The sequence below is a fragment of the Parasteatoda tepidariorum genome, chromosome 6, assembly GCF_982258835.1.
Source record: "Parasteatoda tepidariorum strain Cologne lab strain chromosome 6, Ptep-v5.0, whole genome shotgun sequence".
NCBI classification, from domain to species: Eukaryota; Metazoa; Arthropoda; class Arachnida; order Araneae; family Theridiidae; genus Parasteatoda; species Parasteatoda tepidariorum.
In genome coordinates, this window is record NC_141760.1 from 7,660,878 (window position 1) to 7,805,056 (window position 144,179).

The 144,179-nt window shown below is 28.7% G+C and overlaps 9 protein-coding genes across 18 annotated transcripts; 5 read left to right on the plus strand and 4 right to left on the minus strand.

Annotated features, from left to right (window-relative positions):
• The first annotated feature begins 686 nt into the window (after nt 1-686).
• Nucleotides 687-4,100, plus strand: LOC107446051 (uncharacterized). Its single transcript, XM_071179286.2, has one exon. The coding sequence runs from the start codon at nt 1,937-1,939 to the stop codon at nt 2,855-2,857; it is 921 nt and encodes a 306-aa protein (XP_071035387.2). The 5' UTR covers nt 687-1,936; the 3' UTR covers nt 2,858-4,100.
• A 3,916-nt stretch (nt 4,101-8,016) lies between these two features.
• On the minus strand, nt 8,017-16,065 carry LOC107446055 (uncharacterized). 4 transcript variants are annotated; one of them, XM_016060588.4, is made up of 2 exons: nt 15,940-16,065; nt 8,017-10,972 (listed from the first exon to the last, which is right to left on the minus strand). In XM_016060588.4, the coding sequence occupies exon 2, from the start codon at nt 9,877-9,879 to the stop codon at nt 8,731-8,733; it is 1,149 nt and encodes a 382-aa protein (XP_015916074.3). In that variant the 5' UTR covers nt 9,880-10,972; nt 15,940-16,065; the 3' UTR covers nt 8,017-8,730. The 4 variants fall into 4 exon arrangements, with proteins under 4 accessions (XP_015916074.3, XP_042902516.2, XP_042902515.2 ...); XM_043046582.3 differs by having other exon boundaries at nt 15,924-16,027; XM_043046581.3 differs by having other exon boundaries at nt 15,830-15,990.
• On the plus strand, nt 15,532-22,177 carry LOC147807542 (uncharacterized). 3 transcript variants are annotated; one of them, XM_087165389.1, is made up of 3 exons: nt 15,532-15,615; nt 19,673-19,748; nt 20,505-22,177. In XM_087165389.1, the coding sequence occupies exon 3, from the start codon at nt 21,312-21,314 to the stop codon at nt 22,068-22,070; it is 759 nt and encodes a 252-aa protein (XP_087021515.1). In that variant the 5' UTR covers nt 15,532-15,615; nt 19,673-19,748; nt 20,505-21,311; the 3' UTR covers nt 22,071-22,177. The 3 variants fall into 3 exon arrangements, with proteins under 3 accessions (XP_087021515.1, XP_087021513.1, XP_087021512.1); XM_087165386.1 differs by lacking the exon at nt 15,532-15,615 and adding an exon at nt 16,128-16,240; XM_087165387.1 differs by lacking the exons at nt 15,532-15,615; nt 19,673-19,748 and adding an exon at nt 16,115-16,240.
• A 2,343-nt stretch (nt 22,178-24,520) lies between these two features.
• Nucleotides 24,521-33,503, minus strand: LOC107446054 (glutathione S-transferase 1). 2 transcript variants are annotated; one of them, XM_016060587.4, is made up of 5 exons: nt 33,241-33,474; nt 29,952-30,010; nt 28,553-28,694; nt 27,669-27,836; nt 24,521-24,786 (listed from the first exon to the last, which is right to left on the minus strand). In XM_016060587.4, the coding sequence occupies exons 1-5, from the start codon at nt 33,385-33,387 to the stop codon at nt 24,646-24,648; spliced, it is 657 nt and encodes a 218-aa protein (XP_015916073.1). In that variant the 5' UTR covers nt 33,388-33,474; the 3' UTR covers nt 24,521-24,645. The 2 variants fall into 2 exon arrangements, with proteins under 2 accessions (XP_015916073.1, XP_042902514.1); XM_043046580.3 differs by having other exon boundaries at nt 24,657-24,786; nt 27,636-27,836; nt 33,241-33,503.
• Nucleotides 33,504-42,255: 8,752 nt separating this feature from the next.
• Vha100-1 (V-type ATPase subunit a family protein Vha100-1) lies at nt 42,256-72,331 on the minus strand. Of its 2 annotated transcripts, none has more exons than XM_043046578.3 (20): nt 72,187-72,331; nt 71,812-71,988; nt 70,305-70,383; nt 68,435-68,532; nt 66,399-66,527; nt 62,985-63,070; nt 61,156-61,282; nt 60,343-60,425; nt 59,881-59,974; nt 58,627-58,839; nt 55,167-55,317; nt 53,335-53,474; nt 51,701-51,840; nt 50,680-50,761; nt 49,157-49,275; nt 47,154-47,376; nt 46,199-46,306; nt 45,267-45,474; nt 44,821-44,983; nt 42,256-43,480 (listed from the first exon to the last, which is right to left on the minus strand). In XM_043046578.3, exons 2-20 carry the CDS (start codon nt 71,926-71,928, stop codon nt 43,384-43,386), a joined length of 2,457 nt encoding a protein of 818 aa, XP_042902512.1. In that variant the 5' UTR covers nt 71,929-71,988; nt 72,187-72,331; the 3' UTR covers nt 42,256-43,383. The 2 variants fall into 2 exon arrangements, with proteins under 2 accessions (XP_042902512.1, XP_042902511.1); XM_043046577.3 differs by having other exon boundaries at nt 62,985-63,091.
• Nucleotides 72,332-75,529: 3,198 nt separating this feature from the next.
• Nucleotides 75,530-84,694, plus strand: LOC147807543 (uncharacterized). 2 transcript variants are annotated; one of them, XM_087165391.1, is made up of 4 exons: nt 75,530-75,880; nt 82,779-82,954; nt 83,149-83,245; nt 84,535-84,694. In XM_087165391.1, exons 2-4 carry the CDS (start codon nt 82,819-82,821, stop codon nt 84,638-84,640), a joined length of 339 nt encoding a protein of 112 aa, XP_087021517.1. In that variant the 5' UTR covers nt 75,530-75,880; nt 82,779-82,818; the 3' UTR covers nt 84,641-84,694. The 2 variants fall into 2 exon arrangements, with proteins under 2 accessions (XP_087021517.1, XP_087021516.1); XM_087165390.1 differs by lacking the exon at nt 75,530-75,880 and adding an exon at nt 76,767-76,909.
• A 2,795-nt stretch (nt 84,695-87,489) lies between these two features.
• LOC147807544 (uncharacterized) lies at nt 87,490-92,457 on the plus strand. Its single transcript, XM_087165392.1, has one exon. The coding sequence runs from the start codon at nt 87,930-87,932 to the stop codon at nt 92,412-92,414; it is 4,485 nt and encodes a 1,494-aa protein (XP_087021518.1). The 5' UTR covers nt 87,490-87,929; the 3' UTR covers nt 92,415-92,457.
• Nucleotides 92,458-117,223: 24,766 nt separating this feature from the next.
• Nucleotides 117,224-126,240, plus strand: LOC107443742 (ras-related protein Rab-33B). 2 transcript variants are annotated; one of them, XM_043046575.3, is made up of 3 exons: nt 117,224-117,520; nt 122,838-123,032; nt 124,753-126,240. In XM_043046575.3, exons 2-3 carry the CDS (start codon nt 122,853-122,855, stop codon nt 125,203-125,205), a joined length of 633 nt encoding a protein of 210 aa, XP_042902509.3. In that variant the 5' UTR covers nt 117,224-117,520; nt 122,838-122,852; the 3' UTR covers nt 125,206-126,240. The 2 variants fall into 2 exon arrangements, with proteins under 2 accessions (XP_042902509.3, XP_087021519.1); XM_087165393.1 differs by lacking the exon at nt 117,224-117,520 and adding an exon at nt 117,795-117,949.
• A 2,469-nt stretch (nt 126,241-128,709) lies between these two features.
• Nucleotides 128,710-140,091, minus strand: LOC107443741 (astacin-like metalloprotease toxin 5). Its single transcript, XM_043046574.3, has 6 exons — nt 139,999-140,091; nt 137,181-137,248; nt 135,741-135,816; nt 132,388-132,502; nt 130,854-131,032; nt 128,710-128,972 (listed from the first exon to the last, which is right to left on the minus strand). The coding sequence occupies exons 1-6, from the start codon at nt 140,057-140,059 to the stop codon at nt 128,752-128,754; spliced, it is 720 nt and encodes a 239-aa protein (XP_042902508.3). The 5' UTR covers nt 140,060-140,091; the 3' UTR covers nt 128,710-128,751.
• Nucleotides 140,092-144,179: the final 4,088 nt, after the last annotated feature.

The following is a 144,179-nucleotide window of genomic DNA, read 5'->3' on the forward strand; positions in this document are numbered from 1 at the left end:
AAGTACTTATCTCTTCTGAATCCAAAATTTACTGACTCCATGCTACAAATCGTTTCCAACTTTTTACTGCATTTTTCTGCTAGCTATCTTCCCGCAGAGGACAAATCGTAAAGATACGGTTCCATGTAGAAAACCAAAGTCAAGCATCACTGGCTGCATTCAATAAACGGGTGGGTGACCACTTTGATCAGCCTGAGTAGGGACAGAGGGTGCGTGGTATCAGTCCTCGTTAAACTGTTCTTCCGTAAAGTGCTCGACTTCGCGTGCAGGTCGTCGGACTACCAAAGTAGGGGAGCAATCCCCTCTGCAAAGGGTCAAAATTTCGTTGGCATGTCTTCAAATAATCATCAAGGATATTTCCCAGACAACCGCCAATAGCGCATTGTGCAGCTCAAGTGTAACTTAAATAAAGTACCTACCTACCGAACCACAAACCATTTCTGACTTTTTACTGCATTTTTCTGATAACTGCTATCGTCCCGCAGAGGACTGATCATAAAGATGGGTTTTCCAGTGAAACACTAAAATCAAGCATCGCTGAGTGCGATCAGTAAGCGAGAGGGTGACCACTTTGAGCAGTCTGTGTAGGAACCGAGGGTGCGCTGATCGGTCCTCGTTAAGCATTTTGACCGTAAAGTGCTCGAGTTCACGCTCGCTGGTCGTTGGGCTACTAAAGCAGGGGAGCCATCCCCTCTGCAGAGGATCAAAACAGCTCTAGTGCGACGTAAATTAAGTACCTACCTACCTTTGCTAGCTATCTAGCCTCAACCATAGGCTTCATTAATAGAAACGCAAAGCTATAAGCTAATGCAAAGAGCTCATCAAACTTTTCTACAATCAACATGAATGACTGATGAATTTTTAAATTTGTGTGCAGTTTTTGGTAAATACTAAATCAAATGAACCCTGATTTGGTATTGTTATTAAGAAACATTAAAAATTATTAATATTTGAAAACGCGGTTTTTAAATGGGATCTTCATTCGTTTATTGTTTGTAACACATCATCATTATCTGCTCTTATTTCTGAAACACAACCAAACATAGAACAAGTAGTATACACTAAGAGAATTATGAAGTGTATGTGATGAAAAAATTAAAACTTTAGCAACAAGTAATGAAAATGAATTTATTGCATTCTACAAAAAGTGTCTTTTTGGAGTAGTTTAATCAAATAAAGCTTATGTATGACAGATTTTATTCATATGACACTTTTTTCTCATTGGTGAAAAGCCTTATTAAAGATTGTGTGAAGAAAAGAAACTGACATAAATTGAATTTATGCTGTGTTTATCATTAAAGATTGTGTGAAGAAACGAAACTGACATGAATTGAATTTATGCTGTGTTTTGTGTGAAGAAAAGAAACTGAGATAAATTGAATTTATGCTGTGTTTATCATTAAAGATTGTGTGAAGAAAAGAAACTGACATAAATTGAATTTCTGCTGTGTTCATCATTAAATAATTTTTTTAAATTAAATTTTGTGTTTATTGCAATTTTTTTTAATCAACCAGAAGTCTTCGTAAAAGTTCACAGTCAAAATTTTTGAAAGTCAACAAAGTCTGTAAACGCTTATAGTTAACAATATCTGATAGTGTTTTTAATGAATAATCATATTTGTGCTTAAAAAAAGCGTAAAGAAAAAGAAATTTTTTAAAAAATGTTCTGACCTATTATTTTCACAACCTGCTGAAAATTTGTAGCAGTATTATGTGAGCAATTGATATAGGCTGATAATTGAATTATGAGAAAAATATATTGGTTTTATTGATGCTAAAATGAAACATTAATAAATCAGTGTATATAGCATAGCATTTGCTCAATATCAAATATTTTTCCTTTCATTAAGAATCTCAGTTGTGACATCGGTAGTATGAGATAGTGTTTTCATATTAAAGATAATTTAATGATCACAATATAGTGCAGGTGTATATTATGTGCAATATGAACTCTTCATCAAACAGCGATTTATCTAAAAGTAATGCTCTTCATACTGGTAAGGAACCTCATTCTGATAACGAAGACAGGCAGAATATTTCAGTAAATACTGAACTAACTCTCAACAATCCATTTCAGACTTTTACAAAAACTTATTCATGTAATAGTATATGCAATAAAAGTTTTCCAAAGGAAGGCAGTCTCATTGACCATCAGCGTGTTCATACTCATGAGAAGCCTTATACGTGTAATATATGTAATCGGAGTTTTTCTCAGAAATGTAAGCTAACTGCCCACGGTAGTGTTCATACTGGCGAGAAACTTTATTCTTGTGCTATATGTAAAATGAGTTTTTCTCGGAAAGGTAATCTAACTGCTCACAATCGTGTTCATACTGGTGAAAAACCGTATTCTTGTAATATATGTGGAAAAAGTTTTTCCCAGAATTGTTATTTAATGAAACACACTTTTGTCCATACAGGGGAAAAACCTTATTCTTGTAATGTATGTAGTAAGAGTTTTTCTCATCAAAAAAATCTAACTGGTCACTTACGTGTTCACACTGGGGAGAAACCATATTCTTGCAGTGTATGTAATAAGGGTTTTGCTTCTAAAAGCAATCTAAATGAACATAATCGAACTCATACCGGTCAAAAGCCTTATAGTTGCAGTGTATGTAATAAAAGTTTTTGTAATAGTAGAGTTCTAACTGAACATAGTCGTATTCATACTGGTGAGAAACCTTTTTCTTGTAGTATATGTAATAGGAGATTTACAAAAAAGGGTGATCTAACTCGCCATAATAATATTCATACTGGTGAGAAACCTGACACCCCTGTAGCAGAATTTTTTGGGCTTTCTGCGACAAATTTCTCTAGCACTAATATCTTTCTACAAGATATTTTTAAAAATAACTAATATACATGTTATTGATTAAATTTAAAGTAACAGAAACATTGTATTTACAAAGAAAAGCCTATTTGGATGTAATAAAATTGTATTTATTTTTTTTAAAATGAATATGTAATATTTTTTTTAATTCTATATCATAGGCGATATTCTCACATTTCGTAAGAGGAAAACACAAGACTTATTTTGCATTCAGTAAATCATCATCATCACATAAAAAAATAATAATTAAAAATCAGTGAATGGAAAGAAAGCCAATTTTTTTTTATTTTTCCGAAAAGGTAATAAGAAAATCATGAGTATTTCTTCCCATCTGATGCGTGAAAAAGGTATCTCTTGAGTATAATCATGGAGGAAAAAAAATCTTTCAAACATTTCTGCAGAAGAGAAATATTTTGCTTCAATATTCTTTATTTTTCATTCTTCTCAAATAGGAATCGAAAAATTAAGAACATTTCTTTCTCCTCCGATGTGCGAAAAAGGCATTTCTTAAATGTAATTTTAGAGAAAGAAAATTTTTAAAATTTTTGCAGAAAAGAAAATTAAAATTTTTCACTTTCTAAAGAGAAATTCTTTCTGCAAGAATTCTAACGTTCTGCGACAGTGTCGCCGTTATTCTGCCGCGGGGCCTGACACTTGCAGCATACGTATCAAGAGTTTTTCAAAGGGTGATCTGTCTGTCCACGCTAGAGTTCATGCTAATGGAAAACCTTTTTCGTATAGTATATGTAATGAGAATTTTTCTCAATGAGATACTCTAACTTATCATACTCATACTGGTGAGAAACCTTATTCATGTAGTATTTGTAATAAGAATTTTTCACATGAACGAATTTTAACTCGATACAATTATGTTCATACTAATGTGAATCTTTATTCTTGTAGTGTTTGTTATCGAAGTTTCTCTAAGAAAAGTTATCTAACTGCACATTATAGTGTTCATTCACGCTAGAAAGCTTATTCTTATAGTTTATATAATTGCTGCTTTTCGCAAAAATTTATTCTGACTGATCATAATATGACTTTGTAAAACCATATCATAGTCTTTGTTATGAGTTTTTTTTTTTTTTTCCCCAGAGGTATGTCTTATCACAGTTTTGTTTATATTGATAAGAAATTTTATTTTTGTAATGTATGTAATGACTGTTTTTTTCTGGTAAAAATAATACTTTTGTGTTCAGCAGACTGGTAAAAAATCCTTATATATAATAAAAAAAATTTGAATAAAAGAAATCTAGATTCCTGTTTGAAACATTATTCTTGTATATGTGATAAAACTTTTTCACTTTAAGAAAATTTTACTAATTTCTATCATAATATCAGTACAAAAACTGCTCTCACAAGCAAGGATACCTAAAGCTGGCTGGTAATTGATTTTTGCAAAAAAGGGAAATATTTGATTTTTTATTTAAAAAAATAAATAAAAAATTCTACAACAGGTCTGGAAAATTACTTAATTTAATGGTATCCCTGATTGGCAAATTAAGTAAATCAAACATCAATTTACAATTTCAATGTTCCATGGTTTAATTTTCTTAAATTTATTAATACTGAAACATTATTTTTTATTAAATTGTTATCTTTAATTTTCTGTTTCAAGCTCTTTGAAAATACAGTAGAGCCTCGATTAACCGTGCTTCGATTAATCGAGGTTTCTGTTAATCGAGTCGATAATAAAGTTTTTTTCCTGATATTCTTGTAGCATAATCATTGTGAAATGTGGTCCCTGTAATTCAATGACTCTTGTTTATTGTTGTTCTATGTATAAATTAATAAACAGTAATTAATAAACTATAATAAATTTAAAAACCATAATTTTATGGCAAAAATTTGGTATATACAAAAATTACCATAAGTTATTCTTACAGGATACACGTTTTGCCATACATTTATGGCAAAAATATATGACAAAATTTTACCTTAGGCAAAATCATATAGGAACATCTTGTGGTAATTTTCTTAATGGCAGACCTATGATAAATTTTCCTAAAGGGAATGAGTCCTAAAAAATGACCACGCATTTTAGTTCACCGCTCGGCTCTACTGCCCCCAAAAGTACTCACTTTCCAAGAAATTTTGCAGCGCCCTCAGAAGTCAATAGCAGCGAGCAATGCTTTATTTCCACCAGGTGCCACGTGTTATCGGACTGTACTTTTGTAACAATGTACTTTTGCAACAAAGGTAACAGAATATTTTAAGAAATGGTAATGCAAAATTAACAAATTAATGTACATTAAATTCACAAAAAATAAAATAATTTCTTGAGATTTGTGTTATTTTTAAAAATGCATCTTTTAGTTTAATTTTAAAATAATTAAGAAAAAATTCCATTTTCTGTTTACAATTTATTGCTAGTAGTTAATTTCCTTTTTAAATTTGTTGACCTGTCAAACAGAACTTTATATATGTTTATTTTTATCATTTAAAAAACGTTTTTTATTTCAAAAGATGAATTTGCAAGCAAGGCGAGTTTTTAGATACAGTTTCTATTAACTGAGATTTCTGATATCCGAGGTACTAGAGGTCCCAATTAGCTCGGATAATCGATGTTCTACTGTACTATAACCATACTATTACAATTTAACAATATTACTCAATAGGATTGTAACAATCAACATAGGCTGATTATTTGAATACGAAAATACTTATTTTTAAGCTTATTGTGGTTATTCTCTGAGCCACCATCTTAAATTAACTAAAGGAAGGAGTCGAGACAAAGTGAAACTTAAATATTGTTGTCTACAGCAAACAAATGAGGAATTGATTCATCCTTATTTATACATATATATCAGTGTTCTCCTTAAGCTTTTTTAGAAGTGTGGCCCATCCTGCCTGCCTTTTGATCCCTATAAATGTGCCCTTTTTGTAAAAATAAGCCACCATCCCTTAAAAACATTGCCTTTGAATTCAATTCCATTTAAAAAAGTAATTCACTGTTGGAATAATATTTACACACTAGTAAAATTATCTGTCTTTATAGGTTTAATTATGATTATTATTAGAATTATTTACTTTGTTAGGATTATTCTCAACTGGCTAAGTTTTTTTTGTAGGGTTATATTAATGAATTTTTTGATGATCTTAAAACTATTTAATGCAGATTTCATTTCCTTCCTTCTAAACGTTTTAATCAATTAATTTTTCTAATAATTTTCAGTTTAAATTATAGAAGTTGTTAATCATTTTTTTTCAATTCGATTGATTCAACACCTTGAATCAAGCAAGTGATTCATATCACTGAATCAAATCAAGCGATCTAAAACACGATTTGAATCAAATAGGATCACTAATTTAAATTTCTATTTAAAATAAGTTATTCAAATCAAGTGATCAGGGATACTAGTTCAAAATAAATGTATAGGATCATTGATTTGAATTAAGTGATTGATATTAGTAATTCGAATCATGTGACTCGGTTTACTGATGTGAATCATGTATTTCGGTATGAGTTCAAATCATTATTTGAATCAAATTATTAAATTCAGGCTTTTAAATCCTGTGATTCGAAGAATCCCGTTGTTTGAATCGAGTGATTCGGATCACTGATCCATATCCAGTGGTTCTGATCACTAATTCAAATCAATTACATTACTTAACCAATCGATAGCAAATCCCGTTACTCGAATCAAGTATAATTCAAACCTCTATTCCAATCTAATAAAATCACCATACGAATCCAAATGATTTCAATCCGTTATTTAAATTGATTTAGTAGACCATCAATTTAAATCAAGTGATACGGATTAGTCTTTCGAATAAAATGATTCAGAACACTAATAAAAACACATGACACAAATTAGGTAATTTAAATCAAAATAAAAATAAGACACAAATTAAATCTTAATAATTAAAATCAAAATATAAATGTGTGTTTGCAGAACAGTACTTCATCAGGGGACACACTGCCTGCAAACACACAGGAGCCTTAATTTAAATCAAATCAATCGAAATGCTGATTAGTATCAAGTAATTTGGACCACTGATTTGAAACTAGTGTTTTAGATCACTAGTTCGACCCAAGTATTTTTTACCTCTGATCTGATTCAGTTCAAGTGATTTAAGCCTATATACTGTGACTCAAGAAATCAATGACGAATTACGTAATTAGAAGCAGATGATTTAATATACTACTCAATTCAAATTCTAATATCAGATCACATAACCATTACTTTTTTATTTTGATCAACAGTTAGTAAAAATAAAAAAGTATCACTTTAGAATTTGCTCAAATACAGATCGTCCAAGAATAGGTAATGATTTTGTAAAAATAAAATCTTCATTCATATTCAATACACATAATTTAGGAACAATGGCTTTAAAATCGTCCAACAGGAAGTCTTTTTTAGAAAGAAAAAAAAAGTTTAATGATTCAAAAAGGTAGTGCATGAAGAATAACTTTTCTATTGAAGCGAAAAACGTGCAACTTAAAGACAAATAGATTTTTGTATTTTTATTAACTAACAAAATAACAGTTTAATTTCGATTAAATAAATGCAACAAAGTATGTATACTAATGACAAATTTTATGAAACAAAACCAACCAGTTCTGTAGTTCCTAGAAAGCACTTGGTTCAACGACCCTTGATTTTTTTATTAACAATAATATGAACAGAAATATATTTATTAATTTTATGTATTGCAACAATGTTTTTGTATGTTCAGGCATATGAGATAAATTAGACTGTAAAACAATGACATTAAAAAAAAAAAAAAACCTTTTCATAATGGAAATGAAAAAAAAAAATTTACTTCAATTATACAATAAAGAATAATTAAGGCTAACAAGAATAGTAAATGTGTAGCGGGAAAAAAAGAGAAGTGTAAAGATGATAAAATTTATAAAAGATCCTAAAGAAAAAATCCAGAATCCAGTAAATGATAACTCAATAAATTATAAACTTATCTATATCAGCAGTTTCCAACCCACAGTCAGTGAGCCAGAAGTAAGTCAAGAGCAGTATGGTACTCGGCTGTAGATGTGCCCAGTACCACACTGAACGAGCATTCTCATTTTTTTTCTTGAAAAATAAATATACGAATAAATTGGGGTCAATACAAGTTCTGTACCTGGCTCGCACCAACCACAGTGCTGATGTAAAGTATCTTCAATGGTGATCATGGGTTAGAGTCCCCTTGCAATCAGACTAAAAGAGGTTTTCCTCTCCATGTAACGCAAATGCGGGTTTATTCCATCAAGAAAGTCCCTCACAATGGTAAATCTCCCCCAATATTTGATCCAGAAGTTCACATGTCTTCTGGATTAGGTTAAAAATTACCAGACTATAGAGTTGAACATTAGTAGCCGTTGACCCAAAATTGGTTCAGATGACTCAAAATAAAATATTAAGTATGATTTGAGGATAAAACAACCCTCTTTTAATTCAGACAGCCATATTGACTTAAATCGGCATCATGGTGGACAAACAGTATCAAAAATCTCATAAAAGTATTTTAGTTGACAATTGTGACAGCACAGCTATACGGAATACAATGAAGTTATTTTCTTTAAAGAATTCTTTACAGTATCATTTACTAAGAATTACTAACATATATGCATATTATGAGTATATATATATATATGAGACGATAAAAAAATGAAAGAAAAGGAAAAAAAATAAAGATTTATTAAGTTTCATAAACAATGCATAAGCTTTAAGTACATAGAACCCAGAATATAAGATAAAAAAAGTGAAAGAGATTTTAAAAACAATAAAAATTATTTTAAAAAATATTATACATTAGTTTAGTAACTTATTCTCTCTGATATCTTTTTTTCCCTTTTGTGTCTTGGGAATCAGCACTAAAGTTACAACTTCTATTTATTATTATTCACTAATATTATAGTATTCACCTCCTTTCATTACAAGTTAATCATATAACAATTAACATATTTCAGTTTTAATTGTACTACAAGTTTGCTCCTCTTCAGAATGAACAAGGATGTGCTTATTTAAACAATTTTTTTGAGTAAAACCTATATTACATACACTACATACATAAGGTTTTACATCAGAATGAACAAATTCGTGTCGATTTAAATCCCATTTCCGAGCAAAACGCACGTTACAAATATTACAAGAATAAGGCTTTTCACCAGTATGAAGAAAATTATGTGCAATTAAATAACTTTTTTGAGAAAAACGCATATCACATGCACTACAAGTATAAGGCTTTTCACTAGTATGAACAACACTATGTCTATTTAAGTGATGTTTTTGAGTAAAACACATATTGCATATAATACAAGAATAAGGCTTTTCACCAGTATGAATACGATTGTGTGCATTTAAATAACTTTTTCGAGAAAAACGCATATTACATATAGTACAAGAATAAGGCTTTTCACCAGAATGAATACGATAATGGGTTTTTAAATCACCTTTTTGAGCATAACACACATTACATATACTACAAGAATAAGGCTTTTCACCAGAATGAATAAGCGAGTGCAGATTTAAATTACTTTTATGAGCAAAAGTCATGTCACATATCATACATACATAGGGTCTTTCACCAGAATGAATAAGTTTGTGTCTATTTAAATTACATTTTCGAGTGAAACACATATTACATGCATCACAAGAATACGGCTTTTCCCCATTATGAATACGGTTATGCGCTTTTAAATATCTTTTCTTAGTAAAGCACTTATGACACGTACTACAAGAATAAGGCTTTTCATTAGAATGAACAAGGTTGTGCTTTTCCCCAGTATGAATACGGTTATGCGCTTTTAAATATCTTTTTTTAGTAAAACACTTATTACACGTACTACAAGAATAAGGTTTTTCATTAGATTGAACAAGGTTGTGCTTTTCCCCAGTATGAATACGGTTATGCGCTTTTAAATATCTTTTTTTAGTAAAACACTTATTACATGTACTACAAGAATAAGGCTTTTCATTAGAATGAACAAGGTTGTGTTGATATAAAAGACTTTTTTGAGTAAAACTCATTTTACGTATGCTATGCAGAAAAGGCTTTTCACCCAAATAAATAAGTTTAAATACATTTAAATAATATTTTTGCATAAAACACTTATTACAGATGCAACAAGAAAAAAATGCTTTTTATTAGAAGCAACAAGATTCTGCTTAGACAAATATTTTTTTGATGAAAAACCCATATTAAACAATACAAGTTTTTGTGGGTAGGGAATTAAAATTACGTTTAAAAGAGAAAAGTGCACAACAATAAGTAAAGCTGACTACCAACTACTGATATGCTTATTTTTCATACATTTCTTTTATTATTTGAATATAAAAATCTTAGATATGTAAAGCAAATTTTACACAAATATTCTTTTATAAGGTACTGAAGACAAAATATCAAAATAAGTCTTTATATATGCTAATAATTTACGTTTAACAATCCAGGTATCTAAAGATTACTTTCAAAGTTAAAAAGGGACAAACATGTAATTGTCAAAGTTAAAAAATTGACAAGTAAGCAATGAAGACTGCATTGATTGTTTAAATTTTTTTTAAAGACTTTCAACGCAGAATTTGCTTGAACTTAATTATCTTGATACATAAAGCAATTGTTTTTAAAAGTTCAAAAGATATAAAGACTGAAAAGGAGAAATTTCATATTCGTTCCTAAGTAATACCAAATATACAGTATTCAATAAACTTTACAATGAAAAATCAATATGAATGTAATATGCTTTAAAATAATAGTTAGCAAAAAATCTTCACTTATTAATTACAACATAAATTTCTAAACTGCTATCTTGATACTAATAATTTTTTAAGTACAAGTAGATAAGGAATGATAATGTGTTCAGCATGATAAGGAAGCGCATAATCAGGAATTCAATTAGTCAGACACAGATTCAGTTCACTAACATCAAAAGTCTATTTTTAGAACAGCAGTGCCTCTAATAATAAATATATAAATAAAACTGCTCAAAAACTTCTATATCTATATTTTAAAAATGGAGTAATCAATAAAAATCATATTCTTTATGTAAAGCAAGCATCAGGAATTGCAGATCCATTTCAAAATTAACATAAGGTTTTCTTCTTTAATTTTCAGAGAGCGATAATAGTTGATCTTTATGCAGTTAATAAAAGCATATCTTTCACAACCTCTTTATATTGTGCCCAAAAAGTTGATTATGTCCTAAGAAAAAAAGCAAAATTGATTAGTGAAAAAATTCATACAGAATTCAATAAATATTGTGATATAATATAATAGTAGTATTTGGAAGGAAAAAATAGTCACATCTAATTCTTGGAAAATCAGCCTATTTTAATGTATGATAAAAAATAAAATAAAATAAACATTATTACACCAGAAAATTTGTATACTAACATAAAAAAGTATGAAGTTATAGACAAAATAAAAAATTGCTTTTTATTTTCTGTATAAAATTCATATAAACAATACACTACAATAGCATGCATGCGTGATCACTAAATTTTTTGGCCACCTGAAAGAGCTGTCAAAAAATAACAATTGTGTACATTTAAATTACAAGTCTTCTTGCTCAAATTGTGACAGTCCCACAAAAGTTAGCTGAAACTTCCTTAAACATGTACAATATTTAAGGCTATAGAAATGAGGAGGATAGTATATGAAGATTAAAACAACCCTGAAACCTAAATATCTGTCAATGACATAACATAAAGAGTAATTTCTTTTACAAAAATAAAAAGATACAATTTGAAAAAAAAAAGCCTTTCCTTATAATATTTTAACTCTGCACAATTTAACCTGCTACTTATACTATACCAATAAAAAGTTATTGATAAGATGATACGTTTTAATCAGGGCCGGATTTACGTATAAGCTAAATAAGCTGTAGCTTGGGGCCCCGAGATGGCAAGGGCCCCCAGATCCAACTTTTTCCCTCTTTTTTTAAAGTTTTATTCAGAGCTGGAGCCCTCTGAAGCCTAAAATACTTTTTTTTTCTTTTTTACATTGGCGAACGCTTTTCAAAATCTAATTGAAGTGTTTACAAATATAAAATAATTGTTACTCTTCACTTTTTTTAACCAAAAGAACAATAAAAAAGCCTTTTGACTGATGAAAATATCCTGTAGCTTTCGTAGCTACCAGTGATGGGAGTAGTCCATGGATCCTAAAAAGCGGTACTCCATGGAGTAGTCAAATAGCCGCCTCAATTTACACTGTGGGAAATATTTTCAGCTTCTTTAAATTGCTGTGGGCTCTTTTGACCACAGAAACAGCCATTTATCTGATTTCTGGGCAAAAAAATTCTAGGACTGTGGGAGAATCTTGTTTAGGGTCACTCTGTTTCGAGATTTCTGTTGTGTTTCATTGTCGTTAAAGAGCTTCTCGTTTAATTTTAACTTTTCTTTTTCGTAAAATACATTTTTTCCAATTTATTACAAAAGCTTTTTTTCCTTTTAATTATCCTAAATGTTTTTACTAGCTTAATTGTTTAATTTACTTAATTATTGTAATTGATTTTAATTTATTTTCCAAATTAATCGTACATGAATCCGTGAACTCCTTTCTTTATTTATTTAAATGGTGGGCCACTATTCAATTCCCTCTTTGACAGGCCTATCTGCCAAAATTCTTGATTTGGTTTATTTTGGATGAAATTGAGATAACAGATGTGATTTTACTTTAATTTTACTCTTACTGCTAATAGACAGAAGCAACATGTCATATTGCTTGGTAGAGCATTGAAATCAAGTGATCATCAGCTAAACAAATGTTTAAATATATATTTGTGAAAAATATTTTTCAAACCTCCTGTCTGACCAAATTTTCCATGTATCCCCGAAATATGAATTATGTTTAATTTGTAAAATATGATATTTCGTACACAAAATTCATTTATTTAGTTAGCTTATGATTTTATTGTTTATTGATCATACTTGTTTCTCTTTTTAACTCCCTGATTTTTGTTGTTATTATGTGTTTAAAGTTAATAAGGCATCTAAATTTTTTAATTTATAAGGATTGCAAATTTTTAAAGCAAAGTCGAAATAACTTCTTTAAATTGCAAATTGAAACTACTTATAAGATTTTGGCAGATTTGTTTTTATTTTAAATCTATGCATTTAATTTAATAAAATAAAAACAAAAAAAAAATAATTTTAAAAAATATAAATAAATGACTAGATAAAATATGAAACTGTGTTGTCAATGAAAAGGAACATATCATTTAAACAACTTGAGTATTAATAAATTATTTAAAAATAAACAATTTTGAAAGGTAGAAAAGTTTTTTGATTTGTTTCAAAGGCGAATTTTGTCCCATTATTTGATCAAGAGAATATTTAATATTTGTTTCTAAGAAGCAGTCGGTCCCGTGTGGGTGTGTGGATGATGTAAGTAGAAGAGGCATACAAAAAAAGCCAATTTAACTTCAGTTAATGCCTCAATATTATATATTTAAACTCCTCTCAAAAATGTAGTAAAAAAGTTATACAAATTAATTGTCGCAAACAAATTAATATTAAGTAAGTGTTCAATATCTCAGAAATATAGCGCCAACTTGGCATCTTTGTCTCAGCATCCTCGCCACCGTTTGTTGTAACCCTAATCAGTTGAAAATTAGTTGTTGATCTTATAGCATGAGCGTGCTCGTAGCACCAATCATAATAAAAATCTTTAATACAGTCCATTTCATTTGTTATCAAACGAACCAGCATAGAAATCAATCAATTGGTATCGAACAGTAAGAACGAATCAAAAATGATATCGAAATATGCTGAATCACTAATAAGACAGGCGGGATGAAAGACATCTAAACCAATTTGATTAAATAGTAAAATTAGAAAGTGTTTCAAAAATCCGGACATGTATCAGGCTTCAATTTTTTTTTTCTGTCACAAAATTTATCAGGGACAATTCATTAGATTTCATTACGGGTTATTTTTTTTCTTTAATTAAATATTATTAAACATTAACTAATATTTGTCTTTCAAAGCTTTTCATTCTGTAATAACGAATGTCAAGCATTTAAAGTATCCAGTTCAAGAATGTCAAGTATCCAAATGACTTCATTTATTAAATTTAAAGAAAAAAAATAGTAATAAATATCCGCAAGGCAGGTGTGTATATTTGGGGCTGATGATTATGAAATCTAACACAAAACTGTGTGATCGCGGGTTCTATTCCAGCTGATGACAGTTTTTAATTATTATTTCTTAATACTGAAAAATGCATTTCTTATTTTTCTTAAAGTATGCATGTTAAAAACTAATAATTTAACAACTATTTAAAAAACTAGAAAGCTGCACCCCCTGTCCATTTTGCACACTAACCCTCATGGTTGCTTCTGATTAATCATTGCAGTTTAAGAGGAAAAACGATTTATTTCCATCTTTTTATTCTACAAAAATTATGATTGAATTTCTATTTACATTTTGAAGATGACTAAAATTTGGCAAATCAATAAAATTGGTACCTCCTGCAGAGTTATTACCCAGTGAAGATGGACTCAAGGGCACTGAGTTCGAATCCCAGTGTCGACTGGTCGATACGAATTCTATACCCTGCTTACAGCAGCCAATGTGCCGAAGTAAAATATCCTCAGTGGTAGACGGATCATAGGTTAGAGTCCCCTTGTTGTCAGACTGACAGTGGAAAGCGCTTGTGGTTTTCCTCATCAAGTAACTTAAATGCTGGTCAGTTCCATCAAAACGTCCCCCTCCAAGGCAAAAATTTATTCCAATACTTGATCCTGGAGTTCCCTTGTGTTCTGAATTGAGTTTAAAATTAGAAGTCCAATAAGTTGAACATTAGTAGTCGTAAACTCGAAATTGGGTTGGCTGTTCAATGACTATTATAAAATAAACTAATAATTTGGCCGGGATAGCCTGGTTGGTAGGGCGTTGAACTCGTGTTCGTGAGAATGGGATTTCGAATCCAGCCGACCGAATAATACCCATGTATAAAATGGTGACTGGTGCATGTTAAATCTGCCGTGGTCACAAAGTCCTCTAAGTTCTCACAACAAATCAATGCCTCTGGGTACTGATCCAGTTCTCTTGTCTTCTGGATTGAGTTCAAAATTATAAGGTGATTATTCAATTAATGGTTAACAGTTAAACATTTGTAGTCGTAAACTCAAAATTAAGTCGGTTGTTCAACGGCGGTTATAAAAAAAAATAAAACTAATAATCAAAATGTATTTTCCTATGTTCTTTCTAATTCCTTGCTTATTTTTGACACACCTTCATAATTTCATGATCCTAAGTCATAGAGCAGCAAAGCGAAATGTAACGTCAAGAAAAAAAAAAACAATTTAGAAAAAAATTCTCAAAAAAAAAAAATATATATATATATCATTTAAAATTCCAAATAACATGTATTCAGAATTTCAAGAAAAAAAAACTCTGTTAAACATATAATGGTTCTTCTAGCATGCCAAATCTTTACTCTATACTTATGATGCTCTTAAAAAGAGTTTCTGTTTTCTTCCTGGTTCAAAAAGTATGTGCAATAATAGAAAGGCTCTACATTATAATCCCATCACAATCAATATATTTAAAAATCAAGCAATATTATCAAATTTTTAATAATATAAAGTTAATATTCAGCAGTAAAAAATACGACAGTTTACTTTAGGTGTATGGAAATAGAATTGAACTTAAAAGGGCCCCATCATTTTCAGTAGCTTAGGGCCCCGCCAAGCTTAAATCCGGCCCTGGTTTTAATCAAAAGGATTGATACTTATTCACAATCACAACCTTTAAACTACTTACACTTGCAATAACGCAAATGAAACTAGATATAGTTTAGGAGGCGCTTTTTTGTTCTTAGAATATTAAATTTGAAAGGTAAAATAGTAAGTTTTCAAATATCCATCTGGTAATTTTACTGCAAGTTTTTTTTTAGTTTTGGTAGGACGCTAGTCAGCTTAACTAATGTTAATAAGTAATTTAATGATAATATTGTTTTTTTTCTCAAGCATTATTACTCAATTTCTTCAGAGATTTAATTGGTAAATGTAATAAAAAATGCGATATTTATGATTCTTTTAAAAAAAATTACATTTTTTGCCAAGCCCCCAAGAAATTTAGCTGGAGTGTTAAGTGGTTTGCATTTGAGAACAAAAAATAAAAATTTTGAAAGTTTTTAAAATTACATTTATTATAACTTACATTAATTACTACAAGATCAAGAATGCATTAAATGTACGCATAAAAAACGATTTCATTAGTATTTATGTTTGGGTGTTTGTGATTTTCGTCAACGTTTCCGGCTACCTCTTTCTGCTACTCTTCAAAGCACTTAAGAGAGAATAATTCATTTTTTAAGTAATCAAGTGCCCATGAAAGGTAAGAACAGAAATAGGCAGCGGTACTACTTGAATCACTTTTATAACTAAAAAGCTTTTCAGAACTGAAATATTTTAACACTTTATATATATATATATTCTAATAAAAACTTAGACAATTTGAAGTGAGTGATATTCATACAATATTCAAAAAATACTCTATTTCAAACTAGTTAATAAATAAATTTTACAAATAATCCTAATGCATGATTTATGTTTACATAAAATATACAAATATCTTCTGACTTCTTACTAAGAGAAAGCTTTGCTATGAGTTGTGTAAAAAATGCAATCAAAAAGATAAATATATAACTTTCTGAGTAGTGTGCCTTTAAGTACTTTGAAGGGAGGGAATCCTTAAATGTGTTTGTTTGAAGATGTATGATATATGTCTTATACATGTATACACAAATATCAAATTTGATCACTGTCCTTTTTATAGAAAAAATAAATCTATTCATTAAAATATTTATAGATAACCTTAGTTTTACTTACCATTTTTGTAATGTGATCAACCAGAATTACATTTATTATAACCATATTTATGCCATATTTATATCTTCCTAGAAATAAATATGGCACTTCTCAGAAAAGGGCAATAAAAATGTATCAAAGTGTGTAATATTATGCAATAACTGAATATTATCCTCAACGATTTTTAAGTTACCCTCTTATACTATTTTACATGTATATTTCAAAGTAATACTCTCTTATTTTCAAAATGAAAGAAAAATTTGTAGTTTATAAAAGTATTAAAAGATACTTTTTTTGTTAGATAAAAAAGAAAATAATTATTAAGTGAAAGTAGTTATACTTCAGTAAAGTGTTCAAGGAGTCTTGTCCATGTCTCAAATTTTAAAAAAAAAAAAAATCTCTTTTTTTTTTTCCAAATAAAACCTAGGTGATCGTTATTTACCCTAGAAACAAACTGATCATGAATTACCCTGGGTCACCCTATTTTTTTTTCTTCTTCTTCTTCAAGCTAAAATGAAGGGAAAATTTCTGTATCGGTATCTGCATCAAAATAATTGTCTAGCTTTGGTGACATCTAAGCAATGGCAGCAATTTATTTAAAAAAAAAAAACTGATCAAAAGTGAGGCAATCTTTAATATATTTTTTTCGATGTATTCCAAATAAAACATTTTAATTTCAGTTGGCGGAAATAGATGCTGAATTAAAAGATATCCCCAAAATGAAGCTTTTTTAAAGCTGAGAAATTTCACATCAAAAAGTAACCTAATGCATGAGCTGTGTATTAAAAAAATTGCTTTCGGTGTTAAAATTACTATGTTGTGCTAAAATCAAACAAGTAAATTATTTTTTAGCTATTTCATTATAAAATATGAGCATAGATACTTAAAGCTAACATAGAAATAAAATAAAAAAAATATCCCTATCATACAATTGTATGATATGGTTAGGCTTAGTTAAGTGTCAACACTTAACTTAGCCTAACCATATAAAAAGAATTTTGAAATTTATTCTTCCTCTAGCAGTTTGAACTAAAATTAATAGTTTTTGCCAGTTTTTAATGATATTAGAAGAGAATTCATTAGCAGCTTAAACTTGCATACTGTATAAGTTAATCATAAATAGATAGTTTGTAAATATTGAACTTCTTATCAGTTTCTGAAACAGAAATAAAAACTCATATCTCTTTCTTTTTTTCCCTCCCAATTGTTGCTTTTTAACTTGTATTTAAAAGTACTATATCAAGTTTTGGAAAATAGCACGTAAATTTCAAACTGCATAGCAATTGTAAACTGTTTAAAAAATTGTTTTAATATTTAACTTTTCTCTCTATATTAAAAAGTCATAAGGGCCGAAGCTGATGTCTTGGGTGTTCTACCTCAAGTTACATTTTGTTTTGCTGTGCTAAACTAAGACACTTGAAACTACAAAGGATTGTAGAAAAATCTATAGGGAATATGTTGGAATAATAATAATAATAGACATTAATATATACAGTACCCTTCCAAATTATTAGGGACGCTTAAAATTTCTAAAAAATTGTCATTTTCCAAAGTGTCATAACTTTTTCAAAAATGAATCAATTTTCATACAATTTTCAGGATATCATGTTCAGATCTTCTACTTTCACCTAAAAATTACTAATTTAATTTAACTCAATTTTTTGCAAAAATTTGCACATTTGAACCAAGCAATTTTTTTTTTAAAAAAATGTCAAGTCTGACAAGTTGCTTCTTTGTAACAAAATTTTTTGCATAAAAATTACTATTTACACATTAAAGTGCATGCCATTAACTTTAAAACGCGCTAAAGTAAATGACTTTACGATTTTTTTTTTTATCGAGTTATGAGATTTTTAAAACTTTTTGTCATTTACAGTGAAAACGAAATTATTGTGAATTCGAAAATTATTTTGTATTTAGTATTATTTTTTTGCAACTTTCTTATTCGGATTAATTAAGTTTTTTATTTGAAACAGTATTACAAACAAGAACATTATTTGTAAATTTGCAATAACAATTTTAAAAAACGACTCAAAAATTTTTTAAGAAATTTAACTTTATTTTGCTTAGCTATTTTTATAGCAAAGCTAAATTTTTCTCAACTGTGATAAATATAAACTTATGCAAACCTTACGTAACAAATAAATAATTGATAGCTAGCAAATTTTCAACAGAAAATAGTCAATATTTTGATCTCTTTAAGCTGAAGAATAAATACTAAATAATTTTCGAATTCACAATAATTTCATTTTCACTATAAATGACAAAACATTTTGAAAATCTCATAACTCAATGAAACAAAATCATAAAGTCATTTACTTTAGCGCGTTTTAAAGTTAATGACATGTACTTTAATGTGTAAATAGTAATTTTTATGCAAAAAATTTTGTTACAAAGTAGCAATTTGTCAGACTTGACATTTTTTTTAAAAAAAAAATTGCTTGGTTCAAATGTGCAAATTTTTGCAAAAAATTTAGTTAAATGAAATTAGTAATTTTTAGGTGAAAGTAGAAGACCTGAACGTGAAATCCTGAAATTTTTATGAAAATTGATAAATTTTTGAAAAAGTTATGACACTTTGAGAAATGGCAATTTTTTAGAAATTTTAAGTGTCCCTAATAATTTGGAAGGGTACTGTATATATATTTTTTAATTCAGAGAGAAATTTTTTGTAATTTTAAGTTCTTTTTCACAAAATTTTTCTCACTTTTCCTTTACATTATTTTTTGTTTTGTTGCATAAAAACTTGAAATTACACTGAAATTTTTTTTAATTACATCGGGGTTTAGAGAATTACATACAGGGAGAGTGACAAAGAAAAAAAACTAGCATTGGACAATGGCTTTGAAAATTATTAACTGTTTAATTTGTAGGGAAAAGATGCCATGTGTGATGACTCCATAACCTGCTGAAATACAACTACAGAGTTAAAATTTGACCATCGAAAGAGCCCTTTTTTTTGTGAACATGATACAATTTTGTTCCAAAAGTCCAAATATGTTCATAAGTTATTGCAAATTTAAGTACTTTTTATTTATTTATTTATTTTGCTTTAAATATAGATTACTTATCTATTGTTCTAGAAAGCTGGCACTCAAGAGTAGATGTCAATCAAAATTAACAAAAAATATATAATGGAGAGAGATTACATCTTACCGGGTATAACGATGAAAGTCTTAATGTTTATATTAAAATTTTAAAATATATATATAAAAAAAAGAACTTAATAAGGAATAAAACCCTTCCGTATTTGAATTATTAGTCTCGTCAACTAATAAAATATACTTCTTATTTATTTTCTCCTATTTTGTCATGCAATCTGAATCCCTTAGGTTCAATTTTTTTTTTTTTTTTTTTTAAATTATGAGTGAATGTCTTTAAAATCTGGGTAATTGTTTATTTCATGAATTTAACATATTGTTCTTACACAAAGCTACAATAATCGTATAATTTGAAAACAAAATCTTCTATGTCTTCATGGAAAATTTGTTGTTTAAGGTGAAGAAAAACAATGAATGAGAAGTAATTGCAAGAAGTTGGTGAGCAAGTCTTTTTTAAAAGTTACAAGAAACCTATTTCTTCTGGGGTGTTTTTTTCCCCTTTGTGGAAAAAAAAACTAACCTTTTTTGTTTAGATGGATAAAAAAAAAAAGAAGATCAATGTGTCACTGTGAATGATAGAATTTTTGCAATAACAATTTCCAATTTAAATCTTCCTTTTGCCCGATGTCTCTTTTCTACTTACCGTGTTTGGTAAATTGTTAAATATTTGGAGCAATATATAATATAGACTATTGTATGAGTAGACTCTTAAATTTTTTTTTTTTTTTTTTTTTGTCTTTAATACCAATAAAAAATATTTTTCTTTAACTAAAATATACGATGAATTATATAAATAACTATATATATTTTTCAGGTTTTCCTGTTAAAGTTGGAGGTATTGCTCTTTGTTCCATGATGCTTGAAGATAGCCATGGAAGAAGATATCAAACATACCTTTAAAATTTGTTTTTCTTGTCGCAGTCAAAAAACTGAATCCAGGCTAATATCTTTCCTTACTTAGGGAAATTACAGTATTGAATAGCATTTTACTGTAGTGTTTCATTAATATTTAACCTTTGATTTCAATGAATAAGGACTTAGATGTATTGTTAATAATTTAATATTTCTATTAATTTTGCATGCAGAGTATTTTAACATATTTTCTAGATTTATAAATCTCTGTCCCTTATTCTGCAGAGAAACTCTGTTCTTGTGGAGTACTTATAAATGCAGCTCTAACTATTTTTTAACTAGTCGTACAAAAGTTCACCTTTATAAAGTTAACCGTACATGTAAAAATCTTTAATAAGTGGCTTTAGCCATACATAACTTAGTACTGTATGACAATAGACTTACTTGTGTTTGATATTCATATAGGCGGAACCATTTTCTTGTAGTTGAGGAAAAAGTGTGTAGTCAAAAACTCTGGCCTCGTTGCTCACTATCTTCTTTTTTTCTTTTTTTTTTAACAGAGGTTTACTCTGTCTGACAATGTACAAAACCTTATTCTTGTATATATAATAATACATAGTTTTCCACATAAACGTTATATGACTGAGTGCGTTTGTTGTCTGCTGAGAGACCTTATTTTTGCAGTGTGTGTAATAAAAGTTTTTCATGTCGAAGAAGTCTGAGTGCTCATAGTCGTGTTCATACTAGTGAGAAACCTTATTCTTGTAGTATGTGTAATAAGAGTTTCTCACTGTGGAGTAGTCTGACAGAGCACGGACATGTACATACTGGTGAGAAACCGTATTCTTGTAATATATGTAATAAGAGTTTTTCATATCGAAGTAATCTGACTGCTCACAGTCGTGTGCATACTGGTGAGAAACCCTATTCTTGTAGTGTATGTAATAAAAGTTACTTAAATAAGAGTGCACTGACATATCACAGTCTGACCCATACTGGAGAAAAGCCTTTTTCTTGTAACATATGTAATAAAGGTTTTTTAGATAGAAGTCATCTGACTGCACACACTCGTGTTCATACAGGTGAGAAACCGTATTCTTGTAGTATATGTAATAAAAGTTTTTCATATAGAAGTCATCTGACTGAACACAGTCGTGTTCATACTGGTGAGAAACCTTATTCTTGTAGTATATGCAATAAAAGTTTTTTAAATAGAAGTCATCTGACTGAACACTGTCGTGTACACACTGGTGAGAAACCGTATTCTTGTAGTGTATGTAATAAGAGTTTCTCCCATAGAAGTAATTTGACTGGACACATTCATGTTCATACTGGTGAAAAACTTTTTCCATGTAGCATATGTAATAAAAGTTTTCTACGGAAGACAAATCTTTGTGACCACATGCACATTCATACTGGTGAGAAGCGTTATTCTTGTAGTATATGTAAAAAAGGTTTTTTATATAAAAGTCGTCTGACTGCACACAGTCTTGTTCATACTGTTGATAAAACTTATTCTTGTAGTTAATGTATAAAGAGTTTTTTTCTGAGGATAAGTTAAATTGCTCCCTGTTGTGCTTATACTGTTCATTAACTTTATTCTTGTTGTAAGTGTAATAAAATTGCTTTTTTCAAGATAGTGAACTATTTGTTCATAATTATTGCCATTGTAGTTAGAAACCTCATTCTCCAACTTTATATAAAAAGAGTTTTTAGAAAAATATTTTAACTGACTGCAATAGTGTTGCGAATAATAACTTATATTGCCAAATTGAAAGTTCTGTCTGGTAAGAAACCATTTTTTTTTCTTTGTTGGCTCAGTTTGACAGAGCTGATATAAGACATTAACTATCTTTAAACTTAAAAATGCAACAAATCGTGATTTTACTGAATATTTCACAATTCTTTTTGGCTGAATGTTGGGCTTTCTCACTACCAAGTAGTGAATTCATTTTTTGTTTGAGAGCAAACCATTGTTTGCTTTATAAGCATAATACTTGTATATAATATATATATTGCACAATATTTGTGATATCGATAGATTTTACCTATATTTAGTAAAACTTAAAATACGAATAATTATCAAAAATGTAAAATTTTCTTATCAGAATGTTTTATGCAAGATCTTAAAATTGTGATTAGATTCATTATCTAATAAAGTTTTTGAAATGAATTTAGAAATAAATAATTTAGATCAACTGTAGGAATGAGTGCAGCATTATTTGGTTCTAAGTTGATACATTTATATATATTGGGGGGCATAGCGTTTTTAAAAAGTGCTTATTTTTGATTTTTCGTTTTTTAAAAGTACTTAGAGGTAATTTTTTTTTTCAAGTGCCTAATTTTCCCATTTCTAAAATGAGATTTTTTTTTTTTTTTACCATGTCGATTTTCGCCACGAATTATGCCATAAAACATTGTTCTGTTCAACGTATTAACAATTCATTCACCCACAATCTATTTGGGCGTACCGTAGGTCCGTGGCGTATGAAAACGCGAATCGTTTTACATGTTTGATGAAATATTCAGTGGGAAGAATTTTTGCCCTCCCATGTACAACTCTTCAGCATTTTCCAAGAGATTCTCCGTTTCAGGCTCCATTTTCCGCCCTCTGAAATCGAGCTGAAGAAAGTCTCCAATTTTCGCTGATTACGGGGATCAATTACACATTGTCAATTTTTTTCCCCTAATAGCGATAGAAAATTTTATTTCTTTTGTTAATTTCATCGTTGGTGAACCGCCATTGTCTTCGTCACTTTCCTTCTCACTATATTTTATTTATACATAGTTCAGTACCATAACCTTCGAACTTAATTTGGGGATCATTCACTAAATGCGTACTTCCATGTGAGACCCCAGAGTAGTCAAGAATCCCAAAGCTTCATGGCCTCAAAATTTCCCTTTTATTCATCAAATTTAAGAATTAATTCCGAATTTTAAGCATAATATTTTTACCTGAGGGATCATAGACCAATTGCATAAAAAAATTTAAACTTTTATATTACTTAACCCTTTATATATCTCAACATCTCTGTTTTTAATAAAAATTACTCATACATTGGAATACATCATTCTAAGCATGCAAAAAATAACGAAAAAATTTACAACATAAAATAAAATAATTATTGGAAAAAAATTGATTGTTGCATTTCTGCAATATTATGCAAAATGACAAAAAAGGGCTTTTTGCATTCCTGCAATATTGTGAAAAATGGCACTAAGATTGAAAGATTCAAAAATTTTAATTCATATAAAATTTTTTAAAACAGTTGTTACTTTTGTTCTAAAGTCCTACACCACTTTTCTCACAAATAGTTTGTGTAAATCTTTTGCATTTTGGGTATTTGCATCTGATTCTTTTGTTAGCCCAATTAGGCCAGTGCCGAATTTCATCTTGGCGCGCTGGTTTTGGCCGACAATCGCCGAAATCGTCCTTCAAAATTTGTTGGGGCAAAGACGTAGGCTTTTTGTGTATGTTGCAGATATGCAACACGGTGATATAAAGGGTTAATTACTTTTTTTTACTTATTACTTCTTTTTTTGCACCCCTTACAAAGAAAGAGTAAGGGATTGAGATGGGTTTTATTAATACATTTTAATAACACTTACAGAAAGTATTATGCGTATTAAAAAGTCTATTAAGTATTATGTTTATTAAATATTATGTACTTAAAGTTCGGTTCAGTACAATGTGTATTAAGTTCATATTAGTACCATGATCCTAAATAAGTTCAAGTAATTACAACGTATAATAAGTTGAATTAAATGCTATAAGTAATAAGTTCTGTTCTATAAAAATATCATTAAAACTGCCATTAACAATTAAAATTATCATTATTATTAATAATTCAATTAAGTACTATACGTATTAAGTTCAAATTAGCAAAAGGTGTTTGTCTTAGTTGGGAGTCTGATGTTTTTTTTTTGTTAAACGAGAGTGTGCTGCGATATTTTAGAAAATGAAAATAAGGAAACACGTTATAAGTTTTCGACTACTTTTAATATTCTAATAAGTAAATATAATTAGCTACTAACTATTTGATACTAACGTTAACAAATAAAGTTTTTTTTCCTTTTCAATTCTTTCATTTGAGCTATAAAATTCAATTCTTTTTGTAATTGTGGTTTTCTTTTATGTTCTTCAGTGCCTTTACGTTTATTTCTTTGTAATCAGGAATTTCTTTCTTCAACTTATTCATCCAAGCTTCGACTTTCGGAAAATCAGAATAACTGTGGTCCATAACCTGAAAAGATTTAATAATTATTTACAAGAATTCATTATATATAACACATTCCAGTACATTGTAATTGATACAACACATATTTAATACTTATTTTATGAAGAATTGCTATACAGCTTTGATGGATTTTATTAAACACTCTTTTTTGTTAGTGATAGGCTTTAATTATTTTTAACTGATATGAAATCTTGTCAACTCTATTAACAACTTTTCCATGCGCTATTTTAATTTTAAAAAAATTATAGAAATTTTTGTTTGTTTTGAGAATAACTAATGTCATTAACGGAAAGGAAAGAGTTTTTTTTTTTTTTTTTCATTTATTTAATTTTTCTTTCTTTAGGTAATTTTCTGCATGGTCAAGTAGACATATCAGGGTGCAAAAATTTATATTTAAGCAAGGAAAAAACAATAATACTATTAAAATTGATCGCATCAATGGTTAAAAAGTTGGGAGAAAAAACGTCAAAAACAGTTTGAATGCCTGGTTTAACGTGAAGAAGCTTCTAAATACTCCTTTAGACTTCCCAACTTCTTTGAGATTTCTCTAGCAATCAAACCGGTTTTGATAGATTTAGCCTCGGTTTTTTGAGTTGTGATTCGTTAGATTTCGATTGCGTTTTTATTTTTTCCTTAGCTTAAATATTTAATTGTGACGCTCAGTGTGCATACTTTTTTCACTTTAATTTGTCAAGAATTAAAAAACTGCATAAAAAAAACGGTGACACCCTGTAAATAAGAGCATTCAAGTATATGAAGTAAGTAAATTTTCACTATTTTAGGTTATGCACTCACAAAATACTATTTTTTGCGAAGAAAAAGTTAACCCCTTAACCCATAAAAAGATGCAAGTTGCAGTTGTATGTATATTATATATATATATATATATATATATATATATATATATATATATATATATATATATATATATATATATATATATATATATATATATATATATATATATATATATATATACAGGGATGAGATTAGCCAAAAGGCAAAAAAGCTGAACTTCCACGATAGTAAATTTTACACAAACGCAACCCTTTAATAATAAATTCCAGACAGTTTAAGGTAATAAATAACGTGTTGACATACAATTGTGTACTAATCTATTATTATATAAATGATTTCATTGATACTTAACATTTAGTGAAAATAAAAATTACCAATTGAAAAAATAAAGCTGGAAATTATATTTTTCCTCAGTTCACATAAGAAACAATTATTACTTGAAAAACTACCTGGTTTAGCAAATTAAAACTGAGAATATACATTAATATTTCATTTCTTTAAATAAATACTGTTATGTGATTTATAGCAAATATATCAGTAATATTACTTTTTAAATTATATTGGAAGAAAAAAAACTTTAACAATGGACCGAATCATTATGTTCATATTATTGTCTAACCTAACAAGAGCCCTCTGAAACATATCAATAACAGTGAAGTAGAAATATATAGTAACTCCTTAACATACAAAAATTGCTATTTTAGTTTAAAAAATTACATGACAATCAGCAAATGTTTAGATTATTGTTTTTTATTTGATAAGAATTTTGCATTTTATGGCATAAATAACAGCATTCCAGGCTTGGGACCTCTAAAAGGCTTGTCAGAAGCAGCGTCGCTTGTACTACGAAAATCGGATCTATCTGGAGGGCGGGTTAAAAATTTGGAATATCTTATCTGCTGCGTGTAAAAGGGGGAAAAATATACTAAAATAAAAATTAGAAAGGATTGGTAGCTATGTAGTTTGAATTTTCTGCTTCTCTTTGAAAATCAGTGAATTTTCTGAAAAAGCGGAATACTTACAAAAAAAAAAGTGAAATTTTTAGAAAATCTAAATTTTTGTTAAAAAAAAAAAAAGCTGAAATTCAAGAGATAAAAGTGAAAAAAAGCGGAAAAATCTCATCCCTGTATATATTATTAGTAAGTAAACATAAAGAGTATTAGTATTATTTTATTTTATCCGTCGTTGAACAACCAACCCAATTTTGAGTTTACGACTACTAATGTTCAACTCCGTAGCCTTGTAATTTTGAACCAATCCAGAGGACAAGGAAACTCCTGGCCCCAGAGGTATTGATTTGTTACGGGAACATGGAGGACTTTGCGACTCGACAGATTTAACGAGCATCAGTCACCATTTACTACACGGGGAGTCTTCAGCCGGAGGGGATCAAACCCACGAACTCTTGGACATGGGCCCAGTGCCCTACCAACCAGGCTGAACATCTGACGATATTTTTTAGACAGAGAGATGTGGGCAATTTTCCGGATTGCCTATTATGAAGTTTTTCTTTTCTTGGATCAGTTAAATATTTCCTTCTGAGAAGCTCTAAAATATTTAAAGTGCTTTTAACTAGTTGTTGGAATAGAGTATATGTTAGTTTCACTTGAACTTTTCATTTAGCGATTTTTTTTTCCTAATAATAATCAACAATGACAGTTGCTTTTTTGCAGGTAAATAATTAAAAAAAATTTCATTAAAATGATCGTGTTTAAACTAAAATTTTAGTTACTAAAACTCGTTTAGTAATTGAAGTTTTTATTTAATCAGTAATAATGCGAATTTAATTTTAGTTCAGTTGATTCTATTAAATCATTATGCCATACCAACTTACTCTGCATAATGGATAAGTTGGCAAAGTTTCTACAATTTCAGAAAAACTTATTTACAAATTCAACATTAAGTTTTAAACATTTTTAATCATAATTGGTGTAAATATTAAAGAAACAACAGAGAAAACTACAAGCAGCATATAAAATTAAAAGGGATGTAATTTGGGATGTACTGTTTCATGATTTTTTTTAATGAAATATGAAATAGTATTGATGTATACAAACTGTTGCTCAGTGAAGTGGGACAGAATTACTCACAATCTCTGCGAAGTCCAGGCTTGTGATGACTGATAGGTCAGCGATTGTCATGTGGTCACCTGCAACGTATGGGGAACGAGTCAAAAATTCCTCCAGTATAGCCACTTTCTGATTGAACTCGTCCATTCTTTCAGGTTTTGGAGTCTGGCCTCTGAACATTACATCTTCCTAAAAATAACAATTATCATGATAATAATAATCTCTCTCTACATATATATGCAGAGAGATAGAGAACGGTTTCATGGATTGACCTTCATGGGTTCATGGATTGATATTTTCCCCATTCTTGCGATTTTTCATACTTCTCACAAATATTTTTTTAAAAATTTTGCAGACGCTTCCTTTTGGTACTATTTTCAATGCAGTTTTCAGTTCCATATAGTTTCCTAACTTAAAAGTTTTTGATCTAATTGAAAATCAAGACAGAAATTAACGTGCTTCCTTCTCCTGTGGCAATCCACACGTTAATGGTATTGTCATAAGTAGAGATAGGTTCCGCTGCTCTACGCCACCAGTAGGCAGTTCGATAGCCGATAGTGTTTTTTCATATTTCTATATCGTTGTTTTCCGCCTCGCATAAATATGTATTTTAGATCCCCAATGTGTATCCCATCCCTTATTATTTTATTTTTTAAAAGGGATACTAAAAAGATTTATTGAAAGCGTTTAACCGGAAACATTTTGTATTGTAGTAATGGAATGAAATAAGAATCACAAAACTTCACCGTATATGAATAAAAAGTCAGGAAACTATATTGCAATTGTATAAAATTCACCGTTTTCGTGTTAACTATCTAGAAAGAAAGTTTGGATTATTCCACGGTTGCCAGGCTATATTAAAAATGCTAAACGAAATATTTTATGAGAAACATTAAAAATCTTACCAAATAACTAGCCAAGGCCTTAAACAGGGTTGCTATGTTAAAATCAAGCAGCCAATCAATGATAGCTCTCTTCTTAATATCTTTTGGATATAAAGCATGGTCCGGTGCGTATTGGTCAATCAAGTAGCGCATGATTGCAATGCTAAAACAAACAATGTTTATAAATTTTCAAGGGTCATGAGAAATGGAATTTTTAAAAAAAAATTTTTTTTTTTAAAGGAAGTCTGAGTTCATCTTATAAGTATGTCCAGACAGGTTTTGATGGAATTGTTTAATTACAAAATATATTAAGCAAATAAAACAAACTGTTATTAGATAAACTAATGCTGTGCGTTAACTTAATTAATAGATGCTCTTGTGTTTAATGGGGAGTTATTAAAAGCTAACTGTAAAAAAAAAAAAAAAAAAAAAAAAGCTTTACTTTTGGTTTTAAAAAGCACAGGAAGCATAAAAATAAAGAATTTAGTGAAAGACAATATTAAGGGTAGTACTGAAAATGCTAACAATGTTCATTAAAGATCTGCGTTTCAAAGGGAAAATAAATTTTTAAAAAACAGCTTTTTAACAAGCCTTTCTTAACACATTTTAAGGCAGGTTTTCTGAAATTTACTAAAATGTTAGGTAACATGCGTTTTTCGATTCGAAAGGATTAATATCAATCATCTACGACATATTTTTAAAATAAACCAGAAATAAATTTATTGTGTACCTCGTCGATTTTCCATATACTATTATATAAAGTAATTTAAATAGCAATGTGGTGAATACGATCCCGATTACGAAAGCTTGTGTTCCTTTTTCTTCTGTTCAATTTTTTCTTGTAATAATTATTTTCTTCTTTCTGTCTACTTCTTACTAATGTTAACAGTTTCGTTTTATTTTATCACCGGTATTGCTATCAATATTCTTAACCTTGTAATTTTGACCCAACCCAGAAGACTATGAAAAATCAGAGCCATGGTAGAAACTTGCCTTAATAGAGCCGTGGTGGCTCAGGTGATAGAGCACCTGTCTCCCAATGAGGTGACCGGTTCGAAACCCAGCGATGGCTGGTCGATACGAATTCCGCACTCGGCTTGCATCGACCACCGTGCTGACGTAAAATTTCTTCTGTGGTAGACGGATCCTGGGTTAGAGTCCCCTTGCCGTCAGGTTAACCGTGGGAGGTTCTCGTGGTTTTCCTTTCCATGTAACTCAACTGCGGGCTAGTTGCATCAAGAAGTCCTCCACGAAGGCAAATTTCTCTCTAGATCCAGGAGTTCCCTTGTTTTCCGGATTGGGTTAAAAAAATTATCACGCTACGGAGTTGAACATTGGTAGTTGGAATCGGATCAGCTGGTTTACCCCGGTTATAAAATAAAGAATTATAAAAATAACATTAAAAACTTCAATGACGTACCTCTCTCCTAAATAAAATCCTTTGTCGTCAATCGTAGGAACTAAGCAGTTGGGATTTATCTGAAAAACAAAAAATCCTATCTTACCGCACATGTGGTGAGTTAAAAAATGTGCAAATATTTTTGAATGGTTCAAAACAGTAAATAAGACATAGAAATTCTATAGAAATTCTATAGAAATTATATAAATCTTTGCACTTCGTAGTTCTTACGGTTGCGTACACTACAATGTTACAGAGTTTGAAAAATCCCAAAGTATTTGCATATCTAGCCAGTCAGTTCAGTCGGACTTATCAGCTTACAAAATACAAGTCCGAGTGAAATTTTTAAATAGCCAAACTTTAAGATTCTATGTATTATTTATCTGTCGAAAAAAAATTAATTACATCATTATCTACAACAATGATTTTAAGTATGAATCAGAAGTATTAAGCATTATTAATAAATAAGTACTAATACTAATACTAATAAATAAATAAGTAATAAGTACTAAGTAATAAGTATCATTAATAATACATTATCATTAATAGTATCATAAAAGCATTAAGCATGAATAAGTGCTAAATAATTGTGTAATAAAGAGTTAATAAGTTTAAATAAATGTAAATGTAGTACTAACAAAAAAGCATTATTATCAGATGTATTCATTATTATCGGCAAATATATATTTTCAACATCCAATATTCTTTCGTGAAAGACTGCCATCGACATGTTCGATAAAAATTCTTTTTACGTATATGACTGGGGATGTAAGAGCAAAAAATATATCGAATTTTTAATTGACCCGGGAAATGAAATTGTCGTGTCTAGCTTTGCTTAGAAGGGTTGTGACCGTGTAGAACCATAATACTCATATTTAAATAAATAGTAATAAAACGCTAGCTTGACAATATTATCACGCAAATTATTACATCTTAAACTTTATTATGATATTAAAATTCAATTTAAACGGAAATAAGATTCATGTTTTGAACCTTAAAGTTGCAAGAAATTCGCCCCCACCATCGCCTCCGGAGAATTGTGTTAGCAAGCAGAAACCTTTCAATTATGGCTCGCAACTTTTCCATTTCTTTATTCTATTTCAATTTTGAATCCGAAGAAGTTATAAACTTTCAAAAAAGGGTCGCAACAGTTTGGTCAGAAAATAGTCGAAAATTTGAGTTTATTGTTTATTTTAGCATATCTATTTATGCCAACAAAAAAAGCGTTAGTACTCAATTATAAAATATGTTTATTCAAAGATTATGCTACGGATAAATACCTTTTTTTAACTATTTTTTATAGTTTAATTAAGGATCCAACAAATTTTGAGTTAAATGGTATACGAATTTATGCATCATTTGAAATATTTTAATTTTAAGAGATAAAATTCGACCATAATCGCTCGTTTAGCTTTTGAGAAGTGAAAATTTTAAAATTAGAAGATTCTAAATTTTTCGAGTTAAAAAATGCTTACCCGGTTCTTAATTAGACTACTAAATTATTTTATCTACGTTCTACACCTCAAAGTTAATGTGTGAGAATCTATCTGATCATAATCTTTTCTTTTTTCATTGAACAAATTTTTGGAATTTTCTTAACTTTACAAACTTATATTACTGCTAAAAAATTAAAAAATAACATTTCTGAGGGTTCAAAAGTTAGCTTTTTTAGACGTCAAAATTTTTACGTTTCGTTACAATTATCAGAAAAACGTAGCAGTTGAAGAATTATGTTTTTTTTTTTTTAAATTTATTAAAAAATAATTTACATTGTTTTTTTCTTCCTTTTCTTTTTTTTTAAAAAAGAAAAATCAAAAAAGGATTTTTTTAATCAAAAGGATACATTAAGGATGATAACGTGTTATTTCATCATGCTCACACAATTATTTAGTAAACTTATATTTTTAATTAAACTAGATAAAAAAAAATTTTCTTCATAAAACCTATGTTTTCCCCAAGTTTAAAAAGTGTTTCTATGTGATAGCGGCATTTAGTTTTTGCAAAAGTTTTATTCTATATAACACGGACATTAAGGCGAATCGCGCTTTATCACATCTTGTTTCTTTGCTTCATATTATCGCAGTATTCCTTCGCGGGTCAGAAGAATTTGAACTAAAATTTTAGTCAAGAATAACAACTAAAAAGTTTGGGGACCACTAGCATAACATGGCTCTTGAAAAGAAATTTCTTATCTCTTTCGTCCCTACTGTGAAATGATAGTAAGACACGATTCCGAGTAGATTAGCGAAGTCGCGCCAAAGAATATATAAGTGCTCACATTATATATTCTTGGGTCGAGCATTACTGGCTGGGCTCAGAGAGCGGGTGGGTGACTTCTTTGATTAGCCTGCGAATGGAACGAGGGTGAACGGTATCGGTTCTCGTTAAATTGTTCTACCGTAAAGTGCTTGACTTCACAAGCAAGTAGTCAGGTTACCAAAGAGGAGGAGCCATTCCATTTCCTAATGATCAAAATTGTGATGACATGTTTCAATCAGGCTTTTTCCGTTGGTTGCAAAGGCAGTTGTTAATAGTTGCCCATTGTGCAGCTGCACAGTGGAATAAAACAGAATATTCTGCTACAAGACTTATACACTGCCCGGTATACATTTGCCTGCCCTACATCAATTTATTTTTATGGTTCAGTACCACTGCCCGGTATGCCCTACATCAATGATTTTTAAGATCAAGTGCTTCGGCCCAGTATACATTTAACCGGTACTCCGAACACTGATGTTTCTAATAATTTATCCTCAGCAGATATTAAAATGTCTTTTAAATGTAATAATGACTACGAATAAATTAATATCAAATCGGATATAACAAATATTTTGGACATTCACCAAAGCGACTATGTCATTCACCGGTGAAAGTCACATTCTCTTGATTTCGATCATTCACGGAGCTGGAAAAAGTTCTTAACCATCGTCTCAGTTTCACCAATATTGGTATCAAAACTTTCAGAATATTTTGTTTCAAACCCAATTAAGTCTCAAAATGAAAGTTTTTTTTTTAAATATATTTTTTGGTTTAGTAGCAACTTTACAAAATGTTTTTACAGTTCAGGAATAGCATTTTACAGTTACTATATAAAATTTGGCAGACGATGATTTTTTTTTTCTTTTTTAATGGTTAAAAGACAATCTCTTTTAATAGTGCATTGTAATTTACGCATATTCAACTAAAATTATATACTAATTCCAATGACATTTATGTGGTTTAGAGCATTTTTTACATATAAAATTGCACATTACAAGTAAAATAAAAAAATTGAATTTTTAAAACTAATTTGAATTAAATTTCTACTTACATTTACGAACCATTGTTTCTTGTGCTCCTTATTAAAGAGATCCAAGTCTACAAGTTTCAAATCTATGGCAAGTATTTTCGCTGTCATACGCACTGCTCTGCAAGGAGGGCTCATGGGAAAGTTGTACATGGTTATAGCGGGAGGCATCTTGAACTGTTCGGTATCGAACAAAACGAGTCTATTCAGAACAATCTTGACGAAGCTTTCTTATGAAATTTCGTTGTCAAAACTTATTTATATACGAAATTTTCTGCGTATTTATTAATAAGGAATTGACCTTCTAGTGACTCATCGATTAGAAATAAATGTTCTTTGAGAACAATTATTGACGTTTTAATTCGAAAAAGCACTCGAAACAAATTTTCAGATGATACGCAGTTTAGGTAATTCTTTATTGCGTGTATAAATCATATTAAAAGAACTTATTATATACATTAAAGAGGAAATCAAAGAAAATTAAGCAGTATAATTATATCATTAGAGTTGGAGGAAGAATATTGGTTTTGCAATTTAAGAGTTTCGTTAAAAGGTTGCAAAAGTATAAGTTAGAAAACTTTATTTATTTAGTTTGGTATAACATTTTGTTCTTATTCGGTCGTGTCATGCAATCTTTATTTCAGTAAGAACCAGTATAAAAAAATTTTTTTTTGAAATATAACTCTATTAAAATAAAATTTAAATCGTTTAATATTAATTTAATTTTATTTCTCAAGAAAAATTAAAGAATGAAAATTTAATCATAAGTAAACTTCTTTTGAAATAAATTGCTTACATGGCATTGATGATAAAAATGAAATTTACATAAACAGCAGATTCAAAATATATTTTAAAACCAGTGGTCGGAATATCTACATTATTTTTGAAGTTACATTATTTACTACAACTCCTTCGTTATAAATGTAGTTAACTACAACTACTTTTTTTTAAATGTAAGACCTGCAAACTACTTTGGAATTTAGTAACTGCTTCACTACTTAAAGGAGGCGAACTTATATTAAATATTAATAGTTATTAAGAAATATTTATTTCTGTTTACATAAGCTAGTTTGTTATTTCAAAAAAAAAAAAAAAAAAAAATTCGAATTTGTTCATTTGATCTTCAATTTTTCAATCGACAACCAGTATTCAATTTAAGAAATGCGAAATTATCTGAAACTTTTTTAATTGTTTAATGCTCTTTTATTTCCCTCTAAGAAATTAAGTATGTTGAAAATACGTTCCCTTTCTTTTAAACAGCATAAATGTTACACGAGTGTACATTCGCATGTGAAAGTGAGACCAAAGTAATTATAATTAATGATCTAGTTTTCGTAATGGCTATTTTAAATATTAGTTATACGTAATTCCTGATAACGCTCAGCTGCTGCCGCAGGGTCATTTTCATTGCATCAATTGATAGACTCGCAAAGATTTGTACCCATCCAATTCGAAAAATTAGTTGAGTTAGAGCCTTGTTTTGATAAACCATCGTCAAAAGTAGTTTCCAGGAATCGCTACCTAGTTACTGTTTTTTTTCTATCCCACAACACAATACTACTTTTTTTTAAAAAGTGGCACACTACACTACAACGAAAAAAGTAGCGACTACAGTAGTTTCAAAACTTGTAGTGTCTTATTTCGGACCACTGTTTGAAACAGGTTAAAATCATTTAATTAATTTTATTGTTTTTTATTAAATTTCCTTGTCAACATCAATTCTGATTTTTGAGTTTACTATTTACCTTACTGAATTTTAGTAAAGATTAAATTTTATATTTAGATACCAAGGCTAATTTTTTTGGAAGTATCTATTAGTTAGTCTTTTCAAATTTGTGTCTTTATTTAAATAATAATGTATTCATTTAAATTTTTTGTGGACATTAAAAGGAAGCAGAGTTCTTTAAATGGTTGTTTGGGGCTATTTTGCCCATTTACTTCGTTTCCCAGAAATTACATTGTACTTTATTCAATGTACCCTCTCATATGGGGTATTCTAATGGCATAATTGGTCTAAAACTAAACGGATCGAAAAGCTGGCTATAATTTCCTGATTAAGAGTGATTTTCAAAAATTTAATTTTGTGGAATGTTTTCTCTTGCTTGAGAATTTACATTAAAAAATTTAAATTAATACGTAATACGCTCATCTATGTATATAAAAATGAATGTCTGTTTGTTCTTTATAGACTCCTAAAATATTTGACTAGAGCGATAAAATGTTATACTATACTGATAGTTCGAAGAACGGAGAAGATCGACATTGGAACAAAACTTTTTAATTAGATCGTTCGAGAGACACCTTTGAAAAATGGAATTTTTTTTATTGGCTTAGAAATTGCTATGACGATAAAAATTAAACTGTGTACAATTCTATATATTTTTTTAAAACATTATCATTAGTTTTACGTTTCTTTGTTAAATCATTATAATTTTTTACATAACATCAGTGAATTTTACTGTTTGATAGCTGCCAGGAGTTTATTGCACGTTCTTTAACATTCACTTGTTTTTATTCGTTATGTCAGATAAAATCAACATAAACGTAGTGGGATAAAAGGACTATGTTATCAGATTAGTATTCCTAAAGCTATTTTTTTATATCCTTTTATTTGTAGTCATGTCTTTAAAACGTGTTTTTTTTAAAACTAAACAATATAAAATCAGCGGTAATTGAAATAAAAAATATGCATTTAAAAGTCAAATTAATGGAAAAATAGTTTTTATTCATTTAGGAGAAATGCAAAATATTTTCATATAATTGACGCCAATGATTCTTGATTACGTTTGATAATGGGAAATACTTGAAATAAAAAAACCATTGTACTAAAAACCAAAGGATATAGAAAAATAGTACTAATTCATTTAAGAGATGCGTAAAAAATTGCTCAACTCTTATCGATGCAAATGATCCTTATGTAATTCTGAAATTAGCTAGTAATTGAATAGCGAAAGAAAAGAATGGAAATCGTTTCAGAGAAAAGTAAAAAGCTCTATGCCTTTTTTAACGCCAAAGATGTTAAATTAATTTTGGTGGTAGGAACTAATTGTAATTTAAAAAAAATAAAAATAAGCTCTGCACTGCAAAGCAAAATTAATTAAGCAAATAATACTAATTTGTTTAGGAGAAAAATGAAAAAAAAAACGTTTTATTATTTTTGACGCCAATGATGTTCAAATAACTTAGGTAATAAATGCAAATAAAAAAAACAGTAAGCTACGTATTAAAAAGAAAAAATTGATGGAGAAATGGTACTAATTTGTTTAGGAGATACGTAAAATAATAACCATACTATTATTCACGGCAATGATGCTTAATTATGTTTGGTAATATGCGCTACTGGTATTATAGTAATTGGCGCTTTATGAGTAAATTTGGTGCCTATTAAAACTGAGTCAATACAGTTCAGTTTAATTATAGATTTTGTAGAAAGAGGCTTTTAAGGTTCCTCGAAGGTACAAGTACAAACGAAAAATGCTTGATTGTGATAAATGTAAAATATCGTGAGCTGTCTCCAACATCGATGTGGCAACAGCATTATGCCAAATCATACTGAATGAAGTTAATTTTCATTTTGATGGGGTAAGCTTACTATAACGTGTTTCGCTAAATCTAATTAGGTAAAGCCACCGGGAAGGACAACGAACAATAATAAATGGAAAATACATTGAAATTATTTTAGCTTTAATTGGATATACCTGCAAGTGACGTAATCGTAGATAAATTGTGGCATTTATTGATTCAGAAACAAATCAGATTCGACACATGCGCGTGACGGTGTTTTCAGGAATCCAATTAAATATGATTTGAATCTCATATCTTGGCATAATAAAAATCATTTCGGCAATCTAAATCAAGTTTTTAATTTTGCAGCTTATTTATAGGTTGTAGCAATTGGAATTTGTTTGCCACTATGTAAGCTTATAGATGAAAGTAGCCTCAAAAACATAAGTTTTACACTATGAAAAAAACAAAGATTTTTTTTTTTTTTAAATAAGGAAGCAGCGATAACACATAAAGTGAAACTATTTTATCAAAAATTTACTAATATACTTTATTTTTTACATTTCCAGTGCAGATTTTTCAGTTAAAAGTTAATAGATTTTATACAGTGTTTACAAAATGTCCTGCGCTTCCACTCAGGTCTTTTGGTAGGCCGAAAAAGAAAAAAAAATCAGAGCAATATTATTTTTAAAAAATTAGGTCATCTTCTAATGGCTCAACTAACAACAAAACTAAAAAAAAAAATATAATAAATAAAGGTATATTTTGCTTGATTTAACTATAATAAAAGCACATATTATAGCAAAATAATAAGGAATTAATTTTGATTAGAAAAATATTATTTTAAGTTATTATTTAAGCATAATTTGATTAAGGGAGCACTTAACAACTCATAGTTTGATATCGATGTGTAGAAAATTATTATAGTAATGCTGCATCAAAAACTCATTATAATATCAATTGGCTTAAATCAGGGATGAGAGTAGTCAGAAAGTAAAAAAGAGGAAATCCAAGAATATATATATATATATATATAAATCGCACTTTTTTTGTCTAATTTTTGTTTCAACTTGTAATCCATGTGATTATAAATCCCGATATGAGGCTTTTAAATCACGTGCATATGAAACTCTACATCGAATTTAAAAAATGCGAAAATACAAATCATGATGCGTAATTTTTAGATCAAGATGCATAATTTTAAAATTGCGCGATATTACAACTGCAAAAACGAATCACGACATTGGATTTTAAGCTAGCTACATAGGGTTTTAAAAGCTCGTAAATACAAATCGCGAAATTGGTTTTTTAAATCTCGTAAATAAGAATCGCAATGTTCAATATTTAAATGGCCTGAATAAGAATCGCAACGTTCAACTTTTAAATCAGGTAAATACGAAAATCGATGTTTGATAATAAAATCGCGATTTGAAAAATGCAAAAATACAAAACACGATATTAGATTTTTAAATCTCGTAAATACGAGTCATAATGTACGATATTTAAAAAGCGTAAATAAGAATTGCAATGCGGAACTTTTAAATCAGGTAAATACGAAAATCGATTATTGATATTAAAATCGCGTGAATAAAAATCGAGATATTTGCAGAGTCGGGACTTGGGATTTCTAAAAGGATTGTTTGAATTGTTTTTTGTTTACACAATAAATAAAAATTTACAAGATTAATTGAATGAGCAAATAAATATTTTCACCACAAATCCACCTCTATTTTTTTCTGCTTTCTTTGTTTGCTTTCTCTCCAGAATACAAGAAGCAGCGACGTCTAAATTACGAAAATACGAGCTATCCGGCCGACGGATAAAAAATACGGAAAATCTTATTTTCTATGCGTGAAATCGGAGAAAATAGCTAATATAAGTAAACATGCGGAAGGATTAGCAGCTAGGACGTAGTTTGAATTTTCTGTTTTTCTTTGAAAATCTTAAATAAATATAATAATTTGACTTCAACGACTGAATTTTTAAAAAAAAAAAAACGGGATATTTATAAATAAATAAATAAAAAAAAACGAAACTTTTAGAGAATCTGAGTTTTTGATAAAAAGGCTGAAATTCGAGAGAAAAAAGCGAAAAAAATCTCATCCCTGTATAAAGGTCAACCAGTTTTATCCCTAGGAAATGATTTTTAGAGAAACTTCAGAGGAAGGAATGAGGACTTCAATAATTTCGCTAAGCGGAAAATTAAATTCCTCATAAAATATTTTAACTTGTGCAAAAAAAAAAAATTTCGGCGGAAATTAGCGGGAAAAATGGAAAAATCTGAGGAAAAGCGGAAATCCGCGAATCCGCGGAAGAATCTCATCCCTGTTAAATCTTAATCAAATAAACAAATGCTAATTGGTTTAAATCTTGATCAAATAAAGGCAAAGTTATGCTTCAATAATCTCGAAACGAAAGCATAGTTAATATGCAGCTTAACATTTTTGTACAAAAGTAATTTTTTGAACGATTCCTCAATTCACCATTAAAAAAATCCATACGATTTGTTGATTGGAATCGACCATTTTTTAAAATCAAATGAAACAGATGAGTCCCAAAAATTGCTAGATTTGTAATTGCATTTGTTGAAAATATTAATTACCATAAAAAATCCAACAATGTGAAACAGTTGAGTTTTTTCATTTTTTTCTCCTGAATTACCAAACATTTTTGGTAAATAATAAAACAGACACAGTTTTGATTGCAGTTCTATTTATTAGCATTCTTAATTACACAATCAACATGAAAAATTGCATAAATAAATGAAAACCATTATTTACAATAAAATATACAATTAAATCAGAAAACAAAATCTTATTTATTCTAATCTAAAGAGAAATTGTACGTTTAGCTGTTAAAGCAAGACAAAACAAATATTTGTAAAGAAATTAACATCCTGCAAAGTTATTTATATAGAAATTATTACATTATATTCAAACAATAAGCAATGCACAAATCTAAATTATTTCATAATAATCTTTAAAAAATATAACCTTCTTTCACATTTTATTTTTGAAGATGATTTTAAAATGTTTTCTAAAACTTCTAGCCTTAAAGACCTTGTTTGATAATTTTATGAATCATTTCTTGCCATGCAACTGATAAGATATTAATAACAATATATTATTAATAATATCTCTCAATAATATCTTATTCTACAAGATAAGTCTAATATAGACTACCACATGATAGTCTCTGGTAGTTATATTTTAAATCATAAACATTGTAGGAAAATTTATTGAGCATTGCTTTATGAGCTTGTAAATTTATTAAGGTTTGAATGCAAAGATAAGAAAATCTTTTTAACCCACTGATGGTTCTGCACCTAAAAAATCGTATTTTAAGTTGCAGTCTTCTCTGCATAGCAAAACCGGATTTTCCATGTTATTAGAGAAGGAAATAGAGTATTAGGGAGAAACATTCTCCTAATTTTGTCCATTTGCTAAACAGCCAGTGGTTTAAGAATTTTTTTTGGAAAGAGAAAAATAAATTAAGAAGAAAACAAGTAGACAAGCATGATATCTGTAATACAGATAACATCAAAGCAACAGTTCCAGAAATAATAAGATAGATAGAAATATCAAACAATTTAAATCTTATTTTAAAAGATATACAACTGTTGGAAGTAACAGAATAATCTTAATATATTTAACTGTTATAAATAGCACACAGTTTAACAGTAAGTGAAATAAAAATACAGAGTTTATATTCTATTATTATTTTTCAAATCAGTACATCAAAAACCTAGCTTATCTGTTACCGCTGTAAAATAAATCAATCAAACAAAGTACTAGTAACTAATCAAGATAAGTTAAATCATTAAACAAGGCTATAATTGTTGAGATCTTAAATTAAAAATGGGTTTGCTTATTAGTGATAATTGAAACATAAGAATTTTTTTTAGTTACATCAAATCATCTCATATTATTCAAGTTGTAATGGATGTAAAAGAGTAAATAATGTTGGTTCCAAACTAATTGCAGGAAAAAGAAAATGAAATAAATTGAGCATTCACGACACAGAAAAACAGCAGACGATTAACTGCTGGACAATCTATTTAAACACTTGTTTTAAGTTTAATAAATGCTATAAAGTGGTAGAGTCATTATTAAAGCATAGTTCTTTAAATGGAATACATGCATCTTTAAGTATATTCATGCATGTTAACACTTAAAATGACAAAAAATAAAACATTATTCAATGATCTAAAAAAATATCACTGTGAAATGTAAAAGCATAATTTATTTAAAAAATTATAAAAGCAGAATGAAAATGCCTATCAAACGGGTCTTGCAGCTAATATTTATTATCTCTTAAGAAAACAAATTGCACAATTATTTTTTCCGTCTCAAAATTTTTAAGGTTTTAAAATATGCTTTTAATTTTTTATCAATAAAAAAAGTTTAATTTTATGATTATTAAATGCAATATCAAAAAAAAATACCACACTAAAAAGAAGATTGCTTCTTTAAAATTGAAAGAAATTTCACCCCTGACAAATACATTTTTCACAAATAATAGCAAATATCTAGTATCCACTGTAAAATAATTATTAAAAATATGCATTGCTAGCGCCAATGGGTACTAATTTGATTTTAAGAATGAACTTTATCTTGAACACAGGAAATAATTTTTTTTATCAGTTTAATTACTATAACAGGTACTATATTGAAATAAGCTTTCATTAAAGTAAATAAAAAAAGAATTGGCACACAAATTATAATTTTTCAAAGCATTGTCCTTGTCAAAAAATCAGAACAAAATCTTAAACTCTTAAGGATATTAAAGCAAAATCCGACATTATAATTAACGTTTTTCTTATGGCAAACCATAGGTTTTGAGATTTTTTCCCTTCCAATAAGTTTAAGTTAACTTGTTCTAAAACTTTTAAAAATATGAGTGAGAAATCTTTTCATTTAAAAAAAAGGGGGAAAAAAGTGGAATTTTAGTTCAATACCCTTAAACGATTGTTTGGCAGGAAATAAAACTACATCTTTTACAAATTTTATCAATAGTAATATTATAAAAAAATTAATATCCTAAAATAATTTAGTAAGGAAGCCTTGACTTTGTAAACGATTTTTGTGAGAACATGTTCAAATAAAAAGAAATCACATTTTTTCTTCCTTCGATTGTTTGAAAACACAGAGATTATGCTATATTCAATATTTTTTTTCATTCATGACATCCAAGCTAAAACTTACGTATGATTACTCATAATATCTTTTAAAAATCTAAATCTATTTTCTAATTTAAAACTGATGTGTGCCTTTCCTCCTCATGTTTCTTTTGAATTCCCATAACAAAACCTTTAAAAAAAAAGGGTTTTTTTTCTGAAAGTTTTAGTTGGGTGACAAGCTTAATTCTTTCACAGAAATAATAATCCATACACTTCATTACATTGGGATTCATAAATTAAAAACACTACTTTTAAGACATTTTGATACATCAAAATTAATTTTAAACTTAAAACTTAATAAGTTAAATGAATAATAAGAAGTTCAAGGAATCATACAAATTTTTAATTCTATCTTCTTTTTCTTTTTTTTAGTAAACCCTAAATCAAAAGCTCTGGGAAGGCTCAATCAGCTTAATTTAGTTTGAGACAAATTTATTTATAAATTTGTTCTCCTCATTCCTTTCTAAAATAATATGCTTTATTGTGCAATTAAACATGAAACTTTGTCTTTAATCTTCTTGTAGTTTTGACATTTTTTGGATTTCTTAGTTCTTACTGCTTACTTTATTCCATCCTAATTGTGGCCTTTAAATTTCCCCAATACTGTTCATGTTACTTTCTGCTCCACTTTTAATATATTTAATTTTATTTTATTAAATGGGAAAGTAGATGTCACAAGAGCAGGAATTGCTTACATTTAAAGCAAATGTAAATAATATTTCATATTTGAAAGTAGTTGAATCAAAGCCAAGAAAGAAATCCTACCCAAAAACTTAGGGGGAAAAAAGCAGGAAAGAATACTTTTGAGATTTTCAGTTTTTACATGTTTGGTTTTAACCTAATGAAGGTACCTCCTAAGCAGAGATATGTTGAGGGAAGTGAAAAGTTTGATTTAAATCATTTTTAGATTTTATAATGAATCGGTTTCAATGTGGATGAACACTAATACAAAGAAGAAAAAAAAAATTTGAGTTTAAAAGTCCATTAATAACAGATCACTCATACAAAAACAAATGCAAATTGCAACACCATGAAAAAAATGAGATACATGTAACACAAATGCAAATAAGTTATAGACGTCATGGCAAATATAAAAGCCATATTCACTATCAGTTTATGACAGACATGTTTTCTCTTTGATTTTAAAGCTGTTATAGAAACTAACTACTCATTACTTGATATATATTTAAAAAAAAAAAAAAAAAAGAAAATTGTAGCAATAAAATTTCAAAGAAAAAGATAAGGGGAAAAAAAGAGATAAAAATCAACAAAGAAATCTCTAAGTATAAATATTTGGCGACAATAAAAGAAAGAAATTTAGAAATGAAGCTAACTTAGAAATATAAGCTCAATTCATTTTGTAAATAAATAAACCATTTAAATGCAAATTTTTGTGTTCTCTAAATTTACATAAATAACTCGTTTTGAACGACTAAAATTAATCACACTAGTAAAGTTTAAATAATCTCCACAAAACATTTATGTTAATCATCAGCTGCTGCTCCTTGAAGAATTGTTTCAAAAGAAAATGGAACAAACATGTAGCCCATACCACCATAAAATTTGCTCTGAAACTCCACCCTTAAAAAAACAAAACAAAATAATATTTTAAAAAAAGGCATACATTATATATATATGGATATCAGGCAAGGTTGTACTAAATTAATATCAAAATTTAAAAATTAAACTTTTGCTTGATACTTCAAGAAGTACACAGCATTTTTTCCAAACAACAAATTAATCTTAGATTCTGTACTTAACTGTATAAGGTTAACAATTAAGAGTTCATATGTTGAAAAGATTTATTCAAATTTTAATACACAACTAAATAAATTGTACCAACATAACAACAAAAAAAAGAATGAAAATTTTAAAAACTATGTTTTTTAATTAGACTGAAATTTTTTTCATATCTAACCTAAAGCAACAAATGCAGGGTGCATCACTTTTGAAAAAATGGGAACATTTTCAATACTGCTAGAAGTATATTATGAAACAAATACACCCTACATTTTTTTTATTACAGATTGGACAAAAGTAGAGTTATTTCTCTTTATTTAGTCCAATGGAAAATTTAGTAAAAAATCTTTATTTATGTATTTTTTTTTTCATGCTTGATAGTTTATTTAGCTTAGAAAGTCAAGATTATGATTGGAAATAAATTTTATTTGCACTAACCTACAAAAAAAAAAAAAAAAAAAAAAAAAAAAAAAATTGAAAAATACTATTTTTCCTCTATTAGAAGTTTGATTGTTTATAAAATAGTTAACAGCAGAACTTGATAAGTGAAGGAAACATTATTTAACTACCATAGTATTTAAATATAGTATAGTACAAAGACAAAAATTTAAACGTTATATTAATGTCATTTCCAGTATGTTTTTCCTTTCATTTTTTTTCTTTTTTAAAAGTAAATTAAGCATGAAGTTTTAACTAAACATATTATAAATAATGCTATTATTAATCACAAAAAATTAAAATACTAAAGTTTATTCATTTTGTTAAAACTAGAATTAAACATACTTCACATAAGAAACAGAGGGACATTAAACGTTTCGTGGGTAAATTTGGAATGATCTATAGCTCTAATATAATTTAACATTACGTATATTTTTGAACATAGATAAAAGAAACCCTATTAAAGCAACTTGACTAAAATAAAAAATTAGATTAGCAATAATCAAAGTGGATTTTGTCGGTTAAAACAGCAAACATTGGATAAGTAAACATAGAGATAAAAAATATGTCAACTTATTTGTGTTCAATCAAATCTAATTTTTCGTCAAATGTTTTTACAAGTGAACCTCTTTTGCATGCTAAAGCGAGATAACTTTGGTGAGTAAAAATGCTGTTTTAACAAACAAACATTTAAAATTAAAAGCTCTCGAAATTTATAAGGATGGAAAGAAATACATGCTTACCAGTGCAAACGTAATGCATGCAAAAATGCAGATAATCCTTCCATTACAAGTAATACTCCAATTGTTAAAACTGCCCATGCACCAAAAGTCAGGTAAAGTGCAAAGCCTCCACTTCCAGCTAAACCGAGACGCAAAACCATTGACCACAGCACCTCTGATAGTTCTGTTGGAGAAAAAGAAATTTCACAAAAGATGTTATACAAGCATCACCTGTAAATAAATATTTGCCAGAAAAATTTAAGTGTTAGTAAATTTCTGAAATTTTTTAATGTAATTTTCTGTTACGTAGTTTCAGAAAAATATGGAGTTTATTAAATTTCAAACAAAATTATCATAGTAAAAACAAAGTGAATAAGTCAGTCTAGCTATTAAATTATAATTAAAAGCACACAGAAAGCTTAAACATAACAAATATAGACAGTAATTTTAAATAATGTTATCCGTACGTGCATGGGCTAAACTCAGAGCCCAGAGTCGAAGATAAGATGCAGTATGTGATATAGAACCAAGACAGTATTCAATTGTGTGAATCGCTTGGTGAATGAAGAGTTCTCCAAAATCAAACTCTTCTGGTTTATTTTGTTCAGGGAGTTGATTTTCTTTTATAACACCATCTCCTAATTGGCCATCACCTGCAGCAGGATCTTGATTTATCTGCAAAGATAAATTTTATGAGAAGTTTCAGAAGAATGACGTTCAAAGAAATATTTTACAGTATTCGCTAAATTTTTATAATAATAATAATTATTTTTTTAATTTCAAGTTATGATATTTGCTAGGAAATAATATTTCCAGGTCCCATAAATGGATAATTACTGCCAATTTGTTTTCTTTAATCTTAATGTATTTAAAATCACTCAAAACCACAAAAAAGATTTAATTATTTCTCGAAAAATACTAATTAAAGTAATAAAAATACCTTGAATAATGCTTGTTCTATTGCTAAAAAAACTTTTTTTAGTTATAGATTAAAAATATATTTTAAAAGAAATACTTGTTCACAAAAATTAATTGCTCACAGAATTTTTTAAATAAATAAACATTTAAATAGAAATTCTGGATTGGTTCCTGCATATAGAAAATTGAGTATAGATCTAGACCCCTTGGGAATATGAATTTTCAAATTCTGAAAAGGAATTGCATTTTAAACCTTAAGAGTTCTTTTATTTTTTTTTAGAAGGTTCCAATCCAATTCCAGGGTTAAACTGATTTTGTCTAAGACAGTATATAATAACAATATTTAGTTAATGATTTGCACAGATCCCAAATTTATACAGAATTTAACTTAGGCTGAATTTAGAGTAACTTTAGCACCCATATATCATGTAACTTTAAGTATTATGTTTAATCAGAATAAATGATTTCAATACATGCTTACATATAAAGGTGTATTTTTCCACTGTTTGTACAGCATGTAGGGTTTTGATAAAAGCATCCAAGGAATACATAACAGTGCTATTGTAACTAACATTCCTTGTATCACATGCTGCAAAAAAAAAATTATTCATTTTAAATATTAAAATATATTTAAAAAAGCAAGTTTTCAATTTCCTGGTGAAATATTTAAAAATACTATGTTAAAAAAGATTGATCTTCTTAAAATATTCAGTAACTTAATGATTAATAAGAATGTTTATATAAGAATGGTAAACATAAATGGACTATTGATAAAGACGACTTATTTTTAAAATATTTTCAACAACAAAAAGGTATTTAACCACAAACTAGAAGTGATTATTATTGAAACTATATGATGGTTTAATGAAAATGAAATTAAATTTTTTAAAAAAAAAACTTGTTTTAAGAACACATGGATAATTTCCAACTTAAAAAAAAATCATAAAAAAGGCATTAAATTTCACAATTTGTTAATCATATACAATTTATTTAAAATCATAGTTCATACTGATTTAAATGATAAAAATAAATTACAAAATTTATTCCGATGTTGGAGCTAAATTTAGAACTTTAAACGATACTATTGGTGGGTTATTAATAAAAAAAAAATATGATCTAAAATTTAAATATATATATACTCATAGTAAATCTACTGAGAATATTTTTCTGAGTGTTTCCCTGCAGAAATTTTTTTTTACTGAAAAAACACACATTTTCTATGGACATCTATGTCTATTTTCTTAAAAAGTAATATAAAAAAAAATTGTTAATAAGGACCTTTAACGAGAGGAAATAAAGTATTTGGCAACCCTTATAACAATATTTCTATTATTTATCAAAAACAGACCTAGAAATAGATATAGAAAACAATTCCTATTATTTTATGAACAGATACTTTATTTTAATTACAAATTGAATATATAAGACTAACTCACTTGTCCTGCATACATATTTTTTAAGTAGCATGGTTCTTCAGGATATTTGAACAAAAACATATTAATCAGCATGATCAGAAGACTAGGAGCGCAGCCTGCCATTGTTGCATCATAATTAACCCATTTGGAGAAGATCAAAAGAACTAAGTATCCAAAAATAGAGACTAGAAAGACTAGCTGAGGCACAAACTCACACATAACATTTAGCGGCTGGTTGAAATACCTAACAAATATGAATAGTTTACTTTTTTTAATATTTTAAAATAAAAACGAATGTCTCAGAAATAATCATAACACAATAAAAAAAATTATGAGAAAAAGAATTTAAATAATGAAGATAGTGATATTGCAATAATCAGAAAACTGAAATAAAATTTTAAAAAAATTAAAAAGAATGTGTATGAAAATGATTTATTTTGTGTGAAGCAAGTTTGTTGTCTTTTTTTTTTAAATGTTTCCATATGGGGATGGAAAGTATAAAATTTAATAATTTATGTAGTTTTAAAAAGCAGTTTTAAATACATATTAATAACAGGATTGATTTATAACAAATAAATGAAATTCTAAAAATATTCAAATTACATTAGAATAGGGGAACGTCAGGTGCATTAAGCATTATTTAATTAAGAGAGTTTTATACTCAATGAAGATTAAATTACTATACAAAAATAACATTACTAGTACAAATATTAAAGATTTAGATAACAAACCTGATCACAAAAATCTCCCTTTAATTGATATAGCATATAACTTTGAAATAATTATTTATTCAGTAAATGACCCCCTAATAAGCTGTCACATTGAAAAATCCAAAATGGATTAATCTCAATCTTTATTAATACATGGATATAAAGATGATTTGACATTTTCAGAAATAAAAAAGAATAAAAATCAGGAATAAAAAAATTGGAAAAAAAAGGAATCAGAACAAAAAAGTAGAAATCACAATTCCAAGAAAAAATCTTGTGCAGGATTTACTTTTTGCATTAAAATTGAATAAACATTTAAAGAAAAAGATAGTATAAATTTAACATTTAATATGTATGTCTCAAACAGAATGTCTCCTAAGAGTTTTTCCATATTAATAAATAAATAAAAATAGATTTTATTCCTAATTTCAAGACATGGAAATCGTTCTTCCACAAAGAGCCATAAAAAGTCAAGACATTTATTAAAAGATTATTTTCTAAAGTTACAGGGTAATAGTTCTTAGAAATATGCTTATTAAGAAAATCCCAAAAATTCCCTTTTGTCTCCATAACATCATTTGCAAAAACAAATCAAGATGGTTAAATTTTCCCATTCAGATCATGTTCGATTAAATTAAAAATTTTCTTGCAACTTACTCCCTATAGAAATCCCTGAATAAGAGACGGGACAGACTAATTTTGTGAGACTTTTTCATGATAAAATTGCTAGGATAACTACGGCCTGAATGGCCAAAGTCCAAGATCCTGATGAAGGAAACCTTTTTAAAGAAGTTATAAGATGCTAATTAAAACTTATAAAAAACCAATTTGAGCCTCATCCATGGAAATTATTTTTTTTAAAAAAAAAATAAATAAGATCATATATATATTATAACAACGTGATCCTGTTATTTTTTAAATGAAATTGGGCATTTTATTAGTGAGATTTCAAATGAATTTTTTGCTCAACCTATAAACTTAAATTACAGAATAAAGATTTTTATCTAGAAGGGTACATTTTTTATACCTAGCTCTGGGTAGTTAAAAAACATTTTGAAACAGTGATACAGAAAGTAGCCATTTCATTATGAAGTTTTTACTACACTATAAAAGAAATTTTTCATGCATCATATCTTTTTTAAAAAAAATTCTACAGACAAAATCATAATAAATGCAATGTTTTTGTGAAGTTTCTAAAATATATACAGCTTTTCCCTGGAATATAAATAAGGCATTTCTCTACATTTTATACTAAGTAGTACATTTTTACTAAATGCAATTTTTTATTTTATAAATTGTTTTCAATATACCAACCTATGGTTCCACAAGCCTAGAACTACTCCAAAAACCATTTGGGAAACTCCAAATATGACAGACACTTTCATCTTATAAGAATTTAAAAACATGATTTTATTTGTAGAAACTTGCCATACCTAATAGAATGTGTGAGAGAAAAAGGCATATATCAGAAATATGCAAATGAGAAAAACAATTTAAGAAATTTAAAACATTATTAGTGAATTCATATAAGTTAGACTTACAGTAAATGAAATAACAAGACATAAGTTATTCAGAAATTTTAATTATCCTTACTCCTTTCAACTATCAACAAGATAAATTGATTTAACGAAGAAACAAATTAAAACATTTAATTAATTTCTTGCAGTAATTTAAATAATAGCTTGATGAAAATTGTTCAGCTGCATCACATTAACAAGGGCCGTCAAAAATTTATATATGCAAAGTTCTTATAATATTAAATAAAATCTTTTTTTTTTTTTTTGAAACACAGAAGTCTCTTATTAATTTGATTCCATTTAAGATGGATTAATGTAGACAAAACAGTGGTTCCTGCCAATTTCTTACAGTAATAAGAGCAGGGTGATACATTAAATATACATTGAATATGATACATTGAATATAATACACACTAAAAAAATACCACTATTTTATAGTTATATATTAGAATATTAAAATTCTGAGATCACATAATATAAATAGAAATAATTGCTAAAAGCAACTCATAATGCGAAATCCCCACTAAGTGATGTGGATAAATTTTTTGCGTCTTCTTACAGTGCAAAAAAACTAATACTTTCATTTCCTCCATGTAATTATTACTGCCTTCAGGTACAATCATAAACCTTATCAAAAACTTTTAACTTAAGTATGAGTGATCATTAAAACTGAGGAAACCCGAAATTTTTTGAAATAAATAAATAGAAAGAAAAAGACAAAAATAAAAAAATAGTTTTTTCACTGAAAAATTCAGCCTTCAAGACTAATTTTAGAAATTAAATAGATGTAGCAATTAAGAATATTAGTGGACTTAAAAAGCTGCAAAGTGAATTCCATTGGCATCAAATCAGACTAAAATGAAAACAATGAATTACATGATCACAGACTAATCTTGCAAGTGTGGAAACAAAGCCATTTCTTTCATTGAACTATGCAATACTATTTCAGTCTCATTATAAAAATATTTTGTTTTTACAAATAATAAATATGAAAAAAAAAAAAACATTTGTTTATTTTGAAATTACAGTTTTTTTTTCTATATAAAAAATGGGACACTTCATTGAGAACATTAAAATATTCGTTTATAAAAATTAGAAAAAAATGTATTTGTATAATTCATGTTAACTTCTTTTTTTAGAAATCAATTTAATGAACAATTAATAAAATGTTCGAGTAATCATCATACTCTCCCTTTCTTAACTTTTTGTTATTTGAATATTTTGTAAAAACTATTAGAGGCTTACAAGATCAGTAAATTGTACAGTAACAATTAAATTACCAAAATTAAAAAATTGATGCAAAAAAGATTTATTACTTACAGGATCAACACCAAATGGATAAGGTGTTCCTTCATAATCTGTAGCATTCAACTGATAAAGTTTTGGTAAAGACTTGGTGCCACTATTAAAAAAAATATTCGTTAATGAGGGGAAGTTCATTAATTTAAAAAAAAAAAATGTTTGAGTAAGTGAAGTAGAAATGTGAAAGAAAAGAATTATAGCAATTAAAATTCAATAGGTAAGTAATCTACAGAGGAAATTACATTAAAATGCTTTAAAATTAAAATATAAAAACTGTAAATATGAACCCATACAAAAAATTGAAATAAATCCTTTTTAATAAATATACCTGTTTAATAAAGATGATTTTAATTTTAATGAAACATCTCATTTTTGAATTTAATATTAATAAGTTTAAATCAATGAATGTATTTGTGATACAAATTTAACATGGGGTCATGGAAAAAAGGTTAACCAAAAAATATGGTTATTTAGAAATAGGAAAAAAAATGGTTATTTCTCTTTGAGATGCTGTGCCTAGCCTGAAGAAGTTGCCCAAGCACATTTTATTAATAAATGCCTTTGCTGAATAAATCAATGTGATCATGCATCTTATAGAAAACATGAAACAATTTTTCTACTTTAAGTTATTTTAAACATTGCCGCTTTAAAAATATTGTTCATTCAGCAGGTTTAATAACTGCTGTATAACTTAAATCTGTTATAAATAGCTCAACTAAAACATAGTTTCATGTTTTATATTTATTTTCTGTGTTAAATATCTAAAAAAAATAGCTATACTGGACATTTTTTTAAACAAAACTATAAGTCAAACAAGTTATTTCATACAAATTTCTAATTACTATATATTCTAGAATAATTGAAAAAAAAAAAAAAACTTGAAGCATTGATCATCAGATTAGTATTATGTTTACATAGTAGAAATAAGGTACTGTGTTACTTTGAGAACCAAAATGTTAGACTCAAATATTCTAATATGGTTGCAAACTTATTAATATTTTTAATAAGTAAAATATTTCACAAAGTGGGCAATACTTACAAGCGTTCAGTCGGAAACCAAGATGACCCAAATAAGTTGAAAGACTTTGAAAATATATCATTATACATCAACCCAGTATAAATAGAAAATGAACCCATCAACAGAATAATATATCGGCCATTGAAAAATGTCAACCATATCTAAAAATGAAAATAATTTAAAAACATGAAATATTGTACTTCATTTAAAAAAAATCATATTCCAATTTTAAATCACAATACATACAGTATTAAAATGTTTCAAAATCAAATTTAAACTCCGCAAAATACAATTAAGTTTAACAAATAATGGAAAAGAATGCAGACTAAACATTTAATCCAGAATATGAACTACATGTTTTCTTGCAACAGAAGCATTTTCAGTCCATGTTATTCATGATAAAGAACTTTTGCAAGTTTTTATCTATATTGACAAAAGATATAACATATAGCTCAGCTTTTTTTTCTTCACACATTATGCAATCTTATGTAAATGTAGTAAAATTTAGTTCATGAACAGGAAAAAAATGTGGATACAAAATTTTCCTACAGTTTTAGCAATTAGGAACATGATTCTAAAATATATGGTAAAATAGCCGCCAAATTATTATAGTTAGAATTACATATTTACTAGACCAGATCTTATTAATTATATGAATAATATTGGAAAAAAATCTCTGGACAACTATAATCGTCTTACAATAAATACGTTTTTAATTAAAAAATATATATATTTGGATAAAGAAGAAAAAAAACTTGGTTGTTAGATAGCTGTTTATAAAAAAAATTCAAGAATAACATTCTAAACAAAATTAAAAATCACAGAAATAACAAAAATCAGTGAACACATTCCCTTGTAGGAAGAGTGAACACATTTTCATTTCAGACACGAATTAAAGTTCATTACATAAAGAACATTACCAATGTTAGAGTTGTTTGTTAATTCTCTTACTGTTAACAGACACAAAACTCTCGTGGGATAAAAAAATTTCCTACTTATTTTTGATACTATTATAAACCATTAAAATAATAATAATTTTTTATTTGTTAAAACATGTTATTTTTTTAATCAACTCCAAAATTTGAAAAATATTAAGACAGAACAAATCACTTTATTTTGGATGTGCATAATGATTCTTATGACTCTTATTGCATAAATATTTGGATCAAAAATTTCTTCCCTGAAGAGTTTCAAAATCAGCAATTGCCTACTTGCAGAGTAGCAATGAGTAGATTTATTAACACTTAGAAGACAATGCTTAATAATTATTAATTATAAATTACACTATGCATTAAAAACTGCACATATCATAATGAATTCAGAAAAAAAGAATAATATGTTTCTTCAAAATTTCTTCACAAAAAGGTAATACACAAATTTTAATGTAATATATAGAGTACAAAAAAAATATGATATGCGATATTTTATAGAGCGGAAATAATAAAAAAAAAAACTATTTTAAACTTTCCGTGATCAAAGTTTTACTCAAAAATATATAAAAAATCAAGGTTAGAACATTTAATACTACTATAAGGAACATGAATAGCTATAATAGTTACAAAATATTTTATAAAATGTTAAATATATTAAAATAGCATACCAAATTGAAATAATAATATTAAAATTTTTTCCAAATAAAATTTCACAAAGCTTACCTCATTATCAGTCCTCTCAGCAGCTAACCCTTTTTCTTTTAGAACCATCCAAGCAGCAAAAAGAGTCATTAACAAACCATGTCCAGCGTCTCCAAACATAACAGCAAATAAGAAAGGAAATGTAATGATAGTAAAAAGAGCTGCAAGAAAGAAGAAACCTAATTTAACATATTAAAAACATATTAAAAAGCAACATATTAAAAAGCAACACATTAAAAAAGCAACATATTAAAAGTAAACATATTAAAAAGCAACACATTCATTTTTCAATTTTAAGTCTATTAAGTGAAAACTATTGTAAAGAATATTTCATGTTGTTGGTTGTAAGATAAATTTAGTTAGTACTTTTAAAAGAATAGTTAATAAGGAATTTAAGGTAAAGAGATAAGGACTTAAAAGAATCAAGGGATAATACGCAAGTAGAAATGAAATAACTCAAATTGCAGCACGGGGGAAACAAAAAGTAAAAAAAATACATATCAACTGAAATCATGAAAAGATAAATTAAAAAACGTGTGAAATTACTTAGCACAAAAAGAAAACATTTAAATTATTTCCATACTAAACGAGCCAATTGTTATTATTATTTGCTATTTGTGTACAGTATTCGTCCAAATTGTTAAGCTCAATTATAAATCAAGATTAAAAAGAATAAAATAATAATAAAGTAAAACAATAGAATTTAGAAAGATTAAGCATTCAATTCTTTCAAATAGTTTTTGAATTTTTTTTTAAAAGTGGTCCTTTGTTTAAGCAGAATTTCAATTTCAATGTGGTAAAAAATGATGTATTCAAAATAATAGCAGCCAACTTATGAGGACTACCTGTTTCATCTTGGATTTTAGATCAAAATTTTGATTTATTTTTTAAATGTTTTTTTGTCCTTTCTGATCTTTTGATGATATAGTGTTATACAACAGCACACTATTTTTCAAAACAGGTGGAAAATAAAGGGGAATTAAAAGAAATAGAGTATAATTTTTACAATTTCTATAAAATTCTTTCTCCAAACTTTAAAGCAATAAGAACCTTCGATTTGTGATTTTGAATCAGTAATTTTAAACTACACATTTGTCAGTTTTTTGATTTTTTAAAATTTGATTTTGTTACAGTTTAAATCGATGAAAACTAATTCTGATGATTATTTTAATGTTAATTGCATAAAAACAAAGTCATTTATCAAAGTTTTAAAAACATACAAATGTATACCTTTAAAAAACTAATGCTAAAATGCAAAACTGTTGTATAATTGTGTCAAAAAAATGTAAAAGAGGATCTAAATTACAATATGCTTGAATCTCAAAACCTGATTAGGTGACGGCCTTGTATTTTACATGATTTGAAAGATGCTTTCGAATAGAATAAATATCCGCCATCAGTTTATTTGTAAAAATTAAATAAAGAGGATTAAAAGAATTTTATCTCTCCATCTCCACCCCTTTGACAGTTGAGTCAAGGGAAGAAGGGACTCTTAAATAACAAAACAGCTTACTGTAATTTACAATTACAATAGAAAATTTCAAGGGTTTAATAGGGTTAAGGGTTGGAATATATGAGTAGTTTTATATTTATTTTTTACAACTCACATATACAGTATTTAATAATTAACACTAACAAAATTAAAGTAACACAGCTAAACACAGGCAAAATACAAGTTACTAAACAGTTAAATCACTTCAAATAATTAAAAAAGTACAACTTTCTTACACTTTTACACATTTTTCTAATTTAATCTCAGCTAAAAGAATGAGAAATCTATCATTATGTTTTCTGTAAAAGTAAATTCTGCACTGAATTTTTCCATATTTAAAAATGAAATAAGTAATACCTACCAGGGTTAACTTCCCTATAATTGGCAACACCATACGCATCAACAATATTTTGGAATCCTTGGCTAAATTTATTAGTACGGTTGAAGGTAGGAGGAATTTCAGCTGTCTGCATTCTATGTAATATAGAAGGAACACTTCCACCACAAATTTCCTAAAGAACAAAAATACTTTTTATAAAATACATTATTAACATTAAATGAACTTCATATAACATATTAACATTAAATGATTTCAAATGTTATGCATTATGTTTACTCATAATTTTGAATAGTAATCATTTAATTCATCAAAGATAGTAGAAAATATTTTTTATTAATTTTAAAAGGAAATTCTGAAAAAAATAAACTAAAAATTTCAGAACAAAAAAAGTTTTAAACTGATATATATATATATATATAAATGAGGCTCGCTTCATTATGTATTAGTAATACTTATTTAAATATTTAAGCAAGCAATGATCTGTGCATAAATTCTATTTCAATAGGGAGTTTGTAGAAAACTTACTCAATTTTAGGGAATTTTCTAAAATGTACAAAAAACCAGAAGAATTTTTATTAAACCAGTAGACCAGAAGAAACTGGCAAAATCCAGTAGTCTACTGGAAATATCCAGAAGAGTTGGCAACTATGTAAATATCATGGTGCATACAAAAGCTGCTTTTCTGTATTGTACAATAAAAGGGGGTAAGAATTGTGTTTTGCTGTTTTGTTAAAATTAAGACAATTTTGAAACACTTTTTCTTTAAATACAATTTTTAAAAAGTTTAAGGTTATAAATTTTTTATCTTCATATTTAAATTCTATATTCTCAAATTATATACGTGTTTTTCTTCATGCATGAAGGTAGGACATAGACAATTTACGTATTTTTTATATGAAGAATTAATATAAAAATCTTTAACGTTTATTTTAAAGTTATGATCATTAATTCAGGCTCTCTTTAAACTTAAAGCAAGGGGCCTCTCTTTATCAAAATCAGTTTTTTTTTCTAGTTAATTAATGGGGAAGTAGCACATAGCACGGAAATTTCAGCACAATACTACCAGTGGGCTCTACGCTTAGACGCTAATATCAAAATTAAAACAGCAACACATTTAATTAAACCTACCTTATTATTGTTTCAGGTTTAATTTCTTTTGAAAATTATTACTTTTTTTTCACTAGAAATTTAATGTCAAACCTCAAATATAGTAATTTGTTTTTAATTTGTAAAAAGGAGAGGAAAAAAATAATTTTTAAGGCATTTATATTTTTTTTTAAATAAAAGTTAAAAGAACAAGAAAAACTTTTCGTCAAAAAGTGTCTTTCTTGTTTTTACAGTCAGCCTTCTGCCATAAATATAGAAATAATTTATGTATTAACCGTACAGTTGGATGTATTTAAAGTACACGTGAGAACTCACCAGGGAAAACTTTTATAATTTTCTGAGAATCATAAAGAAAAAGTTTATTTCTACAAGTTGTAATTTAAAACAATGTAATAAACTTTATTAAAAATATACTATTATCAAAAAGAAAAGAGAAAATGCAAAAAATATAACCCTTCGTGAAAATAAACTTATGTGTTAAACCTAAAAACGTTTCTGAAACAATGTAAATTAATCAAAAAGTACAAATAATTACACATTAATAAACTAATCATAAAACAGGGTTCCTACACTATTTTGAGAAAACAATATCCTGACATTTTACAGGTTTTTCCTGACATTTTACAATAAAATTCCTGACTCGCCGTTTCCCACTCCAACAAAACTTTTAGCATTGCAGTTTCAATTAGTAATAATATGCTACTTAGTCATAAGTATCATATATTGAATAGGATAAACACTTATATATTAAAGTGGAATTGTGTAATAGCACTCTATATCCCAAATTATATTTTCAGAAAACCTGTGAAACATATTTTTAATTATCATGATTAGATTAAACTTTTAGTGTGTTTTTGTAGTTAGATACGAAAACTATTTAAATAAAAAGATCAAGAAAATCTGTTGGATTATGGAAATATTATTTTATTTAATGTTAAGTGGAACCAAATGAATGAGTGTCGTCAGGATATAAAGGGTTAATCAAATCTGCGAGATATGTATCAGTATCCTCAAATAATATTTACTCTTGAAACATACGAGAACATTTGTTACATTAAGCTATTAATTTTTAAAAATCACCAATTCGCTTCAAACTGACTTTTCTTTTAAAAGATAATATTGAAATATAAAAGGGAAAAAAGTCAAGAAAAGTTAATTATATACAAATAAAAATTCAGATAGAAAAATTATGCAAATTGTGAGAAAAATAAAATCAAAATATATTTTTTTTCCAGTATTTTTAAATTTATTTCTGTAATACTGTAAGCTTCCGGAGAAACTCAGGGGCTCCTAAGTTATATAATATTTCTCAACACATTTTGTCGTTTGACAATTTCTGAATCAAGAACATCCAGTTCTGTTTCAGCAGTTTTCGTCAATTTAGATTTTCTTAATTTCAATTTCTTTTATTCATTTTCTAGAAATTTCAGCTTTTTCATTCTCTTTGTTTTTCCTTTCTCTTCTTTTCTTTCTTTTTTTTGCTTCTAATGCATGTCTCCATCTTGTTCTAGATCCTTTTACAGCATCTAGCATTTTTTCATTAATGTCTATGTTTTTTATTCCATTTATAAATGAAACATAATCATACACAAGCCTTTGTGAAATAATCGAGTATTCATTGAGGTTTTCAACCAATAAGCTTTTATTGATTGAAAAAACCCCTTCGACTGGTGTGTTACCATGAGAGAGGAGAAGAACAAATTTTATAACCTCCCACAAATTTTCAAATTTTTTTTCTCTGTGCAAATATTTCAAAAAAAATTATCTAATCTCTTTTGCTGTGGATTAAACTCTAAGAAACTCTTTTGCTCTTCTTTTTTCTTTTTGGCAGCATCACAAAACAGTAAAAATTCCTTTTTTGCTTTTTCTGCTGCTGTTTCAGCCACTGCTGTCTGTAAACCAGTTATTCACACAAAGAGCAATAAACCTAGCAACCCTATCAAAAATTCCTTATCATTGGATAAACAGGAGGAAAATTGCTAACAGGACAGGTTCTACCAGGGAAAGAGGAATGTTATTATGAGAAAATTACATATTTTGAATTACAGAATTTTTCCTTGAAACTTTATTTTTGCCTGTCAGTCTTTGAATGAACTATGTATAGTTTTTTTTTATTTTCCTAACTTGATGAATATGTAAGAAAAATCCTGACTTTTTCCTGACTTTATGAATATGTGAGAAAAATCCTGACTTTTTAGCTTAATTTTAGAATATCCTGACTTTTGCAGGTTTTCCTGACCGCGTAGGAACCCTGTAAAATAATGAATGCATATAACAAATTCCAAATATTGTTAGAAATGGTCTCTATATTTATTGCAACTTCAAAAAAGGCATGTAAACAGATTAAAAAAATATATATATATACTCTACTTACTGTTCCCCGACACAAAGCCATCTGAATTTTATCTAAATCTGACAAAGCACACCAGCATTCCGCAATAAGACATTTCTGTGTGACATCCAAATTAAATAGATTGAGAGTGTGGTAAATGGCTTTGATTTTTCGGACCTTTACAAACCAACTTTTAATGTTTTTTGCTGCAGCAACAAGCACTCGATAACGGTGATCTTGTGTCTGACCTAAAACCTGTAATTAACAATAATATACCATAGAATTGATGTGAACTGTATTTACAATAAGTAATAATAATTTAAAAAAACAATTGCATTGCTTATATTTAAAATCAATTCTAATAATGAGCTATTAAAAGCTTACATAATGTTAGTTTCTTTGAGGAATGTACAATCTTTAACATTTAGGTACTTAAAGATGCATAACATCCAATTAATTAAAAAGTATATTTAGGCTCAAAAATATAAGAACAAAAAAAAAAGGCTTTGAACATCATCAACAACTTTGATAAACAGAAACTTCCTTTTTTTTATAAAGTAAATGCAATAAAAACATTATTCACAACATAGAATAATAATTCCAAGCACTTAAAAAATAAAAATTTATATGTATTTTTAACACTTGAAACAATGCTCATTGCTAGAATAACATTACATTAATAATGAAAACTAACAAAATGGAAATTGAAACAAGATGATGCAAAAATACTAACAAAAAAATTTAATTAATCTCTAAGGGAAATTAATTTAGGAAAGAACATGAGCAGCCATGGTAGCAAACCATGGTCGTTGTGATAAGAGGGAGAAAAAAAATGTTTTCAAGTGCAATGTAGGGCCAAAAGAACTCAGAGGTCATTTACTAGAGAATAAGCATTCATATAAACTAAACAAGATGATATGACATGACAGGAAAAGTAGGACTTTTAGCATGATCAAAATTAGCTTTATGTCCAACATTGTCATTCTCTTGATGGACATATCCATGCCATGTTTTTTTAACATAAATTTCAGAGTGGACACAATATTGACAAAAATGCATTAGCAAGGTATGAGGAAAATGCTACAGCAATTATCGATACTGGTAGGATCTCTAAGTGACTTGAATTCAGGTTTATTAAAAAGCTTGAAAATAATTTTAAAACTAAAACAGAATACATAGCGAAACGGGGTAAGTAACCAGTTCAATGCAAATAATAATTTAGGTTGGGTCTAACAAATAGTTAAAGAAGTCAGTTCAGATTGTTATGGTGTAATGACAGCTGCATGAAGAACTTACAGTGTTTAAATCTTCAATACGCGTCATGACTCCAATGGACATCTCACGTCTGTCTGCTGGAGTCTCTGGACACGGATACAAAGTTGCGCGAAACCTAAATAAATATGTGACAAAATATAAAACAGTGACCTAAGGCAGTTATTTTTCAACATCTTCAATATTTCTTCACTTTAAAAAAAGTGATATCACTTAGTAATTAAGTCAATTAAAACTTTATAATATATAGTTCTGACAACAAAAAAAATTTAATTAATTTTTTCAAAAAAATATTACTAAGAAAATTAACTTAAACACAGTTACAAAAATTCTTCAATTGTAAAATAAGGGAAGGTATTAATAGAGCAATTGTATTAAAAAGTTATTGGAGATTTTATTAAAAAATATATAAATAAATTATTCTCCGACCGAAGCAAGATGCCGAAGAAGCACAAATTAAAAAAAGAAAAGAAAGAATTGACTTACCCCTCGCATATTTTTTTAACTCTTGTTTTTAATTGATCTCCTTGAAAAAATATAATAAAAACGGATTTGTACACCTGATCACCCTGTAAACAAATAAATAAATTAATTTGACACTTGCCATTTTTTAAAAGAAAAAAGTGTGAAAAATAAGTAGAAATATATTATTCAGTATCTGGTAATGATATATTTCAGATCCTTGTCCAAAAAGATGCAAACCATTAACGAATAAAGAGGAAATCAAAAGTATTTTAGTTTTTATTTAACATAGTAATAATAATAAATATAAAGTTTGAATGTATAAAGTTGGAGTGTTTTGCATAAGGTCTGTTCATACACATAACTTGGTAACATAATATTTGAACAGTCTATCATACAGAAAATAAAAACAAGAAAATGTATTTTTTTATTTAAGGTGTAATTTATCATCCTATCCATCATTATTAAGCATGCTAAACAATGTGTTCATTTATTAAATAGGCAAAAAATGCACACTTAGCATTGAATTTCTTAACCTTTAGAGTGTACGAAGTTTATTAAAGTGTTAGTAAAGCATCCTTCCAAAAGCCCACAATGAGACAGAGAGGTCATGTAGGTTAAGGTTCCACAATTTTATGACCAATGGTGTGGTGTTAATGTGGTCAGCATTCGCACAGCCTTCTCAGACAAGATGGCACAAATTGATCTAGAGCTACGGAGGCTGCAAGCTACTACAGAGGATTGAACCCCAGTCAATCATAATAACAGCTTTTAACCACTGAGCAATCAAGAAAGTGTAACAAGTGTTAGTTAATATAAATTCAAAAGTAATCTTACGGTAACAGGGTCTTCTAAAGGTGTATCAATGTCCGCTTGGCGTAGAAATACATTGCCATGACAAACTCTCCATAGCATTCTCTCAAAAGCTGGCAAACGCTCCCTCAAAATAACTCCAGCTACAAATCTAAAAAGAAAGGGTTATATAATAGTTGTAATAAACTCAAAATAGCTATGTGGAGATAAAGTTTGCGGTTAATAAGTTTATTATTTACTTATTATTATATATTTATTATTTTATTACAATTTACTAGCTTTTATTATTCTATTTCGAATTTCTAAAACTCTAATTAAAATACATAAAAGTTTGATGTTCTGCAACAAAACTTACAAAAATAACGAATCGAATCGAGGAGAGTGCTGAAGCTTGGAATATTGACAATTTCTAAAAACATCACGGCAACTTTAACATTATTTGTACTTTCAATAACAGGAATGATAATGGGGAAAAAAGTAAAAAAAAGTTAGAAAATATCTATCCACTTATGAGAAAATAAATTAAAAATCACGAGAAGCAATTTTGTACTAAAAGAAAACATACTTATTTTAAGCTTTTTTTTTTACTGTATATATACATTGACAGTCTAACAAACAGTTAAACTTCATATAACATGCTAAAAGAGACTAAAATAATAATAAAGCAATAACAGATTAATAATAGAAAGTTGGCAATTTTATCATAAGTCAGAAGAGTCCTATGCATGTAATTATGGTCGTAACGAATACAACAAAATTTAGCATGTGAAATATTAAACTAATGTTTTAGTGTGATGAATCAGACATAATAAAATTTTCAGAGAGTGTTGAAATAACTCGATTTTTGTCTGAAAACAGTAATAAAAAAAATGTCATTGATTATTCATTACTAAATACTTTTTTCATATAGAAAAGAATAACAAATTTAAATTTTTGCTACTTATTTAAAATGCACACTAAGTGCAAAGCTTTATAAAAATATGGATGCAATATTTTTAAAATTATTATTCATCATACATACAGTATTTCCTGAGAAAATGAATTTGCTAAATGCATTTCAATTTTTCACTTTTTGTAATGCTCGCTAAGATTTCATGATACATATGTAAAACATTAAAAAATTGAATAGGTGTTTCTTTTTTTATTGTAACTCACCTAATAAAAAGTAAAGCACCTTTAAGAACGTAATCCCACATTCTTACATGATAATTTTTTTTTTAATTAAAAATTGCTACTTAAAACAGTTAAGACATTCAAATTAAAAATGTTCTTCAAAAGTTCTCACTAATCACAAAAAAATAATAGGTTTCAGTGAATAATATGATACTTTTAAAATTGTTGGGAGTTTGTACATGACTATTAGAGAAGATTCAATTGTCTCCAGTCAGTGCCTTCCATGCTTATTTAGAAAATGATGCAAAATGTCAATAAGAAATGTCACAGTTTTATTTAAAAATATAAAGCGTTTGTAGTCTAAATTCTTAATACTTGAAAATCTACACAAATGCTATTTTGTTTGAACACATATAAATATGTAGTCAAAGTTAGAGAATTATTAATTAAATTTTAATGATTTTAAACGTACAAAAAATCTAGTTAAAATGGTGATTTCTTCAAAAAGTTAAATATACAAATATTTTTAAATTTAAACGCAATTTGTCTACTACAGAATCTAGTCCATTATTTTTAGAAATAAAGTACAAATAATTTAAAATTAAAGCTTTGCTTTGAGTTTAAGGTACTCAAATACTGTTTTTCTTTAAAACTTTTCTAGAAGAAAAAAATTGGAATAAAGTTTGGAAAGAAAATACTACTGTATAAGAATTTTTTAAAAATATAGGTAAACAACTGACCCAAGTTTGAGAGCTTGACCACCAGATCTTAAGCCTTCTTCCCCAAGAAGAGTGACATTTTCCTCTTGCATACTTGGATCGTGCATCTGCACATGATGAAATTCAGCCTATTAACAAATTCTACTATGTCACATGCAATTGGGGCCAAAACCAAGAGGAAAATAGCATGCAGAGTAAAATTATAATAAAGTGCAAAATGGAAAATTAAAAAGGAATGACTAAGAAAGTAAAAAAGGTGTTTTTCTTTATGAAAAAGTATAAACTTAAATAGAAACTTGTGCATAAGCAAGGTAAAAATGTAAAATAAAAATTAATTGCAAATTAGTTAAACAATAAGGCCCCATTCTAAACCTATATACTATAAACACACATTTTTTATATTTCTTTTTCACATTATGATCAAGTTCATGAGCAATAGTTTAGTAGTAAAAGGGATTGAAAAAATTGTTTGCAATATTGCATTAAAACAAAAAATTGTCACGAAAAATCCATTATAAAACTAAAACTTATATAAGATGCATCAATATTTCATACACAGAAAAAAAAAAGAAATAGAGCCTCTTTTGTACGACTAGCAATAACTGTGTCTTATCATATAATGAGTAAACCAAAATAATTCAAGAAAAATGCGTCAATGAACATTTTTCTTGAATTATTTACATGAACTTTGAAGGAGTGTTTTTCTTAGTGTCAAATTTTAAGATAAGATTATTTAAAATGTAAACTGTAATTCAGAACTTCATTTTGTAGAAAACTTTGCTATTTTCAAGACAATGTTGTAAAAGAAAAAAAATTAATCCATAATTTCTATCTACTGTGCAAAAACTTGTTTCAGTTATTTTTAATTTGAATTTTTGTTGCCATCTCCTTATTTTCTTCCCCTTTACTCCTCATTCTTTCTCTTTTCTGTGTTATTGACTCCCCCTTTGTTTTTTTCCTATGTATTTCTAACTCCAGGGCTCGTTCATCTTGAAATGCACTGATTTCATTTATTTATTTTGAGTATAATATTTCAAGAAGTTTTAATAAACAAATAACTTATATATTTTTTTCAAATAATAACTTTATAAGAAAGGACCGTATTGTCATAATTAATATATGATCTTATAACTTAAAAAAAATCTCAATAGGCATGAATTAAAATAATAAATAATTATGATTGGGTATAAAAATTGTTTATAGTTTTAAAGGGGTTGTTATATAAAACTATGTTAAAGTTTTTAAACTTCAAAGACATGACTATTGACTAAAACATAACAATTCAGAATGATGAGAAACATATTATATTTTAATTTTAGAAAGAAAAAGAAACTGAATGCAAGTAAAAACAAATCGATTGAATATACAACTAAAAGGTACAATGCCAAACAAAAACAATATCATAGACTGAAGGAAAAGTGATCAAATGGCACTGTAAAATAAGTTTGGAGTGACAATAAAAAAAAAAATGTGAAAGATCACCAGGGGGCATTGAAAATGAAAGTCCATATGTTCATCTAAATATAGCAAACCCCTAGCTAATATTGAATAGGATCAGTGAGGTAACAGAACAGCCAGGTAAAATATTTCTAACAGCTAATTACCATAAATAAAGAAATAACCAGCTTCTTTAAGAAACTAAGCAATTTAACTGTTAGAAACTGTAAATCAAACTATTGATTATGAACTCATGAATTACTACATTAACTAACTACATTTACTAAAACATTTAAAAATACACTGCATTTAAATTTTATATCATTTTATTTTAAACTCTTTTGCTGTTAACTGAAGAGAATGCTGTTACTAGAGAAAGAAGTTGTTACTAGTGCTCAACCCTGAAGAATAACATTTAGCATGTGCAGTAAGACACCTGATGCAAGCTGTGCGGTGAAACCCACTAAAATTATTGAGCAATGTAATAGTGATACAGCATGCAACAAATTAAAGAACAATTTCAAAATCAGCAAATTTTAATTTTGAACAGCAATTCATATTTTTTTCTACACACACATCTCTATGCATGTAATAAATAAAACAAAAATGATAAAGCATTACTTAAAGCAGAATAAGGTAAAATCAATTAAATTTTTTTTACAGACAATGATTTTATAAATACATACAAACAGAAAAAAAAACTTTAAATACAGGGTGATACGCATTGCAAATACACTAAATCAGCTTATTTCTCTAAGCTTAACGTTCTGTCAATATAACTGCAAAAGATTTTAAATTAGTAGCTACTTTAACAAAATGTAGAGACATCACATCCAGGTAGAACATTAGTAGATTAATGAATTTCAAATAATTAATTTTAAAAAAAAACTGAGTATTAAAAATTATTTTATATAAAAGTGAAAAGCCATGTTAAAAATAAAATAAATGTTAGGATTTGTAACTACTATTTTAGTAAAGTTAGGAGCAAAAGTAAAAATAATGATGTTTATTATCTACAAGTTGAGCAAAAAATAGATATATATTCCCTTGAATAAAATATATAATTTAAATTATGTCAAAATTTGTTCTAAATTTATCTTAAAGCTTAAGGTGTAGATTAATTCATCTAAATCATTGTTTCTGCATTAATTTCTAGGAAAGTGCCCAACTAGGGATTAATCTGGTAACCAATCTATGTTGAAAGTTAAAATATAATCTTTGTCAATCTTTTATTAATTAAATAATCCTGGTCACAACCCCAGTGTCACACTTGCCATTCACTAAGTAATACCATCAAATTCAATCCAAAGTAATAACATCAATCTCAAAAGTATTTTTTCAAATTACTGTTTCCATTTACTATGCCAAACTTTCAAATAATTAAGTACAATACAGCCATTACATAATTAAAAGGAAGCTGATTTAAGTCTCCATGAACAATTTATAATCCATTAAGATGTAAAGCTTTGAAAACAGATTTTCACTGGTAAAAAAAACAATTCATATCACAATGTGATTTTTTTAAAATTTCTTTTAGTAATCCTTTTGATAAAATTTAATTTTATTTCTTGTTCTAATTAAATTATTTTTAACAGCAAGAATCAGTTTTCCAAGCTCCTCATTTTAATGCACTTTGATTGGTTTTTGTATTGTAAGAGAAGACTTAAATCACCTATCCATTGACTGTGATGTTAAATATCCTATCTAATGACTGTGATGTACTTAATTAGGTGAAAGTTTGTCAATGCAAACAGAAACAGTAATGATATATATTGAAATTGAAAATATTACTTTAGGTTGAATTAGATGGCATTAGTTAAAAAATGGCAACAACTACAATATAACAATTAGCATATCAGTAAATTAAAAAATACAGAAGATATAGAATAGACATCATCAAAGCAAGTTTAATATGTAAATCTATCTAGCATCTATCATTTGCATTTTAAAGCTAAAAATGCAATTTGTGAGAAATTCATAAACAAATATTATAATTACCTCATCAAAAAACTGTTGTGTTTTTCTTAAAATATGTTTCAACTCAGTTAACTCTAAATAAGTTTTTTTCAATGCTTCAGCATTTGTATTTACTTCTCGTAACTCATTCTCCAGTTTTTCAAATGTTGCCTGAAAACAAAAACGAATTACAATAAGTTTTTAATAAATAAATGTGAAATAAATAATAAATAAATGTTAATAAATCTTTTAATAAATTAATGCGAAATAAGAGAAAAAAATTCCTGTGAGTGAAGTAAAACCAAGAAGCATAAAGAAGATTTTCTGATAATTTTAAGCTCATTTATACAAAAAAAAAGTATAATTTTCATAAACAATAGTGTTTTTAAGAATAATTCACAGTTTTATGTAATTTTATATTATGTGCAATGTTAAATCTTGATGCCAAAAACTGTGGTGGGTTCTTGATGCCAAAAACTGGTTAAATCAGACAAAAACTTAGAATGATAGTCACTAAAACATAATGCATATGCCCTTTTTGATTGAAGGGCTACTTGCACAGCAGGTTGACTATTGAAGATCTATATTGATTCATACCACAGGGATGAGTTTTGTAAATAACCAAAAAAGATGAAAATAGAAATCCAAAATCACTTTTTAAATAATTGAACAATACCTCATGCTTGAGCAAGAAAAAGGTGTATGTAAGGAGCATTTATCCACAGAATGTTATCAACGTTTTGAGTACAGTAAATATTTATTTAAATCACGCGAATACAAATTCTGATACTTGATATAAAAATTCAGTGAATACAAAATTCAATCTTTGATTATAAAACTGTGAGAATACGAATCGAGACATTTGATTTTAAAATCGCGATAAAACAAATCTCAATATTTGATTTTAAAATCACATGAATATGAATCATGGCTTTTCATTTTAAAATCGCCTGAACACAAACCTCAATTTTTCATTTTAAAATCATGATTTTACAATTTCCGATATATAATTCTTTAAGTATGAAAACTCAATAAATTTATTTTGCTAATATGAATTAGTGAATAGCTACTAATATAAGTCAGTGAGAAAAGAAGTATATCCAAAAAGTATTTATTTAAATGTATCATTAAAAATTTATATAAATATATATATATTTTCAACAAAAAAAAAGATTTTACTTCTTTATTGTGTTCAGATGCTCCCGCGGACCTTAAATCAGTAGTTGGTGGGAAGCAGGTAGTACAACCTAAGCTTTATGACATTTTAAGAGTTTTGAAAGTTGCTAAAATCAGTCATGAGATATCGAAGAAAAATTCTAAGTGAGAAATTGTGGATAAACAGCACTTAGAGTTAATTTAACCGATTTTCTGCATAATTAAGAATTATTCAGGGTTAGAAAATTATTCAACAGGGATTGTGTAATCTTTATTTGACATAGTTCCTATTTTCAATCAAATATGCATTTTACTTACATACAAGATGCAATATTTGGTTAAAGAGGTGATGCATTTCAATGATATAAAAGAGTATCACCAATATCGAGATTAAGTGTGGACTTACGCCATACCACAAAAAAAACTTAGTTAACCATAAAGTTTCAATTGTTGGAAAAAAAATCAAAATGCAAACAAATTATTGGAACAGAACTTTACCATTGTATGATCCTAAGTTATCTTCTCATAATTTATTTTCATTTTGATATTTTGAAATTTTCCTTTCGTCATTTGAAACTTCATGGACTACTCTAGATTTATAAGTAATTATTTCTATATTTTAAACTAGTTATCGAGGTGAAAGAGAATTTGAGACGAAAAGTTTTTCTTGTGGTATGGCGTTTTCTTAATGTTGTATGTTTAATATACCAGGTAAGTACACTGTTATTTCATTTACTTTAAGTCCATTATCACAAAAATACTAATTAAAATATTTTTGCAACTCAGATTTGACATACATTTATAAAGACTTTTAGAATGTTTTAGAGCAATCTGTAGGTAAAATGCTGGAGATAAGTAAAATTAAGTTTACATACAATCTTTGATAATTTTAAAATGGTAAATTATTATTTTTTTCTTTTTACTTCTAGATCAATCATTTCTCTGGGCTGTGGAGCTTCAGGATTATCTCCGAAAGACATCATTGCAATGCTATCTTTCTTTATTTCTTTCTCCAAGAATCCTTTAAATAAGTAAGTGAACAATTTCAATAAGTTAAATATAGAGAACCATTTAAAATTAGCAGCATATTCCTTAATCACTACAGAAAACATAAAAACAAAACAAGTCACATAAATTTCATAGATTAATAAAATATTCAATTAGATAGGAGAGGCAAAAATATAGTAGTTGTAAAATATAACTTTACCATTAAAGCTATACTAACAGCTACATAATAAGTTTCAATATTAGTAACTCAATTCCAGTTATTATCAGGGGTCTGTCTAGGTTTTTCTGAAAGGTACCTATTTTGTGAAAATTTAGACATAATTTGTGAAAAATTAAAAATTATATTAAAAAATCAATAGAAAAACATGGTAAAAATATGGATTTATTGTTTCTTAAGGGATACAAAAGTAAAATTTTAAGAAAAAGCATTTTGCGAAACTACCGTTTTTCCTAAAGTTGAATTTGTGAAACTACCGTTTTACCTAAAATTGAATTTGTGAAGGTACCGCTAAACGGTAGTAAATTCGGCCTGGACAGACCCCTGATTATAATAAATACAAATAAAAACATTATTTTACTATAACTACTACTTCTTTGTAAAATATTTCATAGAGTGGTAGACATTTAAAAACCAAAGCTTTCAGAATTTTTTTTAATTTTGCCTACATTTTAAAAGCCCCACCACGAAAGAGCTGGAACAACGTGGCATTGCATATGAACTTTTAAATCATTTATATGTAGTGGTGTCGAAAATAAGTTAAAATGATTAAAAAATACAAAAGCAAAACAGAAACAGATAGAACAAGAAATTAAAATATGCAAATGGAAATGGATTAGTCATGTTCTTACGTAAACCTAAAAAATTTAAAGTAAAACAAGATTTTGATTGGGACTCAGAGCAATAGAAAAAAAGGAAAATTAAAAATACTTGGCTCAGGAGGATTCTAAGTGAATTGAAAACAATAGGAAAGACATGGAGAGAAGCAAAATATCTGGCCACCAATAGAGTGAGAAATATGATAAGAAGCTCTGATTCGGGGTGGAGAGAAATATGTATAGATGAATGTACAATTTGTTACATTGTTTGTATTTTTGTTACAATGATGATTTACAAAATTCGGAAAAGGAAATAATTACTGCATTTTTCCACAGACAAAATGCGAGAATGTCGCCCATAATATTAGAATAAAAAAACATATTACATTTATAATTTTAATACAGTTCTATTCTACTGGAGTAGGTCTTCTATTCTCTAATAAACACAATTCTTTTGTTGCTTTAAATTAGCAATTATAACTATGAATTAAAAGTAGCTTGAAGAAAGATATTAGTACAAGGAAAAGTTAGCGCAGAAAGCCTGAAAAAATTCTGCCTCATGTAATCCTTCTGAAAACAACAAAAATTAATGTACAAATTTAAAGCTTTTTTTAAGAATCTTTTAAATAGATAAATCTCTGCATCAGAAGCTTATACATGACAAAAGCTGAGTGATAACTTAGAAATGTTTCAAGAATTTTATTTATTAAAAATAAATAATAAATTTAAACAATTAAAAAAAAAGCATTAAAGATAGTTTATTTTTGTCATCGAAAAAATTAATATAAGTGTAATACTGCCATCTAGTTATTATATAGGATTAAATATTACTTTGGAAGCTTTGGTTTTGACCATTATGTATTTAGAAGCATTTTCATGAAGAAATCACTTTCACTGCAATGCCACCATGCATTTAAAGGGTTCTAAATTGTAAACAAAACTATTAAAAGAAAAGCAGTTAAATCTTACTTAATTTTCTTTCCATTTCATCACATCTTCGCACTTCATTCACAAACTTTCTTTGGAAAGCATTCACATCAGGATTTAACTATGTACAAAGTAAGTTTCATATAAAACACTTTAATAAGTAAAAATATCAGAAAAAGAAAACTTCAGTAAAAATTAGAGAATAAGTTCATGATATTTTACAAATTGTTTTCTTCTAATATACATATAAAAAATACAATAAATTATTTCAAATTTTTAACCTGAATGTGTGAGTTACCAAAATTAAAGAAATGCTTGACAATGTTGACATTATAAAAAGCTGGAAGATTTGCTGTTGGTAAACTAGATAATCTTAAATTACTACAAAAACTATCAGTTTCTTCACTTATATTGTAATATACTATTGCAGTTTGAGTTCATCAACTTCAATTTTTAAAACATAGAAAGCAAAAATTTTAAATGAGTAACAAACTTAAATACATAATACAATAATAAAAATAAATTTAAACATTAACTATAAAATCTTGACTAAGAATATTAACTATCAAATCTTGGCAAAATAATCAACACTGTACAATGAAGAACTTCATCAACATTTGTAGATCTGATCAGCACTTAGACTTAAGTGAATATACGGTCTTACACAAATATGTTGTAGGAAAGAATAAAAAACGAAGAAGTTTCAAACATATTCAGAAATTATTTGTCTGAATTGCCACATCATTATTTATTTTAAGATACTTTGTGTAAAAATATTTGATAATAGCAAAAATACTGCAATAAAATAAAATAAAATATTAAAACAGCTAAAATTTTTAGCACCCTTAGATCTTGTGACCATCAATTTTAGATCTTGTGACCCACAGTTTAAAAAAACTCTGGTCTAATGCAGCACTTTTGTGAAGATAATTTCCCAATTTTTAAGTTGATAGTTCTATATTTTTTGAATCAGTTTAAGACAATTATTTAACTTTCTTAGTAACGTGAGAAGAAAATGAATTTTATTTTTTAATGTAACATCAATAATAGAAATTTTCCATATAACATGATTATTAGAAATAATTGAAAGATAACTAAACGCACCTATTTCATTCTTTAAACTATTGAAAATCATAATTTAAGGAAACTTGGAGTGAACCTTAGTGAAAGCAAATTTTCGAAAATGCAGATAAGCAAGTAATGTAAATTAGGGGGATCCAAACGAGTATTATAAATAAAAATTAAAATTATATATGAATAAAGTTAAGCTAAATGAAAAAGAGCACAATGTTGACACATAAACAGACATACTAGAGTATTGGATCTTAATTGAGAAACATTCTTCAGTGCAAAAACACAAAGTAAAAGATGATACTGTATTCTCCACATCACATTCTGATATTTTAAAATTAACTATGGTTTTTCAATAATACAGCTTTAAACATTTTTTAGCAAATATTTACTTTGAACAGCAGGTAAACTGGATCATAACAATCACATACCTGCAATTAGAGTTTTTTACAATTAATAAAATTAAATTTATACATACATCTCTAAATTGAACTAGACCTAATTCCCCAAGCTCTGAAACGCATGCATAAGCTGCCTCAGACTGTAAAAACAGCTGACAAAGTGTCATCTCCTCGCTTCGGAACAGGGATCCCATGGTTGAGCAGAATATACGTCAAGATCTTTGTATCAATAATAGATCGTAAGTTACCACATTCTAAATTAATAGAAAAAAAATTACTTAACTAAACAATCTTAAAAGATATTCAGATAGGAAGAAACATAAAAATATGGTAAAATTAATAAAAATGTAAACATCACTAATAAATCGATCGATATGATCAAATTACAGAATACGCCTTTTATTGGTAGTCAACAAAGCAAATAATAAAGTAATTCACAATTTGTTTATTACATCATTTAAAGGTCTTTATTTAAGGCAAGAACTACTTCTCTAGTGGAATATAATTGAAATTTTAACTAGTTCCACTATAGCTGAAACGGAAAAGAGAAGATTTTTACGGTACGGCAGACAGCAGTTAAGAAAAAGTAACGGTTACAAGTAGCAAAAACTAAAATAATTGACAATCGAAATGAGCTACAGGTGGCGTAGCGTAGAGCAGAAATCACTACCTATGGCAACACTTCGCTTGCTTCCAACATTGTGCGGCAGGTCGTCGGGCTACCGAAGCGGGGGTGCCATCCCTTCCGCAGAGGATCAAAATTGTGATGGCATGTCTTCGGATCATCCTCCGGGATGTTTCCCAGACCATCGCCAATAGCCCATTGTGCAGCTCTAGTGCGACGTAAATTAACAACAACAACAACCAACATTAGCGTGTGGAGAGTGGAGAAGTTTTATTTTCTGTCTTTATTTTCAAATAGATAGATATCTTAATGATTATCAGAATTTAATAAATTGATATGAAAAAATGTAATTTTTTCTCCTTGTTATAACCAAATAAATATATTAAATAATTAATATAAGTAAGAACGTGTGTAAAATAAGTACAAATGAAATAAGATTAACATATAATATTTATTATTCGCGATCGCAACGCTCAAGTACGCCCTCTAGCGGGAGACAGAAAATATCTGACATTAATTCCATCATAACCATTGGCCATGACGGACGTCATTTTCTTAGCAGCAAATAAGAAGCAAAATTTCCCTAAGGAAACGGTAGAAGAACTTGAAAAAACTAACCAGAACATGCCAAACATTGAAGCAGAACACGCCAAGCATTTGAAGAACAATTTCTCAATAATTTTTACCTTTCTATTACCAACAACATAACTTCGGATTTCATGATCACATCCCAGAAAGCATGTAACCTTACGACAACGTTGTGTTTTAACTTTATTTTCATTGTCACGAAAAGGTTTGCAGTAAAAACCTTTTTTCAATAAAGCAAAAATATTGCAATTTCCAACCTTTTTTCCTAAAAGGAAAACTAAATGATTTTTAAAGCTTTTTTAAAAAACATTGTTACTTAGGCTAAAAAATAAGCAAATGGCAAACCTTAATATTTTCATTTTTGTTCGTTGTCATGATAAGGTCAGCAGAAATATAAAGCTGAAACCTTTTTCCAAGGAAAGAAAATAAGGCAAATATTAACCTTTCCAGCGAAAATATTAATAAATAATTAGAAAATATTTTGCAAAAAACCTCATTTTAGGGAAAGCAAATAAACGAGTATAAGACCATGTTTTTGGATTGTTTTCTAAGGTCTGCGAAAGTATGCAGCGAAAACCTTTTTTTAAAGTTTTCTTGTAGTCACGGTTTAGATTTAAAAAGTTGGGAAAACATTTCTGTTGAGTCTGAATCATATCAAGTCAAGGGCTTTACCGTCTTCCTGTTATAACGAGAAATACTTTAGCAGTTTTCGAGTTTTGCTTTTTTAAGAAAATGTGAACGCAACAAATAAAAGTTAACGTTAATTTTTCGAAACTTTTCATTCGAATAATCACATTAAAAATGAATAAAATTTAAAAAAATTTCATTTTGATCTTCAATATTTTTTTTCTTCAGAAATTTAAATTTTTTTTAAAAATTTTCTTTAGGGGTCCTATGCGTTGCGGTTCCTTTAAAATGTGTGGCTTATTCTCGTTTATTTTACCTCATTGCAGACCTAATTATGTTATAGCACTAAAATATCCGCACCAAGAGAATTTTATTTAAAATATTCGATGCAAAAAATATACAAGAAATTCGCCCAACAGTCCCTTGTGAACTAGATGGTCCACGATTTGTGACTAACGGCGTGATGGTGACTATAAAATCAGCATCGCGCACCTTCCGTTTTTATTTCCACGATAAGCTAGTACCTGCTCTAAAGCTGGGTAGATTCAAAGCCTAGACCCATAGCTTTATTTCATCATATCTTAGGAGTGAATTTAAAAACTTTTTGCGCACAAAACTCACTATATAGTGTGCAAAATAAGAAACAGACCTCCCTGAATAAATTTTGATCTAATGACCGGATCTTCACGTTTTGTGACTCAATTTTAATGGTTCGAAGGGATGGCATAGGCTAATTAATGCAGACGATATTTTAACTTACGAAATCAGGCGCAAAATTTTACTTTCTCTGAATAAACATACCTTTTTTCAGACGCATTTAGATTTTGAACCCCCAAAATATAGTGGGTTGCCGCAGTCTGGGGAATATGGTCCACATTGTTTGATCAGGAGAGCGATCCAAAGTTTGGATCCCTTAATTGTAATTTTACTTTTTGCGTCTTTCGCGATAGATCCAGATCTTTTTAAACAAGTTGAAAAATTTTGAACAGAATTTAAAAATTCGTTATTCTAAAGATAATTACACGCAAAAAATTATTTTTCGTTGGCATTTATTATTTTTTATTATGTTATTAAATAATAGCTGGAAAAATTTTGAATTGTAAGGCATACAACTTCTTATTAAATTTTAATGTAGGTAATTTTGCATGGCAAAACACAAAGTTGAGTTAAATCGGTTGAATTGTTCCTGCGTATATTTAAAATTCGATTTCTCAGAAACAATTTAACCGATTTTGCTCAAATTTTATATTCTGCCATGTAAAATTACCTATTTCTAAAGGATGTAAAAAAATACATACCTCATAATTTAAAATTTTTCCGACTATTACTTTATAAAATAATAATAAAAATATTTACTAAAATATACTTCTTCCATAACATAATGGATAAACGAATTTCATAATTGTGTGCAAATATTTTTCAATTCGCTTAAAAAGCTCTTGAAATATGGTGAAATACGCAAAAAGTAAAATTAACATTATGGGAATCAACTGTTGGACCGCGCTCCTGGCCAAACTATTTAGACCATATTTCCTTGATTGCGGCTAACCTCTAGATTTTGGGGGTCAGAAATCTAAATCAGTTGGAGAGAAAAAGAAATTATTTAGAGAAAGTACGATTTTTGTCTGATTTCGTAACTTAAAATATCGTCTGCACTAAGTAATAAGCATTTTTGAGGTTATAGTCCTAGAACGTGAAGATCTGATGATTAGATAAAAAGTTATTCAGGATGGTCCGTTAAATTTTTGCACACTGTATAAAATTTCAATAATATCAATTGCAGTTTTTGCGATCAATGTCATAAGGTTGAATTTTTCAACTCTATTTCATTTGGTAGAGTTAAAAATATATTAAGTGCATTAGTGGATGTATCTGTATATTTATAAATCTTATTTTTTATTCATATAGTGTTTTTATTTTTAGTACTTTATTTACAATTTAACCGTGAAATTAAAAAGTTATAAATGCTGATTATTTTATTTTTGAAGAATAAAATTTATTTATTTATAAAATTATATTCAAGAATTTCTTTTCTTTATCGAAAACAAAATAGCTAATTAAATTGTATTAGCATTTTTCTAATGTAATTAATGCTTGTAATCGTTTTTGATTTCTAGTAATTTATTTTTGTTCAATCATTATTTAGAATAAATTACAATTGTAATCGACATCTAATTCTGGACAGCGACTAGTTGAATTGTATATAACTAACTGATGGTCAGCCCCAGTCTACCAGCAGCGACAAAAAATGACGCAAGCGGCCAACTCATCCTGGTGTGAGAGATCCCTTTGACGTCGGGCTAACAGTAAGAGATTTCCTGAACGCAAATGTGGTGAAATTTTATCGAAACAAATTTTCATAAAAGCACAAGATGGTCTTAATACTTGACAAATGTATTCCATTATCTCCTAGATTGGGTTCAAAATTAAAAGGTTTCAGGCATGAAGAACTGTATTTAATATCATTTATATGAGGTGTAAATAAATAATTGCTTGAATGTTTAGTTTTGGTATTATTCAATTACAATCAAGTCTTGTAGATATGTTATTTGTACGTAGAGATTTTACATATAATTTTGAAATAAATTTGTCAAACTGACAATCAAACAATTTGCAACTACAGTAAAATGCTTTCTCTAAAAAGTTTATGAGTTAACAGGTACGTAAATGTTTTACCATTGCTGATAATTTGCATCAGTTTTTCAGAGTGAAAATTTTTTTTATATGCATTTTCAACAAAACACTGTTGAAAATAAAAAATTAGTATTAAAATGTAAAAGGAAGTGATATAAGAAAAAACACGTTTTTCTAAAGGAGGAGGGGAGGCTAAAAGTCAGCTTAATTAAATTTTACTCAAGTCGTTTAAAAAATCTGGTCTTTTAAATCTCTACTTTTCCTTATAACGTCTTATTTGTATTAGCTAACAACTATATATCTAAAATACATAAAATGAAAACGGAAAAGCAATAAATAAACTTTGAAAAAAAGTTCTTTAAAAAACTAGAAAAACTTCTATTAGCCCTGCTGTACTGAAACTTTAAGGCAATACTTTATGTTCAAACTTCAAAATTCTCATTCGATTAAAAATAATAATAAAAAGAAAAAAGAAACAATCTCACTAAATTTAACATTAGAAAATTATTGTAAACCTGATTCCCCTCCATCCAATAATACTTACGTCATGCGCAACAAAGCACTAATATTACTGCTGGTGATCATTATCACTCTTGGAGTTTGCTTTCGCAATTAAAATTGAAATTGGAGTTTAAGTTTTATTGACATTCTGTTATATTGTTTCAAGTTAAAGATATTCGATTTTCTTTTCAACAAAAAAAGTAGGTACACCGTTTGATTGTATTTCATTTTCATTATTAAGTATTTAATTTACGTATTGTTATTTTTTTAAAGATTATCAATTAATATTACCATTTAACTTAGAAATCTAAAACTTAAATTTATGCTTGGGACAACACAACCTAAGGGACATTGATTATTATGCTCTCTTCTTAATTTCAATAAATTTTAAGTAAACTCTGAAACTATAATTTAAATTTAACTATCAATGTTTTAATTTATTACTCTTATTATTATTTGACATTAATTTTTTTTGGATGTACGCGTTGCCTGAAGATTCATGTAAATAGTTCCAGAGACATTGCAAAAAAAAAGCAAAAAGTACAATTTAAATAACTATTAAAAAATGAAATTAATACTAGCGTTAATTAAACTTGCATTAATATGAAAATATAGCTCAACTAATAAAAATTATATTTCCCAAATTGGAGATTTATTCATATTAAAATTTTTATGACGCTTCAGACTACTTATCAGGATTTTAAAATCCAAACTGTGTATTACTGTGTGTGTTTGAATCTGAGTTTTGCCAAACGTAGCATTTATAATGCTTTCTTCGCGCACTTTCGAGTTTATTTAAGGCTAGAAGATTGCAATTTAAATTTCGGTAACTTTCCAATTAGCTTAAGCTCATTAATTTCTAGACAGAATAATATGTGTTTTATTTGTTTTCTAACCACTATAAGTAGAATTTATTGCTTATAGGAATAATCTTCTATCGAAAATGTGACTTTTTTTCCTAGTAGCAGGAATGTTCAATTTAGAATTGGAACTCTGTGCTATATGTCAAAACATATTTTAATCGCTTTCTGTCCACTATTAGCACAATTTATTGCCACATTATTGGCTGATAGGAAGTCATCATAAATCGAAATGTTAACCCCTTCCCGACTAGCTAGTGCGCGAATTCAGACTAAACGTCTTATCGGGATGCATGCACACCGTCGCTTAAATTAATTACGTTTATTAAATGGGTATTTAGATTGTGTAACTAACAACTCAGAAACTTTTCGACCGATATTAATTAAAATAAAAAATTAATTATTAATTTTTTTTGCCAGAATTAGTTTTGGTTAAATGAATTTTATAATTTTGCGAAAAAAGTTTAGATTTATTTGAACGTGAAATACGCAAAGAATTAAATTGACATTAAAGGTTGACCCAAACTTTCGATCCCTCTCCTACCTAAACTATTGGAACCATATTTTTAATATTGTGACGACAACCAATTTAAAGGCAGGAATTGAAATCCTACTAAAAGGAGGCATATTTTTTCAACGAAACACTTTTTTATTGCTGTCTGGTTTTATAATTTAAAATGTAGTCTACAATAATAAATTAGCATATTTAAGATAAGGCCCTTGAACCAAGTTTGGGTCACGGTTTAGAACAGCGGTTTCCAACTGGCGGCCCGGGGGTCGCATCCGGCCCGCGAAGCCTTTTTTCGTGGCCCGCGAACTAAAATATATTAGTTGTTATTTTTTTTTGTGGGAAATTTTCGTACAAAATCTGTATGGGTTTAGAATACTTTTCTCGTTAACAAAAACCTAATTTCTTCGTTTCAATGAAATTTTACATACCAGTGGTGCAAAAATATTTATTTCTCAGGTTTTGCATTCAAGAAAATATTTATTCAAATACAAAAATAATCGTGAATGTTGCTCTTTTTTATTTATTTATTTATTTATTTATTTTTTTTTTTGTGAATATAATTTAGCATGTATGTATCAGAAATTTTCTCAAAGAAATTCTCCGTTTTAACTTTTTGAAACCACTCAATTTCGGCGAAAATATTTACGCACACATTTATAAATTTTAAATTTAAAATGCAAATATCTATTATCAGGTGATTGCAGTAGACAAACCTCAATTTTCTCATTGAACATTTTGTGTGCTACTGTATAAGTTTTATGTCTTAACAACTTGATATCTGCTGCACATCAATTGTTTAATACATAGCTGCACTTTAAAGTTATTGTAGCCCGAATCATTTAATATGCAGTTTGATATTTTTAAAAATCTACTTCTTATTTTAATTTGTAATTCAATAATTTTGTTTTGTACAGCTTGGTAAAAATCTGACAGAAATATTTAATGTTCCTTCAAACATAAAAGAGTCCTGTATAAAATTTTGATAAAGTTGCGGCCCGCCATTTGTGTTTTTAATTGTGGCCGCCGGCCTCATCTAAGTTGGAAACCCCTGGTTTAGAACAACAGATTTATTATTTTAGGGAACTACCCTTTTTAATCCTGTTTTAAGTGGTTCATAATAATCATAGAGTTGATATAGTAGGTAGAGGAACCAAGTCCGCTTTATTCCTTCCGAAAAGACACGCCACAGATAGCAAGCAAAGAGTTACAATCACGTGATGGAAAGAGTGCAATACTTGGCGCAGTATCACAAATGTTGGCGCACTAAGTTTTTAAACAGCTTTATTTCGATATTACCGATGCGCAAATAATCGGAGCATTTGAAAGACAAGTTTTTAAACAGCTTTATTTCGATATTACCGATGCGCAAATAATCGGAGCATTTGAAAGAGAGAAAAAAAATATTTTCGTTAATCATATTTCTTTAATATTATTAAATGGGTTTTTAAAACATGAGGAGTTTTTTTTTCTCTTAACAAATAATTTTTAATTAAAGTACTGCCTTAATTTAAAAAAATTCAGTAGTTCTCGTCTGTACCCTTAACACTATTCCTTAAAATTTATTCATTATATAAAAACAAAAAACGATATTCTGCATCACTTATATTTATTACTATATTAAGAATTTTTGTTTTTAATGTTTTTATTGCAAAGACCTATTTTTTAAAAAAAAAGTTATTAATATATATTGTAATAACTATTGTTATTTTTTTTAAAAAAAATAATAACTTCGATACAAAAATCATGATTTTTTTTAAATCTATCAGGGCTTAAAATGTGAATTTGAAAATGTTGCCCTTCTTTTTTAATGAAACACAAGTTCGTTTAAAAAATTAATTTAATCTTTACGTTTTAAAAGTTTTATCACTGTTAGATAAAACAAATTGTAAAATTAAACAGATTGTCTGAAAAAAGTTCGATGCTTAGAAATAACGTTAATGTTGCAACACTTGTATCATTTTTATTTATGCTCACAAAGAGACTGCTCGAGAGGTAATATCAAATTTCGGGAAAAATAGCTTCGGGGAAAATAAAACCCGTTTTTAGTAGAACAGATTAGTTAGAAAACATATTTTTGATTAAATTTAATTACGTTTAGAATTTTATTTATATATTGAATACATTAAATTATTTATACAATAAAGATTATTTACATTATTAATTTAGAATTTTGACTTCTTTTTTTCCTGACACTTAAAATAGATATTTTCAAAAATAAACTGCTGTTGCAATTTAACTTAATACTCAACAATTTGTCTAAATATGAAATAAAATATTTATTCTAATATAAAAGTTTTCAGCTCCGAATAGAGAAAAATATAAGATTAAAAGCATTAAACTAATCAAAGAAAATAATAAAAGAGTTTAATTAGAAATTTTACTTTGTATTTCATGTACAATCTAATTCCATAAATTACTAGGAAGTTTAAATTGTACACACAAAGAGACTAGTAGAAAAGCTTTCGAAATTTAAACAAAAAATACTTAAATAAAAGAGAAAGCATTTAGAATTTTTACTTTGTACTAAATGTAGATTGAAACTTATGACGAACTTATAATTAAAATATCTTACTTTTATTTGTGATAGAAATTGCAATTTATGCAACTTTTTATGAGGTAAATTTATGCAACTATTATAGGTCAATGTATATTTAATAATTTTTATACAGAAAACCAGTATCTTAAAAAGTAGCAGTTAAAAATATTTTACTTTACAAATAAAAGAACCATAATCATTTTATGGACATTAAGAAAATTACAATGCCCATCCATAAAAAATGTAATTTTCTTAAAAATAGTAAGTGCATTTAAAACTATATCTTTTAGCCAGCTGCAAATTAAATATATACAATCTAGATAAAGGTAAAAACAGTTGAAATTTTACAAGAAAGGTTCACGATGCTAAATCTTTGCACCACAGCCAGCTGTTAGCCTTGGCCGTCTGAGCAGTTTATTCCATACCAATGCATAACATGCGCTAATTTACTGCACTAATTTACTCCTATACAACTTATCCACTTCTATGTTATGTTTTCTAAATTTGTTGCACTAAATCAAACTAATTCTACGCTTTAATATACTAGTAAAATAAAGTATTTCCAATAAAGCAACTATTTTTAAATAAAAAGAAGATAAACAAGTACTTAATGATTATATTAAATATACCTTAATTTATTTTCTAAATAGTACATAATTTGTATTCATTTTATGTATAGTAACAGAATTATATAATTTTATTAAAAATTAACACTAAAACTACTATACACTATTTTATATTTAAATACTAAAAATATTTCATAGAATTTAATTATTCATCAAACATATAAGAATATACAAATAATTTGGTTTTTAAGCATTCCTATGTAATTTAAAAAACACAACTTCTTATGTACCATATTTTTTATTTAAATATATATATTTAAAGGAAACATTTTAGAACAAGATAAATATTGGGTTTTAGTAATCAAGAGGTAAAGATATACAAAATCTTCAGAATATACAGAAATAATATCGACATTTAAAGAGAACTAAAACAAAACCGAAAGTTTACTCAACTGTTCCTTGGCGCTAAAGTATCTCGCCAAGGAAGCCAACAAAGCTTTGCAGCTATTTCAGCTAAAAATAGAATATATATTGAAATATACTTAAACATTATAAGTTTAAAGTTTAAGAAACAATAAAAACTTATGTTAAATGCAAAAAAAGTGAGCAAAAACGAGCGTAATTGATTATTAAAGCAAATAAAACATGATTATCAGAGCATGACTGAGTATCGGAAAAATTTTAAAATCAATTTTAAAATAGAAAAAGTGAAAAAAAATGTCGCCCTTTCTTGTAAAAAGTTATCGGACAGTCCCTAGAAAACTTCTCCGTGCAACAAAATGCTCAGGACTTTTGTACCATTCTTATTTCTGAATTAAAAAGACAAGACAGTTAATTGCATCAGACGATCGCAATGCTAAACGAATGGACGGGAATCGAAGCGGTCTCAGTGAACGGCAAGTTTGGGCTACAGTCACGTGACTTTATCTTGTCCACGGGTCGGGGGTTATTCTACTCTCTCTACCCAGTATTTCAACTCTATGATAATAATACTCTGTTATTATAAACCACTAATCATTACCGTGTAATAAAATACTCAGTCAGGAGCAGTTTCTGCGATCATTAGTAAAATACCACGGATAACCCCAACTGTATCTAAGTATTAGATAGTATTGAATTTGTCTGTAATCTGCAATTTAATGCCCTGTTTTCATATTCATTTAAATACATTAAAATTTTATTTGACCATCTGATTCTGAAAAATTGTCAATTGTTTCCTGTATTTTTGAAGAAAAAACAAAATTTTAAAATAAAACGAGATTTAACGTTATATTTCTACGCTAATTATCTGGTACAATGTGAATTTTTTTCTAAAATTAAAAAAGTGTCAAAGATTTTCTTTTTTGTAAATTGAAGGGCAATTCTTGAGTCCTCTACCCAACGCTATTCACTTAAGTAATTTTGTTTGAAAAATTGCTTGTTTTTCTATATCAATTAAGTACTTTAAAAATTTTCTTAATCCGACTGAGCGTTTCACATTTTTGTAATTTCGTACGGAAATTTCTACTCAATACACAACTTTTTCATTGAACAAGAAAAAAAAAATTGGATTTCCATCAGAAAATGAAAGAATTAAAAATGTTTTATATTTTTTAGAAAGATTTCATGTTTAGAAAGATGCCATGGTAAAGACTGTATGGCCTTTGTGGCAAATCTTCTTAGAAGGTTAATAACAGATGAGGTGGCCATCTGCTACAGTTTAACTGGAAAAAGTAAAAGTGGACAATTGAAAAACTCTTTTGAAAAGACTGACATTTACAAGATGATTAGAGGTAACTAATAATATATATATATATATATATATATATATATATATATATATATATATATATATATATATATATATATATATATATATATATATATATATATATATATATATATATATATATATATATATATATATATATATACAGAAGAATTATAAAATTTCATTCGCATTTATTCATTTATTCACTTTTTTTAGATGTTTGCATCCAGTCTTTTGATACATTTAAAGAAAACTATTTTAAAGAAGCCTTAAGTGACTGGCTTTCACAAGCCAAATTTAGAAAAAGGAGAAGGTATGTTTTATTTTGTTTTTGAAATATTATTGAGCAGATAAATTTAATAGTACATTAATATATAATTTTAGTTCATTAATATATATTTTTCTTTATATATAAAAAGAAACTTGTAGTTGATATTTTAAATTATTGGCAATTATAAATTATGAAAAAAAATGAAGAGTTTTATTTGTGTAAAATCTTTTTGTAGTGACGTTTAAAAATATATACTTTTAAGAAATTTTTTTTCATTGTTAATAATTCATTAATGGTAATAAAAATACCTGCTATTATTTATTAATTATGTGTGATATTACATTTAAATTAATATAAAAATTCCAATAACAGTTAAATGATAATCTTATAAAAATATTTGAAAATCTTAAATTTACTGTAAAATGAAATCCGATCAAAATTTTAAAAATTACTCTATGAATTTAGCGAATTCATGTGGAAATTTACAATCAAACTAAATTCTGTAGCTCTGAAATGCTTACAAGTAGGCACGCAAACAAACTCAGGAGTAGACTTATTATTTTATTGTATATGGACAGGATGCGCGAATACTTTTATTTATTTTTATTGATTAGTTTCATGTTTAAATTATTAACGGAGTCACAGTATAACTTCATAGACAGATTCTGGTGCAATTGTTTTTTTTCCTCGTATTTCACTAAAAAAATCTGTTAAAAACGATTTTTGTAGTTTTCCTATAGATATTTCTATAAAAAAATTTCCTTTTTTTTTCAAATTACAAAAAAAAAAAAATTTACTGTAAAATGTTTTGATCTGAATTATTATGCATATTTATTTGGTTTGTTCAAAGTCTTTACTCTTCGACGACTAAAAACTTTGATATCGAAATAACAACAATTATATTCAACAAGTTCAGCTCAAGCCAGAGAACAACGAAACCTGTTTTCCACAACCCTTTACAATGATCAACACACATAATGGACATGAAGTTCTCTCGCTTCTCATGAGATGACAAGACAACCACAATTCTAATTTCTATGGTAAACACCATCTCTTGATCCACAATCAAAATAAAAATTTTAGATATCAACTGTACAGACTTTTACCGAACTGTGTATGATCTGATATGCAGGAAGAAAAAATCTTATTTACAAAGATTTTTTTAACAGTTTTTGTTTCAAAAAAATTCATTTACTATTTTTTTTTCTCCAGTAGCACGAAGAAATTTTCTACTAATCAGAGATCTTCTATAATATGATTAATACATTCTGTTTGTTTTTACAGTGTAGTTTCAATTCCACTGATGTAAATTTTCCCATTTTATTTTTCAGGGAAACGAGAGCTGGAATAACCTCAGTTGCTGAATGTTCTGAATGTTTGCAACTTCATTTTTTATTTTTGCTTCGACATATTTTTTATTTTTATATTGATGTGTAATTTTTTATTTGATACAACAATTATTTATGGAATAAATATTTGTTTAAAAATCTATTTATTGCTATTGTATTTTCTACATTTGAAATCCAATTGTTTTTGAGAAATTTTTAACCTATTTGAGCTACAAAATAAAAAAACTGTCTTTTATTTTCTATAGATAATATTTTAAGAAGTGTCCCATTTATCTAGACAAAAAAAAAATGCTTTTCCATAATATCAAAGAAAATAATATTAATGCCAGTTGTTAGCACTATGAATTAAATGTTTAAATTTTGTTTTATCCTGTTATATACTTAAAAATTAAGGTAATTTTTCTGTGTGTTCAATTTATTGATTTAAAATATAAGCGTTGCAAAAAAAAAAAAATTCAAATATTTTTAACATTCTTATTTTGTTGAACAAAAATTTGAACTATTTTAGCATTTAAATCTTAATTTTTATCATTTTTAATGACTTCCTGGTGATTATCAATTTTAACAGGAACTTTAAAATAAAAATCAGTATTAAAGAAGTGAGTTTAAAATTTAAATATAAAAACAATATTTATAAACTTCATGAACAAGGAAATTTCTTATACGTAGGGAAATATACAAACATTCTTTTTTAGCTCAAAGAAGAAATATTTGGAATTTTTTCGCTCAGTTCTTACAGCAAAGTAAGTTAGACTGATTAAAAATGACTATTTCCACCAAAATAATCAAGCAAAATTGATGGAAAGGAGAATTTACCTCGGACTGAGAAGCTATAAGAAGAAAAATATAAAACAAATAATAAAACGCGCTGTCATACAATCGTGGGAGAGATGACATCACGTTCAGAATGACGTTTTAGCTGACGTACACTAGCAATAGTATTAAATTGCATTGTCAATGAAAATCTCATGACAAGGTAGATTTTAGCTGAGCATACGAAACGCTGCAAACGAAAACCTTATAATTACGTAGATTTAAGATGATTTTCATCTTAGAACTAGCTTTATTCAAGGTTTTTTTCCCGCTTGAAAACCTTAAGACAACCTCGTTTTATGGTTGTTATGTAGAAGGTTTTTTTCCAAGGTTTTGGATTAGGGTAATGTGCGTAGAATAGAGCAGATTATCGCAGACCTCGTTTTAAGGTTAGAGGGTTTACATGTAAACCGTATAAAAACCCTTTTTAGGTTTACATGAAAAGGTTTTTGTTGGGTGAAAAAAACCTTATATTGCTATCTGGGCATGCTGTTACAGATGTGCATATTACGGTAAAATAATTTTTTCTGTCTTCAATTCATTACAAATTAAAGTGAAGTGAACATTGCTTTCGTCATTCCAATGAAGAAAGTGAATACAGAACTTACAGAACTGTAATAGTTATAGAATATTCTTCTTCTTTATAGAATAGTATATATTTATGTATCTATATAATTCGGAAAACAGCAATTCGCGATCGCAACGCTCGAGTACGCCATCTAGCGGGAGACTGAAAATATCGGACATTAGTTCCCACAAAGCCATTAGCAATGACGGACGCCATTTCATTAGCAGCAAATAAGAAGCAAAATTTCCCTGAGGAAAAGGTAGAACTTGTTGAAAAAACTAACCAGAACATGCCAAACATTGAAGCAGAACACGCCAAGCATTTGAAGAAAAATTTCTCTATAATTTTTACCTCTCTATTACCAACAACATAACTTCCAATTTCATGATCACTTGCTGTTACAGATTGTGTGTATTACGGTAAAATAATTTTTTCTGTCTTCAATTCATTACAAATTAAAGTGAAATCAGCATTGCTTTCGTCATTCCAATGAATAAATAAGAATTCAGAATATGCACAGAACTGTTTAATATATAGTTATAGAATATTGTTCTTTATAGAATAGTATATATTTCTGTATCTATATTATTCGTAAAACAACAATAAAGAATCATCCGAACTACTCGAAATAGATTCATTTGTGCTGATTATCAATAAATTTGTATTGTTTTCTTGGTAATTATTTTTTTGTTTTGAAGGAATAATTTCAACTAGAATTCAGCTATTCTGTTTTTAAGCTACATATTCAAATTCATATCGAGATCTTACATTAATAAATTTTGATGTATCTAAAAGTAATGAAGGGATAATCTATGCACATATTATTTGAAAATAAAACTTTCAAACGAAGAACATTTCATTTGGAACTCTGCGGATTTATAAAGAAGGTAAGTGTTATGATTTTTATAATAAAAAATTTGCTTGTAAATATTTTTTTTTCTTATTTGATGATAGTTCTCTACAGAATGGTTTTTTACGTCTAATTAAGAACTATAAGAATAATAAAAAAGGAAACAACATGAAAGTTTTTATTTCAATGTAAAGAATTCTTAAAATCGTTTTTTTCCCTAAGAATTCCTTATTTTACATTTTTTAATTAATAATTTTTTGATAAAAATTTTTGTCAAAATCCTTTTTTTGAAAAATTAAATGGTATAACATTACGTGTTATGTATACTTCTTGTATTTTGTATATTCTAATGTTTGAAGTAATATGATTCAGAAAAGTATGGAATTAAAATTCGGTACTTACGTGCTAACGCCACCGCCGCTCAGTGGCGTATCTAGGGTATGGCAAGTATGGCGAATGCCATGGGCGCATTATTTCAAAAAGGCGCAAAATCAATCAAGATCAACGATTATTTTTTTAATTAAAAATTTCACAAATTTTTTTTTTCTCAAGTTATGGCAGAATTAAAAAAAGCATACAACATTTAACCTTTCCTCGAGGTCTCGAAAAGAAGACATCGAGGTCTTTTGAGGAACTCTTTTTATAACTGGGGGAGTGAAGTATGAAAGGGAACCGCTAATAATAAAAAAAAGTAGGTGACGAGCTGTCATGCCTCCATGTTGTGATGGCGCTGTCATCAAGGTAGATGTTGTAAAAAAGACAGAGGAGGGAACGCTCTGATGGAGAGCGGAAGTGAATTGTTTAGATGTCTTGGTCATGTTAATTTTCTAATCTTTTATCATTATTAATGAATGTTTCTTTTGTGTTGTTAATTGGTTACCATTTATTTGGCCAATTGTGATTTTGGGAAGTATCTGAATGAAGAAGGGAAAAGGAGGAAAAATTATACGTAATATCACAGCACGCTCTCATACGAGAAACAGAGCATAAATCAAGGTATGAGATTTATCATATTCTGTTTATAAGAAACATTTTAAGAATTGAATTATGAGAAGTATTGATTTTAAGTGATATTCTTAAAGAGGAGAATAATTGTGATTTAGAGAAATTATAATTATTTTGGGAATAGAAATAAATAGAACAATTATGTTTAACATAAGGGGGATGAAAAAAGAAGATTTGGTAGTAGCTGCCGAAGAATTAGGTTTAGAAGTAAAATCGGAATATAAAGTTGTTGATTTAAAGGATTTGATAGAAAAAAGTGATCAATTTAAAAATGACTTTGATTTTGTGAAAGAATTTTTATTTACTACTGTTTCCGAACGTATTGAACGAGAGAGAAAAGAAGCAGAATTGTTAAATGCAGAAAAGAATCAAAACAAAACAACAACTGAAGCAGCATTAGAACTCGAGAAGACTAGGCTTGAGATTGTTAAAGCACAATTAGAATTAACTAGAATGCAGACAGAGAGTAATAGCTGTAACTCCAATGTAGAGAATGATTTTAGTTCAAATAATAATAACTTAGAAACATTAATCAAAAGCGTTAAAACTTTAACTATTTCCGTTCCTAGTAAACCCGAATCTTGGAATTTATTTTTTACGTCTCTTGAAAAAGCATTTGTAATAAAAAATGTTCCGGAAGAATTAAAAGTCGAAATATTATTTAATCTGTTAGGTGAACGAGCGGCACATTTGGTAGTTTATGCAAACGCGGAAGAAATAAAAGATTATCCTAAAGTTAAAGCTTTAATTTTAAAAGAATTTCAACCTACCCCAGAAGCCTGTCTAGATAACTTTTTAAACGCCAAAAGATCAAAAAATGAAAACCATATGCAATTTGCTAGTAGACTAAGAGCGAATTGGGACTTTTATTGTGAACTTAAAAATGTAAAAGATTTTGAAACGCTGAATGAATTAATAGTTAGCGATAGATTACTAAGTGCGTTAGACAACGAAACACGAAGCTATGTCAGAATAAAACAATTAGATACTTGGCTTAAACCTAGGCAGATCGCTGAATTGTGCGATAATTGGTTTACCTCTAAAGGTAGAAATTTTTCAGAATTGTATGATAATTCGGTTAACAATCGCAATCCGAATGGAAACACTAAGTATGTTCCACCACCTTTGAGAAAATCCCCATTTACTAGAGAAAACAAATATTTTCCCCACACACGCGAATGTTATATCTGTTCCAGTAACTCACATATGGCTAAGAGTTGCCCAAATAGAAGAAATAAATACTATGATCAATCAAATAAAACCGGTAATGATATTCAAAACAAAACGCGAAGTAACACACAAACGTCTATGAATAAATCCAGTGATAATACTGCAGTGGTTACAAATGTAAATTCGAAACATTTGCAGAGTTCTAAAACTTTAAATGAAATTAATTTGTACCCGTTACAAAAAGTCTCCATTTCTATTGCAAGTAGACAAATAGACGCGATCATTGATAGCGGGGCTGAGATTTCAATTTTGAATACGACCCTACTTCCGTCTTTAGAAATAGAAGCTAAGGGAAAAATAATTTTACAATCCGCATTTAAAGAACAAGTCGAGGCGAAATTAGCAATATTGCCAGTTTATTATAAAAACCCTGACGATTGTCTATTTTATAGTTCAAATATTTTGTTTGCTTTAACAGATAAACTAAACATCCCTTGTTTAATTACACCGGACGCTTATAATTCTTTGATTTATCAAAATGATGATTCAGCTGAAATCGAAAACACTTTAGTTTTAGAATGCGACCCGTCAGTAGACGAGGGGGAAGAAATGAATAAAAGTTCATCAAGGTCAGAGGATTCATTTTCACAATCGGAAGAAAGTGAAACAGGGTGCGATATTTATTTAATGTCGAATACTAATAAATTATGCAGTTCTAGTGATGAATATTCGGAGGCTAATAAATTTCGAGAAATGCAGAAAGATTGTTTAACTTTAAAGAACTCTTTTAAAGATGCTAGTTTGAAAAAGAATAATTTCTTTTTGCGAGATGATTTATTATTTCATAAAGATAAAATTTGTGGCGATACAATATATCAATTAGTATTACCTAAAATTTATAGGGATAAAGTTCTTCAATTAGCTCACAATGAGAATCATTTAGGAATACGAAAAACTAAGGAACGCATAAAATTATCTTTTTATTGGCCTAATGTTTCAAAAGATGTTGAAAATTATTGCAAAACCTGCAAAAATTGTCAATTAAAAAGTCCGGAGCGAAAATCTGATAAAATTCCTATAACCCCTGTCGTTAGAGCTCCATATCCTTTTCACACGGTAAATATAGATTTAATTGGAGAAATTGTTCCACCCTCAGGTAGAAAACATAAGTATTGTTTATGTTTAATTGATCAAAATTCTAGATGGCCCGAAGTCGTCCCACTAAAAAATTTGTCTGCTAAGACAACATGCGATGCCCTTTTAGAGATATTCATGCGTACCGGAATTCCAGAAGTAATTTGTAGTGACCAGGGTACTAATTTTACTTCGCAATTGACAAAAGAATTTGAAAATAGGTTAGGAGCAAGTCCTCGATTTTCCACTCCATCTTACCCAGCTTCGAATGGTTTAGTAGAAAAATGGAATAGGGTATTTAAACAGATGTTACACCATGTTATCCGTTCAGATCCTACCGATTGGGATAAACATATCCCATATTTACTTTTTGCGTACCGCGAAGTACCAAATTGTACGACGGGAATATCTCCTTTTAAACTTATGTATGGACGCGAAGCTAGAGGCCCTTTGTCAGTTCTAAAATCTTCTTGGTCAGGTGAGATTCCATTACCCTTAAATCTTAGCAATTCGGCTATAGATTATTTACAGGAATTAAAAATAAATTTGGAAAAGGCCGCAGATCTCGCTTCTTTGACTACGACTAAAAAACAAAATTCTTACGCTCATTATTTCAATCGAAGTACAAGAATGAAAGAGTTTAAGAAAGGTGAATTAGTCTATTTACTCATTCCGGATTCTTCGAATAAACTGTACGCAAGATGGACAGGACCAGGCGAAATAATGGAACGAGTTAATCCTAATTCATATAAGGTTAAATTACCAGATGGCAATGTGCGACATATTCATGCTAACAAAATAAGACATTTTCATGCTAGAACACAAACCGTGGGAGTTATTTTTGAGGATGATGTTGAATTTGGTGAAATTCATCCTACACCAATTATAATACCTTCGTTAAGAAAAGATGACATTGAGGTAGATGTTAGTCATTTAGAAGAAAGTAAACAAAGAGAGTTGCTTGAACTTTTGCACAAGCATGCATCATTATTCTCCGGTAAAGTACAAGTCGCTAATGTAGGTGAACATAAAATTCGATTAATACCAGGTGCTGAGAGGAAGAAACCCTACATTTACAAAATCCCCGAATCTTTAAAGACTGAAGTCGACAAGCAAATTTCAGAATTAGAAAATCTAGGTCTTATTGAGCCCAGTGAAGCAGACATTGCGTACCCAGTAGTTTGCATGGCAAAGAAGGATGGTAGTATGCGTTTATGCATCGATTTCAGACATTTAAATGCTGTAACAAAACCCTTTGATTACCCAATGGAAAATTCATCAGATCTCATCAACCAAATTGGACATGCTAAAATTATAACTTGCCTAGATGTATTAAAAGGGTACTGGGAAATTCCTTTAGAAGAGGAAAGCCGTGATCTTACTTCATTTAAAACTCATCGAGCCCAATATAGATGGAAGGTAATGCCATTTGGTCTCCGCAACGCAGCAGCTTCCTTTCAGAAAGTGATGAACAGTGCTTTAAGTGAATATCGTGAATTCTGCAAAGCATATCTCGATGATATAGCTATATTTTCTTGTGACTGGAATACACATCTTAAACAATTAGATATGGTACTGTCTAAATTAACTGATCTAAAATTCACTGTTAATGTCAAGAAATGTGTTTTCGCAAAAACACAAATCAAGTATTTAGGTCATATTATAGGAGATGGTAGACATGAACCAGATCCTGAAAAGCTTCGTGCTATTAAAATCATCGAAACACCTAAAACCAAGTCAGCTTTAAAAAGTGCTTTAGGTCTCTTTAATTATTACAGAAATTATATACAAAATTATGCTGAGATAGCAAAACCACTGACGGATTTAACCAAAAAGAAAGTTCCAGAGCTTATTCCTTGGACTGACGTAGAGGAATTATCCTTCCAAAAACTAAAGAAGAAGTTGATTGAAGCTCCTTCTCTTTATACTCCAGATCCTAAAAAACCGTATGTTATACAGTGTGATGCAAGTTCCTATGGTGTTGGTGCTTGCTTATCCCAAAGAGATGATAACGGTCAACTTTGCCCCATCAGTTTTGCTAGCCAAAAACTGAGCAAAGTGCAACAGAACTGGGCTACGATTGAACGTGAAGCGTATGCTGTAGTATGGTCGATTAAAAAGTTCGAAAATTACGTGTTTGGTGCGAATATTGACATTATAACTGATCATAATCCTTTAATATTTTTACAGAAGTCAGCACCTCAATCTGCTAAGTTGCAACGGTGGGCTTTAGCTCTCCAAAGGTACAATATTCATATCACACACTGCCCAGGTGCTCAATTAAAAAATGCTGATGGTCTATCAAGACTAGTAAGTGATTAAATGTTTTGTGTGCTTATTAAAAAAAAATTGACATATATAATAACCTGTTTTATTACAAGGCTTCTTTTCATCTGTAAATATACAGGGTGTCCCAAAAGGTCGTTTACAAACTTAACATGCTGGTCTGTCATATCATGATGAACAAGATTTACATAGGAACTTGTGTCCGAAAATTAAAACTGAGACCGCTAGAGGGCGATAAGTGCAGATTTGGATGAGGAGAAAAAAAATGATATCGATAGCGGTGTTAATATGATTTTTATTATAAATCATCATTACATCACAGCAAATGCTCAAAATTCCTTCCATTCGCCACAATGCACGTTTCACAGCGTCGGCGCATGGATCCACGAACCCGTTCGAATTGGCCAGGAGTGTCACGGACACGTGCTGCTGCTTCCGCGATCCTGGCGATAAGATCCATGTCCGATGTTACAGGTGTCTCGTACACTATGGACCCACAGGTAGAAATCCAGGGGAGTCAGGTCGGGGGCATACTCCTGTAGCACGGTTTCCTCTACGACAGGTGTGCGTGTAGCACGTTCTCGACCGATGTGGCTACGTGCTACGAAAGCACCTGATTCACATAATCTGCTGTGCAATCGTCCAAACAAAACATGACTTGGCTGATGTCTGTTTGGGAAGCGCTGAATGTGCGTCCGTGCCGCGGCTCGTCCATTTCCATCAGCGGCGTCGTATACGTAATGCATGTCGGCCATTTCTGCGTTCCTAAACTCATTCATCCTTCTCCTTCAACGTCCACGCCTGAAATGATTGTTTTTCCCACTCTCCCGTTTTCGTGCAATTATCGCCCACTAGCGGTCGCAGTTTTAATTTTCGGACACAAGTTCCTATGTAAATCTTGTTCATCATGATATGACAGACCAGCATGTTAAGTTTGTAAACGACCTTTTGGGACACCCTGTATATATGAGTATTATTGAAATTGAATATCCATTGCAATATCGTATCAATTGTATCAAGGATTCTTTTCATCTGTAATTGTTTATACATACCAGTTTTATAGAAATTTGATTTGTATATGTGTTATAACCAATTTGATTTGTATATATTATGTGTTATAGCCAGGCAACTATACATCTGTCATATTTCTACTATTTTCATTTTGCATAGTTTATGTGTAAGTATTTGTAACAAGTATTCTATTCATATGTTTTATTTACAATTAAGTGTTAAATATATTTTTATATATATATTATCCTATTGTGTGAATCAGATTTCGCTATACCAGGTGTAGCGCAATCTTGTCGGGGGGGTGTCATGCCTCCATGTTGTGATGGCGCTGTCATCAAGGTAGATGTTGTAAAAAAGACAGAGGAGGGAACGCTCTGATGGAGAGCGGAAGTGAATTGTTTAGATGTCTTGGTCATATTAATTTTCTAATCTTTTATCATTATTAATGAATGTTTCTTTTGTGTTGTTAATTGGTTACCATTTATTTGGCCAATTGTGATTTTGGGAAGTATCTGAATGAAGAAGGGAAAAGGAGGAAAAATTATACGTAATATCACGAGCGTTAAACAATTTTAACCTCCCACTGTTTTTCATTTTTTTAATAACTTCGTTTGAAAACTCATAGACCACCTCACTTAGGGATAATAGGAGGGCCAAGATTTCCAGCCCTTTAGCATAACTCTAAAAGAGCGGGAAATTTCCTAAGTTGTTATATTGGATTCAACATTAAAAAAAATGGCGGAAATAAGAAGAAAAAAAACATTCCCCATACCCCCTCTTTTTGAACGACTTGACGTCTGTGCATTCATTCACAAGACACTTTTTCTTCCATTATATTTTCAAGTTAAGCAACAGAGGATTCGAAATAAATAAAAAAATTTAATATTCATGAATACATTCAAGATAAATACTAAAATAAATCAGTAATAAAAAATAGCTTTTTCTTTTCTACAATTATATTTACGACGATTTTGGCAAAAACCAAATTTTAATTATAATATCGTAATTTGTAGAATAATGCAGAATTTTTAATAATTATAATTATTACTCTCTTTACTAACTTTTTGATACATTCCAATAAAAATATTTTTAATTTCAGAGATTTTCTTAAATAATTAACATTTAATGTCCATCAAAATCCTTTGACAAAAAGACTTTTAACCTCATATGTAATTTTATAACTGTCGTTGAACAGCCGACCCAATTCCGTAACCTTGTAATTTTGAACCCAATTCAGAAGACAAGGGAACTCCTGTATCGAGTAATGGGGGAAATTTGCCTTCGTGGAGCTAACCAGCATCTGCGTTAAATGGAGAGGAAGACCAGGAGAATCTCCCACGGTTAGCCTGACGGCAAGGGGAGTCTAACCCATGATCCGTCTACAACTGAGGATATTTCCATGATATTTCACATCAGCACAGTTGTCGGTGCAAGCCGGATGCGGAATTCGTATCAACTGGGATTCGAACTCGGTTCGCCTCATTGGAAGACGAACGCTCTATCCCTTGAGCCATCGCGGCTCCCATATTTAAATGAAAAAGAATTTAAACTTATTTTTTTTCTAAAATGTAGCTTCTCATTGCTTCACGATACGTCAAAGTTGTAATAGAAAAAATTTAAAGTTATCGCTGATAAAATGAAAAGACAAAACGTAAGTTCATAATTCATTCATTCATTCATAGAAAATTACAGGGAATTTAATTTTTCTTCTTTTTTTAGTGTATTATTAATTTCCTTTTTTCTACTAAAAACGAAAAATAAAGCACAAACTTAACGCAAAATTTTTTGAGGAAAACGAAAAAGAAAAAAAAAATTTTTTTCCCAGGTATAAACAATGATAAAATAAACAGTTTAATTATGCTCATTCAAAAGGGTTATTCACGACTAAGAGTTATAAATATTAAAGTTCCCAATTTTATATACAAGCAAGACATTATTTATAAGACTTTATTGAAACTGTAACTCAGAGTCAAACTATAATATTGCATAAGGGAAAAAAAACACTAAAATAGCCACAAAAAAATCATGGTTACATATAAAAATAAAATAATTAACTTAATAACATAATTTAGATTACAAAAGTATAGAATATGTACTAGCATTAAGAATGTATATTGTAGAATTGTATTGAATGTGTATTGTAGTACTATGTATGATGTTATAGCTCTTGAGTAGCATATAAGTCAATGCCCTTTTCCTCGGCAATACGTAACGTATTTATTTAAAATCGTGTCCTTTTTTATAATAAGAACAGAAAACAAATCCTAAAAATAATATTTATTGATTTCATTTATTAGACATTCATTTAGTTTACTTAGACATTCATTTAAATTTAAAATAATTTACTTGGAAAAAATGCTTTTCTACTTAGATTATTTGATATTATTTATGTATAATTGAAAATGCTATACGTTAAATATAAATTATAGTAATATAAGCTGAATCTTTAAATTTAAAATATTTATCTATATGGAAAAATTAGTAGTACAACGGACTAAAAAAATGAAAGGCGAACGAAAGAAACTTTGTAAGTTCAAAAGTTGGTGAGAAACGTAAAGAAATTTTTCCTCCTTCAATTTGACTTGTCTTTCAGCGTAGAAAGGGCCTTAAGGACCCCTTCAGACAGAAAAACCAGATGGCCAGATGGTGATGACCAGAGGAGACAGAGAGATGTGAAAACCATGGGGGGTCCCAGTCTAGCTTAGACTAATTATTCTGTAGTGAAATACGTTCTCTCCGTTCAATTTTATCAGGGGTTAAAATCTCTTTGAAAAACGTTTTCCGAATTTGCTGAATAGCTTTCAAATAGAACCCCTTCTATAAATTAGCGTAAATCCTTCCTCAACAGGAGCTTTTTACCACCCATGGTGGGAATCACCTTCACTAAAGTGTGAAATACTAAAAATAGGAGGTTCCTCTGACTCGCTCTACAAATAATATAAACCAATTGAACGATTTAATAATTAATACACCCCACTATTTTGAAAAATAAAGGGCAGGCGTTATAAGTAGTTAGGTGCTCATTCAAAAAATTCTGCTCGTTCCTACTACAAGGATTTTCTTTGATTGTAAGTAATCATTTCCTAAATATTTAAATTAATGCATTATACTTATTGATTAGCGTTATATGCGTTCGTTATATTTTCTAGAAATGATGTCTATATGCAAGGATGTCAACTGCTAAGATTTCTCCGAAATATTTCATTAAGTGGTAGAGAGTTAAAAACAAAACCTTGTAAAATTTTAGATGATATCGGTAAAATTTGAAATTCTTACCACGAGGGAACTGGAGTAAAATTGTATTTCATGGAAAATTTCGAATTATACATAAATGGTGCGGAAAATATAATTTTAAATCAAATTTAAAATCAACCAAGAATAAAACATCAAAACATAAATTTTGCTACCACTAGAAAATAGTTCCCCATTAAGTTGCAAGTTAGCATCTCTGTATGTGTAGATCGAGTGGGACATTTGCTCTCCCTCCTTTTAATGCTATAAATTAGAATTTATAATATTTTTTAGTTTTTATTGTTACTGTTTTATGACAGTACATTTAATATGCACATAGATTTTTTGTATTAATAATTATATATTGTATAATTAAATACTCGTTAATGTATGATAATTATAAATAATATGTAATAAAAAAAACAACGAATGTTAAAATTTCTTATGTTAGTGGGAATATATTTTTTTAAGTTTCCTGAAAAATAATTGCGATAAGTAAATAATTTTGTGCTTATTACGTAACATTCATTACGTTCAGCAAATAGTTTCCAACAACCGATAAATGTTTTTCATTCTATTCATAAATAGATAGATTTTGAGTTTAACCACTTGTTTTTTGTTTTTTTTTTTTTCCCTTCTTTTCTTTGAATGGTTATATTAAGGAACAATGCTTTAAGTGTAAGTTTCAATAATCCTTTTACTTACAAATTGATTTTTTTTAATTTATAAAGACATGTTTGTATTTTAAATTACATTTATTTAATTACTTTTAAATTACATTTATTTAATATTTATCAGCCTTTCTTCGAGTTATGGAACATGCTTCCATAGCATCTCTGCAAAATTTTGTAATCTTTCTTTCCCCTATATCTTTTATTTTATTTCAGATAACAATTTTCTACCCCTTTCAAAAAAAAAAAAAAAAAAAAAAAAAAGATTAATTAATTACTTTTTTTTAAATTTTATAAGTCTTTTACAATACATATCACTTACATTATGTTTATATCACTACATATTATATTACTTGAAAAAAAATCAATAAAGTAACAATCACAATAATTATTTTTCATTAAATAATTATCTTTATTTAAGAATAAAAAAAAAAACAATAAGCATTTTATGTATTGAAAAATTAGAACTTGTTTAATAATGAAGTATACGCATTCTTATAATGTAATTTCATAAAGATACAAAAAAAGCCCTCTTTTCCTCAAATATTCCAATCATTTATATTTCTCTTCTTCCTAAAAGCAAATTTTAAAACTAATTAATTTTGATTATTTTTTAAAAAAAAGTTTTTTTCCCTGTTATACAGGTTGGTCTAAATTCATGTTGTTTGAATATGGAGTTAGGATTCCTGTGAAATAGAATTGAAAAAAAGTCGGATATTTAAAATTTGATTTCTTATGAACTATTTGATCAATTTCGCTAAAATATAGTATTTTTTAAAACGATGTAAAAAATTTACGTCTTACAATTGAATTTTTTTACGACTATTATAAATAAAATAATAAATTTTTACGAAAAGTTATTTTTTAACAAAGGACCTTTATAATTATGGGAAAATGTTTTTAAAATTCGATTGAAAAGCTCTCGAGTTACTTCTCATATTGTGGCTACCCCCAATACTTAGGGGTACAGAAATCCAAATCAGTCGAAAAAATGGCATGTTTATTCAGAGAAAGTACATTTTAGTGTCTGATTTCGTAACTTGAAATATTGTCCCTGCACTTATTAATTAGCATATTTTAAGTCACCTCCTTGAACCATTGACATGAGAAGAACGTGAAGATCTGATTATTATATCAAAAGTTATCAGGGTAGTTCGTTTATTTATTTATTTATTTGCGCACCGAACGTCTACAAACTTATGATACCAATCTGTTTAATTTTTTTCTGCTTTTTCTCTAATTTGTTCCATTCTGATGCGAAGAGAATTTTTCATAATTTGATTTTTTTTTTTGTCTATTTCATAATTTTTTGCCTTTTTTTTTCACTGTTAAAAAATCAATTATTTCCAGATATTCTTAAACTAAGACGTCAACTTCCTCTAACTTATTTCTCATGAAAGAATGCACTATTGTCGCAATTTTGTCTAGAGCTCTGTATTAATTATAATACGTATATTTTTTCTTATTATCGGTTATTATATAATGTTTGTAAAACTTAATTATATTAAGAACATCGGTTTTTTGTAAATAAAAAGCTAACGAAATTATAAAATTTGATTGTAGCTATTTTATTTGTAATTGTAATAAAAAATTGTAATTATTTACACTGTGATCTTTAATGAATTTATTATATCGCGATGATTTTATTGTTATGGTATTAGCAAAGCATGATTATTTCTAAAAATAATTAATTTTATTCAGTTTAAATTTTGAAAATAATGGGTAATCATCCGGTTATGTTATAGTTCTTCTTTAACTCAGAGACATTTGTTGCGCGTGCGTATTTTTGTTACCTAATTATATTTGTTGCTTAATTAAACAAATTGTTAGAATTGTTATTGACAGTTGAAGAAACGCAAGACAATCTTCTTTAAATATGATAAAGCAGACTTTTTTTTATTTCTAACTAATGCTAACTAATTCGAACACACATGAATGCATTACAATTAAAAAGAGATAATTTTATTGTTATAGTTAATTTTTATTTATTTATTAATCTTTTAAAAAAATTGCAATGCAATCTTTTTGGAAAATTTTATAACCGTTGTTGAACAGCCGATCCAATTGTCTGAGTTTGCGACTGCTGGTGTTCAACTTCGTAGCCTTGTAATTTTGAATCCGATTCAGAAGACAAGGGAACTCCTGTATCGGGCATTTTGGAGAAATTTGCCTTCGCGGAGAACTTTTTTGATTGAACTAATCCGCATTTGCGTTACATGGAGAGGAGGATCACGAAAGCCTCCCGCGGTTAGTCTGACGGCAAGGGTAACCAATGATCCGTCAATGAGGATACTTTACGTCAGCACCGTGGTAGGTGCAAGCCGGATACGGAAATCGTGTCGAGCAGTCATGACTGGGAACCAGACGTGCCAACTCTCCCGCATTTTGCGGGAGTCTCCCGAATTTTGAGTTATTCTTCCGCCCTCCGGAATTGATTTGAAAAACTCCCGAATTTTACTGCGATCGACGGCCAAACTCAAAATTACCTAATTTTTCCGCGAGTGCGAAGGTAAGTTTTTCTTTCAGCTTGAATTCCATCCCCTCTTATCAAACTACCATCTGCCTGAAGCGTAGCTGAACATGCTTTATTTTCCCCCCTCTTCAACGTTACCCCTAAAAACACTCCTATTTCGGGTCGCATTCATTTCATCGACAATCACTTCATCGACACACCATTTCATCGACACCACTTCATCGACAGGCCGTTTCATCGACTAGGTCATTTCGTCGACAGGCCGTTTCCTCGACAGGGTTGTTTCGTCGACAGGCCATTTCGTCGACAGGGTCATTTCGTCGACAAGTCATTTCGTCGACAGGGTCATTTCGTCGACAGGGTCATTTCGTCGACAACTCATTTCGTCGACAGGGTCATTTCGTCGACAAGTCATTTCGTCGACAGGGTCATTTCGTCGACAAGTCATTTTGTCGACAAGTCATTTCGTCGACAGGGTCATTTCGTCGACAGGGTCATTTCGTCGACAAGTCATTTCGTCGACAGGGTCATTTCGTCGACAAGTCATTTCGTCGACAGGGTCATTTCGTCGACAGGGTCTTTTCATTGACAGGATCATTTCGTAGACAGGGTCATTTCGTCGACAAGTCATTTCATCGACAGGGTCATTTTGTCGACAGGGTCATTTCATCGATATGATCATTTCATCGACAGGGTCATTTCATCGACAGGGTCATTTCATCGAGATATCATTTCGTCGACGGGGTCATTTCGTCGACAGGGTCTTTTCATTGACAGGGTCATTTCGTCGACAGGGTCATTTCATCGACAGGGTCATTTCGTCAACAGGGTCATTTCGTCGACTGGTTCATTTCATCGACAGGGTCATTTCGTCGACAAGTCATTTCATCGACAGGGTCGTATCTTCACCTAGGTTATAACATCGACAGGGTAGTTTTGTCGGCAGGGTCATTTCGTCGACAGGGTCATTTCGTCGACAAGTCATTTCGTCGACATGTCATTTCGTCGACAGGGTCATTTCGTCGACAAGTCATTTCGTCGACAAGTCATTTCGTCGACAAGTCATTTCGTCGACATGATCGTTTCCTCGACAGGGTCATTTCATCGACAAATCATTTCGTCTACAGGGTTATTTTGTCGACTGGGTCATTTCGTTGACAGGGTAGTTTTGTCGACAGGGTCATTTTGTCGACAGGGTCATTTTGTCAACAGGGGTCATTTCGTCGACAATATTAAGAGAAGATTATTTTGTAGGCAAAGTTATGCGTAATTTTGAAACTAGTCTTATGATTCTTTTACAATAGACGTTATGCCCCTTGCACTTTTTTGTAATTTAGTATATTTCTGATGAAATGTTTTAAGCCTAGTCTGATGCAAAATCTTAATTGTATGTTGAAGTTGCCGGAAAAAAGCATTTCATTTGAAAATTGCCTACTCCTCTATTCATATCACGTTGCAAAAACGTACACATTGCAAAAATGTAAAAATTGTATTTTACACATTTAAGTGGTATATTACACAATTTTTTTCTAATCATATTTAACACATTTGTTTCTAAGATTAATTTTTAATGTACATTATTGTAGATTATCATCGCAAAAGCAATTGCAACAACTATTGTGAATGATTCTTGATGTAGGGAGTGAATGACGGGTGAAATTAGGAAGGAAATAAAGACGGTATAAAATGAATCTGTGAGATAATGAAACCATGTGGTCGATAGATAATTTCAATGACAAGGTTTTTTCGTTAACAAGCCATTTCAGCTGCAAAAATTTTCTGTCGATAAAAAAGAAAATTATACTTATATAACGTTCCCCCGCAATGAGTAAAACGCATTAATACAGTTTAAAATCTTGTCCAAAAAAAAGAGAAGGAAAAGGAACTAACTTTTGCAATGATAACAATGGTGATGTTTACAAAGAATTTAATCCGAAAAACACAAACCTTTTAGATAGTTAGCTAGTAAGATTACTTCTTGTTTTATCAAAAATTTATATATTCCCTGTGTTTAGATATTTATTTTTTTGAAGCTCAGTTGATTTTTTTTCATGTGCAAGTAATCGTTAATTTTGTTACTATTGACATATTAATAAAATTTTCTTACATGAAATTTCAATATTTATATATTTTCTCTTTAAAAGAAAGATCGATATAGGAAAAAAACAAACTAAGTTGTAATGAGTGGCTATTAGGAAGGTTGGCGAGCGAAGTGAGCAACGGGCTGAACTTCCTAGTATTATAAAAATCTTGGGAAAAAAATGCAATGAGGGGAAAAATAAAATGAAAATTCAACTTGGAAAAAATATTGGAAAATAATGTTGATAAAAATTTTTGTTCTAATCCTCTTCCTCATGTCTTTGTCAGCTATTCTGCTGAAGAGGGAAGTTTCTGAGAATTCTTGTGAAATTTAAATGAAATATTATTTGAAACAAAAATCTTGATCTCGCATTTCCAGTTTATTTTATTTCTTATTTAATTAATTATTTATAACGTTTTGGCGTTTAATAGTTTAATATGTATTTTATCCTATATGTTCCCTAAACATTTATAAGTTCTTTTACCTTATAAAATAAACTTCGTTAATGTAAAAAAAAGAAAAAACTCACAATGACTCCACATCCTCGGTATGCGATGCAATCGAAATGATATAAAAAATGGTTCTAAATCAGAGGAGGGGAGGAAACCTGTCTAATTGGTTTTTATGATCTAAAACATTTGGAAAAAAAAACGCAATTTACTACGATATAACAAATAAATTGACTTTTGAGTTTATAATTGAGGAGAGTTATCTATATGCATCTGATTTTATTTTCATTAATGTTTTATTAAAATAAGTTTAGCAAACTTGTTTTTTTACTCAAATATTAAAATGTTTTTCTTTTCGATTTGAAAGAGAATAAAAATTTATTTAAATTAATAAAATTTGCAGTGAGAGTATATATTTTAAAGGCGAGCAATAAGCCCTTTTAAAAGTGTAAATGGAAATGTTTTTAAATATCATGTTTGATATGTGTCCTGATAAAGAAATGTGAATTTTTGTTACCAAAACGAAAAAAGTGGAATTTTGAATGTTGATAGAATATTTTGTGAAATTTTGCCTTTGTGGTTTTTGCTATGCGTGAAAATTTTTATAAATTGTTTTTCTCATTTGTAGTCTATTGAACAAACTTCATATTTTAAATACATATGCATTTTTTATTTTCATTTTTTCTGCATTTTAGTTTTGAGTCTCCTGGCTTGTTCAGGCAGAAAATAATCAAAATTTTGATTGGCGAAAAGTCGTGCTAATAGTGGTCAGTAAGCGTTTGAAAATTGTGTTTTCATCCTGTGTAGAAAATCAGTTAAAAATTTCAGCAATTATACTAGTAAAAAATTGGTCAAATTTTAATTGCAAGATTTTTTTCTTCTTTTTTGTAGAGTAGGAGTTATTTATTCTTACGTTTAAATTCCAAGCTTGACTTTTTGTTAATTTTCTTTTAAGCAAAATGTGTCTAATTTAAATCCTGCAAATAAAAAATTAATTAATTCATCATTTACTTACTACTATTATTATTCTTATTAAATTATACTATTATTATTTAATTATAATAATAGTATAATTCAAAAATAGTATAATTTGATAGTATTAGATTAGAATTGAATAATTAATACTATTATTAAATTCACTATTCATAGAAAAAACATATTTTGTGAAGACCAAACACTAACAGGCTTGCAACGTTACGCCCGTGCTTCTAAACAATTTTGGTAAGGTGAGTAGCACTTTAAATATTGTGGGAATCTACAACCGCCTCGATAAATACCTAAACATCAAGTTTGTGCTCCTATTGTTCTTCGAAATCTCTAATAGAAGTAACGAAACTAAGACTCAATTCGATTGTTCGAATACGCATATTCCTGTTCTAATGTTAAAGATGCTGAACAAAAAGTTTAAAATTGCAATTAAAGTGAACATTAAGAAATTACTTTTCCAGCATAAAAAACCTAGAATTTTTTTTCTACTTATGCAGATATAATAATTAGGTCTATGATTATTTTCATTTCTGAGAGAATTCGACTGATGTCTATGTTTTTGTTAAAATTTATGTAAAAATGTTGAAAATTTTTACAGCAATAAATTTAGCTTTCCTCTCCTTGAAATAGTGTCTAAATTTTCATTGTAATATATTTTTATTACTTTTAATTCTAAAAATATATTTTATTAATTTGATTTGATATTAAAAACAATTTGATTGTTAACGTCACACTATATTAACTGTAACCACGGTCCGGATATCATGCTTGGTAATGTTCTGAAGACAATCCTTACCTATCCTAAAAATAAGTGTCGAGCTATTACGATTTAGATATAGAAAAGTAGATTTCGATACATCAACCGTTTAAACGCTTCTCAACTACCTATTAATTAATTTAAAAAGCGAACTTCTTTTAGTGCAATTGGAACAATAAACCGCCATAAAGAATTTTACTTTAGTATAAAATTAAATAAGTGAATTTTTCTAATTAATAATAGAAATATTTAGATTAAGTCTCTAAAATAGTTTCAGAATTACGCATGACACTATCAACGAAATGACCCTGTCAACGAAATGACCCTGTCAATGAAAAGACCCTGTCGACGAAATGACTTGTCGTCGAAATGACCCTGTCGATGAAATGACCCTGTAAATGAAAAGACCCTGTCAACGAAATGACTTGTCGACGAAATGACCTTGTCGACGAAACGACCCTGTCAATGAAAAGACCCTGTCAAGGAAAAGACCCTGTCGACGAAATGACTTGTCTACGAAATGACCCTGTCGACGAAATCACTTGTCGACGAAATGACCCTGTCGATGAAATGACCTTGTCGATGAAATGACCCTGTCGACGAAAAGACCCTGTCGACGAAACGACTTGTCGACGAAATGACCCTGTCGATGAAATGACTTGTCGACGAAATGACCCTGTCGACGAAATGACTTGTCGACGAAATGACCCTGTCGACGAAATGACTGTCGACGAAATGACTTGTCGACGAAATGACCCTGTCGACGAAATGACCCTGTCGACGAAATGACTTGTCGACGAAATGACCCTGTCGACGAAATGACTTGTCGACGAAATGACCCTGTCGACGAAATGGCCTGTCGACGAAACAACCCTGTCGAGGAAACGGCCTGTCGAGGAAATGACCTAGTCGATGCAATGGCCTGTCGATGAAGTGGTGTCGATGAAATGGCCTGTCGATGAAGTGATTGTCGATGAAATGAACCAGACCCCCTATTTCACCCGCCCCCTTACACTGGGGGCGGGTGAAATCTTCCTCTTCTTTCGTGTGGAGTTGAATGCAATGACGTCACATGTCGTTATCGAGTGACGTCCGTTCAGGAGTGGGGAAACTCGTACTCTCGATAGTTGGAATTGATATTGTATCTTGCTGTTTTATAGTTTTTAATGCGTATTTTTCCACGGTTGGCAACAAGCTCGTAAACTAGCAACGTGATATCAATTATTCGTTTAGTCTTCGTATATTTAAAAAAAAAAAAAATTCAAGGATGTCTTAAGTCGAAACGGAAGTATGGATCAATTTCAACAAATCATGTACCAATGACTTTAGCAAGACTTAATTGCGGAGAGCTCTGCAACTCTTTTTTTCATGCATACAGTAGAGAACCATTTATCTGGTATCCAGATAATCCGGAAAAAAAATTTGCTCGGTTCTCCCGCCATTTTGAACTAAAACGATATGAAAAAAAAAGCGGAAACTGTCCTTGAAGTTGAGTAGAGGAAAATGTGAGGAAGGGAAGAATTTTTTTCCCCGTTTACCCAGAGAAACGTCATTTCTTCCGCGACCTTGAAGATTTTAGATCTTTATTCTCTTTTAGGTCGTTAAACTCAAAGGAGTGGCATGATGATTTCGTTTGCTAGTTTGATTTACGAGGGGGTGGGGAAAATGCATTGCACATGCATATCAGTGAACAGAAGATGAAAGAGAAAAATATATTTATCTATTTGACATCGATTAATAAAAATAAAATGTTTTTCTTTTGAATAAATTCTGATTCTTTGGAAGTGCGGTATCATTCGCAAGTTTTTCTTGATGTGGAATCACGCTTGCTTTAATTAAAAATCGCGTTTTTATAAAAAAAAAAAAAAAAAGGAGAATTGTTTATTAATTTAAGCATACAATTATTTTATGAAGCAGATTGCAGTTTCGTTTTTCTGATTCCACTACATTTTTTTTTTCTTTTTCATGATAAATTTTGCACTCAATAAAATTATTTGTATTACCAAATTTTTTCATTAGTTTTTTTTTTTTTTTTAAAGTCCGTTGATCTTGCCTTGTTCTAGGTTTTAATATTTATGCTAGTGCCGTTTTTTAACTATCGTTTCGGTTCGATAATTTTCAAGTGTTGTTTTTATTTAGATTAATAGGTTTTCCTTTTATTTTCGCCCCCCCCCCCATGAAATATATTGCGTTATTTAATCATTGGTTTTGTTTATTAGTTGATTTAGGAATCGTAATTATTTTTTAAACTTGTTTTTCTTGTCTAAACTTGAAAATTTTTTTATTCTTTTAAATTTTATTTTTCTACAATTTTTTTCCTTTTTAGATTTAGGAGTGCTTTTCTTTTTTCTCTTACTTTAAAATGTGTTTACATTTTTTCCTTGTAATTTGGGTTTGATAAAACATCGATTAACGACACTTTTTTGTCGATCCAGGAAACCGGGAAATTAAGACATCCGGGATAGCGATGGTCCCGAGCATCCCGGATAATTGGTTCTTTATTGTACAGACATTAGTATTGAATTGGTTTTTTAAAATAAAATACTTATTCAATTTGTTTATTTTTTAAAAGTTTTTGTGTATTTTTATTACAGTGTCGGGTTTTTGAATAATGTTTTATTAAGGAAATGGTATTTATTTAAAGAGTATCTACCTAATATAGTTTTGTGTTGCTAAATCTGTGTTTAATTATTTTATTTCCATTTAATATTTTTAAACAATTATTGCTCTATTAGTGTGTAAAATTTCTTGCATTCTTATATTTAATAAATTTTTTACTTAAAATTCCTTAGAAGTGCCAAATGTTGCATACCATGCACCTTTTTTTACCCCTCCTGAAATCTCCTGAATTCTTGTTAGGGAAACTCCTGAATGTTAATTTTGCTAGGTTGGCACGTCTGGGAATCGAACCCGGCTCACCTCGTTGGAAGGTGAATGCTCTATTCCCTGAGCCACCACGGCTCTTTTTGCAATATTGCCAAAAGGCTGAAATACTTCAAACAATGTCTTCATTCCGTATCGCATAAAAAAAGAGATTATAAATATTTTAGGAAGGGCGCCAGTGCGAGATTTGCCATAGGCGCTTCTTTCCATAGATACGCCTCTGCGCGCCGCTACAGATTTGACAGGTTTTTAAGTGCCGCCAATCTGAAATTACTCTTAAAAGTTTTGCGACAAATCATAAAATAAAACACTTTATTTAAAATCAAAGTAGTCAATCGGATTTCGGTGGAAAATGGGCCGATATAGAGTTTAGTATAGATTCAAAACAATCATATCGCCATATGAACTCTGAGAAATAAGATTCCAAATGAAATAACATTTCCAAAACGTACGTTTACTAAGATAAAGTTTCATGTCGTGGGAATTGGTACATTTTCGTTTTTTCGGTAAAATATTTCGCTCCTGAAGAAATAAAATGCTTTGTTTTTGGCAAATCCTAAAGACGAATTTTCGTAGCACTAAAAATGGCGACAAGAAAGAATTGTTTTTTGTTTTTGTTTCGTCAGCATTCTTTATTTTACGTTTTTTTTAGTTTCTAAATAGTGATTTTTACTGAAACTTGAAATTTTTTGATAAAAATTGTTTTCAAAAAACTTTTTTTACGAAATTAAATTTCATAAAATTATGAGGCTTATGCATACTTTTTGTTCATTTTAATTTTTGAAGTAACATGATTCTTAAAACTATGGAATGTAAAGTTTAAATAGGCCTTTCATGTTATATCATTAAATCTAGTAAAACTATTTCTCGGGCATTAGGTTTTAACTTTTCTAAGAATATACATATTTTTTTCTGTTTATGTACAAATATTTTTCCGATGTGTTTTGGATGTTCCTTCTCTAAAAAAAAAAGAGATACCATTTTGTTTTCGTTTGCATAAGGAAGAATATTAAAAACTTTTCTTCTTTAAATTTAATTAGCCACAATAAAGAAGGAGCGTTACAATGCTACACGCTACATTAAAAACATCTCCAGAGTAACTGAATGACTGTTCATATAGAAATCGCAGGTATTCGTCTCATACAACAACGCCCCCTATAGTTCGTTGCGATCGCGAATTAAAAACACTAAATGACAAAAAATCGAAGAATCCGATAATGTATTGACACATTTTTCAAAAGTTATTCTTTCATGAGCTATTTTCTTACTATTTCAACAATTGAACAATTCGAAGTCTCGTAGATCCAGCGAAATTTAAGTTTAAGAAAAGACAAATATTTTAATGTTTACTATTTAATTTCAAAATTAGTATTCACACAATTCAACGACTACGGCTAAAATAAGGATGGTAAAAGGAACTAAAAGAGGACATTTGTGGTAAAGTGAATAAATTCTAAAATTAGAAATTTATTTATTTGGCGTAAAAATGCAATAATTTAATTAAAGATTATGTCTGAAATAAAAACGGCCAAAGAAAATTACAAGATGGTCATTCTGGTCAAAAAGTGGCCAAGCGAATGCAGTTGGTATATTATAGTTTCCTCATTTTTGGATCTAACTTCACGCTTCCTCCAAACCTTATTTATAAGAGTACGGCTGAAATAACGGTGGTCAATGAAACTGAAAGGGGGTCATTTGTGGCTAAATGAATGCAGTTGAAAGTTTAAATTTTCCTGATTTTTGGGGGCTAACATCCAAGCTTCCTAAAAACCTTATTTTTATGATTACAACTAAAATAAGGGTGGTTAAAAAAAGTTAAAAGATAGTCATTTGTGGACAAACGAATACAATATAAAAAATGGAATTTATGTTCATTTAAAGTAAAAATGCGAAGTTAGCCCCCGAATTTATGTTTTACGATTATGTCCTAATTAAGAGTGGTTAAAAAAATTTAAAGTTGGTCATTTGTGGTCAAATGAATGCCGTTTGAATTTCCTCATTTGCGGGGACTAACATTCCGCACCTAAAATCTATGCGATTTATTGCAATAACTCTGTCAAAGGGCGATCGAAAATCTGAGCACAAATTCTATAACACTCTACATTTTCCGTCGTCTATGAAGTTATATTCAGGAATTAAAAAATATTTTCACACGAGAGCGAAATTCATTTGTCCAAAACTATTTTTGTTTAATAAAGTTATTTTAAGAATTAAATATTATTTTTGCATTTTATTCATTAATGATCGGAAAAAGACGTGTATTTTAAAAGGTATAAAACATTTCACATCATTTTAAAATCATAATTTTTAATCACAACACAATTTTGAAGAGTTAAAGAGACGTAGTAATTACAAGAAATTAAAAAATAGTATTTTTAAATGGTTACCTCAAAAAGGTATTTATCTTATTAAAATTTTTAATTTTGATTATCAAAATTACATAATTTATTTTCACATAAAATACTATACATCATACAGGGTGTTCTGTCTTCACATTTAACACGTTGTAAAGGCGGTAAATTGATACATATTTTAAAGAATAAAAAAACTTCATCGTTGTCAAATCAGTGGAATTAATTGTAAAGTATAAGCGCTATGAAAAATATAAAGCCAATTTGAATGGCTGAGACTCTTGAACGTGTTACGCTGGAATCACCTTCAAAGTGTTTTTTTCTTCTTCTCTAGTAATCACATAAGTTTTTATGTTTTTAGTCAGTTCCACCTTAATCAGTCATCATCCAATTTTCATAGTTTTTTTTCCCTCTCTTAACTATTAATTTACAGCCCTTAATGCGTATACTCTTTTTATTTAAATTTTATCAAGGATTTTAAATTATACATTAAGGTTGAACTTAATGGAATGCCTTGCTTAACTGGAAATCCTTTCGATGATTTTTAACAGTTGTTAAGAACTTGTTTTTAAATGAAAATATTACGACAACCAGTTTATTGTGCAGAAGACTGGAGGTGAATGATTCGAATGCAGTCAACGAACTCCATCCGAATTCAAACATATTATGCAGTTTAAGTAATGATATTAAAGAGCGTTAAATCCGAAGCACGAAAAAGAAAAAAATAGCGATATTACTAGAACAGTTTGTGACTGGAGCGCGTGGTTTTTATTTTATTTTATAATTGTCGTTGAACAGTTGACCCAATTTAGGGATCACGGCTACCAATGTTCAACTCCGTAGCCATGTAATTTTGAACCCAATCCAGAAGACAAGGGAACTTTCGGCTTGTCCTGGGAGAAACTGTAGAAGTACTGTCCTGAAGAAGTACTGGAGGAAATTTCCCTTGGAGGACTTCGTTATAGAACTTGGAACTAACCTGCATTTGCGTTGCACGGAGAGAGAAACCATGAAAACTTTCATGTTTAGCCAGACAGCAAGGAGACTCTAACCCATGATCTGTCTACGGTTGAGGATAATTTACGTCAGTACTGTGGTCGGTGCGACTGGGTGCGAAATTTGTATCGACCAGCCATCACTGGGCTTCGAACCAGCGCCACCTCATCGGGAGGCGGGTGTACTATCCCCTTAGCCACAACCAGCTCCGGAACGCGTGGTTGAGGAATCCAAACCATGTAAGGGGCTGTTGTGCTTATGAAGAGGCGAATTACTGGTCGATCAAACTCTTAATCGAATTTCCAATCGCCAGAACTCACTGCTGTTGATTTTCATACCATCGAACCTTTTAGGATTATACGTCTTTATTTAAAAAAGTTTAATATATTACCTTAAAGCTAGTTTCGTGTGCAAAATGAATAAATAATGAAAATGTTGCCGAGTTTTCACTTAATCGTTCTCATTTATCTGCGGACTCATTTTCCTGTTACGTAACTAAAGTTTTTCTTTAGAGTATGAATAGCACCAACGATAGACGGAGCACCAAAACCAGCACAGCAGTAAGTTGTAATTCTAGGATGTAATGTCCCAAAAGTTTTGTCAGGAGAGCAGTCCCAAGTTTATAACCTTTAATGTTAATTTTACTTTTTGCGTATTTCGCCGTATCTCGAAAACTTGTTAAATGCACCGTTTATTTAAAAAGAATTCTAGGCAAATTTTTTTAAAAATGCAACTTTTCACTAATCGATCCATTTCTCTGAAATTTTGCTATTAAAAATTGCATTTTTTGAAATGATGTACAAAAATTGTCTATTATACAAAATTTTTCCGACTAATATTCAATAAAAAACTAATGATCATTTACTAAAATATATATTTTGCGAGGAATTTTATTTGAATAAGCGAATTTTACAATTGCGAAATTTTTTTCCTTTCCAATTCGCTTAAAAAGTACTCAATACATAGTCAAATACACAAAAAGTAAAATAAACATTAAAGGATCTAAATTTTGAAACTCTCTCCTGCCCAAACAATTACAACCGCATTTCCATAACATCTTAGGGGTCAAAAATCCAGATCCCTCAACAACAAAAAAAGAAGTAGGTTTATTCCAAGAAAGTGCATCAAGTGTCAGATTTCGTAAAAAAATTATTACTGTAAAGTAATTTATTACTGTACTAAGCATACTGTACTAAGCATATTTAGAGGCAAAATAATGTCTTTGGGGATTCTAGATTTCATTTCAAATCAACTTAGTGCTAAATCGTTTAATCCTCATTGAATGAATTATCTGTATTTGCTGATGCTTACACGGTTAATGCTACTTTATAACCAGGATTAATAGTCCATCTTTTTTTTAAAAAAATCAAGTAGAGAACTGTATTCTTTCTTCTTAGTATAAATCAACTGTATTTTAAATGGGAATAAAAAGTACACTTAATGTAATTTCTTGATCATTTTTATCAACATTAATGTACTTAATAAAAACTAATTTAAAAAAAGGAGCTGTTTTTGTACAGTGTCTTCAAAAATGCTGCAAGTAAAGTTTCGTTTCATTTTTGCATACTATGGCAGGTCACTCAACTTTTTTTTTAATTATTAAAATTAATTCAAGACAGAAAATAAGATTTGTATAATATTGAAAAACTAATCTAAAAAAAGGAGCTGTTTTTGTACAGTGCCTTCAAAAATGCTGCAAGTAAAGTTTCGTTTCATTTTTGCATACTATGGCAGGTCACGGAACTTTTTTTTTTAATTATTAAAATTAATTCAAGACAGAAAATAAGATTTGTATAATATTGAATTTGTAATTTTTGTTAAGAGGAACTACATTTTTTTTAAAAAAAATTACATGTATGGAATTGATATTTTATGATTAAATTTCATATTGTTTAGATTTCAAATCAAAGACAAAATCTGATCTTAACCAATTTCAAGCATCGATTAAAAATAAATACTTTACTAAAACGTTGATATATGTCCAACTTTACAATTTTATTGTGTTTGTATTCTAGTACACGAATAGTTTCTGTGTTAATAAATTATACAATTAATTCAACAATTAAAATAGGGTGTTTTGTTTTGAAATGTGCTAACCATGCTGTATAGCGGTCGAGGAATTGGCCTTGTACCTGGAACGTTCTGAGTTCGAATCCAGCTTAGTATATGGGTGTAATTTATCTGTTCTTATAGAAGTGGCGTTGATCCACCTTAATGGGACCCACTAAACAGAAAACAACAATACTACCTGTTATGAGCTATGAGGTCATATGTTGCCAAAAGTGGTGGGCATTGAAAAATATTTCTGAAAAGTATTAATCTTCGGAATGTCTTGTGCATCATTCAAAGTCATCTTTAGGACAAACTTCTAAAATTGAGTCAGCTACTTTAAAAAAAATATATTTTTATATTCTTTTCTTATTAGTGTTTTAAATGTTATACATTAGAATGTGTTTAAAGATTAATATAATATTGTATTATAAGTTAATACGATAGTATGTTTTATTTTTATGCTCAATAGACTGAACTAAATGGTAAATTTTATACTATGCCTTTCTAGCTAACAGTGTCTTTTTAAATCTGCTCTGGCTCTTCCTTATAATATTTTGCTTTTTTTTTTTTTTTTTTGATGTCTCATGTTGATGTATTCTTTTATATACATATAACGTCGTTGCCGAGAGGAAGGATAAAAACAGGTTTTAGGCAGGGAAAGAGGGCACAATATTTATTTAATTTTTAGAGAGAAAACAATCATCAAAGTGACACAAAATCTTTGTGCTCCTCAATAAAAGTTAGTTTCCCGAAACTCTGGCTTTCTTTAGGTCAAGTGCTAGTTTCTATTGTTCAATACTTATCAGTATTTCAGACAAATGATTTCTACTAACGCACTGTTGGACGTATTTTCTAAATTTAAGAAGTTTTTAATTAAATACAGTAGCATTGAACTCTAACTTGAAATTCATTTAAACTGAAACAGTTGCAGTGAAATAGTAGTAATAGCTTGTATATAAAGTGAATTAAGTACCTTGGATAGATATTCTAAAAAAAAGTAGCTTTCTCGTAATATGTATCTTCGAGAAATGATAAATAAATGAGTTTTGATTAGTTTTAACAAGTTTTTTTTTATTATAAAAAAACCTGTTCTGCAGGTTGGTCTAAATTCATATAGTTCGAATATGGAGTTCGGATTCCTGAGAAATCGAATTTTAAAAAAGTCGGATATCTAAAATTTGATTTCTCAGGAACTGTTCGAACAATTTTGCTGAAATATTGTATTTTGCCATGTTAAATTACCTTATTTTAAAGCGATGTAAAAAATGCTTACCTTTAAATTCAATTTTTTTTACGACTATTATTAAATAAAATAATAAATATTTACTAAAAGTTATTTCATAACAATTTACACAATTATAAACGACCTTTAAAATTGTGCGAAATTTTTTTTTTTCAATTTGCTTGAAAAGCTCCCGAGTTACTTCTCAGCTCGCGACTACCTCCTACATTTGGGGATTCAGAAATCCAAATCTGTCAAAAAAATGGCATGTAAAAACAGAAAGCTCAAAGAAAGTACGTTTTAGTATCTGATTTCATAACTTGAAATATCGTCCCTACACCTAGTAACTATCATATTTTAATTCACTCCCTTGAACCATTGAGATGAGAAGAAAATGAAGATATGATCATTAGATCAAAAGTTATCAGGGTGGTCTGTTTATTTATTTTTTTCACGAACTGAACGTCTAAAAATTTATAACTCAAATTTGTTTAATTTTTTGCTTCATCTTAAATTTGTTACATCGTGATGAGAAGAGAATTTTTCATAATTTTTTTTTAAATTAAATATACCGGAATGTATTCTGATCTATTTCTTTACTTCTTGCCTTTCTTTTTTTACTGTTATCAAATAAATTATTTCTAGATATTCTTAAACAAAAGCGTTAATTTCCTCTAATTTATTTCTCTTTAAAGAATGTATCATTGTCGCAATTAAGTCTACTGTTTTGTATGTAATTGCGTGTATATTTTTTCTTAGTACCTGTTATTATATAATGTTTGTGAAACTTAATTATATTAAGAACATCGTTTTTTTTTATTGAACAGTAAATAAACTAACCAAAAGATATCATTTGCTTGTAGCTATTTTATTAGTAATTATCATAACAAACCGTAATTATTTACGTTGTGATCTTTAATGAATTTATTATATCGCGATGATTTTATTGTTTTGATGTTAGCAAAGCGTGATTATTTAAAAAAAAATCAATTCCCTTCAGTTTTAATTTTGAAAATGTTGGGTAATCATCCTGTTATGTTGTAGTTCTTCTTTAACTCAGAGCGACATTTGCTGTGAGTCCGTATTTTTGTTACCAAATTATATTTGTAAATCATTAAAATATAATTGTGCTTAGTTAACAACTTGTTAGAATTTTTATTGACAGTTGAAAAAAACGCAATAGAATCTTCTATGAATATGATAAAACAAGTCTTTTTATTTTTAACCAATGATTTTGAATACACGTGAATACATAACAATTAAAAAGAGATGATTTTGTTGTTATATTTAATATTTATTTATTTATCAATCTATTTTTTTTAAAAAAAAAAAGAGAAATGCAATGCAATCTTTTTGTAATATTGCCAAAAGAGTTGGGGGATTCGAAATCGTTACTTCCACGCTTTGCACAGCGTTTGGCGGGCGATACCGCTCGGACAGGGAGGCCCCAAACGACAGTGAGAGACTAGCCATTGGCGCTTAATCTTTCCATAAATACGCATCTGGGTATCTGTCACACTTTCAACGATTTTAGCTACGCGGATTGAATAAAAATGACAGAAGTGGAATGCCATTTACCTGAAAAAGAAAATTAATTTTATCCAGATAATTTAAATCTTGGGGAAAAAACAACAATTTATTTTGTATAATTCTGTCGAAGAGCATTTGATTATAATATTTTAAAATATTGTAAATATGACTAATATTGTAAATATGACTTTCTTACTTATTCATATTTTTTTACTTTTAGGTTCCAATACCCCCAAGTTTCAACAGGGAAATAGAATCAATATTTAAAATAAATTTGTTGGTTTGTTAAAGAAATAAAATTTTTGTTTCAAATATAAAAAAAAATTGAATGTCAATTTGACTTAAGTATTTAAATTAGCAATTTTATATCCTTAAAAATTTAAGCACCTTAGACATTTACCTTATAAAAATGTGAGTCTCCTCAAATAATTTTTTTAACCTTGAAATTTCTGATAAGTGTCATTTAAAAATAATTTAATTAAATCTATTAAAATTACAGAAGAATTATGCAACTTTATTTTATAGTTTAACAAAAGAAGGTGTCGAAAATGTAATATTAAAAACTTCAGGTTGATAAATTAAGATTTCTACTTGTGAAAAAATATAAAGATATACACTATTCTTTATACAATATAAATAATAGTGAGGTTGAAGGTTAATATACTAAGTGGACCGTATAACTAAAGCAATATTTATAGTTAAATTCACATTATTGTTAAATCGCTTCATTAACGAAAAATATATTACAATTCAGAGTGCGACCATCATTGCGCACATACCTTCTTTACTTTAGAGAAATATGGCAGTTTCGCTATGCATAATCAATTTATTTGATCATTTCTGCTATTTTTTGTTACCTTTTTTCTTTAATAGAAAATGATAATACAAAAAAATAAATAAATAATAATAATTAAAAAAAATAACTATATTCACTCAACGTATTCAATTAAAATTATGAATATTAAATAACTGTTTCAAATTATAAAGCAATATTTAAAGTTAAATTCACATGATTGTTAAATCGCTATATTAACGAAAAATACATTACGATTCAGAGAGTGCTATGTATCAGCACATACATCCTCTATATTAGAGAAATATGGTAGTTACGCTATGTATATACATTTATAACTAAATTCTTATTATTGCATTAATTTTTTTAATATCTTTTAATTGAACAATCATCTGCAAAAAGAAATAAAAATGATTGCGAAGTGATCGGATGAATTGGTGCACGAAGCGAGCTTCATCTCCTCCTTCATGCTTTAAAGCATGAAGAATTGCGTGAAATAATTTTATGATGAAAAATGAGCATTTAATCTTTATTTGGGTTGTAGGAACAGGAAAACTACGAAATTATACGACTTATCTTAACACACATCGAGTGTACTTTTTCATTTTTTTTTTTTCATAGCATTTGAGCTAATTTTTGTGAAAATTGTAATTTGCGTCCTAGTCCATGTAAATACAAATTTGTCAATCACATACTCACAAAATTGTTACAGATATTCTAAGAGTTGAACAGTTAGCGTTTTGTATATGAATGAAGCATGACAATGACATATAAGTTTAGCATAAAAATAATTAGAGATAAAAAGGATTTTTTTCTGTAATATATATTATTCTTAAAAAATATTCATTATATACACAATAATAATAATCTCATTAAAATCGAATCGTATTTTGATACCATAATAAATACGAAAAAGATGATCGTTGCACAATACATAGTTTTTTTTTAAAAAAAAGGCTTAAAATGTCAATGCTTACAAAAAAAAAAACAATTGTTAGCTTTCCTTTCTTTTTCAAAATAGATTTGCTGTCAAGAACATTTAGCGTACATATTTTTTTAAACAAACTAAAACTATTTTTTGTGCATAACTTATTTATTCTTCTTAACAGAGACATTTCAAAATTAAAAACAATGATAAAGCAATGACATTAAAACAGGAAACAGCATTTTCTCTAAAGGCTTGCCCCACCCCCCACACGCGATTGGCGAAATTGATGCTGGGTAGCTGGCGGTTGTGGGTAGTCTTTACATAAAACCAGAAAAGAAAAAAAAAGTAGAGAAAACTTTTAGTGTATCTCTCCGCTTACGAGGCGATGTGTGTGCGTGAAAAAGTTCTACAAGTGAGAGGGGGCAAGAGAAGGGGAAGTCCCTTGTTTATGGCATGGAGTTGGACTCCAATACTTGACGTCTCGCCTTACCGTTTTACTCTAGATAAATAATTTTTAAATAATTTTTAAAATATTTTATTTCTTTTGTAAACTATTAAAAAAATTTTATTTTTACTTTTTTTTTTCCAATTTTTTTTGGGTTGGATCATGACCCCTATGACCCACCCCCCGCTGGATCCGCCACTGCCACATTTAAATAAAATTCATACTTATAATACAAGAAAATTATTCACTTAATTAAACTTTGAATATATTATTGTAATAAAGGGTTAGTATTATTTAAAAAGAGAATTAGAAAAATATTTTATGAAAGAAGAAATATATTTTTATTACAATTCATATGTACAACCCTTTCTTGAATAAAAGGTCCCATACCCAAGTATCTAGATATGTTGACTGCAATGTTATGATAATTTTAACATAAATATATGTGCTTCAGACGCAATTCTTTTTTATCAGTCAACTTAGTAAAATATTTATGAAGTTAAATTCTTTTCATAGTAATTATTATTAAAATATTATAATTCTTTTAATTAATTATTTCATTTTCTTTTCATCAGACAACTTAGTAATATATTTGCATAAAATCAAATTCTGTTAAATGTTAAGTTTCATTTGAAACTGAAAAATACCGAACTGATACTTTTCAAAAATAAAATATTTCCTTATAAAAAAAAAAATTTGTCTAAAGACAGAGGTAAGTGATTTTTTTATAATATCATGAAATACAAAAGTTTATTTTATAACAAATTAACTATTAATGTTCTCAAATGAAAGTAAAAATTAAAATAGATAAATATTTTATTGAGCAACAAAAATGCAATTATATTTTAAATAAAGAAATTGTGTAGTTTCTAAAATGATTTAAAATAAACTATCGCATTGTTGCTCTAAATAAGATTCAACATTCAGTTTGGACTCAGTTCAGCATATTTTTAGCTTTAGGACATTTAAATTTGGTGAATTATAGGAAATTTTATGAATGTTAAATCTTGAAATGGTTTTTAAGCTCTTTTTTATGTTATAAAAAATTAGAAACCAAGTTAAAAGAAAATGAACATATCAAGAAACCCACATTCAGATTTTGATAATAGAAACATAAATAAGAATTTAAATACGAATAAAATTAGCATATATAACTATTATAGCAAAATATTATATAAAGTAAAAAAATTTGTGGTTCAAAATATTATATTAGTAGTTATATTTTAATCAGGGTTGGGTTTTTGACATCAAAAAGTGGTTTTTGACATGACAAGGGTATAATACTGGTTTAAACCGTCAAAAACTGAAGTTTGCCAAAAAATATATATAAACTTCAAAACTACCAACAGTTGCCATGCATTATATGGAAATTTAATTATACTATAGGTAATCAGCAGGTTTTAAAATATTTTTTTATTAAAATTAAGGTAAAATAACAGATTTAAAATCTCAGAAATTTATATTCAAATGCATGTGCAGAAAAATTTTGCACAAAAATTGTTTAAATATTTATTTTTTGAAAAAAAAAATTTTTTTTTTTGGTATTTAAGAAAATTAAAAGTTTATTACCATGCATTTTTGACATATAAGGATCATTTAACTAATATTTATATTTATAAGGAACTTACAAGTTATGTTGTATAAATACAAACTTGATACAAGTGTATAAAAAATTTTTTTAATGTTAGACTGAATATCTTTATTATCCAGTATGTTAATTTGAATTTAAAAGTAGTTATATTTATGAATAATGATAAATATAATTCATATTGTTTATTATATTTATTTATAATTATTACACTTATCATTTTAAAACAATTTTCATCTCTTAATTTTTTTTTCTCCACTTGTATTAAGAATACAAATAATGTATATCTTGAAAGTAAGAAGTAATTATTCAACAGCTGAATATTTAGATATTCAACAAAACTATATAGTATTCAGCAAAATGAAATTCACAAGTATTTGGGTAAACTAAATTTGCAGCATAGTAAATGAATAGGCTAAATATACTGTAAATCAACACTAACTACTCTGTGTACTTAACAAAAAGCACTTAAATTTGTATTGTCTTATGTTAACTATGAATTAAAAAAAATTTAAGATTTAAAATTCAGAATTACTGATTTTTCTGAAAAACTAACAACCAATCACAAAAGTCAAACGAAACAGAAGAACATTACAGTCACTGATCCATGAAATATGTAAACAAATTATATGGAAATTTTTTAATTACCCTAATTAAATACATAATTTTAAAAATTAGAACATGCATCACACTACATAATCAAAAGGAAAATGATGGAAGTAGAAATTTAATTCAAAATTTAATAGTCTAGTTCATTTGCTCCTCGCAGCATACGGTAGCACAACTAGTTTTGAACATTTTTCCACCACCAAACAAAGTATGTTGAAAGCGGTTCACTACTCCCCCTCCCCCCAGTTTACTTTAGAAGAGCTAAAAATAGACAAAAATTCTCTGATTGTGAATGTTGCATGTGCCCAAACTGTTTAAAAGATTTTTCTTTAAAAGATATCCAATGTACAAAACTGCTAATGTTTATCTTTAAAAATGTCTAATTTTTAGTATAATCTATATTATACACTAAATTTGGTTTTAAATAAATTTCTTAATAATATCACTGCAGATTTTCAATAACACATGAAAATGAAAACATAATATTACAAAAGATGTGAGCTTTCAAAAGTACAAGATTTTGGTTACTATTCAAAATATAAGTGTTTCTTCAAAATTTTAAATTAATTTTTTCTGGAACATATTTAGAAACACTATCCTTTATAAAAAAAATACATAAATTTTATGTATTAATTAAATTTCACATATGAATATAGGTTTTTGACGTGACGGTTTAAACCGTCAAAAACTGTCACATGCCAAAAACCTGCCAACCCTGATTTTAATGAACAAGATTATCATTTAAATATAAAAATTCATTGAATTTCAAACAATGATAAAATACTGAATAATATGAAATTTATGTTAACTTATTTGAAAAAAATTCAGCCACAGGGCACTTTTCTGTAACATCCTAAAAAAAAAATAATAGAACCCACTTTTTAAAAAAAACAACAACAAAAACAACCCTGACCCTTAAATATTGTCTCTCATGGGCACAATCATTACAAACATAAGATGCAGAACAGCACTGGATGCAGGTCAACTTAAAACATCAAATAATAAAGTGATATTACATAAAAAGTAATGATGTAAAAATTTACAATGTACTAATCTCATTTAAAATCTTATCTATGATGCCAAAAAAAGTTGAGTCAACAAATTTTGTTATTTAAAATATTTTTAAATTGTAATTTGAACACACTTTTTTCTCAGTGCAAAAAGTATACATTTTAAATTATTTGTATCAGCTTGCTGTTCATGTTCTGTAAATTCATTTGATTGCAGAAATTTCCTTATTATTTCAAACGCTTCACCATTACAAAATAAAAATATATTGTAATGGTTAAGCCTTTGTATCATAAATATTATAATATAAACTTTTATATTATAATATAACTTTTTTTATTATAATATTTACAGTACAAAAAGATTGAATAAAGAAATTTACTATACATATAGTTTGTTTCGAAACTCATAGACAAAAATTTTAGAGGTGATAGAAAAAGTTTTAAGCTATTTTCAACCTACAATACTTGGCCGGAGAGCAACCGGTGAATCACTAGGAAGTATGTGATACTGTCCAAAGAGCAGAGCACATAAACCAGAGGTCTATTGTACCCAGACCCTAAATCATGATTAACAAGAAAGCCTTATGGCTGAAATGAAGTTCAGCAAACACCTGACAGGAACGTTTTGCAGCTCCCATGCCTTAATGCAATGTTGCCCTAAATGCTCAAATCTTAGAGCGTCCTGAAGTGGACTGATCGTTAAGAGACTGTTCCAGGCAGATCACCGAAGTTAAGCATCACTGGCTGCGGTTAGTGTGCAGGTGGGTGACCACTTGGCTCAGTCTGCGTAGGGACCAAGGTGTTCGGTATTGGTCCTCGTTAAACTGTTCTACCGTAAAGTGCTCGACTTAACGTTCTGGCAGGGTTCGCCAAGTGGGCCCACTTTGAAACCACCCGGGTTTTATTGGGAGGGCCCACCTTGAAAAAAAACCCACTTGGAACAATAAGTGAGTTTTTTCAAAAGAAAAAAAATTATTAAAAATAATTGATGCACATTTAATTTTATATAATTTATTGTACAACATAAATTTGTCAAATAGAGTTGCATGATTTATATGATTAAGTTTCGAATGTTTGTAAAGTTACAGAAACTTGAACCTACAATTTTATAGTGCTATTGAAAACTTTAAGTGGGTTTTTTCAGAAAGTAATATTTTAATGAAATTAAATCAAACAGAAATTTAAATAATATAAACTGAAAAGATCAATTTTTCAAATATAGTTGCATGCTTTATACATTAATAAATAGGTTATTATTATTAATTCATATGTTTAAAAAAATTGAAAGAAATTTTTTTTTTTTACTAAGTAATACATTAACAAATTTAAACAGTTTTATTTACTGGCTTTAAAAAAATGAGCTAAAACTTTTTATAAGAGAACTTTTAAAAATTATTTATCTAAAAATGAAATCATTTTCCGAGGGTTAATTAATTGGAAAAAAAAATGGCACAAGTTACTGATACTCTTTATAATTATATGTAATTTTCATTTCACTTTCTGTTAATTTTTTTTTTAAAACATAGAAGACCATTAAATATTTAATTCAGTTTTTTATTAAAGTCAAAAGTCAGATGAAATTTTAATTTTTTTTTATAAATATTTACTGATTATAATTTTATAATAGGTAATGTATATATAGGTTTAATAAATATAGTAAATAAATCTGTGTGAAAACAAAAAGATTAATTAACTTGGTTCTTTTATAATACTGCATTTATATTTTATAATGCTTGAGTTAAAAATTGTGAAACATTATATACTTAACAATAAAGAAGATTCAAATATGTATTAGTGATAATGCGCTATTTAAACTTAATATAAAATACATATAACAAAGACGCCCGGTGACTGAGCGGTAGCGCTTCGCGCTGTCGTGCCACAGGTCCCTGGTTCGATCCTCGGGCCGGGCAAGGTTGACTCAGCCTTTCATCCCTTCAGTGGGTCGATAAATGAGTACCAAGCATGCTTGGGAGCTAAACACGGGGGGTTCCGCTTTCGGCTGACCAACTGACCGGAACATCTGCTCCTGCACCCCAGAGCCCAAGGTCAAGAAAACTGAGATGGGCACAGTAGGCCTTGGCCCTCTATGGGCTGTCGCGCCTCTGAGTTTTAGTTTATTACATATAACAAAATTAAAATAACTTTTTGGATTTATTTCTATTTTTAAGTTTATACAACACTTTTTAATAAATAAAATATTTACACATTAAAATTTGAAGTCACACTAATCACACTAAAAAAAATCACATTAAAGCAGACCCGTGATATGTTACTGTCTCATGAAAGAACAGAACACCAAAAATATAAATTAGTTTTATTGACGTCATGCATCTTGAGGTTTCACTGTATTTATTATATTACACAACATAAATATTTTTTTTCTGTTTTAGATACTGAAACTAAAGATGAGCTCTAGTGAAAAAAAGGGTAGAATTTTTAAGATAATAGTTTTAGGTGATTCTAATGTCGGAAAGACATGTCTTCTCAACAGATTTTGTAGTGGGAAATTTCCTCTGAATACTGAAGCAACAATTGGAGTAGACTTCCTTGAAAAACAAGTTGTTGTGGACAATGAACTTATGAGGGTATGAATGAATCCATTTTTGTTTTTGTTAAAAATATAATTGCATTTTTAGAAGCACATTTTATATCTAAGTTTAACTTTGCTTAAAATTTTCCATGTAACAGTAATTTACAATAAAATACTGATTTCATTTGAAAATTAAAATTTTTGTATTAAATGATTAGAAAAGAAGTTGTTCCGAATTAAATATTTTTAATAAAAAAAGCTTTGAAGATGGTTTATTTGAAGAAAAAAAAGACTATTTTTTAAACTGAGGTGGTAGTTAAAAAAATATCTAGTGTTTATTATTGATATTAATGTTTACTACTTTTCTTAGTTTACATCACACATAAAACTAAAAGCATTACTTTCTTTTTAATTTACATTTAAACTAATTGTGTATTACTAGAATAAAATACTTAAGGGAAGCAAGACGTTTTCGATGTCGAAAAAATGATTTTTTCAACCTTATCGACAAACCATTTTTTCTTAATATTAAATACATTTTAAAACTTTAAACTTTACATTTATGACAACTACATATTAATATAATTCAATAACAATAAAAAGGAATTTAAAATGCTTATAAATTTAATTTTTATAAATATTTGAAAATTTAATGCAAATAAAAAATTTTTTTTACCAGGCATAACTTTTGGTACGCTCGTACAAAAAACAAATCATTGTAAAGTTATGAAAATTTCTATGCTTGTACACATACCTTATTTACATTTAATTAACTATATAAAGTTTAGTTTTTTCATTATAATTTTATTATACATGGGAAGTTTTTCAAAATTTGAACGAAATTTTGCATTTTTTTCAGAAATACTACATTTATTTTGCTTATATATAATATATTCTGTACATATTATGAAACAAACTATTTCACCTGATTTTTCAAACATATTTACTTGAGTCTATGCCAATTTTTTGTTGATATTTCATGTAGAAAATTTTCTGAGCGTACCGAAAGCTATGTCTGGTAAAAAAAAAATTATATATACATTAAATTTTCAAATATTTATAAAAATTAAATTTATAAGCATTTTAAATTCCTTTTTATTGTTATTGAATGATATAGATATGTAGTTTTTATAAATGTAAAGTTTAAAGTTTTAAAATTTATTTAATATTAAGAAAAAATGGCTTGTCGATATGGTTGAAAAAATCATTTTTTCGACATCGAAAACGTCTTGCTTCCCAAGAAAATGCTTTTGTCTAACATATAATGCATATACAAAATAACTTTTAAAAATATCTCATTTATGAGTGAAGGATTATATATATTTCATTGACGAGTCCATAATATTTTTTTTATGTAGTAGTAATTTAGTAATTCAGTTACAACTTCTATTATTTCTGTTGAGGTATTTGTTTCTGTTTTTAAGATTGCAATTTCGTATGGTTTTCTTTTTTTTTTCAATTAGTTTTTAAAATTTCATTATCTTTTTTATTTAATTTTGTTAGTTTTAATATTCTTATCATATAATTATCATAGTTTAGTTTGATGCAAAATATTATTTATATATTTTACTGGTTTTATTTTATATATGTTGTAATATTTAAGTAGAAAGATTGTCTTATGATATGATGTATCAAATCTGTTTGACAACATCCACCAGTCTTAACTATGTATAATTATCTACTTTTTTTATTTATTTATTTTTTGGTTTATGTCTATTTTCATAAATTATGTAACTTATCTAAATAGGCTATTTTTTAAATTTTTATCTGTATAGCTACTATTCTGGGATACTGCTGGCCAGGAAAGTTCCCGCGCAAGTATGGTTCCTCTTTACTACCGCAATGTCCATGCTGTTGTTTTTGTGTATGATGTTACAAAGATAGCATCTTTTCAAAATCTTCCACACTGGATTGCTGAATTTAAGGAGTATCAAGGACAGTCTGAAGACATTCCAAAAATATTGATCGGAAACAAATGTGACGTTATTGATGCTATTGCTGTAAATACCAATATGGCTCGGAAGTTCGCTGGTGACCATGATATGCCTTTATTTCAAACATCTGCTTTTGATGATCGACAAGCAGAGCATGTGGACACAATTGTTATGACCCTAGCTCATAAACTGAAAAATCACAGGCTAAATAAAGCATCATCGTTGTCAAGAAGTTCTGTTAATATTGTTCTTAGCGTAAACGATAAAAAAGCAGACAGTAGTTGTTGTTGCTAATAATCTATAAAACTGTATCAATTTAATTTAAGAGTGCTATTGTTCTCGTTTGCCATGCATTTTTTGAGTTACATAAAAAAAAGAGGGTTACTGTTTTTTTAGTATTTTTTTTTTTATGGATCTGATAGATTTCAAAAATTTTTTTAAAAAAAAGGCACTAAATTCTTATTTTTTAGAAACCATTTATGTTCAAAAAGATTCATGAATATCAATCAAATTTGATAATAAATTGTGCCACTATTAATAAACTCAAAATAATTAGTTTTTTCATTAAGTAAATTATGGTAATAAATACAGACAAAACGAAAAAACTAGTTTTGTTTTCTGTGCATTTTAATAAATTATATATACATGTAATAAACTGCCCAAATCTTTTTTCCTCCATAGCTTAATCTATATACTAGTATAAAGTAATGATTTTTTTTAATAAGTAACTTTCTTTTTCTGTTCAACAAAGAAAAAAAGGATTAAAAATTTTATATTTGAAATTTTCTTTATGTATACAAAAAACAATTTAAAAAAATATTGCTTAGTGGAAAAACTCAATGATAATCATTCACAAGGATGTAGTCATGAACAAAGCTGCGGTTGGTGCTAACAAAAATATTTTTGTATACTACAAACATTTACAGATTATTGTTATTTATGTTATACTTACTATATGTATCATTTTGTTAACTTAATTTTTTTTTTTAAATTGTTCAATTTTCCAGCAAGTTTATAAATTAATAAAATAACTTTTATGTTTTGCATATAAAATGTCTTTTATCAATATTCCTTTCTTATAATGCCCGATCTGTATTGCTTAGTGGAAAAACTCAATGATAATCATTCACAAGGATGTAGTCATGAACAAAGCTGCGGTTGGTGCTAACAAAAATATTTTTGTATACTACAAACATTTACAGATTATTGTTATTTATGTTATACTTACTATATGTATCATTTTGTTAACTTAATTTTTTTTTTTAAATTGTTCAATTTTCCAGCAAGTTTATAAATTAATAAAATAACTTTTATGTTTTGCATATAAAATGTGTTTTATCAATATTCCTTTCTTATAATGCCCGATCTTGTATTGTGCGATCTGCGAAATGAGTTGTTGGACAGAGAAAAAAATCTATTTTATATTATTTAATTTTAATCATATAAATCAGACCTTTTAAAAAAAAATTTTTTTCCTTATTTTTTGGTTTAAAGATTTTTTTTTAATCTTAGTTAAACAAAATTAGATGAAAAACGATTCAATATAATATATATTGTATAATCATACCGGCTCCCCACTCACAGTCGTATTTTATTAAAATATAAAATGTTTTTATCACGTTCTTTAAAAATTATGGTGTTTTTTTTTTCTTTGAAAAAATGAAGGAAAAACCATCATTTCTAGAGCGAGTTATCATTCACACATATTGCATGAATCATGCAATATCACATGTCACGTGAGTTGTACTGTTTACAAGCGCAGAGAGTAGTGCATTGCCAGCGTTTCTGATAGCAACATATTCCTTGGCATAATTTTATTAAATATTTGTTGTTGTTGATATAACTGCATATTGTGCTGCATTTGGAAGCTTCAATTGTCAAACTAAATGAGATTGCATCGATAAATTTCATTTTACGTTTCCGGTTAATAATAAAGAACAATTGAAAGCATGGTTACTGAAAATAAAGCTGTACAATTTCGTTACAAGAAAGTATACGGTTTTATGTTCGGACCATTTCGAAGAACATTATTTTAAATATCAAAATTTTACTAATTTAAATATTTATTATAGCAAGGAGCTATTCCTACAAAAGAAATTAATGTATTAAATAATTAGTTTTTACATAAAACAAGGAACGAAGAATTTCAAATTGTACTGATACAAACGAAGATGAGGTTCCATCATTAAAAGAAGCTGTGGACGTGATAGCTTCTGATTTAAAGTAAGTGACGTTATATTTTGCAACATATTTTCATCTACAGTAAAGTTAATTAAGTTAAGAAAATATTAATAATATGATAATGACGTTACTAAATAGATCATACATAATTATATTTAATTCATTCTTTGAAATTTATTACACTAAGTTAGGTGCAAATTAAGTTTATACATAACTTAACATAATAAAATAAACTTAAATTAATATGTTTCAGGGACAGCAATAAAAAATTTTATTTTTAAAACTGTCAAAGAAAGAAAATATTTATAATAAAGTTTTAGTAAAGTGCATAAAAAATAGTACAAATACCCTTACTAGATGCATAAATAGTTGTTTAGTTGCATGTAAAAGATTAAAAAATATTACAAATACCCTGACTAGATGCATAAATAGTCGTTAAGTTGCTTGTAAAAGATTTAATTGCTAATCCAGATTGTAATAATTCATTTACTAATCATAATTATATTTTGAATCTTTGAAGGAAAAAAAAAGAAACATAAAAGCTTTGTAAAATAACCTAGTGTAACTTTATTAATCTTTTAATTTGTGTAATAACTTGCTCGTGATTTTTTTCTTCTTTACAATAACTCAAAACTATTAATTTTAGAGTTAGCTTTTTTTCTTTCACATAGTGTTTACTGGTATAATATTTGATAAAAGGTTCCTTCTAATAGTAACTAATAATAAATATAAAATATATATGACCCAGAAATATAAAAGCTCTCTGCAATTTGTTATGGTAAGTTACTAAGTGCTAATATTAAAAAAACAAAAATTTTTTGTTTATAATAATAAAAATTACTGATTTCCCTCCATGTTGTATCATCAAATTTAAAAATAAAAAAGTACAAATATTCCTAGTCCTATTGAATCTTAAAAAGTAGTATATTAGCTGCATGTAGAAAATTTAAATACTGATCTAGATAGTAACTATTAATTTAAATATTATGGGCTTAGATATAAAGGCGTCTCACGGTGAACTTGAATCACTGTTTGAGTAAATGGCTTCTATTCTATATCCACGTCAAGTTTAATTATTTGATTTCATCGTACTCATTATTTTACACAACTTCGTAATTTGAAATTTAAGTTCATCTCAAAACAGCGGCGGAAGCATTTACGATTTTTTAAATAGAGAAGATTTAATTACACTTATTAACATCAAATATTGGAGAACTACAGTTATTTTAATTTAATGAAATACTTAAAATTTGTCATTTTAATTTATTACTTTTTACTTCACAGTTATGCGTGCAAATTCAATGATATATTGAATAGCTTGAAAATTAATACATATATTTAAACTCGACTGCAATTCCAAACTGTTTTAGTATTTGATGTTTTTATTTTTGGAAAAAGTTTCCATTATGGGAGAAACTTCTCATCCCTGCTGTAAGTAGTAAGATTTATGTGCTATTTTAAGCAGATCATTATTGCTGCTACTCGGTAAAGATTCTCAAAACAAGTAAGCTAATAAACAGTTGGATTAAAAATGCTATGTTTTGAAAAAGTGTATCTTAAGGCTGTTCATTACGGAACACCCATAAAATACACTTTTAGAAATTATAATTTAGCCTATCAGAAATAATGCATTTATTTGCAGTTTAGCAAAATATTACATTAACAGTTGTACATTTTGTTGATTCTCTGTATATCACTGGCTGTCAGTCCTTTCTTGTCTTTGATTTCCAAAAGCTTTTTGCCATTCATGGAAATCATTGTCTTTTGCTTGCCGTCCTTGGACCAGGCAAAGTTGCCATACATCATAATGGAATCGTGATCAAATTTATTGTAGATGATGTTTTGGTGTGCATCAAGTTTAGTGAATTGTGGTGCCATCCCTAAAAAAATAAATCATGCATTCAAAATCCTGAACTCGAAGTATTGGATTGATATGATATCAACAACCTAACTGAATATCACTTAAAAAAAAAAAGAATATAAGGGATAAGAAAAGAAAAAAAACACAGAAAATAATCAAAGAATCGGTATTAATTAGCTGTTACTTTACGCACAGAAGTGCGTAACGTAGCTAAAGTTCTGAACTAAAAGAGTTTTCGACCCCTTTTCAGTTTGCTCCTTAATCCCTATATGAAAACACGTGAACACCCTCACCATATACATAATAATATAACATTAAAACAGTTGACACTATTTTTTAATCACATGAGTTTCAATGGTAACTTTTGACAAAAAATGATTGATAATGTCATTGAAACTTAATTAAATGAAACATACAAGCCTTTTGTGAATGCCAATAAAATGTTAATATTATGTTGTGATGAGAATACTTCGAAATTGTAAAAATTAAAAATCGTTGATGGTAACAAATGATTCTGAGTTGGGGAGAGTAGGGAAAGACCGGGTATAGGGGTGAAACCGGGTTCATCGATTCTAAACGAAATTTTACGTTCTAGCGGACGGATTCTAAATTACATTCAACTAGGTAAGAAGAAGCTGCAATACCTTTGTTTTCTTGCTGTTGAATTTGTTTCTTTTACTGTGTCAACTCTCAAACACTCCTTATTTGTAGGTAATTACAGTTCCAAAAATTATTCTTATTCCAGGTAATAAATACGTTTACTAAGGATTGATATTCTAACAAACAATAAGGTCAGCCTGGTTCTGTTCCGTTTTGATAATTTTGACGTTTGATTGAAAACCACAGTGGAAGAATGATTTTGTGCGTGGATAGAAAGGGTTTCTTCACTGAATGGCCTATTTTCAGAGCGTAATAACTCTCGAGGGAAACCGATTTTTAACATTGATTAATCGAAACTTAGTAATTCTCATGATGCAACAGAGGACATAAACCGTTTGTACCCTTGATTTTCAATTAGTATCTTTGAGGCCAACCCCGTGATTTGTTTTTTTTCCTCTGCGTACTGTAAGTTTAAAAAAAGTTGTCAAAAATAAAGGCAAAATTATATGAATAATAGGAATCAAAATTTTATTTAAGAGAGGAAAAAACATATGACGAATACCAATCTAAGGAGGGCAAGGATAAAAAATTCAACGCCAATTTAATCGCGAAAGAAAAGTAAGAAAAAATGGAATGTGATAATCAGGAATAAAATTTTCTCCCTGCAACAAACTCATTGAGATGCAGTCAAGACTTCCTCAAACATTATTCGTCAGATTTTGATATCATTTTTTTTTCCTACCTCAGCTTGAATTTTAATTTTTGACCCACAATGCATATTTGATTTTAAGATGACTTGCACTATAGAAAATTTACATCGATATTTCTTCTTCTAAGGCTGAAATATTCATTTTTGATCTCGAGTGTATACAGGATGCATAAAAATATTGTAGACACATTGTAAAGTATCATAAAAAATTTATTCCCGGTTCCAAGAAAGTAATGTTATTTTTCCTCAACAGGTGGCAGCAGAATCAATGCTCTGACTATTCAACCCACTAAATAGCAAACAGTAAGTGATGGCTCGAATTCAGAAACCGGTTGATGAAAGTTACCATTTCAAACATTATTAAAATTTTCATTTCCATAAGTTTAATTTACTAGAACAGAAAATAAGTTTGATATTTCAAAGTGTTAGTGCATTTCTTTTTTATAGCATCCTGTACATGGTTTTATTTATTTTTATTTTCACAATTGAAATTGCACATTTAGAACGGAGGCACAAAACATCCTTTATAGGTAGATTACTTAGTAAACTCATGTTTCAGAAAGTGTAGAACTAAAAATAAAAAACACGTACCCTCTTTTATGTTCTGCCAGTAGATGATTAAATATGTATCTCTATCCGATCTGTTGTGTTCATGAAAGAATCCAATTGTGTGTCCAAGTTCGTGAACAACAACTCCTTTGTGGTCACATCCTTTGCCCAGGGACACTTGCTGTTCACCTCGATCGTTCATGCCAACTTGTGAATAACATCTAATCCAAAAAACATTTAATGGTATATTAAGTGATCTGTTTTAGAATATGAAGGATTTTCTATAATCACCGCCTTTATTATATCATTTTGGGAAATCACAAATTCCTTAACCATGAGAAGTGTACACTCTATTTAAATGGGAAAAAAAATCCTTTATAATTCAGCAAAGTTAAATTTTTTCTTCGAAAAACTAAACAACCAAGATTTCTTTGAAAGGCTTTAATATATTACTATAAATAACACCTGAAAATTCCCCGAAACTATTCGGTACGATCCCCCTTTTTTTAAGAAAAATGAGGGGGTTTAAGGTGGATAGTTCAATTTCATCACATTGTTTCCCATTTTTTTTCGTGCTGAATTAAATGAGCTAATCTACAGAGGATCAAACTGATAGTTTAGGTGTTAAAAGGGCTTTACATACAAAAAGTCGAATTTTATAGCTGTTTATGCATATCTGATATTAATGCCTAAGCGATTGGGAAAAAAATTTCTATGTATTTTTCGCTTTGAATCGAATGAGACCTTACACAAGAACACACAGTCAAAGGTTGTTCTAAGTCAAAGAGTTTTTATGTATACTTACATCTTTAGACAAGTACTTATGTACGCACTTTACATGCACGCACGAAACTTTCCAGACATGTAAAATATAATTTCTAATGTAATTGTTTTTTGCTAAATTGACTGATATAAACAGGAATCAATAAGATAATGAGTTAAGAAGTTATAAAGGTTTTGTGTACAAAAAATAAAAGTTTTAATCTTGCACCTATTTACGCATACTTACATCATTTACTTTGCTGCGTGTTAGCCCCGTTATTGAGTAGGTTCATATGACTTTCAATTTTAAAGAGGTTTTTAAAAATATGTAATAAGATGATTAATTAGAAAGCATCAAGTGAATTCCAGGCGATTACTGCAATGACGCAAAAATCTAATTGCTGTCTGGCTAATTTTGGATTTATTTCGTGGTTTTTCCTCTATGTAACGCAAGTACAGTTTAGCTTAAGTTAAAAAGTACCTCATATTGCTCATAATGTATTTTGAATCGAAATGTACTTGATCCAGAAATTTTCCTGGTCCGGATATCCGATACCCAGTAAAAATTAATTGTACAAGGCCGGCTCCGGGTATCCACAAAACAAAAATTTATTTGCTACTCGGAATAATTTTTATTTTAGCTGTTAAAATCCGATACAAAATTCATTAGTTTAATAAAAAGGTCGCATTAGGAGAATCGCCGAAGGGAGCGAAATGTAGGGCAACTGAAAGCCGTTCATTATACCACACATTTCTATAGGTACCTCGTTAAAGAGGGTTAATATTTAACTAAATAAAATTAAAAAAAATTTACCCGTTTCCTGCTAAAAGTTTGACGTAGTTTTTTTCTGTGGTCCTCGGTACAAACTTCAGACACGTATTCATATTAAAATCATCCATAGCATCAAGAATTAAATTCTTTTTGTCCCCTGGAAGAACAAAGAATTACATCTGATCATTAGATAAGTTATTCAGGGTGTTTGTTTTTGGCTGGTATGCCTTAACTGGATGACGTTCGCCTTATGCATCCGGCATTCTCACTTGATGCGCACGCATCAAGAAGCCGCCAAACATCACCCCACACGAAGTCAATTTTGTAGTCTTAACGTAGAAGACTTACACATAATAAAACACTAACATTTTTTGGAAATAAAATACCCATAGTAGATAAAACCAAGGCTTTACCCTTAGTAAAAATTTAAATTGGAATAACCACATAAGTAAAGTTATTGCAAAAGCCTCTGGAATCTATAACAAACTAAAGTGCATACTAGGTCCAAATTCTAAAATGTATCTTAAAAACAAACATTATGTTTACATTACGTACATCAAACCAATTATAATATGTGCAATATTAATAATGTCTCAACTAAAAAGCTAGACACTTAGTTCCTTATTTCATGAAAAACAAATACATTGGCACAGACTTAGGAATAAAAACACTCAGAACCCATTCCTTAACTAACTTTTTAAGACTCAATTTTTTAAGAAAAGCTCAAATTTGTACTACAACAAATTACATCAATATTTTTATAGCAAAAAGTTTAAAAGATTATGCAAAAATATGATTCTTTACACTTTCTTACTAGTTATGTCATTTTATCAGATAACTTCAACTAATCCATTAGCCTTTGACATGGCTTCTAAATGACAAAAGACATGGATTCTAAAATTATTAATTTATGATTGGGATTATGGCACCCGCTCTAAACTAGGGGAAATCTCAGATCACCTGTGATTCTTCTAGATTCCATAAAAGAATCACAGGGGTTCTTAGATTTAAGAATTTTTTAACCAGTGATAACTATAATTATATCCAGTTTGTAATCCGCAATTTTTTTTTTTTAACATTTCCGTTGTTTGTATGAAATTATTTATATAAAATATCACTGAAAAAAAGTAGCAAAATTTAAACAAGGAACTTTCTTTCGATAATAACATGTTGAATAAATTACGAAAAGGAAATCTACCCCTAAAAGAAATTGCATACGTATTTCTCAACGAGCAATTCAATGAGATATCTTTCAAGTGATGTAATGTGGGTATCTTGATGCTGATGGTTGTGAAAGCCGCATTTTTTTACGTTAGCAACTGTTCTTTCTATTCTATTTCGAGTAAACCAGGCCCGTACAGTATCAACTCTCTTAAGTGACACATTCTATATTCGTTCTCAAAGATTTCTACTATATATTTCTTATTTAACACAAACATAGGCATGGTGCCATATAGAAAATAAAAATAAAAACCTAATTATGCATCAAAGTTGTCAAATTCACAAAAAAAAATCACGGTTACAATAAAATACATAAACCACTAATAAATCCAAGTTAAGTCAAATACGTAGACGAGAAAGAATTATATTTTAACAAATTAGATGCGACGATACGGCGTTATATTTAATTAACTTCACGTTAATTAACTTATGTTGAAAAACTTAGCTTGACTTTAACACGCTATCTTGTTTATAAGTGAACAGTTGGCGCTTAGGTGATAGGTCACCAGTATCTGTGTACCAGTGATCGTCTTCTTATCGAGTTGCAAGTGCCCAATTCAAAAATAAAAAAACACGACTAAAGAAAATTCCAACGTTTATAGCAGTTCTTTTTTCAAAAACATAATTCAACTTATTTTATACCTTTTCAGTACATGCACCACAAAGAAATTTTTTTTTTTTAATTTGAAACATTTTATATATTCTTCACATTATATATTTTCAAAACAATTAAGTGTTCATTTTTGTGGCTTGTATATTTATATCTGCTAATGAATTTTTATTTTTTCAATTTTGAAGCTCCGAAATAAATTGGTAACATTTTTCGAAACAATTTATGTTTTAGATTTTGGAAAGAAAAAAAAAGGAAATAGTCATTCTTCCCGGGTAAAAAAACGCTGAGAACCAGATTTAATGATCCCCTGCGATTTATCTACAGATTCGTAAAGGACTATAGTGGCCTCCACGTTTGAGAATAAATTACTTATTTATTTTTATTTTGTTATTATTTTTATTAGTAATTTATTTTGAACAACCCATTACATTTTACAAATAACAAGTGTTGTTGTTGTTCATTTACGTCGCACTAGAGCTACACAATGGGCTATTGGCGACGGTCTGGGAAGCATCCCTGGGGAGGATCCGAAGACATGCCATCACAATTTTGATCCTCTGCGGAGGGGATGGCTCCCCCGCTTCGGTAGCCCGACGACCTGGGCGCGAAGTCGAGCACTTTACGGTTTAACGAGGACCAATACCGCACACCCTCGGTCCCTACGCAGACTGATCCAAGTGGTCACCCACCCGCACACTGAATGCAGCCAGTGATGCTTGACTTCGGTGATCTGCTGGGAACCGTGTCATAACGATCAGTCCACTGCGGGACAAATAACAAGTGGATGTTTGAAGGAATGCATACAATAGCAAACTTCTTCAAAACGTAAGAAATTAAGAAAACTTTCGGTTTATGCCTCAGCTTATGGTATACTTACGAGGCGTATGAATAGGCTTAATATTCTAGAAAGTTTTATTATTGTGATTGGAGTTTTTTAAATTTACGCGTAATTTTACCATATATAAGAATAATTTTTAAATTCTAGCAGGTCGTGAGCCTATAAAATGAATTTTACAAAATTAATATAACAGCATAAATAAAGTGTAAGGTTTGCCATGTTTTGAGTGTTATCCCTTATTTGGCTGTATTTGTGTAGAATAGCGCCGTTTGTTACATTTTGGGTAGAATCACTGCAAGCTTGCGGATTGATTTGTTGTTTATTTCGAGACTCAACAGTTCAACTCAACAAATCCATACAAATCCTCTGCGATGGACAAATAACGGGTTAAAGACCCGTCGTCGTGGAAGGTTTTCATGATTTTCCTCACCACGCGGGTTAGCTCTAGCAAAAAGTTCTCCATGAAGGCAAATTTCTCCCAATACTTGATCCAGGAGTTCCCTTGTCTTCTGGAGTGGGTTCAAAATTACAAGGCTACGGAGTTGAACATTAGTAGTCGTAAACCCAAAATTAGGTTAGCTGTTTAACGACGGCTATAAAATAAAAATTCCATCACTACAAATTACAATTAGAATTCTAATCACGATTGCAAATAATCATCATATACGAATACAAGTAATCATGGTTGCTTGTTATTAATTACTTTTAACTATTCATACTTACAGAGCGATCCTTCGATAATGTAGGGGACTTTCTTGTTTGGCCAACGTTTTGCTTTGTGAGGAATGGCATTTCTGTCCTAGAAATAATGAAAGAGTGATATGTATAGTTATCAATGGCTGGAAGTGATTATATCTATAATAGAATTTTAGCTAAAGTTAAAGGTTATCAAACATTGGAAGACCAGGAAGTTTAATTCTCCCCGAATGAAAATCTGTTTAAAAAGTTTTTCGAACCTCTATCACCGAAAAAAAATACAGTTTAAGTGCATATGCTAGAAACAAAGCTCTAATTTGAAACTAAAGTATATACCACCTTACCGTAAAGAATTATCCGGACTTTGGAACAGAGAACAGACAAATAACTTAATTTTGACTAAGAAATACAGATCAGAAAAAGAAATGCGAAGTAGCTTTACTCGTTAACCAGACTTATAACAGTTCAAATGGAGAAGTATTGGTTATTATCTCTCTTTATATTAAGCTTCTTTGATTATAAAAATTTTAACGCAAATGTTAAGATTAAATTATCTTTCTCTCGCTACTTTTGATATTAACACAAGCACGAGCTTTTAAAACATAGAATTTCAAGAGAAAGAAAAAAAAAATTTCCACTACAATGGATAAATAGCTGATATTTAAAATTGAAAAATAAAAATGAGAAAAAATTCACGAAAAAATTAAATAAAATTCCAATAACTTGAGAAAAAGTTTCAAATTTTGAAAGAAAAAAAAATCACGCTAAGTAAGCAAATAAAAATGGCTCCTTCTGCACGTCTAATTTCAACTCCGCAGTTGCATTTCAAAGGGCAGAAGATCGGCTCGCATGGCATTTTTCTACTATAACTATTAAAAAGAGTTATAATAACAGTTTTTAATTATAACAGTTAAAAATTTCTCTCTGAAACTTTTTTACGATTCATTGTATTTTTTATTATTATTTTTTTAAAGTTTTATAGTTTTTGCACTACAATACAAGATATAGATTTAAAAAAAATGAGAAAAAATTCTCGGAGAAAACACTTAAAATTCCAATAAATTTTAAACTTATTGAAAGTTTGGAAGAAAAAAAAATCATCATGCTTAGTTTATTAGTAAAATGCACTTTCTGCAAGCCAAATTTCAATTTTGTAATTGCATTTTTGCTGTTTGTTAGAATCCCGCGCATAATTTACTAAAAATTTAACTTAATAATTCTCTATCTAATTAATGAATGTTCCTTGCTTAGTACTCCCTGTATTTTTTTTTTTCTATACTTCTTCGTAATTGTAACTTCCCAAGTCGGATATTATTTGGCCGGCTAAACGAAATGCAACGTAAAAATTAAACACCCAGAACATCGGTGGCGCCGATGATTTTTTAATATATAGACAATATCGTAGCATTCTTTTAAAACATCAAAGGACTGTAGTAACAGTAATCATATTGGAACAGTATTACTTACAGTTAAATCTATTCCAATGATATCTCCTTCGAACAAATCAGGATTCTGCATGGCCAAACGACTCTCTTCTGTATTGTTGAAAAAAATAGTTCAAATTATTTGTGTAACTCATTATATAAAACAATTACTTATATACAGTTTAGAGCTACTAAAACTACTAAATTCAGTGTCGCGAACGCCCATAGAGAGCCAAGGCCTACTTGACCTTGAGCTCTGGGGTGCAGCTGATGTTCCGCTTGGGTGGTCAACCGGAGGCGGAACCCCCAGTGTTTTAGTCTCCAATCTTGCTTGATAATCATTTTATCGCACTGAAGGGATGAAAGGCTGGTTCAATTTTACACGGTCCTGGCATCGAACCCAGGATCCGTGGCCCGAGAACGAGAAGCGCTACCACTCAGCCACCGGGCGCAGAGCCTGACAAAGACAGGGTCAGATGCCCTGGACCCCAAAATCGAATCGAAAGTTTATTTTAGGTTTCCTTCTTTAATGAACTTTTTTTAAACAAAATATGAGAACAATGAAAAATCCGTCAGTTTTATGTTAGCTTCTTCGAGCGAATCCATCGTATGAGCACAAAATATCTCTATCTCGTAAATCCATGTCTTTCCAGTGCGGAATTCAGCTAAATTTTCGCAATTACGAAGGACAAATTTGCCCAATTAAAAGCTGCATTTTTACCTATCGCAAAATGCAATATGTTTACAAAAATACAGGCTTCTGATTGGCTTAATTCAGCCATCAGCCATTTTATAGCTATTTTAGGCTCTAGTCAATTTTTTTTGTTATATATGTATAATGAGGGGAAAATTTAAATACCTTCATAAAGTTTAGTTCTTCATTACTGAAGCAGTAGGAAGCACCTCAAAGAAGTTTTGACCCCAATCCGGCTAAGTAGGACCCTGACCGGGCGTCGAGAGTTAAAGCAATTTTGTTTAATTTAAGCTTATGATGATATTTAAAAAACACATCCCATGCATTCACAAAAATATTTGAAAGTTCGGATCAAATGTATTCACAATTTTGAGTACTTGAAAACTTTTTATAATGAAGTGAAGACCTAATCACCACTCTTAATATACAGTTTAAGAATGTTTGTCAAGTATGAAATCATACAAATTTATATATAAGGGATTGCAAGTTAATATTTAAATGAGAAAAAAAACGTAACAAAATGTTATCGATGTAATTCCTATGTTGCAGATTGATTCAGTGGTGAATGTTTGCATCGAATAAGGAAACCATATTTGATAAAGAAATTTAATGATAGTAAAACAATAAAAGAAATATGATGGTACGGTATTTTTAAGGATTCTCAATAAGCCATCCATTGAATGCAACGCAAGTGATTACAACGCCCTCTGTTGGTCAAGCAGAAATTTGTAACAACCTATTCTACATTAAAACCATCAAAATTCAGTTTACGTGTGTTAAGAAAATGAAATTCGTTCTCTTTCCTTTAGAAAACGCCCCCGAGCGTTTTTCTGAAATATAAACTGGTTTTTGATTCTCCAACTTATATCTGATTGATCTCGATACTCATTTCTCAAATTTTGAATAAGTCCTTCACTTTATGATTACAAAATTACCTTGCATATTTGAATAATACTTTGGTCCTTGCGTGGTTACTTTGGTTCAAAACAAAACAAAAAAGTTACTAATCTTTGGTGCTCTGGACAAACACAGCAAGGCAAGTGACTTTGGAGAAATATTTTTTGTAACCTACTCGAAGGTATTTTAATAGTTTATGTAAATTTGGTCAACTTGGAGTTTTTGTAAATTTTCGTTAACCTCCATCCTTTAATTTGTATTTGTAAAGAACTCTCTAGGCCATTCGTCTGGAGTAGTGGCGGTGACTATGGATACGAGGTTTAACTATTTCAAGTATTGGGTCATTATTTAAGGCGGGTCGTCGAGAGCAAGGAAATCAGGGGAGAAAAACAGCTTCTCTCTCTGAAATGCGCTATTTCTTGTTTTCTTAACAGCAGATGGCCTTAGTCCTCGTGGCAAGGGGAGTTTTTCCTATAGACAAACTATATTCGTTGTGGGCAAATCAAGTTACGTGACAAAAATAAGGTAGTCGTCAAAATATTTCATTTTGTGACCTTGTTACACTTCATGTAGAAAATCGTGTCTCAGGGTCATATTTTCTATTTCGTCGCCTAGGCAACGATATAATAGTATCGCCACTTTTTAATTACTGCAGTTAAAAAGTATCCATATCTCATTCTAGATCTTACAATCATTATAGTTTTTTCTCTTGCTATATCAATGAGCAAAAAAAAAATAAAATAAAAACCATCTATTTTTTTTTAGCAGTTTGGTCAGAACATTCTTTTTAAAGACGAGTTTGCTTGTTTTTTAGTAAATAAAAGTAAATAAATTAAAACTGGTAACACAAGTGAATTTTTACCAGTATTTATCTTAACGAGTTAGAATCACGACATTAACCATTCATTTCATTCTAAACATCAACCATCGCATTCTAAACATTAACCATTTGCTATAAACTTTATAAAGAAGACTATAACTACAAATTATAGCTAATGCAGGGCTGATACTTACCTGGAAAAGACTAAAAACTGATAATAAGAACAATTTAATTTTTCCCTTTTTTTCGGCATACATGTAAATTTTTTGAGACTATTACAGCATAGAAATGACTTTTATAAATTTGCAATTATATCTTTCACATGATAATAAATATGTAGTAGTTTTCGGTGTGTATCCTTACCCTGAAGGAAGGATTAAAATAGAATGTTCTTACTACCAATTCCGGCAGCAGCTTTGCTAATATTAAAGAATGTATCAAATCATTTACCTGCATTGTCACCAAAAGCTGTAACAATAAGCACCGCTAAAATGCACACAGAGGGTATCATATTGTAATTTAGAAGGGATCGCGATAATTCCTGGCTGACAAATTAATAAAATCACTGATGCAGTTTTTATATAAATGTATTTATCGGTAATCTTTTTTCTTGTTTGAGAATCAAAACATCTGTTTAGCAAAAGCTGTTATTTAAAAAAATATTTATTTGATAAATTTATTAGTCCAGCTGTCTCTATTTTACATTTATGCATAAGCAGTTTCTTTTTTTTTTTAAAGGCACGTGTGACACATGTAGTCGCACTCTTAAGATTTCAAATTTATCAAGAGTCGAAAAACAGCAGATACAGCAAGAATAGTGAGACATTAAAAAAAAGGTTTCTACCTTCATAACATTTAATCTAATCTGAGTAAAGCATACTAAAATGCAATCTTTATTCCTCAATGGACTCGCTTTAAATTGATTTAATTTATTAAGTGCTAGTTTTGAGTAAAAATACCAACTAAAGCACATCGTTTACCATATTTTTGGCGGATTTGAATTTAAAACCATCATTTTTTTTAGGGGTTACAAAGAGGAAAAGGGTGAAAGGGAACAATCCCTCTAAGCATTTTAATCCAGTCAAAGGGGACATGCAATTGACGATTAAAAACACTTAAGTCCATTACCGTTGTTCTTATTTTAAAATAAAACTTTTTAACGAGAAAATATTTCGCTAAAACAAAATATTTAATAAGGAATAAATTATGATTTTGTGACACAAATTCAATTTAAAGTTTCAGTTTAAAAAAGCATTCTTTACTATTAAAATGAAATCATAAATTTTTATGATAGAAAATTTTTTGCTTCCACTTATACAAATATGAATTTAAAGCACGGATTTAAATTTAAATAAATATGCCAACATTTTCTTTATAAGTAAATTTGCTTCATTTACATTGACAGACCCGTTAGGTGGTAGCTCTCAAGAGCAACAGATCCGGGGACCTTAGAGGAGATATTAGAGTAGAGAGAGCCAATCTTTTGTTAGGGTTCTTGTATTTGGCAAAAAATTCATAGCTGGCGGTCGCATCGTACAGGAATATTTTTAAGAGTACCTAAAGATTTTTCTCTCTTTTTTTTGTTTGTTTTATTTCGAATGCTTTCCCAATTTTATTCCTGATTGTAAAAGATAAGTTTTCAAATAAAAATACATTATAGTATGGGCGCTACACTTAATTATTTGCTTTTGATTGCTTAATCATAAAAAGCTAATAACATATTAGTTAAGCATGATTTTGCAAAACAATGAAATAAAAATAAAGATTTTTTGAATCGAAGATACATTTGAAAGTATGTCAAATATAAAGAAACAATTACAAATCATTATATGCGTTAATTATTTTTGGGAAAACGTCATAAGAGATAAAAATCATTGTCTATAAAATGAATCCGCAGTAAAATGCTTAGAGCATAACACACTATTATTGGATGTTGTGAATTCTTCTCTGCGGACATTTACTTCTCATACTTTTCGTCTTATCTCATCTTTAGGAAATCTACGTATAAACAGTTAGTTATTTATACCGTGTGGTTTTAAAATTACTATTGGACAAATAAAATAATAAAGCAACATGCTGAAAAATACGTAACAATTTTTTTTACGTTAAAGAAAACTATTAGCTGAAATATTAGCTATTAAAGTTGAAACTATTAGCTGAAATGATTTGAAAAAAATTCATAATAATTCAGCATCAGATTTTTAAAATGCAGAATATATGTGAATAAAAAATTAGCAATTTTATATTTAAGTTAAATAATTATGTAAATTGTTACTAAAGAACAAAGTAATTTAAAAGAAAATGTTTGCCTTCTATTAGTATAAAGAAGAATTATTAATTCAGGTTCAGATCGATGGGTCAGCTTGTCCATGAAGTAAAGGCGCAATGCTAACCACACGGTACGCAATGCTAACCACGTTGCAGGGTTTGAAAAAACCCGGGAATTTTTGTAAAAACCCAACCCGCCTGGGTTTTATTGAAAAAACCCGGGGAAAATTGGGTTTTATTTGAAAAAACCCGGGGAAAATTGGGTTTTTTCATTTAGTGCTTATAAATTTTACAGTGAAAATATTTGTATTTATTAAATACTGTTGTATAAGTAAACACTAAAATTTCATCTGACTTTCACCTGTAATAAAATTAAACTGGAATAAATATTTAATGTCTTCCATGTTTTTATAATATGATTAATAGAAAGTGAAATTAAAATTACGTATAATCATAAAGAGTATCACTTACTTGTCCCTTTTTTCAAATATTTAGATAAATATATGCATTTTTAGATACATTTTAACTTTATAGTTTCAAAAAACAAATTAATCTTAAAATTATAAAAAAGCATATATAAAAAGTTATAGCTTATTTTTTTAAAATCAGAAAATAAAACTTTGAATTTGTTTATTGTTGTTTTAATGTATCACTTAATAGAAATTTTTTTTGTTTGCTTTCAATATTTTTAAGCATGATTAAAAGAAACAAAATAAATTGTATTCAAATGAAATCTTAAAAATAATATTTAAAAAATCTTAAAAGTAATATTTTAATTTTTAACTGTTTTTTAATGGTGATAAACTTTCTCCAAATAGTTAAAAATTGTCAGCAGATGTTAAGAGTTAACTTAAAAAAAAGGTCCATTTTTTCCTTTATTATTATTATCATACAACAGATTCAAAGTGTCTACATTTCTCTCTTAGATGGTGATACACTTTTACGAGTTTTGTAGCTTTATCTATTCCTAATCTATTTGGAAGTTTACTCTGCACCAAACCGAAAGTTGAAAAGTGTCTTTCGATATAGACAGAGGATGCTGGTGCTGAGGGCAGAGAAAAAAGAATTGGCAGAAATTTTGTGAAAGCAAGGAATTTTATTTACTTTTTTTTTGCCATAATTTTCCACTATTTTTTGATGAAAACTGTTGAATAACAGTGTCAAGCATCATTGATTTTGGAAAATATTCAGGATCGGAAATTTTGAATGCCGTAACACGTGGCAGAAATTCTGGATGATGCTTAGAAAGACAGTTTTCTGCTAATTGGTCTTGTTCATCATTTAAAAATTGTCCCCTTGTTTCGGGATCAAGGATGCATATGCTAATAAATGATGTGGCTGAACAGCCTGATTGAATCATTTTACGAAATGTTTATGGGGTTCTAATTCATCACACGATAGTAAGTTAATTCATATTTCAACAGCTTCTGAAATTGAAATGTTTTCTGATTGAAGCTTTTTTAAAGCTTCAGAAACAATTGATATCTGTTTTTCCCAATTGATAGTTTATTGGTAAAGCCCAACATTATTTAATATCTTTGACATATTATTATCAGATTTATTTTGATGTTCAAGAACAATCTCTTCATATTTATGGTAAATATTGGGAAAAGTTTTTACGCGCTCACAATATGAATTCCACCTAGTATCATTGGGTCATCAAGCAGTTTTATTCATTTGCCCATCCATGTGCTTGATGCACATTTCTAAAATAATCGTTAACTTCAACGATGTGTCCAATGATAGTATTAGGAAATACTACTTTTTGAACCGAATTAAAAAAAAAAAATTTGAAAAAAACCACCAAGTGGGTTTTTTCAAAGCGGGCCCACTTAAGGAACCCTGGTTATATGTATTTTATATTTATTTTATATTGTTAAGTACATTACGTTTCATAATTTTTTAACTCAAGAATTATAAAATATAAATGCAGTAATATAAAAGGAACAATTTTATTAATCTTTTTGTTTTCACACACAATTACTTACTACTATATTTATATGACATATGGATATTACCTATTATAAAATTATAATCTGTAAATATTTATAATCAGTAAAAACTAAAATTTCATCTGACTTGAGTTAAATAAAAAACTGAAATAAATATTTAATGGTCATACATGTTTATATAATAAGATTAATAGAAAGTGAAATTAAAACTACGTTTAATTATAAAGAGTATCAGTTACTTGTTCCATTTGTTTTCAACTAATTAACCCCAGGAAAATGATTTCATTTTTAGATAAATAATTTTAAAAAGTTCTCTTATAGAAAGTTTTAGCTTTTTTTTTTTTAGCCAGAAAATAAAACTGTTTAAATTTGTTAATGTATCACTTGGAAAAAAAGAAAAAAATTGTTTCT

Bases quoted from the DNA above. Each gene is read 5' to 3' on its own strand.
- LOC147807542 (XM_087165389.1), top strand. From the start codon at position 21,312: ATGTGTAATAAGAGTTTCTCACTGTGGAGTAGTCTGACAGAGCACGGA.
- LOC147807543 (XM_087165391.1), top strand. From the start codon at position 82,819: ATGGCCTTTGTGGCAAATCTTCTTAGAAGGTTAATAACAGATGAGGTG. The intron at 82,955-83,148 runs GTAACTAATAAT...CACTTTTTTTAG, and splicing joins CATTTACAAGATGATTAGAG to ATGTTTGCATCCAGTCTTTT. The intron at 83,246-84,534 runs GTATGTTTTATT...TTTATTTTTCAG, and splicing joins AAATTTAGAAAAAGGAGAAG to GGAAACGAGAGCTGGAATAA.
- LOC107443742 (XM_043046575.3), top strand. From the start codon at position 122,853: ATGAGCTCTAGTGAAAAAAAGGGTAGAATTTTTAAGATAATAGTTTTA. The intron at 123,033-124,752 runs GTATGAATGAAT...TTATCTGTATAG, and splicing joins TGGACAATGAACTTATGAGG to CTACTATTCTGGGATACTGC.
- LOC107443741 (XM_043046574.3), bottom strand. From the start codon at position 140,059: ATGATACCCTCTGTGTGCATTTTAGCGGTGCTTATTGTTACAGCTTTT. The intron at 135,817-137,180 runs GTAAGTAATACT...CATTATTTCTAG, and splicing joins TCATTGGAATAGATTTAACT to GACAGAAATGCCATTCCTCA. The intron at 128,973-130,853 runs GTACGTGTTTTT...TTATTTTTTTAG, and splicing joins CTGGCAGAACATAAAAGAGG to GGATGGCACCACAATTCACT.
- LOC107446051 (XM_071179286.2), top strand. From the start codon at position 1,937: ATGTGCAATATGAACTCTTCATCAAACAGCGATTTATCTAAAAGTAAT.
- LOC107446055 (XM_016060588.4), bottom strand. From the start codon at position 9,879: ATGCAAAAATATTATTTAAATGTATTTAAACTTATTTATTTGGGTGAA.
- Vha100-1 (XM_043046577.3), bottom strand. From the start codon at position 71,928: ATGGGATCCCTGTTCCGAAGCGAGGAGATGACACTTTGTCAGCTGTTT. The intron at 70,384-71,811 runs GTATGTATAAAT...CTTTGTACATAG, and splicing joins GTCTAGTTCAATTTAGAGAT to TTAAATCCTGATGTGAATGC. The intron at 46,307-47,153 runs GTGAGTTAGTCT...TTTTTTTTGCAG, and splicing joins AAAATATGTATGCAGGACAA to CATGTGATACAAGGAATGTT.
- LOC147807544 (XM_087165392.1), top strand. From the start codon at position 87,930: ATGTTTAACATAAGGGGGATGAAAAAAGAAGATTTGGTAGTAGCTGCC.
- LOC107446054 (XM_016060587.4), bottom strand. From the start codon at position 33,387: ATGCCTCCCGCTATAACCATGTACAACTTTCCCATGAGCCCTCCTTGC. The intron at 30,011-33,240 runs GTAAGTAGAAAT...TTTGTTTTTCAG, and splicing joins AGAAACAATGGTTCGTAAAT to ATAAATCCCAACTGCTTAGT. The intron at 28,695-29,951 runs GTACGTCATTGA...TGTTTGTTTTAG, and splicing joins GGATTTTATTTAGGAGAGAG to CATTGCAATCATGCGCTACT.